The sequence below is a fragment of the Psittacula echo genome (assembly GCF_963264785.1).
Source record: "Psittacula echo genome assembly, chromosome: 1".
Taxonomy (NCBI): Eukaryota; Metazoa; Chordata; class Aves; order Psittaciformes; family Psittacidae; genus Psittacula; species Psittacula echo.
The window spans coordinates 11,136,562-11,280,740 of NC_137735.1; the positions used below are offsets into that span (position 1 = coordinate 11,136,562).

The 144,179-nt window shown below is 40.8% G+C and overlaps 2 protein-coding genes across 2 annotated transcripts; both read right to left on the bottom strand.

The window, feature by feature from the left end:
• Nucleotides 1–21,512: 21,512 nt before the first annotated feature.
• Nucleotides 21,513–54,140, bottom strand: CPZ (carboxypeptidase Z; the record flags this gene model as incomplete). Its single annotated transcript, XM_080626288.1, has 11 exons — nucleotides 21,513–21,868; nucleotides 23,629–23,728; nucleotides 26,391–26,530; nucleotides 27,594–27,729; nucleotides 31,218–31,376; nucleotides 35,935–36,096; nucleotides 37,051–37,247; nucleotides 39,367–39,579; nucleotides 40,929–41,303; nucleotides 42,179–42,202; nucleotides 54,053–54,140. 11 exons carry the CDS (start codon nucleotides 54,138–54,140, stop codon nucleotides 21,513–21,515), a joined length of 1,950 nt encoding a protein of 649 aa, XP_080482414.1.
• An 18,754-nt stretch (nucleotides 54,141–72,894) lies between these two features.
• On the bottom strand, nucleotides 72,895–78,248 carry GPR78 (G protein-coupled receptor 78; the record flags this gene model as incomplete). Its single annotated transcript, XM_080620276.1, has 3 exons — nucleotides 72,895–73,132; nucleotides 77,021–77,134; nucleotides 77,581–78,248. 3 exons carry the CDS (start codon nucleotides 78,246–78,248, stop codon nucleotides 72,895–72,897), a joined length of 1,020 nt encoding a protein of 339 aa, XP_080476402.1.
• Between the last annotated feature and the right edge of the window lie 65,931 nt (nucleotides 78,249–144,179).

Sequence of the window (144,179 nt, forward strand, 5' to 3'; positions counted from 1 at the left end):
CATTGTACCATTCCATTTTCCCAGAGGCTGGTGCATGGTAGGGGATGTGATATACCCACTCAATGCCATGCTCTTTGGCCCAAGTGTCTATAAGGTTATTCCGGAAATGAGTCCCATTGTCTGATTCAATTCTTTCTGGGGTGCCATGTCGCCACAAAATCTGTTTCTCAAGGCCCAGGATAGTGTTCTGGGCAGTGGCGTGGGGCACAGTGTATGTTTCCAGCCATCCGGTGGTTGCTTCCACCATCGTAAGCACATGGCGCTTGCCTTGGCGGGTTGGTGGGAGTGTGATATAATCAATCTGCCAGGCATCCCCATATTTATATTTCAGCCATCGTCCTCCATACCAAAGAGGCTTTAACCGTTTGGCTTGTTTAATTGCAGCACATGTTTCACACTCATGAACAACCTGGGCAATAGTGTCCATTGTTAAGTCCACCCCTCGATCACGGGCCCATCTATATGTTGCATCTCTGCCCTGATGGCCTGAAGTGTCATGGGTCCACCGAGCCAAAAATGATTCACCTTTATGTTGCCAATCTAAGTCCATCTGAGCCACTTCAATCTTAGCAGCTTTATCCACTTGTTGGTTGTTCTGGTGTTCCTCAGTGGCCCGACTCTTGGGTACATGGGTGTCTACATGGCGTACCTTCACCACCAGGTTCTGCACCTGGGCAGCGATATCTTGCCACAGTGCAGCAGCCCAAATGGGTTTACCTTTGCATTGCCAGTTGCTCTGCTTCCATTGCTGCAACCACCCCCACAGGGCATTTGCCACCATCCATGAGTCAGTATAGAGATAAAGTACTGGCCACTTTTCTCGTTCAGCAATGTCCAGGGCCAGCTGGATGGCTTTCACCTTGGCAAACTGACTCGATTCACCCTCTCCTTCAGCAGTTTCTGCAACTTGTCATGGAGGGTTCCATAAGGCTGCCTTCCATCTCCGATGCTTTCCCATAGTACAGCAGGACCTGTCAGTAAACAAGGCATACTGTTTTTCACTTTCTGACAGTTTATTATATGGTGGGGCCTCTTCAGCACGCATCACCTCCTCCTCTGGTGACATTCCAAAACCTTTGCTCTCTGGCCAGTCCATAATGACTTCTAGAATGCCTGGACGACTGGGATTTCCTATTCGAGCTCGTTGTGTAATTAGTGCAGCCCATTTACTCCATGTAGCATCAGTTGCATGATGTGTAAAGGAGACCCTGCCTTTGAACATCCAGCCCAGCACGGGCAACCGGGGTGCCAGGAGGAGCTGTGCTTCAGTGCCAATCACCTCCGAAGCAGCTCGAACCCCTTCATAGGCTGCCAGTATCTCTTTCTCAGTTGGGGTATAGCTGGCCTCAGATCCTTTGTATCCCTGACTCCAAAAGCCAAGGAGTTGACCTTGAGTCTCCCCTGGAGCTTTCTGCCAGAGGCTCCAGGTAGGACCATTCTCCCCAGCTGCGGTGTGCAGTACATTTTTTACATCTGGCCCAGTCTGAACTGGTCCAAGGGCTACTGCATGAACTATCTCACGTTTAATTTGCTCAAAGGCTTGTCGTTGTTCAGGGCCCCATTTAAAATCATTCTTCTGGATTTTGCATTTGTTCAGTGGTGAAACTCCAAAGCACTGGAGGGGCCCACTGACCTAGATACTTGCCCATACTATCCCACACACCCTGCCACTCATGGCTGTCCAGCCTCGGGGAAAATCTCTCGATCCTCCTATATAGTTTTCTAACCCCAGACAAGACCCAAACCTGACTCTGCTTAACTCTTGAGATCAGACGTAATGGTTGTGGACAAAACATATTCTGTATGTGTGCCAACATGGTGATCCCCATCACGATCAGCAAACAGGTCTCAACAATATTAAAAGGCCACTCAAAAATTTCAAAACTCTCAAGCGATGCTGTAAATGGTCTGTGAGGGGCGCTGGGAGGGTGAGAGAATGTCTCCTTCACAGATTGACCACCCAAGAAGGAGGAAAAAGATGTGTAATTGCTAAGCACTTCTATTATATACTTCCTAAAGTATAAAGGTGGTGACCACACAAGGAACATAAGCCAGATCAGTTTCATGATCAATGATTCTATTGTATTACAAGTCATTACCATAAAGAACAATGAGACAATAACCTTAGCCCAAGCCCCACACTTGAAAAACACTAACGCTGCAAATACCGGCTCTAAGTAAGCTACAGCATATTGAAACTGTGAGATCAAAACCAACAACTTTGAAAGCCAATAAATCAGCATTGTGACGAGTGACTATTAATCCGAAACACTGAATGTTTATCACAAATACAACTAGACACACTCCGGTCAGATCTGTCGTTATCTCAACCCTTTGTGCCCCACGTTAGGCGCCAAAAAGAACTGTCGTGGTTTCAGCCAGTCGGCAAGTCAGCCACGCAGTTTCTACTCCCACCCCCCCACCCCCCGGAGGGATGGGGAGGAGAACGGAAAGAATGTAACTCCCACGGGCTGAGATAAAAACAGTCCAGTAACTCAGGTATAACACAAATCACTACTGCTGCCACCAATAATAATAATGATAAGGGAAATAACAAGGGAAGAGAATACGATACCACCTGCCAGAAATGAGCCCGACAGAGCAGAGAGTGTCCTTCCAGGTCACTCCCAGTTACATCCCCGGGCATGACGTGCTGTGGTATGGAATACCTCTTTGGCTAGTTTGGGTCAGGCGTCCTGTCCCTGCTTCCTCCTGGCTTCCCTTCCTCCCTGGCAAAGCACGAGACTCACAAAGTCCTTGGTCAGGGTAAACATTCTGACCAGCAACGGAAACCATTGGTTTTATCAGTACTATCCCCAGGCCGAAAGTCAAAAACCACAGTGCTGCACCAGCTACTAAGAAGGAGAAAAACTGACTGCTGCTGCTGAACCCAGGACACCAAGACATTCCAACTATTGTCCAACTATTGAAATAGAATCATAGAATGATTATTCTTATACTTGCCTGTTTGCAGCATGGAAAATATGATTTCCAGTAAGCCTGTAGCAGTAAATAACACATAGTAAGTTAACTTTGTGAAACAGTGTTTAACAATCTGCCTTTTACCCCAGAGGTGAATTAACTGGTAAGAAGAAGAGAAGAAGAAAATGAGGTGTAAATCAAGACTAAAATAATTCCAGTTGTGTTCTGGGAGTTTTTTGAATTAAAAAAACCCAATTAACCAAACAACCAAAACCTCAGAAATATATATAATGGCAGAGTATGTGAAATAATATATTCACAGTCTACGGCTGGGCTGCTTTTGCCTTTCACTGTAAAGTTGAAACGGCTCTCTTAATTTCCTAGAAAATTTCTTCACTTATGTGAAAATTTCCAACCAGAAATGTACTCATTTTCCAGGGAAAGTAAAAGGATGTGTAATCAAAACCAGACTTATTTCTGAAAGGAAACTGGCTCATTGTTAGAAAGAAAATATGTCTTGCGTTAGGGAAGTGTGATCATTCTCAATTTTGTGACTTCCACAAGGCAAGAACTCCAAACCCCCAACCCCTATTTGTGAAACAAAAAGAATAAGGCTTTCCATACTGGATCAAACCAGAGGCCTGGGTAGTTCAATATCCTGTTTGTCACTACCCGAGGAAGCAGCTTCAGAAGAAACATGGGAACTCCCCCAGGGAGCTTGTTTGACACAGTCTATCCACCCAAGACAATTTCTAAGGGTAATTCTAACTTCTAAAGTTGGAAAATGATATAAGTTCTTAAATTAAGAGCTTTAGTATAAGTTCCAGAAATTTAGTGTAACTTAAAAGACTTTTATTGAAGGTATATTTGTATACTTCTGCTATCATAAACTTGTAAGTCACCCTTGCTTAATTTGTTAATAGTTAAGTTTATGCAGGCACATGTATTAAGATTTGTAAGAAAAAGTTGCCAGAAATTACTCTAATCATCTCAGTATCTGCAACCAATTAAAGCATTTCACTCATTTCTATTGATGGCTTTGAAATACTCAAAGGTGGGAGGAAGAGAAAAGTTAAAAAATGAGCGGGAGAAAAAAGGGATAAAAATGTTACCTAGCCAGCAGTTAAGCAATTAAAACAACCTCCACATAGCGTGAGTGCAGCTATGTGATGCATGAATGCATGGGGCTGGTGAGTGGGGCTGGAGTGGTTGTGCCATAGGGCAGACAAGAAGAGACACGGTGGGACAGGGAGATGCTATGTCACAATTGCAGGCTGAAGAACTCCAGTGACTGGCAGTGAAGCACTAACCACGACGGCCTACCTGCAAGTGGCCTGATGCTAATGTGAAATGGCAGCTGAGAGCAACTCCATACAACTTTCTCAGCCTCCCTAAGTAATTGGTAACCTCTGAACCCTGCTCACATGAGTAGCTGGGGAGAGCTGCTCCCAGTTAGGCAGAGAGGTCAAGCCAAAGCCTGATTGTCTGGCCCTTCAAACATGTGACCTTCTTCCTCCAAACTTTCTTTCTCACACCTAAAGATCATGCCACTGGCCCCCAGAACTGTGCTTTGATCGGTGCTTAGAGTGCTCTGTTTACCTTATGTATTAAGCCCAGCCAAACGTGCTTGAACTGTACAGTATCAATTTTTCCTAGGTCCTTTAAGTTTGGGGCAAAGAGAAACTAGCTTGTCTTAGCAAACTTCTACCTTACTTAGTGCTGATCTTGGACTTTTGCAAAACTGACAGTATCACTAATCTAATCCTGATGTCTGCAATGTGGTTTAACACTTGGAACATCAAAATGAAGTTTAACCAGAGTAATTTACAGAACTTTTACGTCCAGCATTTTTTCTGGGGCACATTCTACATTTTGATTGAATATGACAGTATGTCCTGATTAACCCAGTGCTGGAATCAAAGCCTCATTCCAAGGGGCTGCCAGGTACTACAGCATTCCTAATCACACTGAGCATTTGACCATGAATGCACTAACGTTTTGCCAGGGTTTTTGACAATCAAGTCTTTGCTTTTTACACAGGAAAGTAAAAGAATGGATGTCAATAGCTGTTTAGTTTTTATGGGCTTTAAATATTTTTATTTGGACAAATATCCAAATATTCTGGTGGCAGCACAAAATGGTTGTTTCTTCTTTGCTTCCACTACCAATACTTTCTGGAAACGCACCTCACTGGCATTCTTCTATTTTCCAGATAAAGTTTTTGCTCCATGCTTTTCTCTGGCAGAAACCCTCTTGCTGCCTAACATCCTCAACTCTGCTATATTTATTTAACTCATGCTAAATATCTAGTTTCCTTTAATAATCAAGATGGCAGTTTGAAGGCAATTATTGCCATTTCCTTCCTACCTATTCATCTGCTCTACTATCAGTTTCTTTTCTTCCATTTTGATTTCTGTTTTGGTGGAAATAATTTTCAAAGTAGGCCACTAATAAACTGGCAATGGTCCTGCTCAGAGTGGTATGAAGAATAACAGCTCTGGCATTCTCTGATGCTGAATTTCACACAGCAATCACTGGCAAGCCCTAAAGTTGTTGCAAGTTTTACCAGTACAAAAGGACATCCCAGTACTCAAAAAATTTGGTACTCACTTAACCTAGTCAAATTCTTTTACAGTTTAGAAAGCCAGCTGCCTTGCAGTGACCGTCAATTTTATTGTACAAATCAATTTGTCTCCACTGACGGAAAATAATTGCAAAGCAAACAAATTATCCATGCTACATTGAACCCTATTCACTCCGGGGATGCTGAGCTTACAGCTTGAGAAGATTTTCCACTGCCTGTCTCAGAAATAGAGCTTGTTATTAAAAAACCCCAACAAAACATTAAAAAATCATGCTGCTTTTACTCTTACTGCTGCTGGACAACTTCAGTGTATTAATTTTGCATTTGTCTAGGCATTAAGATGCCATTACATGGAGCTTTTCTGAGTATATTTCAAACCCAAGTCTATGATATGGCTTTATATACTAAATTTTTAGTACAAAGAGCAGTGTTGTTGAAAGTGAAGAATTTGGAAGCTGCTGAATGCATACAAAGTCACTCAGGATCTTATGTAAAAGCACAGTCCAGCGGCTTTTTATATAGGCCAATATCCACAGAGGGACTGAAACTCCTGAATAGACTGTAGGGTTGGAGTGCATTTACTCAAATTTCACCCTTCAAAACCACCACCCTCTTTTCATTTGCCACTGGAACCATTTACATTCTGTCAACATGCTTAATGCCCCACCAGTCCTGCTCCTGAGAACCCCCAAAGTACCTCTGCTCGGGGTGCAGGTCTGGCTACCCTGCTTGGAAGATGCAGAACATTAGCTCAGACTCTACTAAGTGTGGGTGCAGATGTCACTTCCCAGCAAACACCTATGGGTAACTAGAGTTCCCCAGTAAAGGAGGACAGCCCCTGGAGCTGGTCCCAACTGGACTGCCCTTACATGAGCAATGCCGTGTTGCTTCCTTCTTCCTTTGGCATACCCAATATTTAAGTACTTTGGTCTACTTTGGAAAAGTAGAACAAACTTAACTCCTCCACAGGAAGACTGTCAGACATAGGTTTCATCCACTCCTCCTTGTCCCTGTGAAGCCTGCCCAAGGACAGGCAGCCTCCAAGTTGATGGCTCCAGCCGGCTCCCAGGATGGTTGGGATGAGGCCAACACCAAATCCCAGAAAAACTTTGAAGAAAGAGGGACCTACCTTTAGGGAAAGTTCTGTTTGTAAGCCCTAGGGAGAGGGAGGCACTTCATTCATCTGGAAAAGTCATACAGCTGCTGGAAGAAATACCTTGTGACTTCAGCACTCCCCAAGGGCCTGGAAAAGCCCATGATTAAGATTTTGTTGCTGTTGCGAATCCAGACCACAGTATTGACAGATCAGCTCACAGTCTTAACAAGATGTCCGGTTCAGACTATATAGTCTTTAAAGGTTCTTGCCCTAAATTCAACGAGTAGGGAACTCAGTGCCAGGCCTTGCAAAGCTGTCCAATATCCAATGGAAAAAAAAAAAAGAAAAATCCAAGTAGACAAAAAAAGTTATATCCAGTAGAAAAAAATATATTATTTATATATATATATATATGTATGTATTTTTTTCTGTTTTACTTCCTTCTGCTTAGATTTCAGGTGCAGAACATGAACCTTCCACTCATTTGAAATACTTCCTCATTTTGATTCCAGCTCTGTGGGGCTATTTATTTATAACCAGCATTCAGTGGCATGGCAGACAAAACCCTTGATACTTGAATTGTTTTGTGATACCAGTAATGTCAAAAGAACAATAGTATCACCTTATCTATTTTTAAATCAAACTGATCATACAGAAGCAGGGCTATTGCTGGTCTTTCCAGTCTGTCCCAAAGCTCACCTGGGTGGTAACATCTTGTCCCAGTAAACCAGTCTTTGAGACTGCATTTCATTCCAGGCTTTACTATTTCATTTCACTGCCTCAGCGTTTCAAATAAAGATGCCAACTGGAAAGAGATGCAGTGGTAAGCTACTCTTTTCCCCAAAGATGAAACTGAATGCAGTGTTTGATGAAATGATCCCACATACCTTCTCTTTTTTAAAGGTGGGGTTTCTAAGAAATGAGTTCTATGGTGTTATTCTAAGCAAATACTAAAGTCAACCAGATTGACCATTTTTCTTTATCATTTAGTGGAAAATTTTAGCAAAGTTCATCAACTTGTAGTACTGATACAAACTTGCCAGGGGTAGGTTGGAAGAAATCTCAGATTTTCTGAGTTGTGGAAATAGGCAACCATTATTAGAAAAAAGTTGTAAATTTACCTCCGCTGAGGAAACAGTTACAGTAAAAACTCTTCTACTTTTTAGACACCATAAAACCTATATGAAAGAAAAGCCTTAAGAAAGTTCTAAATGCATAAATTGAAGCATGGACTAGGGTAGAGCTTCCTCCTCCTTAGGTGTCAAAGCCAACAAACCATTACACAAACAGCAGCGAGAAACCAGACTTCCTCAGTTCCAATGTTTATCAACCATCTCAAGCTACTTACCAGACATGAAAGAAAAAGAGAGGCCAAGAAGTCAGTGAAGGGAGTTACAAAATACTTGGTAGCATACAGCCTAAATTCTTTAATGACATTTTTAGTAAATGTTCTTGCTGCCAAATGTGGTTTGCTTCACCATCAGATCTGTCTCCATTAATAATTTGTAACTCCATTTCAAAATTATTCCTGTAAATCACTTTCTTAATAGCAGACATCAGCTTTGTGCATTGCTACAGAAATCAGTAGAACCTAGGCTTTGTGATGTAGGGAGTTCTTTCTCTGAACATTTGCAATTTAAAACATCACTAAGAACTGCAAGAATTCCCAACAGAAATCCATCCCAAGAGAGGCTAAATTCAAATTGCTGGAGACACATTTCTATGATCCTGATTTAGGGAGAATGTTGCCCAATTTAGTCTATGACTGGAAAATATTTGAAACAGGGACAAATTTCTCTTTGACCTTCTCTTCCCTCACTAAGCTCACATTCTTCACCTCCACTTCATAACTTTTCATGGAAGCAGAAGAACAACACGTATTTTCTCCATATGTTTCTGATCAAACTCTACTTGCATTTGCAGAGAGGTTAATTTTCCAAATAAGAAGGGGCAAAAGTATAAGCTTAGCATTTGTATAAGAAATAAGAAGGGGCAAGAGAATAAGCATTCATATGCCTACAGAAGTAGAAGGTCTGAAACAAATAGAAAGATTTCCAAGAATACATTTTTCATGAGATTTGCAGGAGACACTTCAACTGCTCCCCAAATAAAGTGAAATATTTTTGTCTATCTTAATCGTGTGTCACTTGATATCTACTTTCTGCTGAAATTTTGTGAAGTTCTGGAAATTAATATCTGGGAGAAAAAAAAAAAAGTGTGAGTTAAAAGTAAACAAAAAGATTTGTTTCATCCCCTTATTAACATTCCAGGAATGGTTTCTAAACCACCTATATTGTCAATGTAATCTAATGTTAAATATTATATGTAGATTATTAAATATTATATTTAAATTAGGATCCTACCTTAAATATTAAATATTATATATTTTAGATTAAATATCATTGAATAAAACTTGGCTCCTACTGGGGATTTTAGAAGAATTTCTATTTAAACATCAGATATTTTTCTCTCTCTCTTTTTGCATCTCATTTATCTGCTAAACACTAAAAACATTAATTATGTGGTTATCATAACATCATTATGTAAAAGGAATCAAGCCAAGCACTAAACTCAATCATGTATAAACAAACCGCAACCAGGCAGATGGCACATTTGGGACCTGACTCTGCCCTGTGAAGTCATTTACTGTTTTAAAACTGAAAGAGCAATATCTGCATGGTCTTAGCCACCGGTTTAGCAAAATCATTTTAAAGCCTCCTTTTTTTGCTCAAACTGGTGCAGCCCTGCTGACACTGGCCATGCTTCACAGACTCTGTACATAAATTTATAAAGTACAGCTTTCAGATATACACTGATTTAACATTCAGGTAACTCCTTTACCTTTAATGTGTTTCCTCCTAATTCTCGCCTGCAACTCTGAGGGATAAGGAAGCCTGCTGCACTCATTTAATATCTCATTAATCACATTTTAAGTCCATGGTATAACCACACACTGATACTGGGAGGATGAAAGGAAACAGTGTATTAAGATAATATTGATTCATTTAACCAGCATAAAATGAAGAAAAGGTCAAACTGGGGCAAAGATGGTACAAGCAAATACATCCCTCACAGTTAGCTGTTGTGATTCAGCTACTAGCAACTGCAAGAAAGGCATGGGAAGAGACTCTCCAGTGTTCACTAATGTGTGCCGTTAGTCTGTTTTTCAGTCATCATACTGCCTCGAGTTGGGTTTTGCCCCCTAGGCAATCATCACAATTAATTGGGCACGTAATTTATCATAGACTAATTAAGTGACTTCTACTGCATTTATCACTACTTCTAAGTGAAGGAACTTTTTATTTGTACCACTGAAAGGTGGTTTAAAGCACATGGATTCATCACTTCTAGATGGGTATTATATTGCCAGCAACTGAGCACCCTTGCATCCAGGAGGGAACAGTAGTGCACCCCAGTAGACTGGGGCAGATGTGTTTACATTTGCAAGAGTATTACAGCAGTTTCTACAGGAAAATTTCCTTTGATCCAGACTCCATATGTACAGTTATGTCACTTTTAAAGACAAGGCAGGTTAGTGGCACCTGTATAGTCATGGTAGAATACAGTTGCTTCTGAAAGAGGTTGTTTTTCTTTAGAAAGCTTTGAGCAGAAGCTCTGCTGGCTTATTTGTACTGACATTGCTAGTTAAGTGAGGATCATCCACATTTGGCTGCCTTTGCTCATGCAACACATCCTACAACACTGAGCCAGTATAGACATCCCAATCATGCTGACATTGTTCAAAGAAATAAGACCTGAGCCAATTCCTTGGCCCACCACTCCAAGATCAATGTTGATGTAGTCAGTCAGACACTTGAAAAGCTCAAGGGAAGTGTGTACAATTATTATTCCAGAGTTTAGCTGTGTCTACAGAGGAATGAACTACATAAGATGAGGAAGGATGGAAGAATTTGAATGTAAATTGTAAGAGGAAAAAAGAAAATGTTCAGCATTGTTTCTGTAATTGACAAAAGAAAACAATCTGTTCTCCAGCGAGATAAGGCAGCTGAGCTAATTTATTTGACTATTAGGACATATTAAAAAATACTTCCAAGCCCTCATGACAACTTCCATATGCCCCAAAGGATTGTGTGGTCTCTTCCTCTAGTCTGCACCCTGCAATGTTGACTTTACATACAGAAAATAAAGAATGCAAAAGCATTTCTCAATGAGGAGACATTTCCCGTTTGGTCCTCAGCCTCTCATTGTATTTCCCACCCTCTTAACCACAACACTTTTTTTTATGAACAAAACCGCCAGGAGCAGGCCTGCACCACCCTTTTACATTTTTAACATGGACTAAAAAGAAGGAAACTGTCTTGTGTTATGTCAGCTTCAAATCTCAGCATTTACCTCTGTGTTCAAACAGTTTTTCAGTCATCTCTGAGGGTGAAGGATGTATTTAATGATACAGAAATACTGCACAGTACTGCGTTGAGTGGTGATAAGTTACCCAAGTTATCTTTAAGCAAGCACATGTGGGCACTGGAAATTGTCTAACCATAACCACAATGAGCTCTTTAAAGATGATCAGGGGACTGGAGCACCTCCCCTATGAAGATAGGCTGAGAAAGTTGGGGCTGTTCAGCCTGGAGAAGAGAAGGCTGCGTGGAGATCTCATAGCAGCCTTCCAGTATCTGAAGGGGGCCTATAAGGATTCTGAGAAGGGACTCTTCATTAGGGACTGTAGTGATAGGACAAGGGGTAACGGGTTCAAACTTAAACAGGGGAAGTTTAGATTGGATATAAGGAAGAAATTCTTTACTGTGAGGGTGGTGAGGCACTGGAATGGGTTGCCCAGGGAAGTTGTGAATGCTCCATCCCTGGCGGTGTTCAAGGCCAGGTTGGACAGAGCCTCGGGTGACATGGTTTAGTGTGAAGTACCCTTGCTCATGGCAAAGGGGGTTGGAACTAGATGATCTTAAGGTCCTTTCCAACCCTAACTATTCCACGATTCTATGATTCTGCCCCCTCACTTTTTGACATGCTACAATTTTCTCCCATTTGCAGCAGAACACGAGCTGAATGGATGCTAACACCAACAAGAGGAAAGCAGAAGAGTTCATGACCTTTACTCCACCCCAAGATGTGTCCTTAAAGAAACATAAGACAAAGTTATCACACAGGCTGGTGTAGTCTGAAAAAATTTCTCACAGTCTAGGGAGCCGATATACAGTATCTACTCCATGTCCACCCTTTGCCAAAATCCAAAAGCACATTCCTACTCAAGAAAGCATTCAAACTTATTTTTAATGAGGAGCAAATGGCCAGCTCCCACCGAAGGATTTTTTACATCACAGTTTCTGAAAGTTGTTCCTAGTCTCAGCAATGGGGTGTAGCTTTATTTAGGTAGTAAGCTACAACATAACTTTAATAAAACTAAGTATTAAAATGTCTGCAACCTATGGAAATCACTGCCTCAGAGTAGACATGAACCAAAGTACTTGGCAAAAGGTTTAACAGAAGAGTTAATATTAAATAGCTCATGAAGACATCCACTACTATATAATGTTAAGTGGCTATTTTAAAGGAGATACTATTTTTATATATCAGAACTATATGCCTTTATTTAAGCTCAGAAGATTTCCACCACTCTCCCTTACTGCATTTCTTCCCATAAACGAGAATTTCTGAGAAATCCCTGAGCAGACAGCTCTTTCAAAGGAGCGATTGTAGTGTATCATGTTGCTGTTGTTTACCATCAATGAGTAGGCAGAGGGTGAATGAGAGGAGGGTGGAGGGAAAAGCGTGGACCTGCCTGGAAGCAAGCATATATAATGCATGGGTGGTGTTATGAGACTGCAACCTATCCTACCTTAAAGATATTGAAGCAGTAGCAAGATACACTTGAAATTAGAAATCTTCTAGTTTATGTAGAAAGTTACATAACTGTTAGTGACCATATCCAATAATTTAAAGGCAAAGAGCTTCGAAAAAGCAGACATTTTAGGCCAGATGGAACAGAATCATAGAATCATTGAATAGTTAGGGTTGGAAAGGACCTTCAGATCATCTAGTTCCAACCCCACTGCCATGGGCAGGGACACCTCACACTAAACCATGTCACCCAAGGCTTTGTCCAATCTGGCCTGGAACACTGCCAAGGATGGAGCATTCACAACCTCCCTGGGCAACCCATTCCAGTGCCTCACCACCCTCACAGTAAAGAATTTCTTCCTTATATCCAATCTAAACTTCCCCTGTTTAAGTTTGAACCTGTTACCCCTTGTCCTGTCACTACAGTCCCGGATGAAGAGTCCATGCCCAACATCCCTGTAGGCTCCCTTCAGATACTGGAAGGCTGCTATGAGGTCTCCACGCAGCCTTCTCTTCTCCAGGCTGAACAGCCCCAACTTTCTCAGCCTATCTTCATAGGGGAGGTGCTCCAGTCCCCTGATCATCCTCGTGGCCCTCCTCTGGACTTGTTCCAACAGTTCCATGTCCTTTTTATGTTGAGGACACCAGAACTGCACACAATACTCCAAGTGAGGTCTCACGAGAGCAGAGTAGAGGGGCAGGATCACCTCCTTCGACCTGCTGGTCAAGCTCCTCTTGATGCAGCCCAGGATACAGTTGGCTTTCTGGGCTGCGAGCGCACACTGAAGCCGGCTCATGTTCATTTTCTCATCAATCAACACCCCCAAGTCCTTCTCTGCAGGGCTGCTCTGAATCTCTTCTCTGCCCAACCTGTAGCTGTGCCTGGGATTGCTCCGACCCAGGTGTAGGACCTTGCACTTGGCATGGTTAAACTTCATAAGGTTGGCATCAGCCCACCTCTCAGGCATGTCAAGTTCCCTCTGGATGGCATCCCTTCTCTCCGGTGTATCAACTGAACCACACAGCTTGGTGTCATCAGCAAACTTGGCACACTCAATCCCACTGTCCATTTCACCAACAAAGATGTTGAACAAGACCGACCCCAACACCGATCCCTGAGGGACACCACTCGTTACTGGTCTCCAGCCAGACATCGAGCCATTGACCACAACTCTTTGCGTGCGGCCATCCAGCCAGTTCTTTATCCACCCATCAAATTGATGTCTCTCCAATTTAGAGACAAGGATGTCGTGTGGGACAGTGTCAAACGCTTTGCACAAGTCCAGGTAGATGACGTCAACTGCTCTGCCTGTGTCCATCAGTTCTGTAGCCCCATCATAGAAGGCCACCAAATTGGTCGGGCAGGATTTCCCCCTAGTGAAACCATGCTGGCTGTCACCAATCACCTCTTGGTTTTTCATGTGCCTTAGCATGCTTTCCAGGAGAATCTGCTCCATGATTTTGCCAGGCACAGAGGTGAGACTGACTGGTCTGTAGTTCCCCGGGTCATCCATTTTTCCCTTCTTAAAAATGGGGGTTATATTTCCCTGTTTCCAGTTGTCAGGAACTTCACCTGACTGCCATGATTTTTCAAATATGATGGCCAGTGGCTTAGCAACTTCATTTGCCAGCTCCTTCAGGACCCGTGGATGGATTTCATCAGGTCCCATGGACTTGTGTATGCTTAGGTTTTTAAGATGGTCTCGAACCAGATCCTCTCCTACAGTGAGCCTACGGAATTCATTCTCCATCTCTAACAGATTTATTTATCTATCTGATGAATAAAATGAAGTGGCCTTCTGGTCAGAAATGAATTTTCACATGTCTTTTACACAAATAGGACAAATGTTTTCTTAGTGATTTCAACTGACTGTGGTGATTTATTTGCTAGAGACAGCATTCATTTTTTTTAAGTAAGTTTCTCCTTTCTCCATTCCTCTCTTAACATTAGTGAAAAAACAGAGTTTTTGTCAAAATAAACTGATATCCAAGTTACCTACTGGAAGTCAGAAACGTTGCCTTGCATTGCAATAGCCACACAAGAATGTCTGTTTTGCTGCTATGTCTCTCTGTTTTGTTTGCTTCCTAGTAGCCCTAACCACTAAGCCTTACTGCTGCTTTAGCCAGCTCAGATATCACTTTTAATTCATTAATAATTCTGTTATTGAAGGCTTGCACCTTGTGAACTGCCTAAGTTTGGTGTTTTACATTAATAAAAACAGCAGAACTAGCAAAATCACTTACACAGTGCTCGTTTTTGGAAGAAAACTCACATATTCATATTCTGGCCACATCAATGTTTCATTCAATTTAGGTGATAAAAAATTAATAAGCTAAAATACCCCACATTTCATGACCCACCTGCTTTTAAAGCTCTTATTTTTTAAATTGAAACAAGACATATTTATCAAGTCTTCAAAAATTAGAACTAAACTAAGAAAATATTATTTTTTTATTCCTATTGGCTCAAATATATTTTTGATAGCAGTACAAAATAATAAGTAATAGATTATGCAATTTATAATCCATTATTGTTAATATATACATTATATAAAAATGCACCCCCATGTATGTGTGTGTGCACGTGTACTGCCAGCCTCAGGGAACACCATACAGAGGTGACCACTGGTCTGATCCAGACCAGTGCTTCCTGTGTTCCTCTCTATTAATATGGCTGTGTCAGGAGTAGGTTTGACTTCCAGTTAGTCCAGCAAGATTTTTCCTGTGGATTTTGGTCAAAATGAGCCAGCGTGGATAACGAGTCTATGCCAACTTGGTTCTTGTAAGAAACACTCAGCCAGTGTTTCTCAGTGTTTCTCAAACTCATTAAGAAACCAGCCTTATCCATGTCTGATAATTGTTACCATTAGATGGATTTAATTCACAGTAACTCCATGCAGTCCATTTTCTTAATTTCTCCTTTAAGTCTGTAGTATGTTTATGAGTAGACTGGGTATTGTTTTCTCCAGACTGCACGAAAGATAAAGGATTCTCCAAAGTTGAGTAGCAGTCATGCCATCCTATCCTCCAATGCACAAGCCATGTTTTTTAGAAGTCATCTTCTCCTTGGATTATTTTCATCTATAAAAATGTGTTGCCTATATTCCTTTCTTCATACATGTAGGTTATCTCTCTTTGTATATTGTGGCGTATCACGGCACGGACTCAAGTTGATGCAGAGACTCAAATCCTCGTTTATTATCACCAAGCCCTTTTTATCCCCTTGTTCGGTACTTTCCCAACCTGCACATATATGCAGCTTTCAATCTCATTGGCCACTGTGAAACTCTCCAGGTAAATAGTCCAATCACAATGTTGCAGACCCTCTCACAACCCCCACATCCTCTGGCCTCCAACTGAGATTCCCACCAGAGCTATATCCTGGCCCATCCTCCCGAGGCTTGCTCTTTTACCTTCCCTGTCCTTCAATGTTCCAACTCATCGCCTCAGGGCTTGTTAAGCACTAAGGTCTCAAAGCTCATTCCCAGACTTTTTCAGGCAAATCTTATCACCTTCACTCCCCACAGTATATGTATGTTATCTATCTCACCAATATTTACTCTTTCTACAGGGTAATAGCAGTTTGATTTTTTTGGTAGATTTATAGACTATTTTATAACTACATTTGTGACTGTCATTAAAGTTTACTGAGACATCCAAGATATGACTTAATGTTCTTTTGAACACTGGATTATATGGTTCAAACATATATTTAGCTGAAATATTATTATAGACATAAAATGCTACTTAATGTCAATGTAAGAGCTATGCTGTCTTATTTTTGGTTTAGTTACCAGGACATTGCTTTCTACAATATATTGTTTCATACTTGTCTGTGATTTTTATCTATGAAACTTTATTTATGCTATCTTTATTCCTGTTAAAGATGAATAAAGCAGTGAATTCTGAAGTAATTTTTTTATTAATCTAACTTACATGGGTTTCACTGGTCTACTTATCATTAATCATGTATTATTGCTATCATCTGCATTAGCTCTTATATGTGTAGCCTGAATAGAAATTCTTATTTTAAAATGGGTCACTGCTGTTACACCCAAACTAATACCACTGTGCAGCTGGGGAAAGCAGGCTATAGTAAGCCATTGTGATGTTGTGCTGCTCCCCTTCCAACCTGACCTTTATTTTCTGTAACCCTGCTCAGGTGATAACCACCAGCGATGGCTGTAATGGATGCATCTTGTGATGGTTGCATCAAACTCAAAGATAGGGACACCAATTACTGTCATAGGCAAAACCAAACTAAAAAACACCTTCCCCACAACCTTCTTCCCAGGCTCAGCTTCACTCCTGACTCTTCTACATCCTTCTCCCTTGAGCAGCGCAGGGTAATGGCGAATGGGGGTTATGATCAGTCCATAACACTTCATCTCTGGTGGTCCTTCTCCTCATGCTGTTCTTTTGCTCTGGCATGGGGTCCCTGCCACGGAACACGGTCCTTCAGGAACACCCATCATCACACACTCATTTAAGCTGACCTGTAGTCAGAAACAACATGGTCACCAAAAAGTACCTACAGAGAAGCCCTTCTTTTGGTGTCCACTTCTGGTGTTTGGTGTGATGGGTGGCAGAAAGCAGCACACCTCCTCATACAGTTCTGGCTGCCTCATCAAAGAAGCCAACATGAAGCCCTTTGGCAGCACAACTTGAGACTGCACAACATCACAAAAGATAAATGTCAAATGGGATCTGTCCTCTGACATGCTGTGAAGACAAAGACAGCAAGGGAAGTATACTACAACCTTCCCATCCACTCTTTTTACATTATGGTAGCTTCAAAAGACAGATCTTGCACAGCAAAGGAAGACAGCAAAGAGTACCTCTGACAGGAGCTTTGTAAGAAGGTGTATCAGCTTCAGCTCACATTTCCATCCAAGCCACATGGACAGCTCCATTCTCTGTTGTACCTCATCTCCTGAAGGCTGAATCTTCAGTCCTTCGTTGCTGCAGGGGGGATGCCCAGCCATCACAGAGATCTCCCAGTCTGTCTGCAGGCATCACCACAGTGACACAGAGACCTGTCTCACTTTGACAGCTGCTTTCATAGTGGCTAAAGACATCTCTGGCTTGTTTTCCAATTGCATTGCAATGCTAGAGTGATGCACAAAAAGAAATGGCTCTGGCTTGGCAAACTCTGCTCGACAGCTGGTTCACAGGACATCAAAACAGATTGCAATATTGTTTTAGGGTATTTCCTTTTATATGTTAAACTGAGGCATGAAAAGGAGAACAACTGTTTAAACACAATAAAAAATGATAGCAGGAGGAGCTCCTACTAGCAACTGATTTTGACCCTTAAAAGTTTTGTTTTCAGGCACTTAGCTTAAGATGCCTTTCTTTTCTATCTTTAAGGAAATAAAGATGCTCCTTCCTATACATGGGCAGCCCAAGACTGAGGTATCATTTTGTTACAGGAGCCGAAGATGTCAACAGCTGCAAACTTTTATGCCTTGATTTATTATAGTTATTTTTGATCTAAAAAGTTTTTATAAACAAACAGACCCAAATCTTCTTTGGTATAATTGATGCACACAGATTGTGACTGATCTCCTGATATTTTTTTGTACGTGTTGTTAACTTTTTTCCGCCATACAAATGAAAGATGAATTGCATGTATGACATAAGCAGACCTTTCTCTTTGCTCTTTATGGTTGTAATGTTGTTAGATTTGTGTGCTTTGACTTCTTGGTAAGATTCATTGGTGGCAGAGCTATGAGGTCTGGCCAGTTGGCAGGTCAGAACAGTTATTAATGAGATTGCTTTGTGCAGATGAAGTTTGGCTCCATGGTAGAGAAGCTCCCCTCTGAAATGAATGTGGAGACTAGGAAATCAATTACTAAGGAGGATGTTACAAAAACATATGTCAATATTGTTCAATATGTGGTTGGAAGGTAATTGAAAAAAATTATATAGGCTCTGACTTAAAAGGAGAGGGAGTCTCATGAACACGCACTATAATTCCTGACAGCACCGTCTGGCTGCTGAACCTGTCATGCTCCAAAACAGCACTGGAAAAAGGCCAAACCCAGTCTGTAAAGCATGGTTTGACCATGATGGAGACTGCCAGGGAACTTTGACGGCTGGTTTTCACTTCTTTTCTATGTTCCTTCTATTTCAGCTGTAGGATGGCATGTTTCATTGAAGCATTTCAGCTCCTCTTCAGAAAGTATTTAATATGCTTCTCACTTTATGTTCCACTAAACTCTACACACAAGCATCTTCCAGAGGGGTGCATGAGAGAGCTGATCACTGTACTTATTTTCATGTATTAATTACAGAGCTGCCTACAGCTGATTGAATTTCCACCAATTACAACCATTTTAACCTTATTATAGTTATGGAGTGGGTGGTTTTAGGGGTTTTGGATATTTTTTTTTTAAACAAAACTATATGATATCAAACACATTCCTTGATTGAAATAAATATTAAAGAAGATTTATGTAATCTAGTCCAGTATAAAAATTTAAGACAATGCTTCCTTTCCCAGATAAATGTAGAACTGAATCTTTGTTAATCTCAAATGACAATGGAAGTGTGATGCTAATTTTGATTATATTGATATTTTACTGGTTATGACCAATCCTTCCTTCCTTCGTTTCATTTCTTTCTTACTTGCTTGTTTTCTTTCCTTAAAGCACCAATAAGGGTGTCCTGAAATCTAATGTAAACTCAGATAGATTTTTGAGAGCTACCCAAGAAATTCTGGCAGTCTTTTCCATCTACAAGGAACTGAAAACTGGAGATTTTTATCTTACAAAAAAAGGAGTAGTACCAGAAGACTGAAGCATACTTTTTCTCAAGAGCCTCATCATTGCTTCAATGCATTTTAATGCGTCCCATTTCTACAGGCTGTTGTGTGTGAACCAGCAGAAGTCTGATCTAAACTTTCTCTCTGCTGGACACTTGCTTTTGTGGATGAGATGGAGAGACACAGGGTAGCTACTCTTGCTCTGTTATACCAATTTAACATTAATGGTATAGGAGCACAGAATACTAGTTTTTCACACATTTATGAACTTCCCAGAAAATAATCTTTCCCAAATCTTGCCTACCATAGGCTATTCCAACTTGGGAATCCAGGAAAGAAGTGGATTTTCTGCATTGTCATTCTGTTTTGCATTTCAGAGGGCTTGGGTTTATTGCAAGTACTTGAAAAAAATCTAAATAACCCTGTGAGAACCTAGGAAATATTCATGGAAAACATCTTTCTAAGTGTGTAAGGCATTATGTGCATAAAAAGAGCAGCTAAAAGCCAGCAATTTGGCATATTGTTCTGCTTTTGTTAGCTCTACCACCGGTTGGTGGCTTTGAAAAAATTAATCACAGAAAATAGTAATACCTATTACTGGAAATAGAGTCTGGAGATGTATCTCTTGTTCACTTATCTTTGGTATATTTGGGATTCAGAGTTTCTTTAACTTGGCAGGCCTGGCCAAGGAACACTTATCCATGTGCATGCAGTACATTCACTCCCACATAATTACTTTTGTTAATGCTATGAAATTGTTCTTTAATTTTTGCATAGTCTCCAGTCCTGCAGACAATCAAGCACATGAATAACAGACCCCTAACTTCAATCAGATTACAACTGGGAATAAAGTACTTAGGCACATGCAGCATCTGGTTGTAGAATTAAGATCATTCATCTCTTGGGTTTTCTTAGGCAATTATAGTACGAGATATGGGCACATGGACTATAGGATTCATGTAATTTGGGATTCTTTACCTAACATGAGCAAAAAAGCTTTTAGAAATCAAAAGGCAATCCAGACAGTTAATCCAGCAGCTCCTGCAGTAAATACATCAGCTCCCAACAATCACATTCACACACTGCATCATTTAGATCAGGAAATACTGTCAGTATATAGAGTTCATTAACAACTTCATGCCAAAAGGAAGTCTAGGCCTCTGTGTTTCATCAAAATTATGATATTTTTTTGAATCACCCTAAAACTACATTATATCTGATGTCTGAAAGAGAACAGCATCTTGTAAAACCACTATTCACCTAGTTTTACCCAACTATCTTGAAGGAAGTTTGTGATTTCCTTGGTGTCAGCAAGTTTCACTAACAAGTATGTAGATTCAAAAAAGTGCATATTTTACCAAATTTAATGTGTCAGATTTTAACCTCAATTCCTCACAAATTCTGTCCTGTATTTTCCTACATCATAGGATATGAGTATTTCCAGTAGTAAAAGTATTTGTCAGTACTTTGCTGAAATACATTTAAAATCTATTTGCTTAACAGATTAAAACCTGTTCAAATTATATTAACACTTAAGCATCATAAAGACTGGATACCCTCACTCCCTGGAACAGAGTTTACTTCCCAAACCTTTTTCTTGATTGAATGTGCCTACTCATGATAGAAGTTTCAAAGGAGGAAGCCTGTAAAGATTTAATGCTTTTAATGCACGTCTTCAAAGGATAACCTCTGAAAATTACCTGCGAAAATGTTGTTATTGATACTGACCTGCCTATAAGCAGCCCATCCTACTGAACATACTACTTATTCAGATGCAGATTTATTTCCAAATTCTCAATTCCTAGTGTGTGAATCCACATAATAGATTAAAAATAATCAAAAATCACCGTGAGCTGTATTAGAAGAGTTAATGAACTGAACTAGAAGGGTTAATGAACTGAGTTGACAAAATAAAGTAAAAAGAGGAAAGAAAAGAGTTTTCTGCATGTTTCTGAAAGTTGCTTTTAGTATATAGTCATTACTGTGTTAAGACATGTACAAAAATCCCGGGAATATTTTCCTACAGGTACTTAGAACCTAATAAATAATGAATGTGGTGATTAACTATATAGGCAGAAGTACAGAGCATTACCAAGAAAAAAACTGCATAAAACCTGTCCTTTGAACGGGTGTGCACCATTGTTTTTAATATATAAACCCACTTATATTCAGTTGTGTGTAAAGAGAAAATGAAAGAAGTAAGCAACACTTGAGTTAGCACTGTATTTTCAAGTTAAACAGATTTAAATATTGCCAAGAGCAGTGACAGCATCTGTAGTTGGGTGAAAGGGTAACAGAGCAAGGTGAGCAGAGCACCACGATGCCCTTCAGCGCTGCTTGAGAAGCCACAGAGGTTTGTGTAGGTCTAAGGAGCTGAAGTAAGACCACCACCAGGGCTTTTCCCTGCCTGGCGATGACCCACCTCGAGCTTCAGGCTGCCCATGTTGGGCATGAGGGTCATATAGTTCCAGTGGGTCATATGGGTCGTATATGTCTTCCATTGAGCGGCGGAGGAGTTTGTTGGGCCAAGTATCAATAGGTCGCAATACAAAATCGACTCGCCCAGCCCGTTTCATCTTGGTAGGCAGGGTGACCCTCTTCATCACCCGGCTGTATCCTGGTGCTTGGGCGCTGATTACATATGTCCCTGGAGACAGGAGTCGCCAGTAGTCCCCATCAGCAGCTTAGGAAAGGGGAAGGCACAACAAAACTGAGTTTAGTTTTCAGTCTTACATCCCTTATAGTTACATACTCACATACACCTGCATGCACAAACAGCACAAGCATTTAGGAGGCAGGTTTTGGAAAGAACTCAGATTTTGATTTTGATTTTGAAAGAAGTTCAGATGAAAGCTCTTGATAACAACAAGAGACTCAGCCTGTGAAAATCTGGCCTTTTGGAGCTGACAGAGTAAAATTCACACACAAAATGTTGGTAACTGCTGTGCCCGTATCACAGGGAAGGGAAGCTTTCCTTTGTCTGCTTTCCCAGGGGTACAAGGAATAACTCCAAAGAAATAAAATTAATTTAGAATTATGTGAAACTTGAGAAAGTGAAAGCAGAATCCAGGCTGTAAATATATATATGACATGTAAAGGAGCTAAGAAATCCCTACTTTTATTATATTACGTTCAATTACTTTGTAGACATTCTAGCACATAAGACTAAGGAGTCGTAGCTGCAGCTGGCATAAATTGCCATTAGTGTAAAATGGGTGTAAATTTCCTTCAGCTGAAGGTTAGAGCCTACGGCAAAAACAAGGAGTAAAATGGAATATTTACTCTTCATTTTATATTTCCTTTATTTTGAATGTTAAGTTTCTTAACTCAGTTAATGTTGCAATAATGCTATTTTCTCATGGAACTTCTCAGTCTTTTTTTAACACTGAAATTAAAAGACATTTTGATCATATGACATTCTTAACCCCATCTAACTCAAGAACAAATACTCCTTTTTCCTTCAATGTAAACACATTTTGCATTTAATTCTTAATTCTTTAAAGGCCCACCGCCAATGGAAAGCCATTGTCTGGGAAGAAGTTTGAAAAAGACCCTAATTCATGCCAGAGTCTCCCACCAGCCTCAGGAATCTGCACCATCTCCACTATTGTATCCCCTCTAATATTAGTTTTTTTGAAAGTTGGAAAGCATCCGCTACATTATAAACCATTTTGGCTTTCCGAATTTATTCAGGAACCATCATTAGAGCAAAATGTTACCATTCATGTATTCTATTTTACATTCCTATGGCCTACCCTTTTCTCACTGAAATCAATAATAAAATGAGAGCATTGATTTCACTGCGAGCCTAAAAGCTCAGGACTTTATGACTGTGAAAATTAACAGTTGCATATGTCTCAGTACATGTTTACCAGCTGGCGACAGGTATAAAGTGAACATAATTCAACATTCTAGTTTTTTTCATTTGATATAACTATCGTCCAAAATCTGCATATATTTATGCTTTTCCTTATGAAGAAAAAGGTTGCAGGCCTTCAATCACTGCAGTTATTCTGATTGTTAAAGTCCATGTGGATCCTACTCTAATGACTATATGTCATGCTCACAGTATTTCAACTAACTTATTCTATCAGGGCTGTGCACCTTCGCATGTTGAGTTGCAGTCCCTGAGCAGGGTTACTGCCATATTTGCCCAAACATGAAATATAAACGTGGATTTATGACACTCATTGAAGACACATTGGCTTTGATGGACAGCAGACAGTTCCAGGTGGAAGTTTTAATACAAATACTATGTCATCACAGAGATACACCAGACTCAACAGCCAGTTTAACATGTCTTCTCTCTTGTTATTGTAGAAACAAACCCACAAGTGAGCTTTCAATTCTCCAATACGGTGCCATTTCTATCAGATATGACAAGGCTTTTGCAGGTTAAGCTCTTACCCTGTCCCACGATAAACCTCAAACTAAAAATATTACCTGTTGTGACATCATGCTGGATGCCTCTGACTGAAATACGAGCATTTTTTATTGGGTTGCCAAACTTATCAGACACAATTCCTTTTATTCCCCGGTGAACCTGGCGAAGCAAAGTGAAGTTAGATGGGAGTAATTTATTACAGTACAATGTTCTCATCTTCTACAAGGAAACACCTGCAGAGAGGAAACAATTTTCAAGAGGTTCAACTCATTATAAAGGCTGTCAGGTGCTAATGCCCCTTCAGATTGCATCTTCTATTTTGGGAGCCCAAGGGGGTGGGAGGAAAGGGGTAATTGAACAAGCGCTTTTTTGGGCTAAGTATGTGGCTCTGCATTGAGAGATCCTTCTCTGCACAGGTCACTGTCGCCTCATGATTTGCCCACAGTATTTAAAGACAGTTTTGGAATGTCCACTCTAGACACAGAACAACAAAGAAATGAAAAGTTATGGCTTTAAAAAATAATCTGATGCTCTATACACAACAAGAAGGCATCATGTTAGCTACTTGAGCTTGGGACTCATCACTCTGCTGCCTACACTTCACTACATGTCAGAATGTCATGTGTATATAATATCCTTTTTCCCTTCTCTAGAAGCACAGAACAGAACTGTTTGAGCTGATGAGAAATGTGGTTGGTGATGAACAAAAGAGTGATGTGAATTCTGACATACAAGGAGGTGCACAAGCAACTCTCTATATTTGAAATTCAGTAAACCAAAACAAAACAGGATAAAATCACAGTATTTAAACACTAAACCTCTTAAGGGTTGGGTTTTTTTTTTTTCCAATCTTCTGAAATGAAAATGTTTTCTATTGGAAACTCTATATGACCTTTTTAAATGAAAGTAATTCCATTCTAATTTTCCCCTGAACTGCTGTGAACAACTTGAGTTGTGCTTCAATTTGCCCCTCTTTCTTTCTTTCTCTTCCTCTCATCTTTCCCTCCTTATTATCCTTTGTCATAAAAGTAGAATAGAAAAAAGAACAAAGCATCAAAACAATGGAAAAAAAAATTCTTTTTTGTAAGACTCTAGAGATATTTAAAAATAAACATTAAAATATCCAACTTTGCAGGAATTCTTCTTCTAGTGACAGCAGGTTTTTATTTAAGATGAGTCTGACTTTACACTGGTCTTGTTGAACAGCCATTCCATACTGTGTGGCACTATTCACTTGAGGGTTTAGGAAGAACTCAGTATAAGGACTTGAAAACTGTCCCTTAAGAACTACTATGATGAAGCACTGCAATTTGCTTTTCAGCATGGACTTGAGGATTTATCATATGGATAGCGGATAAATCTGGTCATAAGAGTCATCTCAGACCCAGATTTAATTTACAGTGTAGACATACTCAAAGCAGTATGACCTCATCCAAGTTCAATAACAATTTTGTAATTACAACATGACGGGATAAAAATGACAAAATTGAAATTTCTTTAACAATGTTGATCTATTTTGTTGTAGTAAGGACACTATTTTTCATTTTGCCTCAAGTCTGTGCCGCATAAGTTTGGGAGAGTGTTTTGATATCACTTCTGATGGGGAGAAGACATCAGCGTTTATGAAAATGAATTCCACTTCTGCGTGTTAAGCCAACTAGATCTGTACATACACCAAACAGCCTGGTGTATATCAGAATAAGAAAAGTTTGAATTGGTTATGGCAGACCTAATCCTTATCAGGAGTAATTCAGTCATCCTTATCTACAAAGTTGTTTTGCTTACTGTCCTGCGTTTACTCAAAAAGCTTTTCTGACATAGACTTCTACAGTATCTCACACTATAAAAATCTTTACATCTTGAAGACTTCAATTGCAGTATATGTGGATTTAACCCAGTTCCATTTGGATTCACTAAAACTCATTTTCATCAGACAGCTGTAAAACGAAATGAGTTTGGTGGTCTGTATTATAGACTTTATTGAATGATAATACTTAACCACAAGTAGCAAGAGGTTGCTTAGAAAGGCCATAAAAACACTCCTAACAATTTTAGATTACTGCATACTCTATCAAAATAAGGCATGACAGAAACCTAATTTACTAATGGCTGAGAGAAAGATGAGCAACTTCTGTTTCTGTGTTCACTTACTTATTGTCAGTGAGGTATTTGTTTTCTGCTGAGCTTAAACTTATTATTAAAAATGACTTTTAAATAGCATGTTTTAATGCTCACAGACAGAGAGTTGTTCCTTTAGAAGATCAGGCTTTAGATCTTTTTTAACTGCTTTCATACAGAAATCAAGCTGAAGAGTGTGGAAATGGAATTTATAGCAAGATAGTTAGAATCTTCTCATTTTAGCTGAATCTAAATATCCTGCTGCCATGTAGTAGGGTTTGGGCCATAAACATGGAATATGGAAAGGAAAAAAATCCAGGAAACTCTCTGGACAGCAGATCTTGCTGGTTTATTCTTCAAAAGAAAGGTTGGTTCATATTTTTTCTGAATATGTGGGTTTTTCCCTAGCAATAAATTTTGGACAGTTGATTTATAATGTTGCACAAAGCATTTACAGACAATTCCTCTTTACGCTTTTTTCCAAGGCTTTTACAGTATTCAGTCTCCATCCTTACTGCAATATAGGCAAAATATTATTCCTGTGTCCTGCTAGACAAACTGAGGCACTGGGGCCCCTGGTATAGTGTGATGATTGATTTGATGCTATCTCAATATCTAACTGGGGAAACAGGAAAGACACCAATATTGACGAAGAATGAACAAGAAAAACTAAGCACAAAGGTCTATAAAAGCAGAGCTGTACCATTTCCATGTAATTCAGAAGAGCATCTCTGTTTTCGTGCCAGATTGTAAACAGCTCTTCCTCCAAAGGAAACTTTTCACATCCTACCTCCACGGTAACTTCAAAGCAATTTGTGTGAAGGTAGTTAAAATCTGCCATACCTATAGGTTTCAAAAGAAAAAGGAGAGATAATGAAAAAGCCCTGTCACCCTTAACTGAAGCTTTGCTGTGGCAGCCAGCTGAATGCAGTCACTGTGGGTGTGGATTAATATATTGCAAAGAGTGTTTGCCAATATATGAAAACTATTCAACAAATTCAGAGTCCTACAACTCATTTCAACTTCAAGTTAACTAATGACAATGATACTTCTTTCAGGCCAAAAAAGCATAATTTTAAATTATTATTCACCTGACCAAGAATCAGAGAGATAAGGATTGGTTAATCATGGTAATTGGATAATTGGCTGTTATCAGAGGTGATTGCCAAGGGTCACCAGCAAAGAGATGACCTTTTGCCATTATGATGTTCAAAACTGTTTCTGTGCAAAAGACGTTGGATATAATTTTCAGAAGAATGTAAGCCAAAGATATTTAAACCCAATTCTCACTCATGCCCTAAAGCTTTCTAAATGCCTGGTTTCAACGTAATTATTTGGGGATCCAGCTGAATCCTATTTGAAAATGTAACTGCTGAAAATTGAATGAACACTGATATGTCATCCATGCCAGTATTTCAGAAATCCTGAAGAAAATGAAATACTTTTATTGGGAAAATCAAATTAGCAACCTAAGCACAAATGAATGGGATGTTTTTCTCTGTTAGAGTTTTCCCTGAAAAAGAGTTATTTTAAACTGACTGAAAAAGCAGCACTTGCATAGTCTGTGAAATGGATTCAAATTCATGCCGCTAAGGCATGAAAGCATAGCATTAAGCATTTATTTCTACATTTTGGATTTGAAAACTAGAATGGTATTATATGCATTAAATTTCACCCTTGTATAACTTGTTAGCTTTCCTCAGGTTATATCAGGGCTGAACACACCCCATAGTACCTGAATAGAAATGTTACCAACATACATTTTTATCAATTGCAAGTTACATTTTGCATGGGTCTGACCTAAAGCAAAATCAAATTAATGAGATTATTTCTTTCAAACCCTTGTGCCTCATAAAGGTCATATAGAGGTTTTACCTCACTTGATATGACGGTAAAGTGGTTTTACCTCCAGTGAAGCTGTACCACTCAGCACCATTTATTATACCTCCACGTCTGACAAAATTTCCACCACAACGGAGTTCGGATCGGTCCGAAATGACGGGATGTGCATCTGCGTAGGCTTTTGCCAGCATTTTAAATATCTGTAACAAAAGGGATTGAAATACATTTGTTTTTACAAACTCTAAACACTGTCATTGCTGTTAGTAACTAACTATTGCTGTTGCGAGCCCAGGCAATGAGCCACCCTGTGTCCTCGAGGTTGATGGAGGGGGTGAACCTCCATTGCAAGTATATCCTGCAAGGAAGTTTTCACTTGTCTTCTTCAAGGTCCTCCTCTGCAATTCAATACATTTAGCCAGAGATCACATTAAATACCAATGGATTTTGTGTTATTTGGCTTCAACCTGTCATCCTTGGCAGGAGTAAAGGGCTTGTTTGATTGTACTTGAAGTCCTGGATTTTAAAACAGAAATTGGTTCTCCCAATTATGCTTAAGCTCTTGCTATTTTTACCCCTTCAAAAATACCCCCATCAGCCTCAGCCCAATCAAATCTTCACATTGGCTGCTGCTGTTTTAAATAGACAGTGTCAATTTGTTTTGCACTTGTCACTCACACAGGACAACCTGCCAGTTTGATTACAATGACAGTTGCTTCTTTGTGGGGGCAGAAACCATTCCTAAAAAGTGAAGGATAGGATGTGGTGATGGAGGATGTCACCATTGGTTTCCTAAGAGTGTTGATACTGATGAAGTCCAGAGGAGTCACCACCCAGAAAGGAAAAGTGACAGGTACATGTAGTGAAGACAGAGCAAGCAGCAGTGATCTGCAGAAAACATTTCTAACCTTGTACAGAAATCCCCCCTTCTCCTTTTCATTTATTTGAACCTCATCTACAAAAGCTATAATTTCAGGTTTCAATATTGAAATGACACCAATTATCAGATTCTACTACAGCCTGTTTTTCAGCATCATGTGTTTTGTCGCATATTGATTAGAACAATGTGCACAAGAAATTGGGTGGCTACAAACCTTGTTTTAGGAGTGACCCTAAAACTTCATCCTTGATGTTGTCATCAAAGATGAAGACCAAAATGACCAAGGACACAAATTTGATCTAATATTTAGAACATGTTCCTCACTTTTCCCAAAGACATTTGCAGATGTTGTATTTCCAGTAACCAAGTCTTCTCTTGTTTCACACCAAGAAGCGTAAGACTTTTGCCTGGCTGCTAGTGCAAGTGAACAAAGATGGGTGATAGTGAGAAGAGAAAGTGAGAGGTACAAAATCAAGTAAACTTGATTAAAAAAAGGAAGTTAAAATGTCCTTGGGTAGCAATACATTTATTATCACATAGCAACTAATGTATGACTACTCATGGATCTCAAGAAAGTTAGACATTTAGGTGTAATACAGTGGAAAAAAAGGGAAAAACCACAGAGGAATTCTTGTGACTTTGGAAGCGTGATGCTTCATTTGGTACAATGTGGTCAGTGCTGTTGCCTTGGCCAGCACATTCACCCCACTGACTGTCACAGATTGGGTTCTTCAGGGGAGGGAAGGGAGTGTTTCTGTTCATTCACCAGAGGAAGAGAACTTGAGTCAGTGTGCGCCTTCCTGCTCGAGTGAGTGCAAGCACCAGAGCAGATTCTTGTGTAACACAAATCAACAAAAGCCTGCTAAAAACACCCATCTCCACAAAAGCAAAAGACCTGGAAAGTTCTGGATCATGTGGGCTGAACCAGAGGCAAGAATGTGAGTGTAAGAACATGGTCCAGTGTTGAGACTCATTGGCCTCAGCAGGCACCAGACCAGACTAAAAATGTAGACTAAAGAAGCTTGAAATCCACAGTGTCATTGAGAAAGTGCTAAGAGGATCCTTGAGCTACACCGTGAAGGACATAGGGAGGTGGCAGCACTCAGGTGCATTTTCAAACAGGGCAACCTGGTTTGAATATACTAGCAAAACTTGACTCTTTAATTCCTAGCCATCATCTGCATTTCACACTGCACTGCAGCCAAGGGTGCAAAAGGATTATGGCTGATGTATGGCAGCTAAAATAAGCTGCTATGTTTCAGGATGCAGGTTCCCTGGCAGCAGCAGCTGCAGAGGACATTACTTAAGTGCGGGTCACTTCACAGGTACAAGTTTTATAACTTTCTGGGTAAAATCTAAAGTGGTTCTGATCACTTTGTTAAGGTTCTTGTGCTGACTCATTTGAAAAATTCGTTGTTACTGAGGACATGCCCAGCCCTTCCCCATTGTTTTAAACTTCCAAGTTTGCAGCTAACTTCCCAGGCTTTGCAGCCACTGACGATGCAGCAGCCACTGATATGAGGTCTTACACTGTCTTACACTGTCACAAACCAGGGATGTCATTAGAGCTTCCCCAGCTGTTCACTGCATTGGAATAGAGCACTTTGTCTGTGTGACTTCATCGTCTCACCCAAAATACATGTGCTGTCCCTGGCTGGAGATGATGGAGGGACCACTGTCTTTCCATCCCACAGGTGAACTGCTTGGCACATAAGGCACATATGGCCATATTCCTTCACTATCTACACATAAATCAGGATACCCCTAGCCCAGGCCATGGGATATAAGTGCACAGGTTTATGATTTCCCCTAGTCCTCACCAGGAGCTTCGGTAGCATTCATTACCATTCACCAGCTATTTCTTACATGGGCTTTTTACTGTGCAGTGCCTAGTTTATTTTACTGCTAAGTCATTGTCATACCTATGTAGTCAGTACAGCTCAGAAGAAATGGATTGATACAGAAAACATTTAACAGTCATAAATATTTAAATATTTAATATGTGCTGGTGAGAACTGTCACTCTGGGAGAAGTCAACCCAGAGATGTGCTCAAAGATAACACATGCTTCAATTGAAAGATCAACTTCGGGCTATTTTCAGTTGCTGTGTGTTATATAAAGAACCACTTTATCTTAAGAGGCCAGGGACATCTTTAATGTATGCTAGAAGGCCGAAAAGCTAGCTGTTCTCCTGGTGGGCATGTTGGCAATGAATACTAGATTGAAGAAACCAAAGGGAAACAGGAAAGATGGCAAAAAATTTCACAGAAGATTTACAGTGAGTCCCAAATGAGGAACTTTCCAGGGACAAGAGGGGAAAACCATTCCCGTTCATCTGACCTGGAATAAATGTTACAAGGCTGCCACCATATGGCAGCCAGCCTTTTTTTATTCCTGCGGATTTCAACAGAAAATAACTGCTGGTCAGGATTGTTCCTTTTCGTCTGGAAATCAGTGGTAAAAATACAGCCTGCACCATTTAAATAGTAAAAGCCTGGCTTTCCCTAACCTGTGCCTTGTGAAATCATGTTTGGCCTCACAAAACATGAGTTAATCTTTACAAATGAAGCTGATAGTATGCAAATGATCCTACATTTTAAAGCATGTTAATTAACTGTATAGATCATACTATATATACACGTATATATATGTATTATATATATGTGATTTATTACGTATTTAATACATACCTGCATGCATACACACATATATGCAGTCTAAATAAATCAATGTTTGTTACTTGTTAAAAATTTCCGTATTTCCACATGTGGAAACCACACTGATACGCTCACCCTGCAAAAACAATATTACCTTCTCATCAGGTGTAGGGGAGAACATTTTTTCTTCCATAGGATGCCTGGAATAGTCATAAGGATAGGTCACAACCAGCTCACCCCCATGGAGGCTGGCAGAAAGTACAAACGGGATAGACCTCAACCACTTCATCACTGCTTTTGTCTCAGGGGCCACCTGAAATCCAGAAGAAAACAAAACAGCTATGAGTAGTCATGCAGCTCCAATGGGATTTGATTCTGGGCAGGATGACATCCAGTAGAGTGTGTCAGAGAGGAGGGTGCTCTTTGGCTCTTCCATAGAATCACAGAACGGTTTGGGTTGGAAGGGACCTTAAGGATCATCCAGTGCCACAGCCCATGCCAAGGGCAGGGACACCTTCCACTAGACCAGGTTGCTCAAATCCCATCCCAGAGGTTAATGGGGGGAAAGCATCAGTTGGCTCCAGGGAACAGACAAGACACACTGCTCACTGTGGAAAAACTTGGGGGGGGGGGGGGGGGGAAGGGGGGGGAGAGAGGGAAAGAGGGGGAAAGTGGGGGGATAAAGGAAGAGGAATTAGACAGAAGAATAACTTTTCATTTCAGCACAGTGGCATTTTCAGCGGTTCAAAGTGATGATGGCAGCATTTTAGGCTTGAAAAATCTTGGTGTTTTACCACTACTTGCAAACCAGCTTCTTATCTAATTTCATTTCTGAATCAGCAGAACTGACTTTGGATGGATAAAGTGGAATACGAGGATCAATTTGTAACTTTCAGCACTCGCTGGAATTGTCTCATTTGTTACCCTCTGGTCTGGGTTCATCCGCACATAAACGAAAACTGATGTATGTAATGCACAGCAATGGCTGCAGTTTACCTGCAGAGAACTGCTGCCGATAAGACACAACATTTGTCTTTCCGACAGTCGATGCTCAGTAACAGTGGCCAATGCATTGGGCACCGGACTCCCAGAGATACTCGGGCACCCATTCTCCCCCATGACATGCAGGAGGCTCCTCCATCCCCTTTTCCTGAGGAGTAATTTCACGGACCTCCTCTGGCGTTAGTTAATTCTTAGGGGTAACACTGTCATCTGGTGGCCAGTCCCTGCAAGCCAGGCCTGACACACTCCATTCCCTCGGTAGGCGGCGAGGTCCCTTTCCTTGCAGCTTATGAAAGTAACAGGGGAAACACTGCATACCATCCCTTGCTTTGATTCTATCAGCTGTTAGAAAATCAGCCAGCCAGGATCACGGAGTGACTAATGACCAGTAACAGCGAATCAAGTGAGCAATGTGCAGGAAATAGTCACAAAACAAACAAAAAAACTCTCAACCAACAAAGAGGAAAACCTAAACCCCTGTACAACCCATATACATTGTGGTTACAATAATATCTCTTGTAAAGAAGGGCCCAGAACTGCATACAGTATTCAAAGTGCAGCCTCACCAGTGCCAAGTACATAATAGTAATGCTTGCTTTCTTTGGAACAGTGTCTATTCTGCTATGGGTAAATTGCAGTGGGTAGGTAGCACAGACTTGGGTGTGGAGCAGAGGAAAATGCTGTGAAGTAGAGGTGCGCCATGGATGTATTACAGCTCCCAGCAGTGAGGAAAAAGCCACATCTAAATACAGTTTTACCTGGAATTATTTAAGAAGGTATTAGCCTGCCTATTCCTGACCTAGACAGGAGGCTACCTGCCTTCGGATGCCATAGCTATTAAATGAATCCTCCTAGTTTCCAGGTTTCCTTAAAATACAATTCTCTAACTGAGCTGAACTAGTGCCTCCAGCCACTGCAGCTGTGCTATTTGAAAAGGCTGTATCTTGCACTTGGGTAGAAATAGGAACCTGAGGGTTCCCACTGCTGTTAAGGTAAATCATTAAATCAGTAGTTTGTGGTTAGCATATGGACATGTCATATTGTGCCGCTTGTCCTCATGAGAAACAGGTCAGGCCAATTTTGTCTATCAACCTAGTGAAAGCCTCTCAATCTCTGTGTCACAGCCCTTTCAACCTTCGTATTTTAAAGAAGCAACTTAACTGTAAGTTGAGATGTAACAGGTAAAGTCTGACCAACTCAGGAACACACTAAATGCACTTTGTACACCAGATTTTTAGCGCAATAAGGAAGATTAGACACAGAGTTTCCATGAAGGGCATGACCCAAACATCTTTAAAAAGGCAGATAAAGGGCACTCTGAAAGGAAAGGACAAATGCTCTTCACTTTTTGCAGTCCCACACACCATGTCACACAAGGGGTGAGAGAAGAAAACAGCCCATCAGGCTCCATAACAAGAAACCTGGCAGTGTTTGAAGAACGCTACGTACAGCAGTCAAAGTATTTGCTTTTCTGGTTTTTGTACAGTGCCCTAGGATGGTCTAATAATGATCTTTATCCTAAGGGAATTTGGGACTGAACCAGCCACTCTCACCTGAACTCTGAAAGTGCTTTATTCATCCTTTGAAACCATCTATTTGAAGAGCAGAAAACCTTATGAGGTGGCTTGTAAGGGTCTGTGAGCAGCACTCCCTGCCCCATGGATCCCTGCACAGGGTGCACAGGGTGGCTGAGGACCTGGCACCAAGCTCACACTCTCTAAAACCCATAGCACCAGCACTTCACAGGATGATGCTGCCCCAAAATCTCAGCAGCTCTCTGCCCTATCTGTGCTGCCCCAGGTCCCACTGCCTGATGTGAGAATCAGCCCTGCTTTCAAACAGCAGTCTCAGGCTACAGTTCAGAGGGCAAGGGAGATACACACAGTTTTACTTGAAGCACTCCTAAATTCAGCCCCTCATCCTGACTAGATACCTGCATAAGCCATGAAACACTGCTGTGTCACAGAGGCAACATCCTACTGAAGTGGATGTTGTGGAAAATCAGAAGTTTCAACATCACTATTTTTATCCTAATAGCACTTCAGTGACATTATGGATGGTGATTAAAGGTTTGCAGTGTGCACATCCTGGTTCAGCTCCACTGGATGACAGCAGATGCTATCTCTGTCACTCTAGCCTTTGACTATTCATAGACTTTTCCTTTAATGTGGGTTTTGATTTATTTATTTTTTTCACCAGGACTGTTGTTTTTTCAGTCAGAAGAGATCAATTCTAAAGTGTCCATCTCACAAGAACACTAGGACACAATTAAAAAACAGCTAAAATATTTCTGCATAAGCACAAGGAATGGCCAATATCCTTTTAAACCTGAATCTCATTTCTGTCAATTATACTACAATTAGTCACTGTCTCCATGGCTTTCAACGATTTCTTTTTTCCCTTTTAGAAGCAACCACACTCATTTTCCTCGAGACTGTGCCAGCCGCCACTGGCACAGACTTCCAAATTCTGTTTGAATCAAGCCAGTTTAACGCACTTAATTTCAGATAAAGCCTGAAGTCTCTCAGTCTGAGTCCTCAGACCACTGATTACAATAATTCATAACTGTGGGGAGCAAATTGCGCTGTACAGCAAGGGTTACGGGCAAGCAAGAGATCTCCTGAGTTTAAGGGATTGGCTGGGAGCTTGCTTTCATTTTCTGACCTTTATACAATCCCCTGCAATACTTGGATAATTACTTTAATAAGGCAGATAATAAACACTATTAAGTAAATGAAAGCAGAGAGGCTGGTGCTGAAACATCTAATCTAATGTTTTTGCATGTGCAAAGCTGACTACTGTAGGAACCATGGGTTCATCTGCCTGACAAAGCTGAAGCTCATCATGGGAGAGCTGATTTGGCTGTTCCATGGTACCACTGGCAGAGAAGAGATGTGGGGCTGTGAGATCATATACTGCCAAGTTTCTGATCCATGTGAAGTTGCAGTTAAGACTTTGTGATGCCATTCAGGTCACAGGCAAATTGCTTCCTCATCAAAGCATAAGGATTTGGAGATGCTTTGGGCTACATGCATAAAATAGAATAAACTTCTTGAATTAGTTATGTTGAAAATCAATGGTCTAATACAGTGAGTGTCACCGAGCTTCTCACAACCTTGCATCTTCATGTGTACATTATCCTGAGGAAGTGAGGTGATTTTATCCAGATTTCACCACTGTGAAATGGAGTACGAAAACCCTGGGGCAGCATCAGAGATGCCTGTGGGATTTAGACCTGGCCTCAGGTAGGATGGAGCTTTGCATTCCTGGACATCACATAATGTGAAGCTTAGTGAGGATGCAAGCAAGGCCCTGCAAAGCTGCCTCCATCCTGCTCCCCAGGACTGGAGGCAGCAGCAACTCTCCCATCCAGCACCACTGCAGCTTCACAGGCTGTTGCTATTGCTCCAACTGGTTACAGTCACTTTACAATCATCTTTTTTGTGGAAGGTGATGCCACACAACTTCACATGAAATCTTTTTACGTTTTCCAAGGCAGAAATCACTGTTGCATCAAACCTGGGCAGAGCTTAGTGCAAAGACAGCCAAATTGATAAAGTCTTTAACATGCTCCCGGAGCTTATATCACTAATGATGACTCATTACACACTTGTGACCCTCTTCAAACAGTCATAATTCTTAATCTAAAATAGCAAAATCCAAATTATCCACAAATTTTCCCAATTTGTGACACCTGCCTCTTTGGCCCAACCTACACCATGATTTTTCATGCCTGTTGTGAGCCTGTCCAGCTTAGTCCTACTTATAAATCTAATTACCGGAGAATAATTTCAGACCAACCAATCACAGCTTCTTAATTAATGAGTTGTTCTCTAATATATGTGATTCATAAAATATGTAATTCATACCTTACCCCACCAGTAGGACTGCGGAATGGGGATGTGATCTAGGCGGGCCCCACGGATCCCAGCTCTTCTGTAAGCCTCAGACGTCAAATCAGGGAAGTTTCTGTTCAAGTCCAAGTTCTGAGCTGTCTGTCGTCCGACGACCCATCCGTTGTAACCAGCTCCCTAATTTATAACATAGAAGCCAACCTCAGAATAACTTCCTGTCTCAAAATATCACTTTGTGGCAATTATGCAAAATTCTGTTTTAATCAAGGGGAAGTTTTAAAAGAAGCAAACTGAAAATGTCTATGCTGTTACAAAAACACTTATTAATCTTTTTTTTTTTATCCCCATGAACACCAATGCAGTAACTGGAATGCAGGAAGCATTTCACTCACCAGTGATGTGACTCATGAGAGGAACACAGCAACTTCTTACTCAGCACAGAGCAGCATGCAGAGTAGGTTAGAGGAGGAGAAAAATGAAAATACAGCTGATGGTCTAAGATAGGATCACGCAGAATGCAATAACCCCAGTCTCATACAACAGACAGAACTCATCATATGAGCAATGAAGAAGAAGAAAGGTCCTGTTTTTCATGTTAATGGTGCTAGCGATAAAAGTGAGGTGAAAAGAAAGTCAAGTAACACGTAATAGAACTTTTGTTTTTGCAGGTCTCCTTTAGACACCAGCTAATCTCTGAAAACTGCCATTCATTATGGAAGTGTGACAGTACAGAATGTATTCATACATTATTATTATACCGGCTCTCCTAAATGAGGAAGAACATCTATACCACAGTGTTAAACTACATTTCCTTATAAAATAATTAACAGTGATTACAGTGAGTCAGTGGGCATTCTGTTCTAGAACTGAGACCAGAGCACGCTAAATGTGTGAAAAAATAACAGTCATTCCCACGTCATCGCATGCAGGCAGCAAAAATGAAAAACATGGCTCTTAGGTCTATTCACATCATCTGTGGAAAGAAACCTACCAAGAAACCAGCCTTGGATTCTGGCTGCTGATTATTAACACTCCCTCCCATATGTGTTACTCCCTTCCCACTTTGTCCTTTCCCATGAGGAATTTTAGAAACATAAAGCCCTAAACGTTTGCTTATGAAAAATCTTTTACCTCTTCTGCAGCCAGTTCATACCCATCAGGGTTCAGGGAAGGTAGGAGATGAATTCTTGTATTATTAATCAAGGTCTGGATGCGAGGGTTCCCGAGAATATACTCCGAACACAGATATTGTGCGAGGTATATTAGTAGTTCTTTCCCCACGACTTCATTTCCATGCATATTGCCAATGTACTTAAATTCTGGCTTGACTGTGGAATATGAAGTAATGAGATACTTTAATTTGATTATACCTGGATGACTTCCAGAAGCAGAGTAACCCAGATAGCTTACTGATGAGTCAGAAACTTTTATTTACACTAATTCAATGCATACATTCCTGTAAATAGCACACCAGTTCCAGTCAGTTCAACAATTGAAATAGTGTGAAATAAAGTAAGTCCATACTTTCAGGATCCCAAACTGTATGAGGCATTCATTGCTCTGAGCTTTTGCTGAACTCATCATTAACTGTGAGCAAAGAATGCTGCAAACAAAAATGCCAAGACATGTCTGGAAAGGAACAAAATACACCCCTGGCACTCTCATTTTCCTTGGGTAAATTGAATGCCTTAAATTGTCACAGACCCTAGAAATGACCTGCAGATGCATAATGTATTACCCCCCTCTTTGGAAAAGAAATTGGATTATGCATAAAAAGTGGCTTTTAGGTTAAATAGCCTTGAAATAAGACTATTAGAAACATATAACTTCACTATTCCCCACAGCTATTCTCTCAGTCTCCATCCTTCCTTAAAGACTAATGGAAAGTGTAAAATAGACGCACTTTGGAGACACCTTCTCCTGTCTATCCCTTTATCTTCATCTTTGATCCTGGCCAGCCTCAAGCAATAGACACTGGACGAGGACTGGCACAGAGCTATTATGGCAGCTTGTTCAGGCTGGCAAAACCTCCAGCTCTAAAGCTATTTCCAGCCTCTTTTATGCTGTCCTGAGCTGCATGAAGCAATAGATTTGAAGGAAATGCTAGGTAATGTGTTAAACTACCACCTTTCATCATGCCATATCACAGTTTTAATTTAGAAGTCTGATTCATAGGCTTTGTGTTTTGCTGGCAAATGGAGTATCAGCTTAAAAAGACACCTATTACTTCTTTTCTTTACACAAGAGAGGAAGGATGATCAGACAGGAAATAGTTAATGTAGATATTTGCTCTGTGTAAGATGTGTAAGACTGGGACCTTGATGAAGTTTAAAGGCACCTTAAAATACCTCTACACCATGCAAGGCAACATGGCCGAGAGTAAACAAAGCTAACACCAGTCTTCTCTGCCTCCCCTGCATCATAGCACACAGACGACATAGTCACTTGACCTGAGATGATAATGATAGAATCATAGAACAGTTAGGGTTGGAAAGACCCTTAAGATGAGCTCTCAATAAAGTATTAAGTCAGATGTCGTTTCATTCTGCTACGCTGCTGAGGTTGCTTTGGTGCTGGAGCTAGCCCAATGAGAAGGAGCCTGAGGTTTCCGGTATGCTGCAATAGCCATACAGTCACCAGATTCAATGGGTACTATTTTTTAGCTGGGAGCTGGTAACTGGAAAATAATATCTAATACTCCCCAAGAAAATGATTGGCATTTAAGGATTTAAAACATTTAAAAATCCGGCCCTTGCCTCAGTGATGAATATACAAAACAGAGATCAGAACTGGTCCCCGCTGAAGAAAAGCTGTGAGGACTCATATACCAAAGGTATTCAACTGCTATGAGAACATAAATTCCTGGTATCATTTACCTGCTACATTGATATGTATTGCACTGACCTGAATCTCTGTTCAGGACTGGTTTCTGTGCTGCTCTTACTTTTTTTGATGTCAGTGTCCTTCTGTGTCTGAGGCCTTCTCACAAGTTTTACATATTTTAGGATGTGAAGGAGTAGAGAAGAACAGTACTTATAGGAAGTGTGTAGGGTTTGATGGTACAGTGATAAATAAAAGGAGACTGAGGAAGTGGTAGATGATAGAGAGGGCAGGCGGGTCAGTAACAGAGAACAATTCCAGCTTCTTTGAATGCTGGACACAGATAATAGCCATATCACTGCAACCAAGTGCACGGTCATACATCTAGAAACAAGGAATGTCATCCACAGTCATAAATGGAGGTCACAAAGATATGAAATTGCACCAGGACTGTAATTGCTACAATAAATCATCAGCTATCACTTCAATTCAAGAACGCAAACGAGGAGAAATGTTTTTGAATCAATGTTTTTCACACTTTAAGTGATATCCCATTAAAAAGACTTGTTTTCACTCAGATAATCTGGACTTCCCTCAAGCAACCTGATCAACACTGATATAACTCACGCAGTTCATGGTGTCCAGGCTTGGTTGAAAACTCAATCACAAAAAGGTCCTTCCCTTCAAAACTGCGACCTATGCTGTAGGTTGTTGCAATATGGGAGCACTTAGAAGCAGTCTTCTTCAACATGCTCACCATTTGGGAATATGAATGGTGTTTGAACTGGATAAAAGTTCCTGGCAAGTCTGAAGGCAGATCTTCCTCAACAACTACTTCTCCTGTAAAGAAGAATTGTAACACAGTGGTTAAAACCATGATGCACACAGGACTGTACGAATGTCTGCACTTTTCTGCAAAACACCTTTTTCAGTAGTAAAAGTATAAAAAAACCAGCTGCAATCAAAACCTTCAATCCATGCGGCACATCCCACTTTGTTTATTGTGAGATACTTTGCAAAATCATACTAATGCATATGCACACTGACAAATAATTTGTGCAACTTCCAGTTACAATTTGGACTTCAGCATGCTTAGCACATTTTAGTAACAAAATGTACAGATTTTTCCCTTTGAATCTAGTGGATCAAATGAATTTTCTATGAGATTTAGTTGTCTTCAGTTATCTGGATCTTCATCAAAGAAAAATCTGTGACAATCATTAATAAGATTATTTTAATGAGCTTGTCAAGTAGTCATGTATTTATGAGTGCATTAAAGTTCCAGTTTTTAAATAATATATTTCAAATATATAGACAGCTATCACACAGAGCAGGGCTTATTTAAATGCATATTGGCAGTCCAAACATCTAGCTCTTAGCTGCCTGTCTTGATGTTCTTTTTATGAGGGACAGAAACAGATGTTTCTTGAGCACAGTTTTAGTGTTTAAAATATATGGAACAGAATGAATCACACCTTACAGCTGAGATGACAAGCGGAAAAGTTTCGTGACATAGTGTTACAGTTTAACCCCAGCCAGCAAATAAGTACCACACAGAAGCTTGCTTACCACCCCCAACTTCCCAGTGGGACGGAGAGGAGAATCAGAAAAAGGTAAAACTCATGGATTGAGATATGAACAGTTTAATATTTGAAATAAAGTAAAATATACTACTAATAGTAATAATAATTGTAATTATAAGGGAGACAACACAAACAAAAAGGGAATAAAACCCATTAAACAACAGTGATGCACAATACAACTGCTCACCACCAACACTGACCAATACCCAGCCCATGCCTGAGCAATGATCAGCCACTTCCAGCCAGCTCTCACCACTTTATATACTGGGCATGACTTGCTGAAGTATGGAATACCCCTTTGGCTAGTTTGGGTCAGGTGTCCTGTTTCTGCTCCCTCCGGGCTTCTTGTTCTTCTCCTTGCTGGCAGAGCACGAGACTGAAAAGTCCTTGATCAAGGTACGCACTACTGAGCAACAACTAAAACATCGGTGTGTTATCTGCGTTGTTCTCAGACTAAAGCTGAAAGCACAGCACTGCACCAGGTACTAGGAAGAGAAATAACTCTATCCCGGGCAAAACCAGGACACATAGACACATCAAGCTGAGTGAGATGAGACCCTTCCCATCTAGATGAGTAAGATGCATCAGCAGAGCTTTCTTCCTTACCTCGCAGCTTTGCCAGCGGGTCAAAACAACCCTCTTCTTCTCCAGCAAAAAAACGGTCACAGTCTAAGAAATAGGGCCAAGCCATGTCTATTGCATCAAAGGCATGGAGGCAATTCTTTTTCAGTTTTTCACAGACATGCCTACAAGGCTTAATTACTTTGTCCTTTTCGCACTGTGGGGCCAGCACCGAGCAGCCCAGGAGCCTCAGGTCTGGATTGCATTCTCCCTGGAGCAAGTTTTGCAGCACACTGATGAGGATGTATTCAGAGCTGTACTCAACCACTTCTCGAGATTTCTGATCCAGAAAATTAGGATATGACATTTGAGTATAGGTAACATCAGTACAAGAACTTAAGGCAATGTCCACGCATTTGGCTATGAAAATGAGATGAACATAAGAAAAATAATTCACTTCACTGATACCCTGTACAATTCAAACACAGCATAACAAATAACATTGCAATGAACTTATTTTTTTTGTTCACAGATAGCTGGAGGCAGTTTACAATACTCTCAAATGAATTTGATGTCTAAAACCATTTATGGAAAGATGATGGAAACTATGCTTGGTGCGGAAATTGATCGTGAACAGTTTGATGCAAATAGATTTCATTCAGAATTCAAATGATATCTGACAATTTGATAGGGCATCAGAGGTTATCTGATTGATAAAGATCATTTCTAAAATAAGATTTATGGTGTTAATTCAATACCTGAACAGCAACGAAAGGACAAATACCTGTCCAGAAAACGCTGGAGTACCGGGCCACATGAGAATTCGTTTAACAAATAGCTTGGAAACCATCAAAACAAATAAAGCCTATTTTCCAGAAAAGAGGCTGTCTCATACACATAGAATCATAGAATGGTTTGTGTTGGAAGGGACCTTAAAGATCATTTAGTTCCAACCCCTTCTGTCATGGGCAAGGGACAACGTCTTAAGAAGGATAAATGTTGGTAATACCTTCAACCCACTCAGAAGTGAAAAGGGAGTAGTAGAGAGATGTCTCTTCATAAAATGACTGGCTATTATGGTAATGGGCCTCCATTTGAGACTCCTCTTGCTAATATCTCTGGCTGGTAACAAATGCCGTTGTCACAGCCGCAAAATCCTGCCTTGTGTGAAAGAGATAGTCTCTCTAGGAACAAGACTTACTATAGCACCAACATTAGAAAACTTGTCAGAAATAATTAAGAAATACTTAAGGTTTTGAGATTCTCCAAGGACAGCAGGCAAAGTCACATCATACCTTTCTGTAGAGTTTGGCACTGACCTGCAAATAAAGAGGAAAAAAAACCCAAAAAACATTATGGGGCAGGTTTCCATTGTACTTCCTTATGTTAGGAATTGTCCAATCTGGTAGCCCCAGAAAGGTTGCTGCAGCTCTATGCCCTGAGGTCCAGCCATATCAGGGACAAACATGTATTGCCATCAGGGACATATTACATAGATACACAAAGGGAAAGCAGTACGGGCAAATACACCACCTAGTCAGGATGAAAGACCGTTGATAGGAACGAAGTACAGGTGGATCCCTCCAGTAGTTCATCCTAAACACACTGAGACCCCAGTTGCTGTCCCCTGAGGCCATTGATCTCCCAGTTGCCTCATGCACTGACACATATGCTGATCTCTGACAGCTGGCCCAGACCCAGGGGTTTCGTTGGTAGCCAAGCCCCAGGACTTGACAGTACCTCTAAAGTGTGGTTGTATAAGAAATCAGGCCTATATTTGAAAAAGACATTGAGCTGCCCAGCCCTGACAACTTGATAATATTTCTAGGCATGCTTAAAAACTGTAAACTGGGTGCCTAGGAAATGTCAGTAATGAAAATGTAAGTCTTTAGTAATCTGGTTTAACCTGAAAGTCCACATGAGTCCTTCCATACATACTAAGATGCCTTATGGATCTTCCCCCATAACACTGTGCATACCTTTCTTGTAAAGCAATTAAGCCTTTGGTGGGTATGAGGGGATGTATTTCTTCCCCATCCCACTTCATCCTATCTCTAGCAATTGCATTTTTAATCCTTTTAATAACATCTTAAAACTAATTATTTTCCTGCTCAACTGCTCTCATGGGAAAGCTTTTCCAAAAGCTTGCTCCTCTAATGGCTAGAAATTGCCTTTTAATTTCCTGCCTAAAAGTATCTGTGGCCAGTTTATAACCATCTGTTGTTGTGCCAGCATTGTCCTTTAACTTAAATAGCTCCCTGCACTCCCCGGTGCATGCCTTCACCATGCGATTGCAGAGAGCAACCAGATCCCCTTCCTTAGCTTTCTATTTGCTAAGTCAAATAAATGAAGGAGAGGTCTCTTTTGCTCATCTGGCCAATAATTCTATATTGAACTTCTCTTATACCAGCAACAAAAGAAAAATATTGCTACCGAGGTATCAGAGCTTGTTTTTATCATTGCCTCACAGGAGCTAAGCCACTACGCACAAGCTTTTTAAACACCAACAGGTCTGCTTTCCTTGTGATGTACTGGGGATCTAGCTATGTTGCTCTTTCTTGTAGCAGGGACAGGCACATAGCTTCTTGCTCAGTGAAATGAGCATTTGCCCTCATAAGACCAAATTCATTATATATTTTTTTCTACCAAGCTTAAACTTCTATTCCTGGCATGTTTGCTTAAATGTAATCATCTGCATATGTGTTGCTAACGAGCTGATCCTTCTTTAGCCAAAATAAAATCATTATAATGAGAACAAAATTAACCCTGGAATTTTATCTTGAAGGGAGACATTTAACTGGAAATTAGTCTGGTTCTATATTATGAATTGTCATTGATCCACATTACCTCATAAAACAAATGAGGGGTCAGAACCAGCAGAAACAGCCCATCTCCAACACCAGCAAGTTCTGGTAAACAGCAAGCTGGAAAAAATTAAATCCATGCAAACTTCTTTCCTGACTTGGTACATTATGTTAACAGCAATAAACAATACCTGGTTCATCAACAGTGCCTTCTGTTATAGATTTCAGTGTTTCCCTTAGTTAGACACAATCCCCTCAGTGAGTTAGTTATTAAGGTTAAGGCATTTCTAAAAAAGCTTCATCTCAGCTGGATACTGCAAGTAGTTTTACATATGGGGACAATCAAGGAATAGCCTTTTGTGCTGTGCTAGCTGAGAAAGAGGAAGGAGTGATCTCTTGTTAGTAAGAGCTCCAGCAATTAATCCTGCTGATAAAATTGGATGTCACTACCTTTCTGAATCTTATATCTTAATCTTATATCTTAATATCTTATATAATATAAACTATAATACTCTTATATCTTAATGCCATCATACCCACAACAGCTTGTGAGGCATTGGACACAAGTCTGGAGCCAGCCAAATGTTCCATCAGAGGGGAAAACTTCGTGTGGATGGGGCTGCCTTGAGTTCAGCCACGTTCCAATGAGATGAGTGACGCTCTGTCTGGTTATCAGCAGGGTTGTCAGCAATGAATCGCCTTCCTTACCTTGTAGGGTGGCTTAAGAAACACTTGCCATTTTTTTTCTCCTCAGCAGAAAATGACTGTATTGTAGCTATTATTTTAGACTAAAGGCTCATGTGTGCCGAGTGTAGTTTTTCATGGGATCATTTGGGGAGTATGAACGGTCTTTCCACAGCTGCTCAGGTTTCCTCAAAGGTAAGAGGCAATTCCCCTCTGCTGGCTCCATGACCAAGCTACAAATGTCCTTTATGTTTGTCCCTCCAGCATGCACTGATCAAATCACAAAAGCGAGGTACACACCATCTCCCAGACCGCTGCTACTGTGCAGGAGTGCTATAGCCATCAGTCAGTCTGACACGTGGCACAAACCTGCTTTCGATGGTGTCTCAGTATTCTGCTAATTCAGCTGGAGCAGAAAAGGTATTCTAACAACAAGCTGGAACAAGCAGAGGAAACCAAAGGGAAAATGCAGCAGACAGGGTCTGGGCACGGTGCTGCTGCTTCCCCCTGCTCTGGCTCTCTGAGAAGCAGCAGCAACCCTACTGTGTTTAGCAGACGCCTGTTTCTGCTCAGCTGGCCAGGAGAGGTGTCGGGAAGCAATGGATAGCCATTGGAAGAGATATGTAAAATTCCTCCAAGTCATACACTGTAGCTGGGTTCACAAGAGGACTAGATCGTTTTGTGAGCAGGAGTAGATGTTAGCACAGGAGAGGTAAAGACAGCTCTGGTTTCAGACTGTTCGCTACCTGGCTTCTACACTTTATTATTTTGATCTACTTAGGGAGAGAGGCAATTTTTAAAGCAACATGGCTATTATTAACAAAGATGCTGACTGAAGAGGATAGATTAATTTTTTTGAATGAGGAACCCAAATGCTTATAAACCTTTCCCATGGCAACTGAAGTTGTTCATCTCGGTATATGATAATCAGGGGTGGTTCTTCGGCACAAGGTAAAGCTTTTCATTACTTTTGGCCCAGGATGTCCCTCACAAACTCAGAGCTACTAAGACTCATTCATTAATTAGCAGCAAAGCTGACTCCTTCTTTCAGGGTCCTAAGCCTAGATCTAAGTTTAGGCTTAAATCTAAGTCTCACTGGGGTTTTTTTATCATACTGTGCTGTTTTCTCTCTGTATTTCTCTGCTAGAGACTTCTATGCAGCTTCTTCTGCTTTCAGAGGTCAGTTCTGCCCAAACTTTAACACTTCTTTCCACCACAGTCCAAGCTGGCATATGACCCATTTGTCAGCCATAGCTCTGTCTGTGAACACCCATGATTGAAAATGCTTATCAGCAGATAATATACATAAAAGCAAGAGAGAAAAGTTCTGTGTTTTCCAGACCTTGCTTTATAACAAGTCTTAAATGTTGTGTGCTGATGTGGTGCTTGGACTTCTCCTATGTGTCCTATTGCCAATGCTTGTATATATTTTGGAGGGTGCGGCTCTGCGAGGGCCAAAGATAATTGTTCAGTATGTGCACTTATATAAATAAGTGTGGATGCACGTAGCTGGGCCAGAGCCTGGAGAGCAGGCAGCAGGAAACCCTCCAAGGCCAGCTTCAGAGCCACAGCTGCGTGCTCTGTTCCTGAAGCTCTGCAACCACGGCTTTGTGGCTCTGCACATAGAAACAACCAGCAAATCCCTGTCCCTACCCATTATAGCTCGTATTTTAAGAGGTCCGGCAATGCCAGAAGAGTTCAACCACTCACTGTCTCTTTAAACTGGTATACAGATTGTTTCTCAGGTCTCCAGATTAGCTTGGCAGGCTTCAATTGCGGCTGCTTCTGTGTTTGAAAGAGCTTACATCTCCTTTTTTGAGCAGAGGCTTCCCTGAGCTTAGAGGGAGACAACGCTGCCTCCTCTCACAGTCCCATCCACAGACAGGTTGGTACAAAGAGACCTTTTTCTTCCTGACCCAGAACAGCCTTTTCCATTTTTTGTGTTTATTTTTGTACTCTGTCTATTCCACCAGGGCTACAGAAGTGCTTTCAGTAGCACAGCTTCTATTTAAGATTATGGATAAAATACCTTATTGAAGGGGAGAAAAGCCATTTCAAGCTTTCTGAGCCCTCCCTTTAATATATGCTCCTGGTTTTAATTTGCAAAGGCAAGCCTGAAAATCTACAGTGCAGCACATACATATTTTACTGCCAAGCTTACATTTTTTCCCCTTGATGATTCAGCACTGAAAGAAGCAAGCCGCTGTGATTAACCCTAGCCCAGACAATAGAGCTGAACAGCTACTTCTAGTGCCATGGCTTGGCCACTTGCCTTTTCAAGAGCAAAGCCAACAAGAGACTTATGTGCTTGAGGATATGGAATAAGCCCAAGGGCCAGTCTTAAACTGAAATATATAAATCATTCAGTGAGGCTACACAATTACATTATTATGACTGACAGATCAAACAAGATTAGATAATATATCTTGTACTGACCAGCACACCCCCTACCAGCTTTCTGGGTTTTTGTACAATACTGTTTTAAACTGGAAGACATTTGTATCCATTTTAGAGTATTCACAGCCAAACCTTCTACTTTTCTAAACTAACCATTTTGGTTTCTGATCACATTAGTGTTACTCTCCTTGTGGGTTCTACATGCTTCATTGAGTCAGTCTTTGCAACTACAATCTGCCTTTTAACACTAAAAGGACAAAACTTAATATCAGCAATAATATGCAAACACTGCTGGGCTGTACCATTTTGCACAACATTGCGCAGCACGAGGACAAGAGCAGATCCATTACAGAATACTGTAATAGATCAGAATCACCAGGAGAAGGATGCAGAAGTGAAAAAGTAGTGGGACTAGTGGCAGGGGAATGAGCCAGCTGAGTAGCTTGGCTAGGGGGAAAATGGTAAAGCAGAAAAAGCAGGAGAGACAACAGCTACATATCTACATACATACAGGGGCAGAAGTGGAGAAGATCCCAAGCCACAGAGAGGAATTCCAGGAAAACTGGAGGAGAAGAGGAATGATTGCAAAAAGCAGACCACGTGGTTTCTTCTTTTTCTGGATACATCAAAGCTTTTATGAGCAGAGGACTGAATTCCTGTTACTAATCGCCTACTCCAGCAATTGCTGAAACTGTCCCAGAGGAGAGATGTGGTTGCAAAGGGGCAGAAGCAGTATGCAGGGACCCGATGTGCAGGAAGTGAGACAAGCCCTGCTTTAGCCCTGTTCCCTCACATGAAGAAGCCTGAAAGCACCTGAAAGAGATTAATGCCTAATCTGCCTTCACTTTGCAGCGCAAGATCACAGCAGGAAGACACAAACCAGTGTTTGCTATTAATCATCCTTTTTTCTGACCTTCCTGCTGCCTGGCATTTAGTCAAACACCCATTTTTACTGAATTACTGAAGGTGTTCCCAGAACAATGACAGCGCAGTTGGCTCTCCTGGACTGTTCCTTTCACAAGGCTGGTCTGGAGCCTGCAGGAAGATGTTGCAGCTTTCCTATGGGTGATGGGAGTTCATGCAACCACAGGTCAAAATCCCTGCAGATGCACACCAAGACATTGCCACTCAGCAACGGCTCAAAGCCAGCCTCAGTGGTGGCGAGTAATTCTCTCTTGTTTCTAATTGTCCAGATGCAATCCAAACAGGGCTGCAATTGTAGGAGCCTAAAAGAACTGATGCAGAGTGATTCTATCTGCCTGTCTGTCACAGAATCATAGAATAGTTAGGGTTGGAAAGGACCTTAAGATCATCCAGTTCCAACCCCACTGCCATGGGCAGGGACACCTCACACTAAACCATGTCACCTAAGACTCTGTCCAACCTGGCCTTGAACACCGCCAGGGATGGAGCATTCACAACTTCCCTGGGCAACCCATTCCAGTGCCTCACCACCCTCACAGTAAAGAATTTCTTCCTTATATCCAATCTAAACTTCCCCTGTTTCAGTTTGAACCCGTTACCCCTTGTCCTATCACTACAGTCCCTAGCAAAGAGCCCCTCTCCAGCATCCGTATAGCCCCCCTTCAGATACTGGAAGGCTGCTATGAGGCCTCCATGCAGGCTGTCCCCACTGCATGTCTTGGTACCTCTAATGACAAGATCCCTGGTGTCACCACATAAAATACATCTGTGTCTCTGGCCAGTAAGTGCTGCTCCAGGGAGTCCTATGAGCTGAAAATCTTGAACAGAAACATAATTCCCCAAACAAAAACCACTAAATGCCCTTTTTTGGCCTCAGCTGAGATATTTTCCAAGTTGTGAGGGAAAAATCACAGATTGGGCAAACAAAACACTGTAAAGACAATGACAACAAAATAGCCCAGCCGTTTCCAAGTTGGCTGAAGACTTGCTGGGCTGCACATGAGACTGCTGCTGAACGTGCATTTGCTGTGTGCCAAGATGACCTGGAGACATATTGAGACCATCTCCCAGTGTCTGGTCAGTGAAGGAAAGAGAAAGCTGCTCAGATCTGGGCGATGCTGGTGTTAAAGCAACAGCTGGGGAGAGAAGGTGGAATAGGTCAGGAAATCTCTACAACTGCCATCTAAGGGATCAATTCTTTATCAGGGTGACTGGAGAAGGGTGAAAACACTTATTAGGCCTGGAGCTGTGATACCTTCATAGCTTTACTTTGCGACTATATACTCTGTATGGATCAGATCCCACTGCCTAAGGACACTGTGCTCTCTACTAAGTGTTGTGCTTTGGTCAGCAGTTTACCACGAGCCAAAAGCTTACCTTTGAGTAATGTTGAATGCCATGGGACAGGGGATCATATCTGAAAAATTGTGGCTTTTACCTTTTGTGCTACAACCCTTACAAAACGTTTGCCAAAACATCATTCCATCCTTTAAAAACACAGCCTATGCAGCCGCCTAGCATAACTGTCTTTTCATTAGTTCAGATGTACGAGAACTATTGTAGTTAACATTGCATCTGGTTTTTCTGCAGCTAGTTGAGTTTTAGCCAAATGTGGTATTTTTATGTTATGAAAGATTGACAGTTAATTCAACAGCCTTGACTTAAATCCGTGCCTTAGTCTCGTACTATCTCCTGGATAAGGGTGTCCTGTCATAACCCTGTAAACTAGGGTGCCAAGTAAATCAATGGAGTCACAACAGGATAAGCAAAGGGATTGAAATTCCAGTTTTATATCTGAACTAGGTTGAGCAACCCCAAGTCCTTGAACTTCATTGACCTGTGACAGCTGCATCCAACTGAGGGGAGCAACTCTGTCCAAACAAGATTCAGCACTCATGAAAGCCCAGCAAACAAACCAGGATGTGGCCAACCAGCCTCAAACACCATGTTCACAACATGATAGGAAGCTTCTTCATGCTTCTGTGCTTATACCCCCTCAAACAATGGCACCTGTGACATTTATCCAACATTTGATCCAGTCTTGAGGAGGGGATGGCTCTCATATGGCCTAGGCAACCCAAAAGGGACCATAGTAGCCATCAGCCAGGCAGCACCCCCAGACAACCACCTCTTGACTGTGTGAAGGGAAAGGCAATGTCTACAAATGTTAAAGGGGAACAACCATCAGTGTTACTAGGTCTTGCTAAAAGTCTAGCTGCCCCTTAGGGGTTTTGCTCAAGTTTTGACTTCTATATTTACATTTAAAAATGTCTGAACAAGTATTCTGAAGAAAAACTTTGCCTTCAGACTAAAATCATGCATAAACTGCTTTAGCAGTAAAATGATATACCTGTGTATTGTATTTTCAATATAAACTTCCTCACATAAGTGTCTGTTTCTGATCCCATTTCCCATGTTAAATGTAGCAGAAGATCATTGCTAAAATAATAACTGCGTAGAAATACTAGAGTCAGTGGCGGGAATCCAGAGCAGCTCACATGACTGGGTGATGACCGCTGGGTTTACAAGAGCTGGAATTTCTCATCTTGTGATGATGTAGATGCTAGTTCTGCATATTTTTCTTTGGAAGAGACTGGGAAAAATCCTCCTTGGGTGCAGCTTGGGCTTTCCCACCCATGGTGGCACAGCACTGCAGCCACACTCAATGCCTATGCCTGCCTGTGCTGGCCATAGCAGGATGAGGGACCCTGCTGGTGATGCTGGTCTTGGGGCAGAGAAGCAGGGCACTGCTCAGACACCCAGTGCAGTCACACATGACAGCTGCAGTAGCCAGAGAGGCTCTGCCTCTGTGTGTGCACATGGCTTTCACCAGGAAACAAGCACCAGAAATATCCGCAGTAGGTGAATTAACACGCTCAGGTCCCATGAAGTTGGGACCAGTTTGAAGCTTGTAAAAGGAAATGATTCACTTAGCAAAAAGCATGGCATGCTATGGAAATAGGAATGGCAGAGAAGAGGGGGGGAAATGTATAGCATCTACAAGGAACAGGCTTCACATATAAATGTGAAGCCATTTTTCCATCAGTGTGATTTTCCAGGAGTCTTGCTCAGTGTCACAGCTTAGAGAGGAGACACAAAGAATGCCACAAAATCTGGGCATTTTCTCTGGCATTATTTCTGTGTTATTATGGCAATCCAGAAGAAATACAGTACCTGTCCCCTGCTTCTACCCTGGTGTGTTTTTCCTCCCTCTCTTCCTTATCACAGAAGCAGCTAGGTTGAAAAAGACCTTTAAGATCATCAAGCCCAGCTGTTACCCTAGAACTCTCAAGACCACCACTAAATCATGTCACTAAGGGCCTCATCTACATTTTTGAGCATTTCCAGGGATGGTGATTCCACCGCTGTGCGCCGCAGCCTGTTCCAATGCCTGATCACCTCTCAGTGAAGTTTTTCCTAATATCCAATCTAAACTTCCCCTAGCACGGCTTCAGGCAGTTTCCTCTTGCCCTATCACTTGCTACATCACTTGTTACTTGGGCAAAGTAACACCACCCCACTGCCTCCCACCTCCTCCCAGTTAAACTCAAGAGACCCTTAGGGATGGGTGAGCTCAGGAGCAGAGCAAGCCAGGAAGATGGGGAACACCAAGGTGCTTGGGAGAGTAGATCCACAGGTGACAAGAGTCAGCCTGTGCTACCTCCCACCTCCACAGCCTCAGCTCTGACAGCTCCGCTCCTCACCAGCGGCATCCAACCGGACACGTACCCGAAACACCCCTTTAACTGCTCGCACAGAGAGGAAGAGGCTGAGGCACAACCTTGCTGCTCACAGCCGGCCCAGACCCGATGCCCCCCCGCCGCCTGCTCGAGCCGAGAAGCCCACACGATGGCACTACAGACGGTGGCCGCTCCGCTGCAGGGCCCGTCGGGAGCGGCTTGTGCGGTGTCACACTGCAAGCCCCGGGGGTTCGCCCACCCGCCTGAGCACAGCCCACCCCTGCACCAGTGGTCGCCAGGAAAGCGTTTTCTGCTCATGAGTGTTCAGGAGAGATTTTATTGATGTTATATTACAGCCTCAGACTGACCTCCGATAGCATCTCAGTGCTGGAGCTGGCCCCGGCTGCAAGGGAGTGACCTGCTTTCAGCATTCTGAGGCGTGTGACTTCAGCCTGCTTCTACTTTGGTTTTTGTTGTCAGTGCTGCATTTAACTCATTGCCGCTGGAATACATCAGTCTGCAGCAGAGACCAGCATCGGTCAAAGCAAGAACCTGTGCTATTATCTCTCTCCACCAAAAGCTTCCCATCTTTCAGGGAAAAAGTGCTAAGTTGTACTTTTCTCTCCCAAACTGGAGGCTGAGAGGCCAGTAAAAGCTCCCTGCAGCATGTGATGCCTGTGTCATATTGTGGACCTGGATGACAGTAATCATTTCCTTATTTTTCTAAACAGAAGAGCACAAAGCATTTTGTAAGGATGTTGATATTATAAAACCATGTTTCATTTTAGTTTCTTATTGAAAAAAGCAAAATGAGTCACAGCAGAATGAATATCACTGAGAAGTCCAGGCAGTCTGCAGAAACCAGCTCCAGCCCTGCTGGGAGTCAGGCAGTGGCACTGGCTCCTGCTGCCCTTCTGTCAGGCATGAGCAGCTCCAGGCTGGTCTCCTGCAAAGCATCACAGGTCTGTTCACTGAGATCTGCACAGGGGATCCCAAAATGGGAGAAAATCCCACTGCTACGGCTGAAGACATAACCTACTACCTTGGATGCTGACAGGAGACCTCTGCAAGATCTGTTTGTGAACATGTGCAGCGTCATGTCCCCTTTCTTTTCATGTGGCCTGACATGACCTTATCTCCCCTTTAGAAAAGAAAGACCCTTAAGAAATCTTGAAGTCTCTCAATGTCCAAGTTGCTACTTAATCCCATGGTCCAACATCCCTCCAGGTGCAAAGTGTGCCCTATCCTCGTGCTACACACCATGTAGTGACATTAACAGCTCACTTTCCCTACCACTAGACATCCCCCTATTCAGCAGCCCAGTCCTACCACATGCAAGGTGTTTCCATTCCCTGCACTTCCTCAAGCTCTTCCCCAAAGACAGCACAGTTCCAGACACACACAAAACATTCTGCTACAGCAGTTGCCACTCGATATCCATACATTTGTGGTTGCTAGGGTTAATACCCCACGGTAAAACTTTGATCAGCTGGAACTGGAGTAGAATCATACCTCACAGAGAAAGGGCATGCTGCTAACCACTACCTGTAATTGGCTGTAAATAGTCTACAACACTTCACTTTGTACAGCTTTATCCAAAAATAAAATCCCTTTAGGCTGCGGTAGACCTCACTTTGATGTTCATGGGAACAGCACTCTCAAATTATATGCAGTATAAGGCACATGGACTGCACTGTGTTCAATGCCAGTACAGTCTACAGCTTATATTTAAGCACTGAAATAAAGCTGAATTTCCTGGTGTAACATTAAGGTCAGTTTCAGGTTAACTTATCCCTTCCTGTATGCCCATAAAATAAAGATTTTCTGAATCATTTTGAATTTGAACTCTCTGAAAATAGTTTTCCTGGAATAGACCTTGTCACTACACAGGAATTCACCTCTCCACTATCCCTATATAAATGAAATTTGAATGAAGTTCATCCACTTGATAAAAAACACCATATATTTTTAAAATATACTGTTAGTGTTTTTTATTAGTCAACTGGTTACTGAACCAAAAAGTTTTCAATTCACTTGGCAGCATGTTCCTATCTAACCTTTATTCAAATGGGTAAATCTGCCTTTCCAGCCAATCAACTCATACAAATTCCATATTGCTTATAGCAAGCTAAAACACACCCTGCTGCTGTCGGATCCTAATAAATCTTGTCATACTCTGGGCTTGAAAGAAGTGACCTAAAGCTAAATGTAAGGAGATATTTTTCTTCAGCAGAAAAGCATACAGAAGGTCAAAAGTTCACCTTCCTGCAATCTGACTACCACATTCCTAGAAGGCAAGGCCAGAGACGGGAGAATCCTTTGCATTCCCCACAACAGCGAGGGGGATCCTAGCTACTAGGAACTCCATAAATTGACAGAAAGACACTTCTACACATGGCCTTAAGGGATAATGATGGGAAAGCATTACATTCCCTTCCATCACAGGCTTGCTTTTCTGTTGCAAGGCCGTGCCACCTCTTACTTTCCCATCCACGCTTCCCAAGCACAACCCTAGTTTCATCACTGGCACTCTGCAGAGTTCCAAAAACTCGTCCCCTTGTCTCCAGGGGAGAGTGACAACTTCCACCTCCCTCATCTTGGAGCTGGAGCCCTTTACTCTGCTCACCTCCAAGAGAAGGAATGAGAGAAGAAGGGGAACTTTTGGGGTGGTTAGCCTTACCTAGGGTATCCTGGCCGGTTTCACAGTGGGGCGCCGGCTTGGTGGCCCTAAGCAGCCCGCTGAGGAGGAGCAGGAGCCTCAGGACCATGCTGGAGCTGCTTGCGCAGGCAGCACAGTGATGTGGCACTCGCTGCCTGATGGAGCTGCTCCTCGCTGGGAGCCTCAGCTCTGGCTATCCAAGCTGCAGAGGAAATCAGTGCGCTGCAAGGGCATGCCCACGTCTCACAGTATAAGCAGTCCAGGCGTCAGATTTCAAATAGCATTTGAGCTTGGAAAGCAAAAAGCTTTGAGGCAGAGAGGGAGGAGGAATGAGCTCCCCCTCCCCTCTGCCTCCCGACCTTCCCTCTCTTCCAGCCTGGTTTACAGTTTCATAAACAGTTTGAGCTAAGGGAGGTCCCGCAAGGATGCGCCTGCTCCTTCCCCGCGGGTCTGATGCCTTTGGTCTTCATGCAGTTTTCCTATGGGACACGGGAGCTTCGTTAAACAGTGTCTCACTTGAGCAAGGGCAACTGTCAGGAAAGAGCAGGGGGAAAAGAGACAGGGAAAGCAAGCAATCGAAAGCAGCTTTCCTCCCAAAGACTGGTATTTCATAACCCACTTAACTGCAAGTTTAAGACACAACAACAAAGGGACTTTAAGCTGCATCCTCTCCAGCACAGCCAGGATGGCAACCCACAAAATAGTCACCAGGATCCCCCTTCCAAATGCTCCTCCTGTGCACTTTACTTAAGACCCTGTTCACAGAACCAAACTTGGAGGGATACCAGTATTTTCTTAAAAAAAACTTCATAGAATCACAGAATCACAGAATAGTCAGGGTTGGAAAGGACCTTAAGATCATCCAGTTCCAACCCCCCTGCCATGGGCAGGGACACCCCACACTAAACCATGTCACCCGAGGCCTCACCCAACCTGGCCTTGAACACTGCCAAGGATGGAGCATTCACAACCTCCCTGGACAAAAACATAGATAAGATTCCAGAACATCGACGCAGGCTTTAACTGGATGATAAATCTACATTAAGTTCATCTTAATTTGATTTTTTTTAATCTGTTTTTTGATTTTTCAGAGAAATACGCATTTTATGTTTTTATCACTATGCCACAGGTATGGTGAAGTTTGCCTTAGGTTGGATGTGAACTCCTCATTTCTTACCTACGTATAAAAAAAAATATCCTGTATGACAGGAAAATGGATTTTTCTTCAAAAATCTAGACCAAAACAGACCAAAGCATCCTATCTTTCCAGGCAGAGCATATTCCTTTGAGGACAGATACCTGCTTACACAAGAGGGCAGAGAATCTGTCCTTGCAGTTGGAGCACACTGGTTCCTGCTGATCACTGTCAGAGAAATAAGTAAGGAGTTATGTTCCTGTATGATAATGTAAATAAACCCTCCTATTGGGAAACACACTGAAGAGGCTGACAGGACAGGATGACTGAAAGCAGCAGGATGTCTAAAAGCGTGGTCTCCAAGGACAGGGGTACTTCACCTTCTGCACAGCTCCCTGCAGCCTGCGGTCAGATGTTCTGAATACCAGTCTGCCACATTCATACCTGATGTGCTCAGGTACAGCTGAGGGCACATCTAAGCCCAGTTCTTGCTGAGTGCCTGGGCTGTGCATTTCGCATTAAAGGAAACGAATGAGGCTGCCCAGATCTAACCAAGTGATGTGGCTGAATTCCTTACAGCAAAAAAAGCTGCAGAGATTATACAAACAGAAGCTGACCTTGTCCTTGGAAAAGCTGTTGTTTTACTGTAAGCCTCTGCAGCCTTTAAGAGTATAGAGTGACATCTCTCCCATACATCCCAATGCTTTTGAGGTGAGTTCTGCTGCAGAACAAATCCTTCACTAGTTGTAATCCCATAATTTTTCCCCTTTTTGTTTTTGGCAATTTTTTGTTTGCGATTGCGATTTCTCACTTGATTTCCCACCCTTCAGCCTGTCCTATCCTCCTGCATATCTCCTCCCTTCCTCCACATTTCAAGCCTCCAGTGTAGGGATTGGTGCACGGAAGATCACGTGATGTGACAGGAAGTTACCAGGAGGGACAGGAACCAGCTGACCCTGGGGAGGTGCTTAGGCAACAGATATAAGGAATTGTAACTGCGCAATAAATCGTTGTTGACCCGCATTCCATGAATGCTCTATGTCTTGACCCTAGTTTGGAGGGAACTAGTGCTTCTGTCCCTCACCACACGAGTAGCGAGAAACTACATCCAGCCCCAGTTTAGATGCTGCATTCTTTAGGGCCACACATTTTAAAATACCAGCAATCATAAGTTTTCTTTACCAGGATCCCACAAAACATTGCAAACCACTGACACGTGCTTTCAACAGTGCTATTTAGCATCACTGTAATAACCCAGATTCATATTGTGCTCTATACTTTGTATCAAGAACTTAATTAATTAAATGATTGTGGTTCACATTATATCATTTCTTGTTCTCAAGATTATTGTATCCATCTAATATTATTTGTAGCTTGTGTATGCATTGATTTCCATGCACACACAGCACCCCCCCCCCCGTTCAACCATCCTTTGGGCCATTATATCTTACTCATCAGAATCAAATGCAGACAGTATTTTCTCTGCCTTGCATAAGGCAGTGCAAACTAGTGATTAACTTGGATAAGCTCTGGAACAAAAAGAGCCTTGTGTCTCATCATCACAGCAATATGCTCAGCATAATTAGCCTTGCCAAGAGTCAGGACTCCTTGGCCTCAGTGCAGGCCTTCCAGGACCAGAGCTACCGCCTTTACACATAGCTGCAATGAGGTACACTCACTCCTGTGAGTCACCCTGGGTTTCCTTATGACATTGTCTAGAGCTACAGCAGGGTTTTAAGGGGCCACCACCTCAGACGACAGGAAAAGAGCTCTATCCCTTCTTTGTGCTTCCAGGGCTATATCCTGCCCCATCGGCATCGCTGTCAGAGATTACCCATACCCAAGTTCACACATCCAGGTTTGTTCCAAACAGGAGAATGGAAGAACTGGCCTGGCTCAGCTTTAGCTGATCCGCTGCAGCACCTGGGGTATGGTGGGCTGTATGGCTCCTATACACACCAGACGAGTAAGCTCTGCACAGGTATGCACACCGAAGGAGCACTCAGTTCCTTAAGTTGTCTGGTTAAGGACTATTCAGTATAACAGAATAAAGAAGTACCAAGGAAAGATAAGGAAAGATAAGGAAAATTAAAGACAAGGAAAGGTAAATAGACACTCAGGAATTAATAAGCAGGTGATGAACTTTAACAGGGATCAGAACACGTTGGACTCTGATGGGCCATTAAAGCAATGATTTGGGCACAGCCTTGAAGAGGTTAGCCTGAACACCGTTCCTGATATGATACATGAAAAGTGATTATCATTAATAGTATGGGATATTAGAAGTGACTCCTGGGACCTGAAGACAGGTGGGGAAACTTATGTAAAACTTATTACGGCCTGCTGAGGGGAAGGAGCAAAGAGAAGGACCAGAGTGGATGCGGGAGGCACAAGAGTAGGAAAGCCAGAAAGGATGGGTATAAAGGGAATGGCTGCATGCAGGCAGGCTGCTGGGCAGTATGATTATCTGACTGAGTTCCGTTCCTGGCCCCTGCAACTTAGTCTATTTTCATATTAAATCTTTTCTTATCCTTTTTTTCTCCCTATTTACCATCTCTGACCTAAGTGAGTGCTGAAAGGTCAAAGTGCCAGCAACTGGAAAGAGCTGGATGTGTTCATAGTTCCTGAGTGAATATAGTCCTAAATCCACTGTGTGTGCATGTGTGGTTTACTGGCTAACTCCACTCTGGATTAACAGGTAAGCAGAAAATGACTTACATCTGAGAAGACTCAAAATCTGAGTCAGTGGCTGAATAAGGAGCCAAGGATGCAGATGTGCCCTGAGAGCCTGTGCTGATATTAGAGGGCTCTGTGAATTTGAGCCAACCGTATCCTGGGCTGCATCAAGAGGAGCCTGATCAGCAGGTCGAAGGAGGTGATCCTGCCCCTCTACTCTGCTCTTGGGAGACCTCACTTGCAGTATTGTGTGCAGTTCTGGTGTCCTCAACATAAAAAGGACACGGAACTGTTGGAACAAGTCCAGAGGAGGGCCACGAGGATGATCAGGGGACTGGAGCACCTCCCGTATGAAGACAGGCTGAGAAAGTTGGGGCTGTTCAGCCTGGAGAAGAGAAGGCTGCGTGGAGACCTCAGAGCAGCCTTCCAGTATCTGAAGGGGGCCTACAAGGATGCTGGGGATGGACTCTTCATCAGGGACTGTAATGACAGGACAAGGGGTAACGGGTTCAAACTTAAACAGGGGAAATTTAGATTGGATATAAGGAAGAAATTCTTTACTGTGAGGGTGGTGAGGCACTGGAATGGGTTGCCCAGGGAAGTTGTGAATGCTCCATCCTTGGCAGTGTTCAAGGCTAGGTTGGATGAGGCCTTGGGTGGCATGGTTTAGTGTGGGGTGTCCCTGCCCATGGCAGAGGGGTTGGAACTGGATGATCTTAAGGTCCTTTCCAACCCTAACTATTCTATGATTCTATGATTCTATATATGTGAATCCAGGAAGTGGGAGCAAGCGTGCTTTTACTAGTGAACCTCAATCCTGAGCAGCCAGAGAGGGGCAACAGGACCGGGCTCCCTGTGCTTACATTTACGTGAGCCCTGTTCGTAAAGGTAGGACTCTTCTGGCATCATGCATGTGTTCACATGTGTGTTCATGCCACAGTCATCCTCACTGCTGACTGAACTTGCAGTTGGGAACAGCAGTAGTTGAACCCACAGCTCTGGGACAGGGAGACTTCTGGATATTAGAGCACACCCAGGAAGGGGGAATTCCAGGTACTGATTGCCTGGATCTGGCACTCAGAAACATCACATCCTTAACAAGCTTCACTGCACCAACTAGATAAAACCCTCAATAGCTGACATCCAAAAAGCTCCAAACTTCTTTATTTCTCAACTTCCACAGAACTTCTCCATTCAAGCAGGATATAGCATAAGTAGGGTAGATGGGTGGCCTATGAATGACATTATGGTAATTAGCAGCAAAGATAAATTTATCAGTTTGTCACCACCATTGATGAATGTTTCAATTCATCATGAAGAACAGAAGGTATGGAAGGGTTATTTCATTGCCTCTTACCTTAGATTGCCTGTTCTATTCCTCCTTTACAAGGTATTTGATCCCAGGCTTTACCGTGTGTCCTTCTGTGAAGCTTTGTCCATTCCCCTGTGCATGGTTGCCACACCTGGGGTCTCCTGTAGACCCCCACCTTTCTGAGGGGGCAGTAGATCATCTACTGCTCCTCCCATCCATAAAATATTTGAAGCCATCCAGCATTCCAATCTTGCTTGGCTATTTCTCAGCCCATTATTAGTACTCTGTATTTATTATTTGCCTTTCTTAGATGTCTGTTGTGTGTTAACGCTGACTGTATCAAATAGGACTACTAGCAGGTACTGCACAGGGCAGTTGCACCAAAACCTAGAAGCATTAAAAGCAGCTAGGGAAGGGATGATTTGGAATAAAGGGATTTCACCTCTGTCTTTTCATTTCTGGGTTTCAGTGAATCTTGTAGTCTTTCCGGGGGGTTAGCATTAAGTTCTGGCTTAGGCTTAAATATGATATATTCACCCCAGTTCTAAAAGAATCTTAAAAATTAACAAATCCCAGAGTGATGAGCAGATGTAGCAGCATCAGCTGGGTTTAATCATCTGCACTTGAATCACTGCAATAAAATTAATTTTACTAGACCTTATTGCTGACAACCTCTTTCCTGATCAGGCCTTTTTGTCAGCCTACAGCCACAGCACAGCAGCAATCCAGAAATCCTCAGACAAGACTAAATACCAAAACATGTTTGTGTCTTTGGCACATTTTACTTGCTCGCTTCTCATGATTCTTACTATTGTCAGAGAAAGTTAGCAGAGGTATGTATCAGACTCAGGCTGCTTTTCATTACCTGGTTCTTTTTATTCTGACTCTGCTGATACGAGGTTGAACAATAAACAGAAGCACTGCTGCCTAGATAACTCTTCTGAAGGACAAGCAAAGAGAGAGCAGATCAAAATGCTACTTCATGGCCGTTATTCTCTCCTCCACTTGGTGCTAGTGAAGCTGGCACAACAGTGTATGGCAGCACATCACACTGCTCCAGTACAAAGTCAGCAGGCACGGTTTCAGGATTTTACAGCCATTTACATTAATCCAGGAGGTATTTCCATCTGCACAGCAGAAACTTTTTTAGCTCTTTTCAGTTTCTTCACAGGGCAGAGAAGAGCAGCTGCTCTCAGGACAGACAGAGAGTGAATTAGCAACTTCCTGCAAAGCAATAGCAACTTTTCTTTCCAGAAACTCCCCCTGTTCTTCCTATCTTTGAAAGAACTTTCCCTCCTATGCTCTGATTGTTCTTCACGCAACAGCAGAGATCTGAGAAAGACCCACAAGGGGTTTCTCTTCCAGATTCTAGGTGCTAAGTTAAAAGAGAAAAAACATCTGTTCTCGAAACAAATACTTTTAATTCAAATTAACATGCATGTAGATAAGAGAAACGGATGTCTCGTATAGATACACAGATTATCTAAAGATACACAAGCTATGCCAAGATCTGCATTTGTGAAGGGGAGCAGATATTTTGGGATGTTTCTATGTGCCTTTTGGGACCGTATACCTTATGCTTGGGGAGCTTTTAACTTTCTCACAGAGATTTTTCTCAGCAGTGCCTTTTATCTCAGCTTTCAATTTGTTCCCCTTATGACCCGCAAGATTAAACCAGCTTTAGAAACTACCACACAAACACTGAGTGCCAGAAATTTGATGGGGAGACTAAGAGTAGAAAGTAAAGACCACACAGACAAGAATTTTCCTGTTTTCCTACACTGTACCCAATGAGCTTAACCTAAAATGGATCATGGACTGCAACTTTCTACATGTCCCAAATACTTCACAAATTCCTTGTAGTCTCTAGCAGTTATTTTTGATTGTTATTGACCAAGTCTGTACTTGCACCAGCTCAGCAGGGGAGGAGCAGTAATGTTCTGGTAGATCTCCCCAGAGCAAACCAGTCCAGCCATACTTCAAATTAATTTTCCTGTATTGGCTCCAATATTTAATGATTTTTTTCTTCTTTTTTTTTTTTTTTTTTTTTTTTTTTTTTTGTCATTTTGGCATGTTTTGCCAATTTCTTTTCCGTTCTTTCCTCATACACTGGAAACAAAAGAAACAATGAGTGGGTAGAATATTTTCCCACTGTTAACATTAGAGTCATAGATATTTCTTTCCTTCCTGGTTAAATATAATAAATGTAAAAAGAAAGAAATAAATTGCAGCTCTTGAAAATATTTAAATCATTGAAATTCAATACAAGTACTGCCAGTGATAATTAAATTCTGTTTTCATCTTCTGACTTGTCATAGATTAACTAAGTCAGTGACCCACAAAATTAGTTCCCTATACCACTTCCAGGTGATCCACTGAACTGATCCTATCATAATGCAGAGGAATGCAGAAAATCTCAGAAAAATTCAGCTGAATACATGTCTTTCTTTTAGCATTCATGTTTTCTCTGTGCTTGCTTGGGCTAATCAGTAAGAAATGAAGCCACTCAGAATACTTTTCATCACAGGAGAAAATTATATCTATTTAAAATTCAGCTGTGATCAAAAGAACAAGTGATACAAAAAACTGGAAGGCAACCTGGCACCAGATGATAGAACAAGAGCACAAAGTGATGACAGTAGTAAATATGATTCCACATCCAGAAGAATTTGTGCAAAGTAACGTATATCAATCATCAAACCCTGCTATAAGCACCCAGTATTATTTAAACTTCATCTTAAGAAGGTAGAACTGACATGAGGACCTTGTTATCCTCTCAAAGGCTGCCTCTTATTACTCCCACATGTAAAGTAGCAAAGCAAGATTACTGCTAAAGGGTTACTGGTAATGCAGTTTGAGGTTTTTAGTTCAAGATGAGGCCTAAAGGTGATTCTTCCTGACTCCCATAAAGCAAGAAAAATAATAAATAAGTCTGTGGATCATAGAACTGAATATATAACTGCTACAAGGAAAAATAAGTGTGCTCAAAAAAGATCTGTGCGGAGAACTAAAGGTCTTTCTTTTCTTCTGATCACAGATGGAATATTAAAAATTAATGTAAGCTCTACCAGAAAAGAACTTGACAGTCCTATTTTAAGACTCATTTTGCTTCATCTCTTCTCCCTGTCTCATAGAACATTAATGCCAAAACATTCAGAAGTCCTCCTGTAGGGCTTGCTTTGCACATTCACAGAGGTGCTGGGAAGCATTTTGCAAAAGTGACTTAGAATGCCTTAGTTTGTAGATACCCAATGGGGGAAACACTTTGGGCCCCCATTCTTTGGAAGTAGATCCTTAGCACTTCCCAAAAAATAAAAAATCAGTCCTTCCAAAGTTGACGCTCTCCAGAAAACTTGATTAAACTCAGACAGCAAGGACCGGTAGCTATTTTGGATGATATTGGCATGAGAACTCTTAAGATTTCAACTTCAGAAATAAACTTCCAAGTCAAATCAAGACCCAAGCATCCATGAAAAAGTTGTGAGAAATAGGATGTTCTGCCTCTTAGTTAAAACTGAATGTTTTTAAAGGTATTTAGGCACTTTAAAATTGCATATCAGTATACTGACAGTCTATGTCCTACTAAATCTGGTGTGTGATCACTTTAAAGTGTCTTAAGATTTGTTTTCAAGGTTCTAAGTCTTTAGAGTGGCACAACCTAATTTACCCCTAAATAAGGAGTCTTCTAACAGATGAGGAACTTTAGTTCAGTTTTTATTTTCTTCTTTCATTCAAATAATTTACAAATCATGAGTGGAAACTGCAGAGACCAAACAGAAAACAATTGTAACATCCATTTTTTCTTTGGAAGACATTATCTCTAGCCTATGGTATTCAGGTGAGCTCCACTTGCCATGCTTGGATTGACATGCTGAATTGCCCACAAAGGACAAGCACCAAAGGTGCTGAATAGCATTGGCAAAGATGGAGAGACCAGGTTGGAGGCCATCCTTGGGATCATGCAGATCCAAGCAGCCAGTATATTCAGTAGCATGATGCCCAGCTCCTCCAAGGTATTGCAAACATCCTGTCTGCTCTTTAGAGAGCAAGCTGACCTCAAGGCTGTTCTCTGTTTTGACAAAGTCTATGTGTGCATAACCCATATACAACATCTCAGCTTCCTAAGCTGTTGTAAAGACATTAGTTCCTAGGTATGGATATATATTTCAAATGTAGTTTGTAGCAATATCTGGGGGATTGTCACAGGTTCAGGGCTGCCTCATGGGATTTGTTCCAGGGTTTATCTAGAGACCTAAAGTCCTGCACAGCACTGCTACATGCCACCCTTCTGTCACATTATTGCCGTCCAATGACATAGCAGCCTTCCAGTATCTGAAGGGGGCCTACAAGGATGCTGGAGAGGGACTCTTCATCAGGGACTGTAGTGACAGGACAAGAGGTAACAGGTTCAAATTTAAACAGAGGAAGTTCAGATTAGACATAAGGAAAAAATTCTTTATTGTGAGGGCACTAGAACAGGTTGCTCAAAGAAGTGGTAAATGCCGTATCCCTGGCAGTGTTCAAGGCCAGGCTGGACAGAGCCTTGGATGACATGGTTTAGTGTGTGGTGTCCCTGTCCATGGCAGGCGGGTTGAAACTAGGTGGTCTTAAGGTCCTTCCCAACCCTAACTATTCTATGATTCCATGAGTGTCTTCCCCTCAGGAAAAACATTGACAAGTTGGAAGAGATTTGGAGCAAGGCAACAAATAGGATGGAGGCTTCATCATTGAGTCATCATGACAAATGATTTGAGCTGCTTTTTTCTTGGCCAAACAATGACTAATTGGATATTTAGGATTCTTAAAAAAAAAAAAAGCAAATGATACAGGACAGTCCAAGGCAGTTATGAGGGGTCAGGAGAACAAGAACAGGGCATTCAGGGAGAGTAAAAAAATTGGCTGTAGGGTCTTAACTATCAGCCACAGGCTAAACTCAGGGAACAGGTCCATCAGTTAGTCAAATCTTTGTCCCTGCTTTACAAAAAAAGCCACAATTTTGAATTAAATTTGGATTATAAGATCATCTCATGCTACTGATAACATGACATTGCTCAGCTTAAAGAGCTGATCCAGAACTGCTAAATTTTATACAGATATGAGAAACACCTTATCATTCACATATCAAACTAATCCCTATGGGAGAGGTTTCATCAGCACATCAGGTTTCAGCTCAAGACCCTTAGCAGCTCAAAAGCTGTCATTAGTTGTCCTAGCTATTAGCTCCCTGAGCTACTAGGACAGTGAGCTCCTTAGAACAACAGGGAATTTGTATTTTTCTAATTTCCCTGAATTGTTAATTTCCCCAAGTTATCCTCTACTCTTCTACTATGATTAGGGAACAAAAAAGACACAGTAGCTCATCGAAAAGATTAACTTTACTTGTCAAAATTCTGTTTAGTCAGGGCCTTCCTTTAAACCACTGCTAGCAGGACACTTTAGGAGCACAGCTATGGAGAGAAATACCCGCAGGAGCTGAGTTTTTTCTATTTTCCTACAGATTATTATGCTACACACAGCTCTCAATAGCTCCTTGCTTCTCCTTGACGTAAGCTACATTGCACCAGGAGGTGAGCCGAACCTCCAGTTTTCCTCTATAAGGAAGTCAGGATGTCAAGAAGCCTTGCTAGCTCAGAGCAAGCCATTTACGTACTTCATCTTATGTTGGACTTGTTTAGCTTCAAGTTGCCAAGCAACAGCTACCCCTAAGACTCAATCAATGCAGCAGCAGTATGGGAAATTACAAGGCAAAAGGTCCTATGATGCATTTATCTGTTCATATCATGTACAATTAAAAGTCAAAAGATGACTGACACTCTAAGGGCTGAGCCTGAGAGCATCAGCATTGGAGGTAGAGGCTATGAGCTGTCAGGGCAATAACAGACATCCAGCCATTGCAGAACAAGCCTAGAGAAACCCACTATGCATCCACATTGGTGAGGTTTCATTTTCATCCAATCTCACCCTCATAAGACTTATTGGGACAGTAGGTGGGAAGAATTTTATGAGGAATTCAGGCTCAACACCCTGATTTAGCCATAAATGGATATCTGATAATTTTATCTGAAAGTGAAAATGTGACAGTTCTCATGTTATTACTGTGCCACAGACTACAGAAATTGGTAGGCTGTAATCCCAAGGGACAAAATAGATTCAGTAGTATTCTTGGTTTGATTTCTTTTCCTGCTTTCTTTGTCAAGCACAAAAAAGTGAGTGGCACAGCTTGCTTTCTGCATGTTACAATTCTGCTCAGCTGCACAGAATTGAAAATTAAAAAGGCTGTCACTGGAAAACTAATGAAAACCAACTAAAAAAACTCACAGAAAACCAAAACCACAGAAAAAAAACAGTGAGAATGCCACAACAATAGCCTGAGGGAAAGCATCAGGAAAGAAGGGGTCAGAATAGCCAAGCTTTCAGGGAACATGAGAAACCAGGGTAGGTAGAGACTTCAAAAGGTGATAAAAGTGAAGGATATATGGGGATTGACCCAGCTTTCAGAAGTTGCAAAGGGAGAGCAGGGTAGCAGAGGTGCAAGAGAAAATGCTTCTGTTCCTGTGTCTGTTCAGCTCTCAGCTACTGAAAGACATGAGAAAGCTTAGGAAAAAAAAAGGCTCAGAGGTGTGATTGTCAGAGGACTACAGTGCAGCTTTGTCTATAGCCATACCATCTGCCTTTTCAGTATGCTTAATATCTTTATGCTATCATTTGAAGAAAACCTTATACCTCTTAGATTATATTTCCATTCAGCGCCGTTAACATGCTTTGTTAGCATATACAAGAATCCAAGGACTGGTTTGCTTTTATTCTTATTTAACTCAGTGTTTAGACTTCTTAACTGAGCTGGTCTTAAATGGTCTTTTGGAAAGATTTCCACAAATTCAGACTTGGACTCTACTGATGAAAACCTTCAAGTAAAATCTTGGCTTATCTCCACCTCAAGTCAGTGAAGCCAGGATCTTACCCTTAAGATATTTTCTCCTTCAGTTATGCCTCTACCCACTAACAAAATGAGTGTGATGTAATACATAGATCAGATATAAACAGCCCTCAGAAGAGAAGCAGGAGTATCATCTTCTTGTTTGCAGTAAGTGCCCTACCCACTGAACTTCACCATCACATACATGGAGTCCATGTTCTACCATTCATACACAGCACCTCAAATTCTTGATCGTACAGAGGAAGAGCAGGGGCTTTTTCTACCTAATTTCCAGCCTGGCCAAAATGACATTCTTCAAGGAGAAGTGAGACCCTAAACTGAGCTCTCACACCCAGAGAAGACCATTGAAGCTCCACCTAGAAATGCATGAAAGGGAGCTGTGGCTTCAACACATGGAATGAGTAGAGGGTGTCGCTTCTTTTTATATGATACTGGTAAGCTCCTAAGGATGGGCAGAGGAACATCTTGTTCTTGTATCCTAAATAACTTTCTCCTGGAAATTCAGCTGCACTGTCAACTCTGAGGTATCCCCAGCCATCATGAGATGCATATTTTGAAATGCCTGAGAAACTCATCCAAAGACAAATACACGATGAAAGTGTTTATTTTCCATTCCTGGGTATCTTCTATAAACCATATTTCACACAATTTGATCCTTTCTTGGCTGTGTGGTCTTTCATCTGCCTTTGGCTCAGGTCTCCTGAGAAAAGCATTCTAGTGCTTCCTTGGCTTCCAGCAAGGTAGTGAGAGTAAAAAGATAATGAAGTATTCAGACGACTGGTGGAGAGCCAAAAAGGTATTTTAAATGCCTAAAGTAGGCTTCATCCCAAACAACAATAATAAGAGTCTGATTAGCTGCAAAGCCAGATTTTAAGCTGAAAGCCAGTCTAAGCACCCATAAGGAGTGATCAGCAGTCATTTGTAAAACAATGGTCCTGCATCACCAATCGACATTTTGTTTTACCATGAATAATGACAAATTGAAGCAGAAAACTGGAAAGATGTTTAAATATTCTCATGAAGATGCATAGACAAACCCAATCTCCAGACCCATGCCAAGGAGCAAGGGCGCTGAGCTATGTATTGGTTTTTAATAAAACATCCTGAAAACATGCACTAGTGTTGATGGCTGCAAGCAAAGAGAACAGAGTGATTGGATATGCAAAGATCGGAATTATAAAAGCGAGAAGAGGGTGGTAATGAGTCTTCCACTTAAGGTCAGGTTTCACTGAAATGCAGTTAGAATGCCAAGCTTTCAGTTACAAAAAAAACAAATTGAGAAAGTGAATTAAGTACAGCTGCTCTAGGGTTAGGAGCAGGAGGAGCAGGAGTCTTCTTGGAAAGCATCTCAAAATTTCAATCCATTTGGTTTAGGAAAGGAAACTTGGAAGATTAAACAGATGCTGGATAATTTACTCCAAGTTTGCTGGATAATTTACTCCAAGTTTGCTGGGTACAAACCTGTATCTGCCACATGCAAACAGAAGGATGCAGTGAAATGGATGAAATGCACAACAACTTGGGTAATGTCACGAAAGGGATGTTCTTGACTTTTGTTTGGAGAACTCCTACTGCCTATAGTGGACTTGCACACTTGTGATAGTGGATTGGACTGAGAAATGAAGATGCTTCAGTTATGGTTTGCAACATTTCTGAAGGCATCTGGATAAAAAAGTGACGTGAGTACACCGGAACGATCTGTAGTTCCCAACACTCAAAAATACCTTTAACCACAGGTACCCTCTGACATCTAACATACATGTTTTGCAACATGTTTTGCTGGCATACAGAATGTATGAGAAGCCTGGGTGGGAGCAACTTATGGTTCATGCTTTGCTCACTTACGGAAAAGAGCAAAAGCACCTAGTTTGCACCACAAAACCCTCATGTCCTGGGAAGGAAAACGTGCTGATAAAAGGAAAGGAAATTATATGCAGAAATGGGACCAGCCGTTTGGCCTGTATCACATTCATAAGCCACAGGGAAAAGCAGCTCCAGCTCAGAGAAGGAGCTGGTTGCATATACTGTGCCAGGTGACATTTTGCTCTCCCAAGCTTCTGGCACTGGAAGATATTCATATATTTACAACCTTTCTTAAGGTCATCTCTGCTGTGTCTCCAGCTGAGCCATTAAATATTAATTGAACCTGCTTACCAAAAATAAAAAGCAAAACCTCTAATTTACTTGTGTAATTAACACCTCCCACAAACCAGGTGTCCTCCTGAACCAGACTGAACAAGCAGTTGCTCTTCACAATCCTGAAATATGCTACGTGCTTTTGAGACAGACACACACAGTTGCCAGTTTATTCTGCATGCACAAGTGTATGTAATTATTTGTGGGGAAAAAAAGCTGTAAATACAACAGAAAATATGCATACCAGGTGATGTAGTCAAACCTTCCCACTCACACAAGACAGTTCTCTTTTTGTTTTTTTTTTCTCTTCTTTTTCTGTTCTTTTTAAGCACTATGCCTAGATGAGTTTGAACACTTTGTCATTGGTCAGTTTATTCACCAAGACTCAATACTGTTAATTTCTCAAAGAGCTCAAATTTTAACCCATGGTTGTAAAAATCACTATCCCGCTCTGGTTGTACAAGAGCACTGGCATTAAAAAACTTTGGTTCCCACATGCTTAACCATGTAATACTACTGGCATTACAATTAGCTCTGAAATTGAAGTACCAGCATTACTCATGTTAAGACAAGGTAAATATATATTCAGTAATCACTGAGCTGCATAGATTGTTTGCACAAGTTTATTAGGTGCTGATTTACCCAGATGAATAACATGCCTGCTCTTCAGCAGGGCTAAAGAGTTTGTGAAGTGAAACTTCACACAACACAAGGTTCTCATTGCTCAGCTGCCATCTAAGCTCAGAGACACGTAAGTTCCCAGTATTGCAAAACTCAAGAAAACTAGTTTTGTTTTGCACTTGGACTGAAGCACATCCATCTTGTCAGAATTTAGCAGGACTGGGATACAGCTCTTATCTAAACCTTTTGGGAATACCTAGTCTAAGTGCTGCTTCACCTTTATTGCCTCAGAAACTCAGTCTGTCAGTCAGAAAGTTTATCTGCAATATAGGTGCTAGGAAAAAAAAGGGGGTTATTTCCTTAGAAGAGGTGCCTCTCTTTGTGATAAAAACAGTCATCAGAGCACTCGCTAGGAAACAGGGCACACAGACTCACTTCTTTCCTCTGAAAAAGCAGATTCAAAACTCCATCCTGGATCTCACCAGAAAGTATCCAAGTCATCAGGTTTGGAAATACTTTGGTAGAGGTGTTTTAAAGAAAAAAAGAGTTGAATACCTCCTCAGTTGCATGGACTAAATAAAGGTTTGTTGTGTTGCAGAGTTTATAATCTCACTGCAGTTAGGAGGAGGATGTCACCCAGATATAGTGCAGTTCTCAACTCCAGTCTCTATTGCCAAAGTACAAGTTTGAAGAAGGGAAGAAGAAATGATGCTTCTCTCACACACTGTTTTACATCTCACAATCATTTTCCCTAAGCAGTCACAGGTGGATGACAGCTCCTGCTCCTAGAGAAGTGGTGGTATCAGGTAGTCCTGCTGATCTCCATAGCATTTCCAACTCCACAGCTCACCTACCAGGTATTTGCCAGTTTCTTTCCTCCCAGCAGAAGCCATTCTAGGCTATTGGGCAGGAAATCAGGATAGTTTCCTGGAGCACTACCTTTGTGTTTTCAAGAGTCCATGTCAATGGCAAAATGCCATTTTGGATATCACACTTTAGCTTTAAATCTTCTGATCCAAACCAAACTCTACAGACTGGATTGTGCATCCAATGTTTGTTTTATCTAAAATGTCAATAAGAGGGAATCCACAACCTTGCCACCTCTGATGAATGCTCCCATCATGTAAGATATATGTTCTCACTGCCAGTATAGCACTAAATCATTTGATCCTTTTTGCAGCATCCCCAAAAATGAGGGCAAAGTGTGGTTTCCCCCTACCTCCTCCTATCCCCGAATAACCCAGAGCACGGTGAATGAAGCAGCAAGCTAACAAGTTTTGCCTACATCAGGAACCTGGGGGAATGAAACTGAGACTTCTCGCTAAATGCTTCCTGCTTGGTTAGAAAAGTAGGGCAAACTCTTCTCTGGTGGGGAGTGAGAAAATGGGAGAAAGCAAAATTTACCTGCAGAACTGGCTGTGCATACTGAACAGAGGAAGGCATCTTTTGGTAGGCTAAGCAAGGCAGTTAAACTTCATTGCAAATCAATACAGATAGGACTACAGCTCTCCTTGCCCTTCCTTAGCTTCTGGTCTACAGCATACTGTAGATCTTAGCTTCCTAATTCTCTATGAAATCAAATCTGCAGCATGTTCTGCTACACCCAGCATAGGCTTAAAATATTTTCTTTTCTTTTGTTTTTTTTTTTTTTTTTTTATTCCCATTTAGACCTGAGCACCTCCAGAAATGTTCAATGCTTTGTGAGGTTGAGCAGTATTGTAAAGTGTGTGCATGAAAACCATTTTAACTGGCATCAATACGATTTGTCAATTAATAGCAGATGTAGCAGTTTAACTATGTTGTATACTTTTATATTATGTTTTATATCTTTAAAATGTGGCTTATAGTTTAATAGCTATAAAGTTGTTTTTTTTTTTTCCTTTACTATTTTCTTGATTCTAGAATAGAAAAAAAATCAAAGTAAAGCTTTATTTCATTTGTATATTTTGGAGGTGACAATTTAATACACTTAACTATGTGTAACATATTCTTTTTGTACAGTGAGCACCATTTGTTTAGGCAATCAAAGGTAAGCTAACAATTGTAGGTATCATTAAACTCATTCACAGATAAATGCTCTAGTCTATCAAAACCTTTTGGCACAAAAATGACTAAAAAATGACTGGAAATTTAGCATCCAACCCGCACAGACATATGTGGTTCTTGTGTTGCTGCTGAAATGAAAGACTGAAGCACTGGCGTTTTGTAGCAGGAGGCATGTGGAGGCAGACAGGAAGACAGTAAAACTGGAAAGATTCCATAGACGACTTTTTTTTCTGAAATACTGTATTTACACAAAATTGGAGAGAGTACAAATACTGTTACTAAGAAGACAAAACCATTATAGTACATTCAATTTAAACACAGGCAGAACTATAGATGCAAAACACAGAGGCCTAGGGTACTTGCAAGGGAGAAAAAAATGTGTCAGAAGGGCCTCAGAGATTAAAAGCAGGAAGTAAGAGAACGAAGTATTTGTCACACAGCATCACCTCTCCTTGACTTCACTGAGCTTGCAATAAGATGCTCTCCTTCCTCATTGTGGGTGGTGAGGAAAACCCTCTTGATGTGTAGACTGCTCAACACTCATTTTACAACACAGTTAAGTGTGTACTTAATTTTTAGCATGGGAATAGAGCTGTTAACTTCAAATGAAATTAGATTTGTGCCTACTCACATACTTATATGCTTAGTTCGACCAGGAATAGCCTTCTCAATACTTCATCAGGTCAAGTCCATTGTTACATAAAATATAAGTGTTCTTTACCATCTGCTTTTCTTTTTTCCTTAAAATATACTTTAGAATTTCTTTAATTTTACCCTTATGCAATCAATTAGAAAATAGTAGCTTACTGAAAGCCATAGAATATTTTGATTCATGTCATATAATCAAAGGAATATAGTTAAAAAATAATTCCCACATTTTTCCAAAGCCTGTTTAGATTTCAAAAGAAATAAAAGAGAAAAATACATGTAATAATAAAGCAGCTTTGTGTTTCTGGGCATTTGGCAGCAGGTCTGTTATAATATTTCTCAGACATCTCTTGGTATCAGTTAAAATCACCAGATTAATTGATCATTACAAAAGAAAAGATTGTACAATATTATTACAATCCACCAAATATAGCCAATGCATGAAATATTTTACATATTATGTATCCCTTAAAACGAATTAACATATTTTAGCCTGTTCTTTGAAAACACATAGCTTCTGAAGTAATATATCTTAAACACAGTGGTATCTGTCACTTCTACTGTCTAACTGCTTTTTTTTTCTGAATAAAAGCTTGTTTGAATAGGACTACTAGCTCAGTGATGGAACTACAGTGCTATATAACTAAATTCCGTATACGTCTTTGTTACTGTTGCTGTTATTGTAATCACATACCACTGAAGTGCTAAATAGTAGTAACTCAGATATGTGGACTTTGGTTATGCTTGATAGAATACCAGCATATCAAATATATGTACCACTTCCTAAAGGCTATGTTACAATCATGATGCTTAGTAATAAATAATAGTAACAACAATCTCAGATTCAAAGTGCTGACTCACTTGAGGCACCAAGACAATAAATCAATCAATTAAAAGACTTATTTGTAGTGTTCAAAGCTAACAGAGCAGATCCTGGGCTGCTGAGTTACACACGCAACAAGGCGGACTCTGAACCTCTCCTTTCACCCTGGGGATTCCTGTGGTCCCAGAAGACACTGGAATGTCGCATCTAATGTGGAGTGCTTCAAGACATACCAAGTCTTCAGACATGAAACATTAAAAGCTCTCTAAGCTTCTCTGAAGCCTCCAAAGGCTCTCTTAAAACCCCTCAAGCCTACTCCATTCACGCAGGGACATGACTTTGCCAGATATTGTACTTGGCTGCAGACCAGGGCAGAGCCTTTCGTGAAAGTCCACAATTAAATGCATTGCATTAATGCAGCTTTCATACCCTGAAGACATTGTCACCACTGTTGGCTTGAGAGGGGAAAGGCAGCTTTCCAGCAGCAGCAAACACCTGTCTCACTTGAGGGGGAATGCTTCTCATGTTGTTAGTTTGTTCTGTGCAAGCAGTAATCATTTTCGGTGTCGAGAGAGCTGTTGTACCCCGAGGATGGATACAGGTCCCTCTTAAGTATCCTATTGACGATGTTGATCAGAACTTTTTTGTACTGTTGACGTAAAAGTGAGTAAACAAATGGGTCTGATGCAGCCTTACTGTAGGTGAGGCACTTGCTTATAATTCCCCAGTAGTAATTTATGGTAACAAAAGGAAGGAGCTCTATCAACCTGTTAAACATTAAAGAGAGATGGAAACACTTGAGTGTTATATTCACACTGAGACCAGTGCCCAACTCAAGCCTCATGAAACATTAAGGTAGCACTTATTTTCTTACAGTACACAGTCTCTGAAGAAGAAGGGCCCTGTACTTACTCCTTGTATTCAATAAAGTCAAAGGGAACTTTCCTAGCAAGGGCACTTGGAGACAAGAATCATTCCCTCTATGGAAAGAGAGTAAAAGCATGTTTTCAATGTTAATGCTCCTATGCATCGGAGATAAGAAAGTGCTGCAGTTTATTGCTCCGTTTCTGAATTTCAAGAGTTGTGCTGACAAGTGGTGAAAATCTCAGTGACATAATTAATTAATTAAATAATTAAGTGACTTTCTCATGGCAAGCCTGAGATAGGCAAATATGACTTGTGGCATCCAGGCTCACTCAGCTCGGTTGCCCAAGTATAGCTGTCTATTGACACTTGAGACATTTGGGCATAACACCTTTGGCATAAGGCTGCTGCTCCTGGAAGCTGTGGGTCTCCTCTAGGTCCTGTGTCATATCTGCCAACCTACAGAGGTTTTGGATACTATGCAGCATCTCAAACGACACCAAGAACCTGGTCTAGGTCATAGAATCCACCCCCTCAGGTACAGAACAGTGAATCTGCGTTACACCACTGCTGTGACCTATCATATATGCAAAGAAGATTCCCGGTAGATCACTGTATTATGAAGAACATGGCAGTATCTCAGAGAGATTTGGTTGGCACCTGCAATCCTATAGTATGCGTAGAAGCACAACTGCATATACTTACCTATGAAAGTTTCTGCGTGCACTTGGCTGACCGCTAGTTTGGCCAAAGAAAACAAGGAGACAACAGTTTTATCATCATTATATGAACAGCCAGATGTCTCCAGACCTGTGTCTCCTAGTCTGTGCTTCACGGTTGATTTAGTGGCCTCAGCACCTCGCTTGAGATGGGTGTATTAATCAAAGGGGAAGAAACTGCAACTAAGTTAAACAATTTTTACACAGAAGTGAGAGCAAATCTTCAGACTGTTTCAGCAAACATCTGGCACACAGCTTATCTGCAGCAGGCAAACTCTCCAAGAGGGTGGAAAGAACAGAGTGAGAAGTTTTTATTATCTGTACATCTTTGGTGATGTACAGTGAAACCTTTTGCAGGAGTAAGAATATATTGTTTTGCTATATTCATTCCAGAAGTGAAAAAAAGTACCATGAGATAAAACAGCCCTTTTCTGTAGCCTAAAAACATCACTGTTTGAAGATGTTAGTTCAGAAGCTTTCTCAAGGCTTGAAGAACCTTCTGGCCTCTTTCCAAAGTGCAGAGCTTCCAGTTTGCAGGATGTTGACTTTTGAAGCTGTTCCAATCCTTCTGCATGGAAAAACTGACTTACCAGCTCTAGGACTGAACATTGCAACAAGGGGTTGAACTCTGACAGAAAAATTTCTCATTTTAGTGTGTAAAAGTGAAATCATTCTTATGGCAAGTGCATTTAAAACCCAATGACTTTTGTTTAAAGCCGCTTGGGAAAAAATCCAGACAATTCAAAACAGAGAGAACAGGAAGGCACAAAATGTGAGAAATAAATAATCGTACAATAAGTGACACTTGGTTGCTTAGGTTTATCCCATCCTGCATATTGTCCCAATACAAGAAATATACATTTGATATTTACACAATTGATGCTTTTATAAAGACACTAAATAAGAAGAGTAAAGTATCTTTCAGTCATGGAAATAGATGTATCACTATGTGTTCCCTTTAATGTATTATGGGCCCAAACATAATTGCACTGAAGGCAACAGAAGAAAAATTACACAGATTTTAATAAGATAAAGGGCCCGGCCAAATCAAGTCAGCCTGAGAAATATCCATCTGAATGCATCTTGGTATCATTTTCTTGTTTTCAGTGCTGTTACAAAAAAATGAAATTTATCTGTCAGCTTTTAGTGAACAGATGAATATATTGCTAATGATCTTAATCTCATTCACGTTTCTGAAATGAGGAGCAAATACTGAGCACTAAATGCAACCTGAGTCACAGGGCCAAAGAGCAAGAAAACAGGGAGGGTATCTTTCACATTGTCTCCATTGAGATTGCTTCAGTGTCAGCCCCCTGGAAACCAGAAGTGGGGAAGGAAGGAGAAACGGGCATGGCAGCAAGTCCTCCAGCCTCACCTCCACCACCACCTTTTATCTACCACTGCCTCTAAACTTTCTTGCCACTGGGGCAAAAAGCCTTTGAGGATGTCCTCCCCGGACCCTTGCACAATTTGCTGTCACTGACCAACTTGGTCCCTGTGGCTGAGATAGAAGCTGTGCCTTGACACACACATTTATGCAAACCAACCCTCAGCCATCTCTCTAGTGACACAAAAGGAACCAGTTTGTCACACACAGAAAATGCACCATCTCACAATTGCCAAATGCAAGGTCTGAAGAAGGAAGTCTCTTTTATTTTAGAAGTTTATGAAAAGTATCTTCATCCTGAAAAATGTGGCAGTGCTGGAATGTGCTGAGCTTGGTAATGTTCAGATGGAAAGAAGATAGCAAAATCCACTTTGCTCAATATAATTATAGCCTGATTATGGCAAAAGTGAATAGAAAATGACTCAGAATGTACTGAACAGTGATCAATTAACCTTTTTACTCTGTGATGTAATGTTAATATTTGTAATAATCCTTTCAACTGCAGAAAAAAAGAAACAAAGCAGTCATCCAGGCAATCAGTCAAGAATTCCTTCAACGTATAAATGTGAACTGAAATACATGTCATCCTAAAGGTTAAAAAATGTAGTCATTTTTGAGCACAGGCCTAAATCTGTGGAAGAAAAGGGCAAAGACAATGATCATAAATGGCATGTGTGTATGCAGCTGTGTAAGTCAGCTCACTAAAGCTGGCTGATTTCTATAAGCTGGGGTGGCTGCAGACCCTGGCAGATTGGTAGCAACTTTGAGAAGCCCTAACAAGGGTCAGTTTGCGGACCAGTGCACCTTCTTCAGAAGGAAGTATTTAAAGGTATTTTGGACACACTGTTAAGTGGGAAATAGTTTAAAAAAATCACTTGTGAAAGATATAACCCATTTTAGTCCAGAGATGAAAGGCTAAACCCTGAGGTGCTGCAATTCAGTGTAGTTACATTAGCTTCCAGCTTATTGGTGTAATCAAGTTATGAAAATAATAGCCATATGTTCTATAAAGACTATACAAGTATGGAACAAGAACAATGCATGACTACTTAAAAAGGTGCAGACCACCAGGGTGGACGCCAGTAACTCTGGCCAGTTGAGGAGCATGGTGTTTCCTGTACATTTAAAAAATCTAATGGTTGGTTTTCCTGGGAGATAACTCTTACACCTCATCACAAGGCCATGCTGCACCATTAGCAATGCATTTGCAGACATTAATGTTTCCAGACACAAAGTTTATCTGACAAGTTATCAGCCTGGATAAATGTAAATTATGTCACCTCAGGTTCCAATAACAGCAAGTTTGGCCTTATGCCTTGAAAGAGCAAAAAAGACCTGAGCTAATCAGGAAAAGCTGTCTGCTTTCCTCTCTATTGCTCAGGTTGTGCTAATAAGGAAGGGTGGTGAGTCTTTTCAGCTGCCTTCATCTCCCACTGGCATGTAATTAATTCCTGGTACTTGTCCTAAAAGCCTCTTGCGCTTGGCAGAGGTGCCCAGACCTGGCTGCAATAGGGAAACGAAAGCCAGCGGCTGGGTGTGCAGGCAGAGTCCGTGTAAGTGTATGTGAGTATGCTCTGCCACTCAGAACCAGTCCCGAGTCTCCACTAGGTTCTGGTACCCCAAAATTAGCTGCACCTGCACATCAGAGGGCATATTAGTCCCCCACCCCAACAGGCGATACTAACCTGGTGATAATGTAAGGACCAAAACAGATCACAAACGACCCTATAAAAATACTGATTTTCTTGGTAGCCCGCTGCCTCCTCCGTTTCTGCTCATTAAGACAGCGCTGCTTCACACTGCGAAGGGAAAAGAGCAGTTGGTGGGTTAAAGCAAGAAGCGGGGAGACGAGAGAAGAGCCCAGGGGAGAGTGGAAGGACCCGCTCCCGGACCGAGAGCATGTGCACCCGGAGACTGAAAGGCAGGGCAGCCCCCGAGCCGGGAAAGAAGGGAGGGCAGCCCCGGCCCCGCCAAGGCTGGGGACTGTCTCACCAAAGAAGCGGTTTCCGGTTAAAGGGGAGCACCCGTCGGAGAGCAATTAGCATTTAAGTAAGGCAGGTTACAAATGCGCAACCCACCGTTTTCTGGCACTGTAAACAGCGTCTGAGAGACAGAAGCGCTCGCCATGGCAGGGGAGGGTAGGACGGGGTGCTGGGGGGGGGGGGAGGGGGGAAAGCCTTCCTCTCCGACCGGGGTACCTACCGCGGGTGCCCCGGGACTATGCATAAGAACACACACTCGTTACCTGGGGTGGATATCCACCAGCAAAACCAGAGTCTGCATGGTGATAATGTCTATCCGCTTGCAGTGGAACCGTGCAACTTTCAGCACCTTTAAATAGGTGAAACACAAGATCACCAGTGATAGCATGAAACTGGTGGAGTGAAAGACGATGGTGAACACTGTAAATCTTCTCCGCTCCGTCTCTTCTTTCAGGTGCAAGGTGCAAGAGGCATAAACGCTGCTGTAGTCTACCCACGAGTAAAACAAGGATACCAAGGGGAACGTGAGTGAGTGGAGCCACGAGTAGCCCATCAGTATCACAGCGTCCTTATACCGCATCTTGCTAGTGTAGCTTAAGGGGAACACCACAGCAATCCATTTGTCGATGCTGAGAGCTGCCATGCTCAGCATCGTGTTGGAAGTCAGGAAAGTTTCCAGGAAACCCACCGCTTTGCAGACGCAACCCCCAAGGGGTTGCTGGCTCCTCAGGATCCCCAGCAGGGTAAAAGGCATGTTCAGGACGGTGAGGAGCAGGTTGCAAAAGGATAAGTTCACCAGGAAAACCCCGGCGACCTGCTTGCGGATCTCCGTACTGTAGACGAAGCATAGCAGCACCAGGAGGTTGGAGAGCAGGGAGACAACCAGCACCAGCACGAGGAGCAACGCCAGCAGCACGCCTGCCAAGTCCATCTCTCAGCGGGTCGCCGGGAGCGGGCGAGGGCAGGAGGAAGGGGGCACCCGAGCCGGCACCGCAGCCTCGCCTGCCGCCGCCCGCGGCCGCCCGCGCATGTTGCCGGCTGCGCGGACGGGGGGCAGGGGCCGGGGCAGCGCGGTATAGGGAGGGCAGCAGCGGGCGGGGGGCAGAGCCGAAGGTGCAGAGAGAGGGCCGAGGGGAGCGGGGCTGGCAGAGCGGAGAGGACCCGTGGGGGAGCGGGGTTCCCCGACAGCGGTGCCAGGTGGCGGGGCAGCGGGGTCCGGAGGAGCGGCGTCGGGGCACCCGGCGGCCGGAGCCAGAGGTAAGGGGGAGATCGGGGGACCCGGAGCTAGCGGGGACAGGGCACCCAGAAAGCGGGGCTAGCGGGGTCGGCGTGGTGCGGCCCGGAGCCGGGCTGGGGGGGAGCCGGGGCGCGGTGCTCGCTGCGCGCTGTCCTCGGTGCTGAAGCGGGCGCTGCTCCGACGGCCGTGCCGCCCTGGCCTCAGGTCGCGGTCCGCCTTGCCCCGCGCGCCGGCGCCGGCGCCCGCTCCATGTCCCACCGCGGCAGCCCCTCCGCCGGGCGCACGGCCTCCTTCAGGCACTGAGCATCTCCCCCCGCTGCCCAGCCCCTGAAATACTCGAGCCTCCGAGCCTCCCGCGGCGACTCATGCGCAGACGAGCGGCTGCGAGGCACAGGCTCAGCCAGGGATCGCGGATCGGTCTGATCCACTCCTGGACCGCAGGAGAGCGCAACAGGAAGCCCAACTTTCCGCTAATGCGCAGACCAGGATCAGACCTGGCTGGCAACGAGTTGCTACTAGTTTAGTCCCTTCGTAGGGCTCAGGCACACCCTGAGCGCATCGGCTGCTTCCAGCATTCCTGGCGAAAAGCCAGGGCCTGTGCCCCCACTACGACTGAAGGATTACTTGCTCTTTCTCCTCCTTTTATCTCTTAGCGCCTAGAGGAACTATGGTTGCCCACCCCCTGCGTATTAACACTGTTTCCCCACCAGCCAGCAGTGAGGGATGTTGCTTGCTTAGAGACTTTGGCCACTTGGACTCACACTTTCAAAGCCCAGCTGACTGAACAAGTGCCCACATTAGGGTGATGCTGGCACACTTTGTGGAACACAAAAGTGTTCCTCTTACCGTTCTCCATTTACATTGTTAACATGACAGTGTGATGGTAAGAAAGGTTCCTTTATTTATCATATTGTGGCAAAGGCTGAAAAGACAGAAATGAGAGTCCAGAAATTCTCCCTCAGCATTTGTCAGGAAAGTGGATTACACAGCTAATTCCAAAAAATGCCATAAATCTTTGCCTTTGATTAAAAATAAATGAAAAAGAAAAAAAGAGGGAGTAAGTTTTGGTGCATCAAAACACTGGTACAGAAAAAAGCTGCCATGTCTAATCACTGTCACATTTTACAGTTGATTGCCAGAACTGACATGAAGAAAAAGGAGAAGAAAAGGTAGCTTTCCCACTATCCAAAATGATTATTAATATCCTAAGGAAATGCTGTATTGTATGTCTTGTCCCTACAATGTAGCCTTGTCACGCTAGTGTGACCACTGTGTGAATAACTGCACACAAAACTACTTGAAAGAGCCTGAAGGCAGTGTTTGTATTTTGTTTTTGTTTTCCAATGGCAGTTACAAGTTTTGGATCAGGCCCTAATTGAAAAGCTTCTTATGGTAAGTTTTGTGTCTGAAGGAAAGAGCAAAGCAGCAAGACACGAGATGTGTTATTTGGAAGAGAACCACTACTGTATTATTCCTCAGGATGGAAAGAAAATTAAGGTTTTCTTTGATCAGAAAGCTGCCATTTCCAAAGCTATAAAGGAGCAGATACAGTTGGCAGTGCTTATGCTTCATGAACAAAAATCCAATATATATCTGTGTAAGCATTTAAGAAAAAAGTAGTCTATAACAGCCTGACAATACCAGTTCTCTCAGAGTTCAGTTGTTGAATTTATATCATCAGAGAATCAACACTGCAGAGCCAGACACTGCACAGAGGGTTGGGAAGAACTGAATTGTCATGGGAGAAGCTGGCTGTATCTATGTGGAGCAGAGGTTCTGCAATTACTCTTTGTCTCACATCAGCAATTCTTAAGGTTCCTATTAGTCAGAACCCATCTATGGCTTACCTTTCATTTAATAGTACCACAAGGTTATGGAGCTTTTATGTTAGCCATCTGGGATTAGAGGCTGTCTGTGTAGTGATTTCAGGTGGGATAGATGCTATTTTATAACAACACAGAGACAACCTAGATGTGCTGTTCTCTTACTGTGATAACTACTTGAGAAGCTATTTCCGGTTTCATGCAGACAGAGGGCAAATACACACATAATTTGTCTTGTACAACCCTTTCAAATGAAGAATGAATTGTTTCTGAAAGCTAATAGAGAAAAAACACATCAAAATAAGACAAAGGGGAAAAAAAACAGTTGACAAGTGGCAAAATGCCATGAAAGAAATTACGCTGCTTTTTCACATGTACAGTGAATTGTATGTTCCTCTGCAACAATATGCAGGGCTCAAAGAACCCAGTGGGATGACAATGTTAGATTTTCCCATTTGTTTTCCGTGAACAAGGTGATAAGCTAAGCATATACATAGCTTCCTGTGGGATGTGGGTCTTCTGCTGATCCTTTCCCATTTACAGGCAGCAACCCACAACACTTCCTACTGGCCACCTTTCAGTTTGATGTTCAAATGCCCATTTACAGCTTATGAGGCTGAAAAAAGTCACTTATGTGAGACTGGAAGCCTTGAACTTGCCACTGTGGGTTTGCAAAAGTAGGCATCTGCCACCTTATCCCCTGAAAACACAGGTACTCCTGCTACCTTTTGCATGTAAGCAGACATCCATAAATCACTGCAAATAGCTCATTAAACACACATATTTTCCCCATCAAGATCTTACAGTGTTTACTTTCATAATCAAGAATGCTTTCTTGATTGAAACTGGGAACTGTGGAGACTGCTGCATTACAAATAAGAAAAGGAAAAAAAAAGAAGCACTTATCATTAATTATCCTTTAATAGACACAGACTATTAGTTAGCACAGATTAGGTAAGTACTTGAGACTCTTATTCTAAGATCTGCATCATTCATTAAATCTACACATTCATCTGTTCTAAATATTGACTGCAACTTATTTGGTTTAATGGTTAATGGACTGTATTCTTTGGAAAGGAATAAGGGATAATTCAAATTCCCTTTTAATTTCACTCCAGGAGAGATGTGTCATGCAAATTTCAATCTAGATCACAACTGAGCATAATTAATCCCTAATCAATGTATTCTGCAATGACTAGAAAAAGAAAAACTAGAAAAACTAGAAAAACAAAAACTAGAATGAAATTTAATTTCATTCTAATTTTAAGAAAGCACTATGAAACAAGGAGATCTCAAACAAATTATATCAAATAATTTGTAAGTACAGAGAAAAGCAACCCTTTCCCCCAGATTCTCGTATGATAGGTGAAGAGAGGGAAATTAAACTTTATTAACCAATATAGGGGGAAATGGAATGACTCAGAACTGATGTTAAAAACAAAGCTTTTAACTTCTAGGCCACTTGCTATAAAGGGACCTATTTCAAAACTCAGCAAGAATGATAATATCCATGAGATTTTTCAGATGCTCTGCAAACAGCTCTGCTAAACAGTTCCCAAAAAGCACATGGAAATATCTTCTCACCTCCACAATGGCAGCGGGTATGTTGTTGCATTAATTTTAGTTAATAAAGCTTTAGTGAAGCTAGAGTCCTTGAGTCCATTAAGACTCCACAGCAACTTATTTTCTTTTTTAATCTCTTAGTGTATATTTTATTCTCTCTTTCTTGTCAGAGTCCTGACTTATTATGATTTGAACTATAGGATCTTTGAGCAAGCAGGACATCCTTACCTGCTATACTAATACAGCTTTTATTCTTTCTGGAACTCTAAGACAAATAAGCAAGCAGATAGTAGTAATGTGATAACTAACACGCTGTTAGTCTCTTCAGAAAAGATGCAAAGCCTGACTCAGTCTAACACAATTCTGCAACACTGTTCTGTGGCAGAATTCCAATGGGCACATTTACCACCTGTGGAATAGCTTTGTCATAAAGATCTTCCTAAAATGGAGTAAAGCCAAACTGAAAGGTCTACACATTCCTCCTGTAGACCCTCAATTTGCAGGGAAAAAAACTGGAGTAGTAAAAAGCATGTGTATTTGTCATAACTACAACTACATAACTACATAACTTCCTGAGAAGGGAGAAGAGAAAAGAAATATGAAGTTCAACCATGTAAGAGTTCTGTGGATTTAAATTACTTCAAATTGCTTAAATATTGTTATAAGGAGCCTCATAATTCAACAGAATCTTGAAATTATATAACAAAACTTGCAAAACTCTTTTGGCTTGTATTTGTGTTTATGCAAACTACACATATTCCTATAGTCTACAAAAAACTGATCTCAGAGTAATTCTATCAGAGATATTTGGTTTTGGAGGATGGAACTGAAGTTTGAAGAAACAGGTAAAACCACCACAAGAATAGCTGGTGAGACCACTTTTTGAATCCTGTGTTCAGTTTTGGACCCCTCACTGCAAGGCAGACAATGAGGTGCTGGAGTGTGTCCAAAGAAGAGCAAGAAAGAAGTGTCTAGAGAACAAGTCTCATGAAGAGTAGCTGAAGGAACTGGGGTTGTTCAGCCTGGAGAAAAGGAGGTTCAGGGGGAACCTTATCGATATCTACAACTACTTGAAAGAAGGTTGTATCAAGATGGGTGTTGGTCTCTTCTCCCAAGTAACAAGTGATAGGACAAGAGGAAATGGCCTCAAGTTGTGCCAAAGAAGGTTTTGATTAGAGATGAAGGAAAATTTCTTCACTGAAAAGGTTATCAAGCATTGGAACAGGCTTCCCAGGGAAGAGATGGAGTCACTGTCCCTGGAGGTATTTAAAAGGTGTGTAGATGTGGCACTTAGGGACATGGTTTAGTGGTAAACTTGGCAGTGCTGGGTTAGCGGTTGGACTCAATGACCTTAAGGATCTTTTGCAATCTAAATTATTCTATTATTCTCTTATTCTGTTTTTGATATTTCTTAATGGAAATGGAAATGCACAAATACTGGAGTATGAAAGGAAAAGAGCAATATACTCAGAATTCAAAACAGTTTCAGCTGTGATACAATTCTGAAAATGGGTATGTATGAATATGTGTCAATGCTTCCTCTTTCTCCCACTAGTTCGTTTTGTCTTCAGACAGAAATACTGTTTCTTTGAGCAAATGGCACAGGAACTTGAATCTCTATCTATCTTCCATAACTCAGTGTCAAGTTAGTCAAAATACCCAAACTATGCCAGTTCTTTGCTCAGACTGGTTCTACAGCAGGGTTACCCCTGACTTAATGGAATATTTAGAAATTGGGCCATAACTGGAATTTTTCATTTTACAATGGTATAATTCTTCTGCAGTCTGGAATAAATATAAAATGGTTAGTGGATTCCTATTGAATCTCAGTGTAGAAGAACATGTAGCCTCCTTCCATGTTCATCTATTTTGTCCACTTCTTAAGGATTTGGTATATCAATAGATTTCTAACCTGACAGGAATAAAGATTAAAGTGCATTTTCCCTGCTATTTTTCCTCACTGCTTCACATACACTGTGGTTCACACTGGCAGTGCTGTACTACACCAGCTTGTTATAGAACTTATCAAAGCTGCAGGCATGGGGATGAAATTCCCAGGAGTCTTTTACTGGCATTTTCAACAAATGTGACGATGCTTAGCACTTCCAGGGGCCAGCAAACATTAAATGGCATTTTTCAGAAACTGCTGAGGCAATTTATTTATTGTTGCAGTGAAGTTCCAAAACCAGCATATTAAAAAAACAGTGTGTGTTCTGTTGTACTGTAGAAACTCTCCTTTTCCTGCCTTACTTGCTCAAAATCCTCCCTCTCCCTCTCATCTTACACAGTTTGATTCTGCTTTCCTTGAGTCAGTGCAAACCCAAGATGAGTCCCTTAAAGCCACCGGGAAAACCAATGCAGTGGAAAGGAAAACAGTCAAATAGAAGGCTGTTGAAATAATATGAAGCTTCTATGATGGGGGCCATTTTGGTTATAGTTATTTATTATACAGAATACTTTCAGCAAGCACACAACCCGACTCCTTTGTGCAGTAGAAAGGCTGATCTGACAGAGATCATTGCTGAGATGCTCAGGGACAGAGATGTGCAAAGCCCCTTGGATAGCTGTAGAGGAAGAAGTTCATGCGCACAGACAGGAACGCTTTCCTAAGCTGTTTGCTCAGAAGCAGTTTAAACAGCTGCTGAATCAAAGGAACAGAGAGCACTGGGCTTGTGGGATGCAAAAGCCACTGTGGGTTGAACTCAGACATGACCAGAGCAGCCACAGCAAGGCAAATTGCTCTGGCATTATGGCACAGTGCCTCTCGGGTCTGCAAATTCCCTCCTAAGGGGCAGACACAACTTATCTCCTCATGGACATGCAGCACACCAGTCCCCATAATTCAGAAACAACAGCCATGTGCTGTACAAAGCTGACTCTGCCCCATCCCTTTAACCTTCATGTATTAATCTTTCCGGATTGGCAGGTTGTTGTTTGAATACCCTAAGCAATAGTTTGCCTTTCCCTCAGTGATCACTGCAGAGAGGTTTCTTCACACCCCTGCTAACAGGTACAGTTTCAATTGGTGAAGGTAATCAACTGGCACCATCTGTTTCGAGGAATAAATAGCAGGATATTTTCTACAGCAATTCTGTAATATCTAGGTACTGTCCTCCCATCACACCCATCCCTTTCTCCTGCCTACCCACCCATCCACCCGCCTCCTCATCCATCCGCAGGAACATGTTCTTGCAGAAAAAAACACTCTGGCTCAGAAGAGATTCACTCTAAGAAATGGAATTGGCAGGTAATAAATAGGCCTGTGCTATGCAGCTTTCACAAAACCACTCTCTGGGGCTAAGGCTTTTAAACGTGAACACAGGTTATTGTGAGTGCACAGCTATCTCGGGTCTCTATTATCATGCACCTTTTACCATGTGTTTCACCGAGTGTATTAAAAAAAGCCCAACACCAAGAAGCCCCACTTTCATTAGAGTAAAGAAATAAAATCAAGGAACTGCCAGGACAAAATTGACACTGCATAATACAAACTCTGCACACGAACATAGCAGGGGTTCCCACAGTAAGCGGTGTTGCTTAGGAACAATAAAAACATGTAGCCCCAAATCATCCCCTCTGATTATGCAGGAAGAAACTCAGTTTCCCACCAGAAGCATAGAAGTGAAGAATAAATATCACACCCCTCCTTAGTTCTTGCTCTTATCCTTACCTGGGATGGGTTTTCATCTGGAGAGCATGGGGCAAGTTGGGCCCCAGTCCTGCCAGGAACTCCTCCACAAACAAATGCTATCAAAGTCAGTAAGATCATCAGAAACACACAGGAATGGAGAACCAAAGTGCAATGTGGGGATGATGGCTCTCTAAAGCCGTTCCTTCCACACCTACCTTTGTCCACCTGTGCAGAAGGCCACAAGAAGGGCTCTCTTCCCCAAAACACTATGCTTGGAATAACCTTGCCCTGACCTCTCCCATGTTTGTGGCAGCAAGGGCTGAGGGACCCTTGGACTGGACTTTTGTTTGCCACATCACATTTTTGCATGTTGCTTCCTTAAACCTTGGTCCTAAGGGAGGATGATGGGTATGTAGGTCTTTCACAAGTAGGGAAAGAGATCATTTACACCTGAAGCTCTCTGTTGTGCCTGGCCAGGCACAGCTCCTCAAAAGTACCAGAAAACTTACCCTGTGCTCTATCTGACCTTCACTTAGAAGCCCAGTGTAAATCAATTATTCCTAGAACAACAGTTTTTCCTCCTTATGCTGATGAGGTCCTTTGAGTTTTGTAACCTCTGCAATTTCTTTGGAGTTGCGTGACAAATTATTAATTTATTCTGAATTATTACGTTTGGTAACCATATTCGTTTTCGTGCCTCTTTAGGTCGTTTAGGGTTTTGTCTCTTTCCTTGATAATTGTTTTCATTAACATAAGAGTAGTCTTGGAAACAGCTAAGAAGAGCTTTAAACCCATCACTTAGCTTCATGCAATGAATTGAGCAAATAAAAATGTGCTGTTCCGTTGCCATACACAGAGCAGTTCTGGGCAACTGCTGTCTATAGCTGTTGTGAGTACTTTATTTCCTGCAAAAAACCCAAATATTCCAGGAGCTGGGAAAACCTTTCACTAGCCAGACTAATTCAGTTGCAAGTCTAGGATGGGAAAACCTTGGGTTTAGTTCCCTAATCTGCCTGAGTAGTGTGCAGTAAAAATTCTGCCTTGTTTTAACACAAAGAGGGGGTTGAGCCTACAGAGGCCAGTAGTCAAATTGCTGGGTAACAACCATTTCTTGTCTACAGTGAGACATTTGGAAAGCTTTCATTTTGTTTTGATGTTGAAAAGAAACAAATTTAATGTCTTGAAATGTCTCACAAAATTGTACCTTCTATACTCTGTGTTTTTCTATCCATTCTTTCCCTCAACTCCCACTTCTCCCACCTACTTGCCCAATTTGCTGTGCCCCAACTCATATTTACATTGTCAAATGTATGTGCAGGAAAGGTTAACATCACTGCCTATGAGCTGCCACCCTGGCAGAGGGCCCTATACGTTCCCTTTAGAGAAACAGCAAATAATTCTACTTCTCAGTGCTCTTTAAGCAATGTCTGAAATGCATAGATTCCTTTAAAATCATCTCTATAGCATGAGATATTGTCATCTTTGCTATTGTCATCTTTGTGCCTGAGCATTCAAGGTCAGTGGTAGGAGGGAGGTACCGTACCAGGCGAGAAATGTGCCAGATCAGTGAGGACAGCTTTTCTTTGGAGCAATAGTAATGGCACCTCACTTGCTGGAGCTCAGTGATTAGCCTTTGAGTGCTGCACTGGATGAAGGGAAGGGATGGTTCTGAAACACAAGTCATTGTTGACTGGGTGTATGCTACCTGGAGTACAAGGTCTGCTGCAGAAGAGCAATCTCCAACCATGATAATCATAGAATCATAGAATAGTTAGGGCTGGAAAGGACCTTAAGATCATCTAGTTCCAACCCCCCAGCCATGGGCAGGGACACCCCACACTAAACCATGCCACCCAAGGCTTCGTCCAACCTGGCCTTGAACACCGCCAAGGATGGAGCATTCACAACCTCCCTGGACAACCCATTCCAGTGCCTCACCACCCTCACAGTGAAGAATTTCTTCCTTATATCCAATCATAGAACCATAGAACAGTTTGGATTGAAGGGACCTTCAAAGGTCATCTAGTCCAATCTCCTACAATGAGCAGGGTCATAATATGTTGACTAAACAGATTGCTGGCCTCAGTAACCAAGACACTTATGAGCAGCAGTTCTCATTTTTTGAGATGAGAGGATATATCTAGTAAAAATATGCCAGAAACAGCTCTTTAAGTCCATTTTATAAAATACTTCCTTGAGATTACGTATCTGCTATTTCTTTACAATTATATTGTACAATTGTATTTGAAAACAAAGTGTTTGCTAACTTTAAAGGGCTTATGTGTAACAGCTTAAAAGACAGCACTGCCTTGAAAATTGTGGAGGTTTTCTTTTAATTAGCTAACGTTAAAAATCAATAATCAAGGTATATTAAGAGGATTTACAGATCATAAAACCAAATAAAGGGAAAAGCTGCGATAATTTATTCTGGCTTGATATCAAAAATGGCTATGGTATTATCTTGATTGGACTACAGCATAAGGAAAATAATCAGAAAATTCAGTCCTGAGGACAAAGAAAATCTTATGCAAGGAATCTATTGCAGGGGATCTACCAAATTTGTCCTGGCTATTTGTTCTTACTGCTGAAAAAGGTATGACTCATTTCTGAGCACATTTCGTGTGTTCAGCTTCAGCTTCACCCAGTGAGGGGATTGCTTACACATTTCTTCATCAGATTAAAGAGTCAGTTACCTAAATTCTGCTACTGTAAACTGTCAGATTAAGTCCACCAATTTCCAGTCCTTAATTTGAGCCTTTTCCGTTTCAACATGTGTTTCTTACTGTTAATCTGCCTTCCAGATGTGCCCACAAGTAATACCCACCTCACTGATTATGGACAATACTCTATTATATGCTGAAGGCTTATATTAAACATCACACTGTGGCATCAGATACAGCTGATTTCAAAGTTACCTGAAAATCCTTGTTACAAGACTTTCTTCCCAAGTTCAGAGGGCTCCTTCTTATCAATATAAGCTAAATTAAGTAGCCCTACAGGTACGATATTACACTGGCTGTTTTAAAGCATACACTGTAAAGTACTTTTTATTTAGCTGATCTGGACAGCTCTAAGATATAGATCTCTCTTCTTCATTGTTACTTATCTCCATTTTCTTTTTGAGATGAAGCTTTTATCAGTGATCTTATATTATCTCCCAAGTCCCTGATCAAAGTATTAAATATTGCAGACCAAAACCAATTTCCCATGGTATTCTCTGAGAAACAGCAATTTGATGGTATTTCTCAACTTAAAATTGCCTTTTATGTAAATTGATTTTTATAATAACTAGCTCACAAATAAAAACTGACAACTTTATTCTGTTGCTGGAGAAAAATCCCAACTTTTATGAAAATAATGATTGAAATCCTGCCATTTCTACACCCAGAATCTCCAAATGATGTTTTTGAATATAAAGTGACATGCAGGATGATTCTGCAGGTTGAGAAGCAATATTGAAACAAACACGAGAGTTGCAATCTCATAAAACAAGGTGTGCTGTTTTATAAGACTAGCATTTTTTCAGATGATGTTGGTGTCTGCTGGAGGCATGGGGAGGTTTCCTGATCTGAGAGCTTTTTTCCTGTCCCTTTCTGAATTTGGTGAAAAACTGGTTTTGCATATTTGAATCTGATGAAATTCCTGATGACTCCAGGTAACAGCAAAACAATATGCAGATCTGAGAGCAGTGTTTCCCCCTCTCCAATAGACAGGTGATTGGCTCATACCCATTCCTTCTTCTTATTCCAGGCTCAGCCGGCAGTGCAGCTTTCCTGCAGTGCTTAGGCCAGCAGCTCTGCTGAAGTCTCAGTTTCCTGATTTGCAAAGGCACTCAGTAAGATTAAACTGGAGTGACTAAGCATGTACCTTACTTTTCCAAGCAGGTCTAACAGACAAGCATTTCTGCTTAAACTGCTAGTGCTTTCTTCTGGCTTAAGTAGAAAAAAAAATGAAGAAAACAAAATAATGAAAAAATATATTTATAATCAAAATGCTGAATGTGGGAAAAGAATCTGGGTTAACTGGGACAAATAATGACGGAGTGATCCAGTTTAAGGTATCTTCTTCAGTTGTTTATTTGCATTTTACTTATATTTCTGCAGGGTTTTTATACTTCTTTTTTGCTAGCTTTGTCCTCTGTCCTTGATGGTATAAGTAATAGGAAAAAAAAAACAAACCCCTAAATCAGAATTTAAGTCTTTTTTTCCCCTCTGGGAATGGGTATATTTGGCTACACTAAGAATAAACTGCAGCATCTCAGCATCTACTTCTGTCATTGATTACCTTCAATTATTCTCAATTTGTAACATTAATGCTGCAGAACAAGAGGTGTCATATTCAGAGCTCTTTTCAGCTGGCTAAGCATTAATGGATGGTTACTAACAAGAAAACCCCTCTGCCTTGCCAGGCCAGGCTGAAAGTAAATCAGTTATTTGGCCAATGCATGTGTTTACTGTCCACATACCTGAAAAAATGGATAGAAGTAGCAATGTAGCTATAAATGTACGTTGCATTAGTGGACTAGCCTAGGCTCTTTTCTTTTCTGCTTTGTTCAGATTAAAGTTCAGTTTCAGAACTTGTTCACAACCCTTTTTTCAAGCTTGTACATTGACGGCTGTTTGTTCATAACTATTTGCTGTGAAGCTGTACCCAAACAGCCAAATACAGACTGGTAAGTGCTGTTCTCTATTAACCAGCTGTTTGATAGCTGGGCAGAGGATGGGACAATAAACAGTCAGAAGATAACAAATAAGGCCATAATAGATCAAGATACTCAATTGGTTATAGCATTTCTCATTACCTTAAGTTTGAACTCTATTGGCCCATTACTTTTGTGTCACTGGAAGCTGAGCGTGTTAAGCCATTCACTAGAAAAACTTCACATTTTAACAGATCAAACCTGCATTTTCTCGCCTCTTTTAAATGTGAAGCAGAACCATCCCCCAACACCTATCGGTAAAAGCTTACATTACAATGCCTATGAATACACGAACACCTGACAGCTTTTAACACAATTTTTTGATGGCAAAAGACTCCATCCTTTGTAGCTGCTGCAGAACTCTCAAGACACTGATGTAACAAGTTTTTGCATGTGATGAAATAAGGTAAATGGGAATGCAAATATATAGTTTCATTTATTATGACATCTTAATAATACAGTTACTGATTATCAATGGTAACCATTTATTTATGCAATATTGTTCTTTAGTAAATAACTCTTCTTTCATTGAAGAAGAACTCAGATTTATTGCAGGCTGAAGATCTAGCATCTGGGAGGGTCCTATGAAACAAGTGGTATATCATAAGTTTGTGTCAGAGTAAAACTACAGTGAAACAATTGAGGAATGGTTCTTAATTTACATGCTTCTCAGTCTAGGGATTGTGTTCTCAAAATACACATTTTGAATGCTAAGCAAATTCTCAATGGTATGAAAAACGGTTATTTCAGTGAGCTTGTAATGGATAAAATGCCTTTAAATGTTTTCAAGGAGGAAAATGTCTACTATGTCTTCATTTTTATAGAAAATTCTGCAGGTTTGGCGTTTCAGTCTTTTCTTGCAGTCAAACACGGTTCAGATTTTGTTTGGTTTTTTACATCTCTGAATTTCCTTGAATGTGTTTCAGGTAATGTGAACAATGTGGTCTTTAGGAAGGAAAGAGTTGTCTCAAAGATATAGAAAAAAGGCATCCATGTGACTCGTATTTCTGGAATGCCAAGAGGTGGCTGAGAGCTTCCCTGTACAAACTGCAGTACCACCATATTTTTTATGTTCCATAGGAGAAAGAAGATGATTTCAAGCAATAGTAATGAAATAATTCTGATTAGCATGGTTAATAGCAAGCATGGCAACAAAATTAGTCCCATTGCATCATGGCTTTGCATGCACAGTCTGAAGACACTCGATTATTTTGTTCTTGTATCATCTTGCAAAGTTTTGTGTAAGGCACTTCTTGATTATTGTCAATAAATCATTACCCTTTTCCAGTTTTTGGCTTCTCATTGCATTTTTTATTATTAGGTTCCTTGTTTTTTTGTTTTGGTTTTGGGGTTTTGTCTATTTGCTGGCCAAATTAATCTTATTTCTAATCTCTTTATACTATAATTCTACTCTTTTCAGGACTTCTGATCTCTAGACTTCAAAAAGATTATGAAACCTCTGCAAAGCTGTATGTACTTCAGTCTTTCCAGATTTGTGTTTCTCTTTTCAGCTAATATTGAAGAATTTAACACTTTTAAATAGCATAATGAGATTTGAGTAATTGCAGGCACTACAGTCTATGCCATGAGACACATATCTTTAACATAGTAGAAGGAGGATTCTATCACTGCCACATGTTTACAATCTGCCAGGCAGTTTTCAGCTCACATGAGTATGCTGCTATCCAAGTCAATCTGAATTAATTTAGAAGTAAGATTTCATGAAACACAGTGCCAAGTGCTTTGCTGAACTCTAAATATGTAACATCTTCAATTTTCCCTTCACACATTTATATTAGAATGGGTGGTGAGAGAAATTTTCAGACACATGCATATTTAAGCATGAAACACATTAACTTTCACTTACAGTTTCACTTTGATTTACAAAGGCATTTAGGGACCTGGTTTCCATTGGTGTCCTCTTGTGACTTGGAAAAGATCATACTTGTATTAAAAAAAGAAACCACATCTGCAAAGCAAGGGTTAGTCTTCCTAACCTTTCTCTATTCAGTGCCTTCCCAGATATGCTGTCAGAAGAAAATGGTCTTTCCAGCAGATCCCGGAATCATTTCAACCCAAAATAATGTATCATATCCTCTTAGGAAGAAAAGCAACCATTCCTGATGGATTTTTTTCCCCACATCTGCTGTGCAAACAGGTAATAATCAGTAGGGTCAAAGGTGCTTTTGTCTCACAGCTGCAGTACTGGAGAAGATTGTCATACCTTCAGTGGTCCCTGCAAGAAGGTGAAGCAAGCTGCATTGTAGTCTTCCAGGAATGGTGTGTCAGTGGGGAATAGGTTTCACTCATGATTTCAAACAGCACATGTGAAAATAGGATAAAAATAATCAAATAATCCCTTGAGAATAGAGTGCGTGTAAGGTCAGAGCTCTGACAGGCACAACTTTTTGGCTGAGAACTGCTGCTGCTCTTGCAGGAAGAGATCAAAAAGAAACGAGTTTAGCAGGCATGACTTTTAAACCACTCTGGCTCCTAAACAACTCTATGCACTGTTCATTATAAGTATGCAATTAAGTACTGGACTTCACTTACATTTTCACCAAGTTGCTTTTGCACAGCTCTGGCAACATGAAGAGGGTGGGCTTGAAACTGAAGGTACAAGTAATCATTATATAGAGAAAATATAGAAAAAATAAAATAGAGTTTATATACAATATACAGGTTTACTTAGATTTTTATATATATTTCATATAGAATAGATATGTTGAATACATATAGATTATATATATAGAATATATATGGATTATATATAGGATATATAGATGATATATACAATATATGTAGAATATAAATATAATATAAAATATATGTTATATATTCTATATTTTATATAGAATAAAGAAAATCTGTCAGAGCACCCAGGGATCAGTTTAGGAAAGCAAAAGCCCTGACAGAACTGAATCTGGCCGAGGACGTTAAGGGCAACAAGAAAAACTTCTACAGGTACATTGGGGATAAAGGCAAGGCAAGGAAAAATGTGGTCCCCCTCCAGAAGGAAATGGGAGACCTGGTTACTCAAGAGGCAGAGAAGGCTGAGGTACTGAAGAAGTTTTTTGCCTCAGTCATCAAGGCTTTCTATCTTTAGCTTTCCAAGGAAGGAAGATCATTGTCCTCCCTCTCTACTGGGACTGAGCTCTCAGGTAGGATGAGAGGGATATTTGAACTTCTGTTCTGCCAGATTAAGGTCAAGGTTTTATCCCATATCTCACTTATTTGTTCAGATCACTACAGGCAAAGTTCTCTTCCTCCACTTCACCTTAACACTCCTCTCTTCCCCGCTCCCCCCACCAAAGAACATTTATTTTCAAGTCCCATCAGAATGGAGACAAAGGCTGAAACCTCAGTTTATGCTTGTGAGATGTTTGTTCCTTGGTCAGCTGTATTCATAATCTGTTATTAGAGGCATTGTGGTCTCCATTTCCATACCTGGAGGAGGATCCATACCTGTTTGATATGTGAATTGCTGCTGGATTGAATCTTCATGTTTTGTACAGTAATCTTTTATTGAATTTTTCCATGTAATCTTTTCTTGACATTATTTAGTACTCCTTGTATCCCAGCATTACATATTTTCTCTCTGAAGCTGTGTCCTTACTTTCATCACATTCCCTACATTACATTCCTCCTGATTAAAAACCCCACATTTTTTGGTGAAACTTTCAAGTGCTCGGCTTTAGCTTCTCACAGGAATGAACCCCAGGCTGGGATTAAACCTGACAAAACATCCAGTCATTGATTGAGTTAGTACGTATGAAACCAAATTTCATGACAAGTGAGTGGACTTGAGGTATCTCAGTGAAGCATATCTTGCTGATATCTTTTTAAGGTAGAATTCCCGAAACATACTCATCCATGTCAGCATTACAGATAAAGGCATGTCTTAAATGAAACACTGGGTCACTAGTTCAGCTGTGTGCTTCAGCAATGTAAACAAGACACAGAAACAGTTTCCTGAAATAATATTGGTGACCACATCTGAGAGAAATGGAAAAAATGAACAAAAAATGGAACAGAGTAGTCACAACACAGAGAAATCTCTGCTTGACAGCAGTTATCATACTGGTTCTGGCAACTTTTATAGTAGGCTGTGCTGTGAAGGGAGTCTGATGTCTGTCCATTAGTCCTTCTTTCTAAACCAGTTGCCCTTTCAGTAACAGGAGTTTCTCCTTGGGTAAGACTGCCAGACATAGAAGGTTATTGGGGTTTTGCCTTCCTGTGTAGTATGAAAAAGGACCTACTCACTGAGCTGGTTCTCCTGGTTATCTTCACCTAATAAATTTCCTACTGTTGTAGGCATTTACAACACAGGTGATGTCCTTAATATCTCCTCTCCTCCTGTGCTACACTGGTTTTGTGGATGCTGGCCTTCCATGGTAAATGTTTTAAATGCATTATTAAGATTAGTGAGAGTTTTCAGACTGCAACAGCTTTGAGGGGCAGGTATAGAAACTGCACTTACAGAGCCTCCTGACATTCACTGCATGCATATGCTAGCCAGTAACCACAGGGGTATATACATGGTACATGACGTAAATCCAAAGAGAACAGCATTCACTCATCTCAGTGCTGATGGTCTAACCTACATTACTCACAAATTCGAACTTTCAGCCAATTAGTATTCACTGTGTCACTTAGATATTTCATAGTCTCTATGAATTTTTTTAAAGTTCTCTTGTATATACCATCCTCACAAATCTGGACTCTTTTGTCTACCCCTGTGTACGTTTTAACTTGTGATCATCTGCCCATGAAAGTGTTGTTACCATTGAAAACTTATCAATTTTTATAATTCAGGCCTTTATTACTTTTATTTCTCCCTTTCTGTCTATTATTCTTGCTGCAATTATAAGCATGCCTTCTGTGCTGACCAGCTTTTGGCATCGTGGGTTTCTATTAACTGTGAACAGATTGAAAGTTTCAGAGCAACTAAAAGACATTGGCAAGAATCATGCATACTTAAAAAAAATAATAGCAGTCTTCTAAAATCAATTGCTTGAAAATGGCCATATACACAAAAAAATGTAAGTATCTACAGCTATAATGTTCCTGCTTCTCTAATTTGACTTTTCCCCCCTAAAATCGGTACTGATTTTCTATTCCTTGCACCAGCTCTTAACAGTTTGTTCTTTTCTCATTTATTGATATTAAAAGCTCTTGGGTTTTTTCTTGGTAATGCCAAAGCATGTCAGTCTGAGCGTGTGCAAACAGACCTGCACTGATTGGATACAAATCCATAGCACCTGCAGAGCCTGGTGCTGTGTCTAAGCACTCAAGGAAGAACACCTTTGCTCTCAACAGTGCACGGAAGTATGATGGTGCTGATTGACATACAGTCTACAGTGGAGTTACCTCCTATATCTCTTTCCTCAGTGGTGATGCTGATTTAGGTTATGTCTCCTTACTCTCTTTAATAGAGCTAGTAAAAATTAAGTTATGGCCAAGACTTCTCTTTCATTTTTGGCTGAAACTGGCCAATGCAAGTTATTAGATGAGAAATGAGAGACAATTAACTTGACTGCATTTCTTTAGGAATCCATGTAAAATATTAATTAACAAAACCCTGCTAAAATGCTAGGAGTAGGGAATATACATTGTTTTGAACATGCTAAGGAAATAAGCATATTTTCTCAGTTTTGTTCTTCCATTCTTTGGTCTGGAGAAGGAACTCAAATTTGGCAGAGCCAGGAAAAAAGTGCGGGCAGGGAGGAGAAAAGAAATAATGACCCACATGTGAATGTTAATCTTTAATGCTTTTCAAACATTCATTTTGCCATGCCTAGTGAACTTGCATTTAAACAGAAATCAACCCTCTTCTGCCTCCCACAAGCTGGGCTTCTGCCCTGCCTCCTGCCAACAAAGCACCTGAGCACAGAGCATCCCCAGCCCTGCCATGGCAGCACTGCAGCGATCAGAGCATCCCCTGTCCAGGCATTTAGTGCAATACTTGACTCTGTAAGACAGATGTTCAATGATCTGGGATGTTGCAAAGCCTAACCCTGATATTGAAAGCCATAGCTTGTTTTACCCATGCTTTAAGCAATGGGCAACCAGGCAGGGCACAGGAGGCAAAGAATCTAATTTGGGTGCTAAGGGCAGAAAAGCCAGAGACAAGGACATGAAAAAGAGCAAGCTGGCAGAAGGAAAGCAATGAGCCTATTATCAAATTGATACCCTGTAATATGACCAAAGGTGACAGAGTCCGGATTAATCATGACAGTAGTCAAAATATTTCTTATCAATTGGAAAGCCACAAAGTTAACAGCTGTGAAGTCCCAAACGAGTATGCTAACATTAACACTGGGGAGTGGATCAATTGCCTCTTCAGGAAGCAGCACTTTCCCGTTTGTGAAAATGCCAACAAACACAAGGCAACCACATCATGCTGAGAAGTCCTTTACAGTCACACAGATTTATACATTTGATTGCAATTTCATAGCATATTTCTTATGCGCTATGTTAAAATGCACTTTTCCCCTTTTCAGTCAATTGCCATCACTTTTTCCTAGGTCATTGATACATAAGGGCTGTGGTGTGCATCAAAAAGCTCACCTCCATAGGGCAATGTGAACTGAAGATCCTCTGCTTCCCTTCCTTCTCACAGAGATTTTAATTTCTGATCTTTTTGTTCACTCCTCCTTGACATTACACATTTTCAGGGACATTACCACAGAGACACACGAACCTCCTGGCAGCTGTTATCAGCTTCTGGCTCTACCACATTAGAAGGAACTCCATAGCTAAAAAGAAATGTATTTCATTTTCTGTGCATAGCTATTAAACAGTTTTTAAAATGTGATTCCATTTTTTCCCCCCATTTTTTTTTTTTCAGAAAGCATCTGGTAAGAACTTGCAGACAGCTTTTCCCTGCCTTACGCCAATTGCCTGCACTGTTGAAGGATTTCTGTCTTTTTCCAAGCCACTGATTCCAATCTGGAATCAAACACAGGGCCCTCCCCATGCCACCCATGCCTTTACCCTCAGAACAGACACTGGGCTGCAGCATGTGGGGTCTCATGACCCACAGAACTTTCCCATATGTAAGATCTAAGTTTGCAGCTTCCACCCTTGGATCACTTGTTTAGTCAGCTATGCAGGGAGTTTCTCCCCACTGCGAAGACTCTTTGAGAAGACATCTGGAGGGCCATCAGGTTCTCTTTGTTTGTTTTCATTCCTGAGGCAGGTGTTTAAAGACACAGTTTAACTTCCAGAATGAACTGAGAGGTGGGGTTATAGGACTGATTGTGAATGTATATATATGTGTATGTAGGTTATAAATATATGCATGTTGTGTAGGTATAGGTTTTTCTATATGTATATATTAAGAATTCCTGAAGTTCCCCATTTTAAGAAGATGGACATTGTATGCATTTCATGAACAGATGTGAATTAAAAATAAAGGAAACAGTCAAGCAAAAGGAAGTGTGGAAGACAGGACATCCCTATGGCAGGCCCAGAGGCAATAAACAAAGCCTCCAGTCTTGGATGCTAACTTCCTTAGGGAACAGATGCCACTGCTTAGGTGTTTTCTGCAGCTTGGCACCTGCCTGCTGGAGTTAGCATCCAAGGAGAGGACCCCTGAATGTGACTCCTCACCCTTCCCTCGTGACGAAAAGTCCAGATTCAGACCTTGGTCTCGATAATTTAAGAAAAGTAACTGAAATTGTCAATTCATTCTGTTCCCAGCAGCAGTGCTTCCCAGTTCCCTGATGCTGCAAAAAACTGAAAAGCAAAAGCTCTGCCTTTTTCTCCCAAGTTGTGCAGAAAGAAATACAAGTATTAGAATTGGTTCTAGATAACGCTTGCAAACACATAACAAAAAAAGAGGATGAAAAACTAGATCATGTGTCCAGCATTAGCTTAAATTCAAGAAAAGAGAAAGTTAATGTTTCTAATTAAATCAGATCTACAGCCTGGTCTCTATCTCCTGCCTTTGAAATTGAAAACTCAAGTTGGCCTTGTCATACAGGGCTGTCTTCATTATCATGGGTTTGCTAATGTCGAGCCAAAGCAAGAAGACAGAAAGGACTATCTAACAATGCACATCCAGTATTTTCCTCTTCAATCACAAAAATTCCCATTCCTAAGACCAAGTTTAAACAAAGTGCACAACAGATTAATTTATATGCATTTATTTTAGTTTTAAAATGAAAAAAACCTTATAAATGTTTAATTTGGAAAGCAGTTCCAAGCTGTTCCATAAATATGGTTATATTATTGCCTGAAAAGTATTTATAACAAACCTCAATACACTTCATAAAACTGAAACATGAAGTGAAAATTTCAGGAAAATTTTTAAAAAAATATGATAAAATTAAGCATAGACCTAATTTATTTATGATTATTTTACAGAAATATTACATTAAAATGTGACTTTTTTATTTCTTATAAAATTATGCTAAGAAATGACAGTAAACCATAAGAATATGCAAATATGAACACACAAATGTATGAATTTTCAATAGAATGTTCAGAACTATTTTTAAGCGTATACAATCTCTTTTATAACTGCAGTGTTTCATAACTTGCTTAATATGTTATACATTTGACAACTAGCGAAAAATCCAAAGGGTCAAAGAATCATAGAATCATAGAATGGTTTGAGTTGGAAGGAACCTTTAAGCTCATCAAGTTCCAACCCCCTGCCTTGGGCAGAGACACCTTCCATTAGACCAGGTTGCTCCAAGCCCCGTCCAACCTGGACTTGAACGATTCCAAGAATAGGGCATCCACAGCTTTTCTAGGCACCCTGTGCCAGCGCCTCACCACCCTCACAGGGAAGACCTTCTTCCTGTACTGTCTAATCTAAATCTCCCTTCTGTCAGTTTAAAGCCATTCCTCCTTGTCCTTGTAAAAAGTCTCTATCCAGATTTCCTGTAGGCCCCCTTTAGGTACTGGAAGCTGCTGCAAGGTGTCCCATGAGCCTTTTCTTCTCCAGGCTGAACAAGCCCAGCTCTCTCAGCCTGTCTTCACAGCAGAGGTGCTCCAGCCCTCTGACCATCTTTGTGCCCTTCTTTGGACTCAGTCTAACATGTCCCTGTCTTTCTTTTGTTGGGGCACCCAGAGCTGAACACAGTACTTCAGGTAGGGTCTCACAAGAGCAGAGTAGAGGGGGAGAATCATCTCCCTCAACCTGCTGGTCACTCTTCTTTTGAGGCAGCCCAGCATAAGGTTGGCTTTCTGGGCTGCAAGTGTACATTGCTGGGTCATGTTGAGCTTCTCATAAACCAGCACTCACAGTCTTTCTCCTCAGGACTGCCATCAGTATATTCCTGAGGAACATCAAGAATCAGCAGTTCTTTTTCTTTTAAGGAGAACCTTTGCTTTTAAGAGAGGACATTTTTTGAGCAATAAAAAAGCAGGTAAGCAGTTCCATTTGTCTTTAGACAAAATGTATTCTTCTAAAGAGCTATATCAGAGTCCTTGATATAAGTACACTCTTTTTCTCAGTCTCTGTCCTGGCAGAGATTTAGCATATTATATGACCCAGGAGTGTGTGCGGAAGAACTGCTTTTATCATTCAGCAGCATGCTGGTAGCTATAAGTTGTTAGCGATAAGTGATGCAATTAAGTGTTTCTTGGAGTGATCTTCATACATAATTATGGTTCCATTTTGAACTACGCATCACCAATAACACTGTACCTACTCTGTAATTAGGTGACTACCTTGTATTTTTGATGTACTCACAAGCTGTACAGCAAGAGCAAGCTGCTCTGCAGCACTGTAAAATGCCATCTCTCACTGAGATACAATAGACACCATCTAGTCAATACAAAATGTATTTTAAATACTGTTTCCAGAGTTAGCAGTGATCAGAACAACTTCCCCCCCCCCAAAAAAAAGTATAATTACATTTAAAACTTTTATATCATGTTGATTTTCAACAGTTTAATTGCAGCACACAACCTTTCTCAGGTGCACAAAGTGGTACTTATTATTTATTATATACATCAGAGTGGACCCTAAAGAGAGACCTTAACAACCTGACAAGCAAGCAGCTACTCACACTGCATCAATGCAATCAATAATCACAGAGCATCAATGACCCTGTACCTCTCATGGTGGGACATGGCCATGTGGGACCAACTACATAGGGAGGAGATCATAGAATCATAGAATCATAGAATAGTCAGGGTTGGAAAGGACCTTAAGATCATCTAGTTCCAACCCCACTGCCATGGGCAGGGACACCTCACACTAAACCATGTCACCCAAGGCCTCATCCAACTTGGCCTTGAACACCGCCAGGGATGGAGCATTCACAACTTCCCTGGGCAACCCATTCCAGTGCCTCACCACCCTCTCAGTAAAGAATTTCTTCCTTATATCCAATCTAAACTTCCCCTGTTTAAGTTTGAACCCGTTACCCCTTGTCCTGTCACTACAGTCCCTGATGAAGAGTCCATCCCCAGCATCCTTGTAGGCCCCCTTCAGATACTGGAAGGCTGCTATGAGGTCTCCACGCAGCCTTCTCTTCTCCAGGCTGAACAGCCCCAACTTTCTCAGCCTATCTTCACACAGGAGGTGCTCCAGTCCCCTGATCATCCTCGTGGCCCTCCTCTGGACTTGTTCCAACAGTTCCATGTCCTTTTTATGTTGAGGACACCAGAACTGCACACAATGCTCCAAGTGAGGTCTCCCAAGAGCAGAGTAGAGGGGCAGGATCACCTCCTTCGACCTGCTGGTCACGCTCCTTTTGATGCAGCCCAGGATACAGTTGGCTTTCTGGGCTGCGAACACACACTGCAGCCGGCTCATATTCATTTTTTCATCGACCAACACCCCAAGTCATTCTCCACAGGGCTGCTCTGAATCTCTTCTCTGCCCAACCTGTAGCTGTGAGATCTATAGGATCTATATTACTGTGATGTATTATTCACAGCTGTCCAAGGCATTTGTTATATTAAATTATAATACTTCCAATTAAAAAAAGGGAACTATCAATTGGCTTGAGAAGGACAAAGATGTTGGAAGATATATTTTTATGTAGATAGGGTTTCATGGTAGGGTCTTTGTTTCTTTCCAAGAAGAGTAAAGGAGACCTTCATTTTGCTATAAAAAGTTGATTGACAAGAATGTTTTTACAAAACAGCTGAAGATTTGAGGTTTTTCCATTATTGAACCCAGTTCAATGTCCCATCACAAGAACTGTTGCAGTCTCATATTCCTCCCCACACCCACCAATCTGCACTGTCCCCCTCACGCCTTCTCTCACCATGTCTGTCACCAGCAACTGATGAGGAGAGCCGAATTACCCCATCTACCCACAGGAATGACTGGAAAAGAATATTCTCTGAGAAGTGTCTGGGGCAGGGGAACCTCTCTTTGGCACTAACCCTGTTAAGGCAACCATTCCTGAGCCATTCCTGAGCCAAGGAGGTCTGCTGCAGGCAGACAATGTGTGCTTCTGCAGCAGAAACACACCTTTTATCTTGTGATGTCTATTCTCACTCGCATTATACACAGCCCAGTGGCGGTCACTTTGACCTCTGATAGCCTAGAGGTAAAAGCACATCTCTATATTTTCTGCCTCAATCGTGTGCGTCAGCCCTGAGTCTGAGTGCAATTTTGGTAGGTACCATAAACATTAATAAGAGCAGTGAATATGAAGACAGAGTGCTGCTCTGTCAGTAATTACAGGTTTTTCAAATAACATAATTTCCTAGTTAGCATCAGAAAAGTGACTGAGAATTGCTATAAATGTAAACATATGGATGTGGGTGCCTCTTTCCTCATATCAGCATTTTCCTGAAAGCAATTTTAATGAGAGAAGTGCAAAAGGAATTTATTTTTAGAGTGTGCTTTCCATAAGTGTTTATAGGGCTGAATGAAGTAATGCAGAAGAAGTTTTTAGAATAAAGAATGCAGTCACCTTGAAATACACACTAATATGAATTTTAAATAAAACTCACAGCTCTGTATTAGTGAAAACACTTTACAATATATTGAGCTGAATAGCAGAGCAACATTAGGACCTTTCAAATGCATTCTTTATAACCTGAACACTGCCTTTCTGTTGATCCATCAATTAGACCTTCACAGAAGAACGTCAAATGACACAGTAGACGCAATGACATCCCAGTGCCTGTTTGATGTGAAAGACACCAGTAAAGAGTTTTGCTATGACCATATAAGATTTTAGTTTCTCCTAAGCTGTCTGCCTTTCTGCTCACTCTGAACACAAGGCCATGTTGCAGGTTCAGGTCTATTTGCACAAATGCACTGTAATCAATGGACTATACATGGGAAGAACTGAGGTACTGGCTCACATACTCCATTGCTGGCTTGGCTGTGGTGTCCCTTCATCTGGGACAAGTGTTAGGCTATCATGCTTGGGCATATGCAGTGAAGGAAAGAAGGGTGCTGAAGTCCTAAATCCACAGCTCAGATGCTAGCTGGAACCATAAATATAAATGAATCTTAGAATATAAAATTCCAGAGCTGCAGTTTATAGAGATTTTCCCACAGAGCACCACATGGTGTGGGGGGATGTCCTTGTGAAGAAGACGGCCTTTGTTTGATACCATGTGGATTTATTTCACTTCACCAAGAAAGATGTTATGGTTGAACACTGTCTTTAGGAAAACCCTAGAGGCCTGAAGGAAGAGTCTTGCAAATGAAAGGGGTAAAAATATCCTGGGGATGGCTTGCAGTGGACAAAATGTGACCAGTTCACTTGTATTATGTATGGAGGTTGACTTACTGGAACAAACAAAACCACAATTTTTATTTTATCCTTTTTTTTTCATTTTATTTATTTTATTTATTTATTTATTTATTTATTTTATTTTTTTTATTTACTTTATCCTACTTATAATTTACATTGCTCATTGACAACATGTACTTTGATTTCAGTAAGTTGGGATCAAATCTTTCATGTCCTCATCAGACCTGTTGAGAAATCAGACTGACAAAAAGTAAACTCTCCAGAAAGATTACATCTTAGACTTGGTTTAAAGATTAACCCCTTTTTTCATGCGTGGGCTCCAAATGACAGAATCATGCCAAAATTCACCGAAGTTGCAAACTTAAAAGCAGTAACCTCAGGTGCTTTTTGAGTCACAGGAATATTTTTGCCTTTCTTAGTCATTAACGTTTTTACCAACAGCAATCAGTGTCATATATATGTCCCACCATAAGGCTTTCTTTTCTTTTTCCACTAACACCAGGGAAGTTAAAAAGAAAAGGGTTACTGGCTTACTAGGAACAGTTATGAGTAATGGTAATGTACAGTGGCTAAATGTAGTTTTGCTATTAACAGAAAGAAACAAAGTCCACCCACTTGCTGAGGATGAATGGGTTGATGCTGTAATAGAGACAGCTGCATTGGCAAATGAAACTCTAAATTTCATGGTGCAGAGACTGAATCAGGGAACTGGAGAGAAAACTGCTGTCTTGCAGGTTAGCGCCTGTTCAGGAGCCCACTGGGCTCCTGTGACCTGGCTTCCCATCAGGGCTGAGGACCTTCAAAGGAAAGCCCAAATTAAGGAAGCCTTACTGGTTTCCAAACACAAATGTAAGGCTTCCATCTTATCTGCCCAAGTGAAATCTGTGTGGGATGCTGTCAGCCGAGCCAATGTCTCTTAACAGGAAGCTGACTGGTAGGCAGAGGGATGACTGAATAAGCTGCTTGGTGTATTGGCAGCTTGTAAAGCCATGGTGAAATGGGAGTCATCACAAACCAGGCTGTTCCTGTGCTGAAGGGAGAATGGAAAAGGTCTCTTTTTGATGATTCCTTGAGATGAAGTTAAGTTTCCTTTAGAGGAATGCAGAATCTGGATTCTGAGTCTGAAAACAAATACTGTGGGTTTAATGGCATAATGTGGGACAGAAACACAGAGGAATGGAGGCTACAAGACCATACCAACAAGACATTAACAAAATTAACGGAAGGATCTTCAAAAGATACAACAGACATGGAGCCCATCTAACGTTTTCTCACATCAAACTCAGCTGTCCCCAGTCTCAGTGCTGAGCTGAGCCAAAGGGTCATGGAGGCAAAGCTGGTATTCTCAACTCCTGACTTTGGACATGCTCAGCCCTCCCTGGCAGGCAGACAACTCCAGGAGAAGAATCAAAGCGTGTAGATTAGGCAATCATTAGGCTTTTAAACGAGGTGCTCTGAATCATGCTCTGCAGGAACCAAAGAGTTCCTCTTTCCATTCTCTACCAGTGCAGCTCAGATTTCTAATTAGTCTATAGCAAACGTCAACCTGAGTAACTAAAACTACTTACAGCCGGGATTTATTCTTGTAGTCTAGTGTAAAGCCCAAGAAAATAAAGCCTGCTCCTGAATACACCAGTCTATGACCCCAGGCACCCAAGTAACTTTTTTGACTTCACTGTAATGACTTATATGTGTGAAGTGTCTATAGAACTGGTGCTTCAGCTGAACTTAAAATACTCTGCAACCAATAAAATCTAACTGCTTTTTTCTTTTTTCCCCCCAGGTAATAGCGTTCATCAAAATCCACACATAAGATATATAAGTCAATCTGTTAACCCAAAAGAACATTGCAGTGCTCCAGTAAGTATTGATAGAGTGTTTGTTGATTGCAGTTTTCTGATAAAAAAGTAATCTTTCGGTTCTTTCAGACAGTTTCTTCCAGACCTTTGTCCTGGAATGGAAAGAAATCCAGTTCTATTATTCCACACTCAATTCATGCAGTTCATCCTGATCATCACCTGTTTCTCTCCCTTTTTGTCTTTTTTTTAGGATCTGTATTCTCTGTGCATGTGCAAGTTTTCCTGGGATGTTCACCAATGAGTAACTTTATTTACAGCAGAAACAGCCAGACAGAGAGACTCACGTTGAGACAGGGCGTAGGCAAGTTTTCTTGGCAGGAGCTTGTCATAGCTGTATCACTCAGAAGCATGAGCTTCAGCAGCATTTGTTTATATTTGAGGCACAAATACTTTTTCAGTTTCTGGATTCCTGCTTTTCATGTCTCAGTTCCTGGATTCCAGTGTACTTTAATAAACTGTAAAACTAAACAGAGCCAACACAAGATGAATATAAAAATAAAATCAAAACCAATGTGTATCCTGTCAAGATGGCATGAGAGCATCCGCCTGTAGTGCAAAGAGGCCCAAACACCACCCCCATTTATTCTGTACATTCTCTGTGCTCTCCATAGAAAGAGAGATTACTGATTAAGGAATGGCAGATAGAAATTATGATTGCTTGAACAGTGCATACTTTAATGGGACAAGACCATGATGTGAGCACATCCATTTGCCATTTCCTTCTAAGCAGGAAGCAAGGGAAATTGTATGGAAATTTTGCTTTATCGTATTTTGATACAGCTTTTAAAAATGATATGGAAATGCCTTATGCTGTGAGATTTCAATCATACAAGGTGGTTGGTATCTGAAGAAACCCAAGAAAATGATTTTTCTGGTCTTTTAAGAGCTGCACGATCCAGAAGAGTATGAGTAAATATTTATTTGAAAAAAATAAATGATGTCCTAAAATCTCTGGTGAGCATCTGTCTGTTACTGGATGGCACCTAAGCTGCCTCTTCATCTTCACTCATACCCAGAAGTGAAGTGCTGAGGCAGCTGGGTTTTCTGCCCCATCCAACAGGCATTGAGCATGGCCAGCACAGCCAGGAACACTTCACTGAAACTGGACTGCAGTTGTTTTTTCTTTAAAACTCAGCCAGTAACAGTAACATACACCCAGATCTGGAAGCCAAGAAGGGTGAGATGTGAATCGATGTGTTTTTCTGTATTGCTGTTGGGCCTGAGCAACAGTGTAGAGAGGTCAATAGGACTGGAAAAGAAAAGGGAGCGCACAGCTGTCTCCTGTGGTACACTGGTTCTGCAGTCCTGAATACAGGACACCCCTTTGGGCATTACATATTCAAGAATCTTTCAGTACAGAAGCAAAATATCCCACCTTGGAAATTACTTGGAAGAGAAACTCAAACTAAGGACTCTTAGTGTCTTGTACTCATATGGAAGACAAACTATAAGACCGTTTTCCACTCCTTTCCCCTCAAGACTATTTTATGGCACAGTATCCATAGAAAGATGGGAAATAGTTCTCCCCAAAAACATACCTTTCTCTCGCCATTCTTGAGAGCTGCAGCTGTGAGGTTTTTCTCCTTTGGACTGAAGGACAATAAATGTGCATACCTTCTGTAAGAGACATTGTTATTAGGCAGCCATTGAAAATAACAAAAAAGGCATCATGGGAAAAAAAGAAAAATAAAAGGAGAAAAAACCCTAACATTTCCTTAGTTGTTCTAAATTATTAGTTCTTCTTTAGTTCTTTGACAGGGATTACTATCTGCATGGTAGAGAGCTCAGCACAGATTACAGGTGGCTAAAGACCTGAGCCAAGCTAAGAGCCGAAGAAATAAAGGATTGCAGTGACATTCCTAACACCTATCTAACTTTAGGCAGATTCTTACCAGCTACATGAGGTTTTCAGACCATCCAGAAGATTTCTGTAAACTGTACAAATTGTAAATTATATATGCATGTATGCAAATTACACACATATAAATATTACTTACCTAACTCTGGATTTTAGATATTGTCTTGTGGACAAGGTGCTTAAAAACAAGGTACAGTCATACTCTGATTTCACTCCTAATCCAATACACAGTTCCATTTATCTATCAAACATAATAACCAAAGATAAATGAAGCATAATGTTGTTTATGAAAACAAGCAGTCCCTCTAGGCTGCATGGAGTATTCTATGTGGAATTTTTTGTTCTCATCAAAAGAAACCTAACAAAAATCAACAACAGTGGTATAAGTTCCATCACTGCTCTTCCTCTTACTCAGCAGGAAGCATGCACTGGAAGGAAAATGGTGAGAGCTTCTGTCTGACAAAACATTTCTCAGCCGTCAGACATAATGAGAAGTATTATTTATGTACAGGTTATAATGTATATACAGAGTGAATGAACATTTAAAAGTTTCAAACTTTGGACTGGAAGTAAGAATTTAGTCATATGGCTTTGCAAAAGGCATGTTAAATACAGTCTTCATTTTTTCAGTTTAGTTTATGCACTCAGCTTTTAATATTAGAATCAAGATAAAATCTCTTTCTTTGAAAAACAAAGTCTCAGCTGTCTGTGAGCTTGATACAGGAATTACTTGCTAATGTTCTGTTGCCTGTATTTTCTTTTTGGGTTTTTTCCATGCAGGAAATCAGAGTAGGTGATCACAATGGTCCTGCCAGGTTTAAGATATGAATAGAAATGAACAAATCTGACATTATAATGAAAGTTCTTTTCTTTCTTTTTTCACTTGAAAGGCACAGAAATGCAAATTCAAACCTAGGACAGCACAACATTTAACGTCTGAGCACCGAACTCTCTCATATCTTGGCTATTTTTCCTGTAATTTGAAAATAAATTGGTTCCAGTTTTTGCACTTAATAATTTCCTCATCTAACAATTTATTTCTTCGAAACAGAAGAACACCTACATTGAAATAAACCACTGAAAAATAATCAGACATAGTTTGCATGAAATGGCATTAGGATTCTCCATACAGCCTGAGACTTTTTTGGGCCCAGGAGTGTTGAAGTCTTGTATTAGTCCCTGAGACCACAGGTTGGGACCCCAGGAACACACACAGGTGGACTTCTGTGTTAGCTGGAATGTTGCCATAGAAGAGTCACCAAAATGGGTTGTAGTGAAGACATCATTCAACGGAAATGCTTCTCAATGCCTGTTGGAAATTACTCCTTTTTTCATGATATTAACTAATGACTCTGTTCTTACTGTTCAGTGCAACTAGTTCAACAGCTCAGTGACGCTTGGCTCTTCCCTAGGAACTTTACTGGGGACTAGATTTCCAGGAAAATCTATGATTTTGTTTTTCTAGTAAGTCTAATTAATCATATGTTAAATACTCCAGCATTTCTTTTCAAGTGGATATATAAGCACAATTGATTCAAACATTAAAAGAAAAGACTGGAAATACATACAGTTTCTTACTTCACTGTAAAACCAGGGAGCACTGATCGGTGTTTTCAGCATGATTAAGTTCAGTTCCTTAACTCATGCTTTCTTGGACCCTATCTCTTACTTAAATGAGGGATGTGCTTTTTTTCTTTAACTGAGTACATTATGCCATGTAAAACTCACACCGACTTCAGAGGTCAGGCACGGTGATGCTACGACCACAGGTTTTGACTCATGAAACATTATCTGCCATCTAAGCTTGGATATCTAAATAACGAGACACATCAGACTAAAGCCTCTGCCCCAGGAATCCAAAGAGTTTTGACATTAATAGGCATATTCGAGAAGGTTTTCCACACTTACAGCTCATGCTGTAATATTATGTGAATATTATGATTCATAAATGAATCGAGAAGTGAGCTATAAAGGCTTAACCCTCAATACAATAAGGAGGGACAATCCAAGTAAAGGGTACAATTTATTCACTTTTCTGCCAGTGATGCCTTTTTCTGTCAAGTGCACACAAGCTTCTTGGTATATCCTGCAAATGGAGACTTGCAGAAGTACAATGTAATGGGAACAAGTGAGAAATAATTTAAAGACATGAAGAACAGATTTTAAAGTGTTTTTGTTGGTGAAGGATGAAATTGAATCACTAAGTAGAACAAATAAAGAAATGCAAAAAATCAAATGGAACCTGAATATGTCAGCTACTGATTCCATTAAAGCATGGTGGAGGGGGGTGTGCATTATTTTAAAATGAACTCAGACATGTCTAACCTGCATATCATTGACAAGCATCATTACCGAATGAGGTCTATATATTTTATCTATTTGTTTCTCTTGTTCTAGAAACCTCCTGAATTAGCCAGTTGCTTCTAAGTTGTAAAGTAAGGACAAAAATTAACACGAATAAGTTACTACCACAAGATCCTTTCTTACAGAAAATATAAGGAAGTGTTGGCCAGGGTAAGAAGTGCAAATGCTCATGTTTTGATTCATACGTTTTCCATAGCAAAATAATGCCTCTGAATCAATACTGCTGAAAATCTGAGTCAGATTTACAAAGATGCTTGGTTTGTTGTACACTTTGCATTGTTCTCCCAAGAGCTAGTAGGACCACTGGAAAACACAACAAACAGTGCAGATGGGTTGATATTTCTTCTGATAGGCATTGTCACTGACACATATATATTGTTTGGCTGAAGCTAATGTGTTTTAGAGATGTTGTCATTCACACTGTGGATGATGTTAGTCTATTAAACCTGCAAGAAAATTCAGAATCAGATGGTTCTTCACTATTTGTGTTATTTTATTATTTCTTCTTATTTTACAGTAATGCTAAAAGGGTTTATGTTTTATAATAAGCTTTTCATCAATGTGTGTAAAATTGGCATTGGTAGAATTTAGAAACAGCCAAGCCTATAAACAGTGCTAAGAATATTGATTTAATAATGGATGAAGTGGTATTAATTGTAGACAAAATACAATCTTGCTTGCTGTCTAGGGATAGTTCCTAAAGAAGAATGGAGGAAGGCAAAAGCAATACATGGTGAGAGTGAAGACCAGCGAGCCACAGGAAAATCCCTGCCTGATCCTTTCCTGTGTGATGCTGAGCAACTTCCCCTCCTACCACCATCAAGTGGTGCAAAGCCTCCTGTCACCTGATGGCAAAAACAATTCTCAGACCACCTTGCAGGGCTGACTTGCAAGGACAGTAAATTTAAATATCACTGCTGCCATTGATTGTAATGGGTAATCCATCCACGTGTCTGCCCATAGGTTTTTACTTCCACTGATTTTAAAATGATAGGTGTCAGATTTCCTACCCTACATCACAAGCTTCATTATCTAAAGCTATTAAATGACTGTTCCCTGACAGTCTGTGGGTTACAGATTTCTGGACTGAAGCCTACTGGTTAAATAGGTCAGGGATCAATATTTGAAGGTTGTTATAAGACGTTGAAAACACTTTGCACCCTCTGGCAAGTAGAGGCAGGGGGTCTGGATGCTCAGCACATCCTTTTGAGCTACATGCCCAGTGCAGAGCTCCCTGCCAGTGCAGTGAAGAGGATGTGATTATCTCTGTGGTCCTTTTTTTTACTATGTTATTATGTTCTCAGATGAAAGAGAAATCAGATTCCTTTCCCATGGACTCTTAGGAAGTCAGTAAGAAGTGCCAGTAGAAAGCACTGTCGGATTAATAGACATAAACGTGGTATCCAATGTGCAGAAGCAAGTAAAAGAATCAAAAGTAATCTACATGGCAGAAAAGCACTTATGGGAGGTGTCATGGTTTAAGCCCAGACTTAAATCAGACCATGCAGTCTCTCTCTCACTCCCCCTCCTTCCCACCCTCCTGCTCCAGGAGGGATGGAGAGGAGAATCAAAAGAATGCAACTCCCATGGGTTGAGATAAGAGCAGTCCAGTAACAAAGGTATAACACAAATCACTACTGCTACCACCAATAGTAATATTGATAAGGGAAATAACAAGGGAAGAGAATACAACCACTCACCACCTGCCGACCGATACCCAGCCCGACCGAGCAGTGATCTAGCCCTTCTGGGTAACTGCCCCCAGTTTAGGGCATGACGTGTTGTGATATGGAATACCTCTTTGATTAGTTTGGGTCAGGTGTCCTGTCTTTGCTTCCTCCCTGCTTCCCCTCCTCCCTGGCAGAGCATGAGACTCAGAAAGTCATTGGTCAGACTAAACATGACTGAGCAGCTACTAAAAACATCGGTGTTATCAGCGCTGTTCCCAGGCCAAAAGTCAAAACCACAGTACTGCACCAGCTACTAAGAAAGAGAAAAATGACTGCTACTGCTGAACCCAGGACAGGAGGGAAGACAGGAATGGTGCAGGGTGACTGAGGATAAAAACAAAAGTTAAAATTCTACTTTTTCGAGAAATGTGCCAGCACATCTCAAAAATGGTTAAGAATAATTGTATACAATCGCATCTGCTATAGTTGCCATAAGTTACTGCCTATTTACAAAGAGATGAGTCTACAGATTTTCTTTTTATTAAGATACTACCCACAATACAGCAAATTTGGAAGTTCCTGACTAACAGCAGCTTTACAAGATGTCAAAATGACCTTGCTATATCTGCTTACTTATTTGTTCTTCCACTTTGAAAATACCACTTCACTGGAGAGATGCTTATGGCTTTTATATGTAGTCAATAGGCTTCCACAAGCCAAATCACAGTCTAAAGCACTTTCATGGCACCCTTTTCACCAAGCTCTATAGAATTTATGTGATGACTTTCAGCAGTGATCCCATCACTTCTCTGGTGTTGTGCAGCCTGAGAAAAGCTCTGAGGTAGCTTGTGTTTTATTAATGGGAATTCAGGCAGGGTCAAATTAACTTTTGCAGCATTGAAAACATTTGATTCTCAGCATGTTTCTTTACCTGCAAATTTAGAATCTATTTTTCACTGCATATTGAGCAAATAGAGTCCAAATAAAAAAAACCCAAAAAACAACTAACCCAACTCAAAAAATGGTTGAAGACTTTATAAAACTATGAAGGTTTTATCCACAGTTTTCGTGGAGCATGAGTCTCAAAGAGAGACTTGCGATCTGAACAATGCAACAGGCAAGCTAATTTAGGGGTGATAGACCCTCGTGCTTTCTCAAACAACCAATGTTAATCTTATTTTAGCATTCATTCACCACTCACTGACCTCTGGAAAGGACTCATGTCTTCCTTTTTATGAAAAACCCTCAAACTACTTTAAATAGATGACCTATGACTGAGAACGTGTATTTTTCACCCTTTCTTCTTTGTGGCACCTTAGAAATATTTGTTGCCCTAGTCACCAGCAGTATTTTTCAGTTATATTCATGTTCTGGATGTTGACTTTAGACTTTCACAAAACCACCCTAACAGGGCACATTTTTTTCCTGAAACAGGATGAGAACAGATAAGATCCCTCGGCAGTTTGAGGCAGCTCACCTAACCTTCCATTGTATCTATAATTCAGCACACTGCAAGGTCAGACGAATTCTGATAAATATAAATAAATAATGCATGCTTTAAGGGAAAAGTGAATGGAACAAGAAACAACATGCTTAGGGAAAAATTAACCAGATGAAAAAAAAAAAAAGGAGAAAGATTCTTTACCAAATATAAGAAGATACTGAATAGTGTAAGTTCAGAATCATCAAAATAATCTATTCATAGCCCAGTAATTAAGCTTGTCCTTACTACACATTAAAAATAAAATCTTAGTAATGGTAAAAAATATTGTATTTAGTGAGAATTTAATCCTTTCATCTAGCTGCTGCAAAATTCAGCCTAAAACACTACCAAAGAGCCCGAGTTAAGCTGATTCTTTTGTGCTCTCACACCATGCTTGTGACTTCTGGTCTAAAGCCCAAAGTGCTAATTCTTACCATTAAACACCAGATAAATCCCAGATAAACACCAGAAATAGAAGCATTATCTTAAAAAAAAAAATACTGATTTTTCAGAATTTAAAACTATTGCTGTTATATAGGAAGTCAAGTTGATTCTTCCTTTGTGGATCTCTGTAATTACTATTTTACCTGTTTTCTATGAAAACTCTCTACGTAATGGATGTGACTTTTACACAGTAGTTGTATATTCAATTACTTAGCAATATTAATGCTCAAAAGGGAAATGGTACCTAGGCTATGTAGTTCATAGTCTAATGTGAATAGAAGAATAGTTCAAGGTTATCAGTCAACATTTTCAGATGTAGACATATTTTTCTTATTTGGTTTCTTGAATCAAAGTAAACAAGTAGTTAAAATTCATACAGGAATCTATTTATACTATTTCTAACAAATTGGAAAGACCTCATTTCAAGAAAGGTGCAAAGGATAAGGAAAACCAAATAGTTTATGCAAGAGGACTAACAAGCTGTCAAGAAGACATAACTAAAGAAGAGATATTACGGGAAAATATATTTCTGATGGGAGGGGAAAAAGCAAACAGACTATGGATGCAAAAATATGAAATAGACCTAAATGAAAAGAGCAGATGGCAGGACGAAAATCATCTGAAGCAATACCAAAGGAAGCTGTGGAGTTCCTTGCCACAGAGGAGGTATCATGACTAAAATTTTATTTCAAGAGGAGACATTGCAAATTCACTGAAGAAAACTGCATTAATAAGTCTTTAAAACAAACCCCAACAATGCAAACCACCAGAATTGGTGAGTAGTCTTCTATAATATCACTGTGAGTCTGCGTTGTTTGGATATAGTTTTCTGTTCTGCATAGGAAGGGCCGAGAAAATGTGACTTTTAGTATGAAAGGCAGAAAAGGCAATTCTAGGTGTGATATGACCCCAGCAGAACATTTCGGATATGTTTGAAGTCTGTGCCGTAAAAAATGGGCACCCTGAATTGATGGCTTGGCTTCGCGGGTGAAGATTTGGGAAGGGCTTTACCCACACTTACTACAAGCACGATGACTAAGGGCAAGTGGAATAGGCAAATCCGGTTGGAAAAAAGGCTGCATAGGCAACGAGGAAGATTCCAAACAGGACTGTCATCTCCTGGGTCAAGCTCGAGTGATCAATGTCCTGAACCGCCCTCAGGCAAGGTTGGATCTGCAGCTTCCAGTGCACCTTGTCACCTCCTGTTTCAACCCTCGCCTATGGCTACAGGGCTTTGCAAGCATGAGTAAACCCTTCCAGCCTGCGCAATGGATTTTTTTTTTAGGTGAGGCTCAGCGTGCGCAGAACTGCCCCCACCCTTTACACCTGAGGTTTATCTGTCACGGCATAGATAGATAGGACTGTGACAGCAAAGTCCTCAGGTCGTAGGTTTTGTAAGAGTGTCCTTCTCTTAGATGGAAGACCTTACAAGGCTAGACGAGCTCCATCTGCCCAGGTTTGAAGTTAGGAGTTTTCCTTCTCCTATGAGGAAGGCTTGTTTTCGCTAACGAAGATTTGGGAAGGGTTTTACCCACGCATTCTGAACAAGACGGTCATCTCCTGGGTCAATCCCGAGTGACCAATGTCGCAACAGCACAACATCAAACGTCTAGGCAGGATTCTGACTTAGAGGCGTTCAGTCATAACCCCTCAGATGGTAGCCTCGTGGCACCCTGAATAATGAGGTGTGAACAGGCACAGAGTAGGAAAGGATGTAGGTTTTGAAGGTAAAGTAAACCTGAGTGGGGACTGAAGAGAGCCTGAACAAGAAAGATGTTTTTAGGCACTACATGTGCAATGACTAAAGGGCCATAATTGTTGCACCCCATGGTGGGGAGGAAAGCTCCGGAAAATACAATGGGGCTACTATGTCTATAACAAAACACAGCAAGACTTATGACGTTGGAAAAAACGTGAAAAGGACTAGAATTCACAATGGTTTTGGGTTTTTTTATTTGCTATTACACACCAGATGATTAAAAAGATTCCCATACAGTGAGGTAAAATACCGATGTGCATTGCAGAATAGGTTCTAGATTGTATTCACAAAACAATGGTTGGAGAAATAACTATTCTTTATATTACTTTGTGAAGACATGCATTTATGTTTACAAACCCATTTTACCCAAAGTGAGATTGAATTGTGGAAGAATTAGCCAGTGACCAACTCCTGCAATTTTGTGTCCAATCTATGTAGCAGTTGTTAGATACGTGCAATGAAGCGCAACTGACTGTTCCTTCCCTCTGGTCACTGTGAATTATTAATTGCTGTTTATCCCTGAATTTGCCATTCCTTGGAGGATTTCATTAAAGAAAATGACACAATGAGAATGAATACTTGAGATACGAAGTCCTCCAATTCCAGGCCTGTTATTCAGTCACATCTGTTCACACAATAATATAATTTCAAAGGCACTGAGCCTCGTTTCAGAACAACTTTACAGCTATGAATCTTTATGAAAATAGCAATTCACAGGTGTGACACAAAATTGATTAAGCCATAAAGAATGTACACTGCAAGGACATTTGAAAAAGCATGAAACAAAATGAATGATCAGGTATTTTAAAAGCTCAACACTTCAAATCCTTTGATAATCCATTGGTATCTGAGGGAAAATTTAGACACTTCTTTGTTTTAAACCCCCACTTTTCTTTAGGTCTGAAAGCTGAGCTTCGGAAAAAATTTGGCTCTGAAAAATGAGGCCCATTGTATGCAGATATCTCTTCAGGTTGTAAGAACCTGATTTAATATTTCAAAAGTAATAGTCTTTCAGCACACATTATTTCACTGTGTTCAATTTATGATTATTTGTACTTCCATAAGAAGATTAACATGATGTAATGACACAAAGTACAGAAGTAATGAAATGCTGTTTACTTGGCAAACCATTACAGAAAAATCTATTGTTGTCCAAGAAGTAAATATAATTTCATGTAAAGTTTTCCCAAATGTAAGACATGAACAGCAGCAAAAATAAAATAGTATGGTTCCAGCTACAGAAATATTTTCTATTGCAAGAACGACAATAAACTAGAGCAGTTCATCTATGATTTATACTTGACTGATGATACACTTTGAAAGTGTAAAGGCACTAACTTCATTGTCACATATGAGACAGAAAATGTCACTTGCTAAGTTCACCAGGAAAACATTCCTCAAGAAACTTTGTTAGAAAGGTAGTCAAAGGAACTCTCATTCACTTCTTTGAGCCACTAAAAGCAACTACATAAGATACAGGGTCATAATTTGCTTTAGATTCCCCTGACCCAGCAATACAGCTGTTCCACTGCAATCTCGACATTGTTAAAAAGCCACATAATTCTCAGTACCGAAATAATGCAAGCTCCACAGTAGCTTTGTGACATCATACCACGTTTTAGGCAGTTCAGCAAGAACATGCCTCTTCAAGAACCCTAGGAGATAGTTAGTAATCTAATCTTACTCACGAGAGACTTATATCGGATCACTTCTTAGACATGCTTATTTTAGCTCCAGCTTGGGCTGAGAAGAAACAATCAACATGGATGGTATCAATATAGTATCTGTGTCCCTCCTATATGAGAACTGCATCTTCCAAAAGCTACCTCAAATTCTCAAATTTTATTTTTTTTTCCACCTCTTTGGATTTTGCCCAAGTTAGAAAATACCAAATGAACACAAATCAGGAGAACCATCTTATCTTTGCACTCAACACCTCCGTGATAGCTGCAGGGATCCAGGTCAGCCTGGTTAAACCTTTGCCACTTGGCTTCATCAGCACGCGTAGCCCATGTTTTGGAGTGCAAGTTATTGGCGACCATGGGATACTACCCAGTGGGACACATTGCTAACATTGCTTCTCCTAGACTTGGTGAGCTCTTCCTCCTGCCTGCAATATTATTCCTCAAAAGACATCAGTGCAAACAACTGCATAAACCCAGCTCCTGCTCTTGGAATGAAAAGCAGAGCTAAAATTCTGAGTCCCCTTAGAAAGCTTTATTATTTATTTGTGTTTATTTAGTAAAGAAAACAATGTAGAAACATAGAAACAAGAAGACTGGAAAAGGTTTCCAGAAATCTAGTTCATCTTCACAAAACTGAGCTAGCTCCAAACTCAACAGTACAGAGCAGTACTAGTGGCCCCACTGTTTCCTGAATACATTGGCAGTGCTTTTGGTGCCACTAAGGATTTAGGAATACAAAGCACAGACCTGTGAGAAATCTTCCTGGTCAGTACAACCAGTGCCCACCATAGCAGAAAATGATCACATAACCAGCTTCAGAAGTGTCTCAGGCTCAGTTTGGAATACAGTTATGTTCTTGCCTCCAGTACTTGTGCTGGAAAGTCACTCCAGAGTCACACTAGTATAACTTTCACCATTAATGCAATCATAGAATCATAGACTAGTTAGGGTTGGAAAGGACCTTAAGATCATCTAGTTTCAACCCCCCTGCCAGGGGCAGGGACACCTCACACTAAACCATGCCACCCAAGGCTCTGTCCAACCTGGCCTTGAACACCGCCAAGGATGGAGCATTCACAACTTCCTTGGGCAATCCATTCCAGTGCCACACCATCCTCACAGTAAAGAATTTCTTCCTTATATCCAATCTAAACTTCCCCTGTTTAAGTTTGAACCCATTACCCCTTGTCCTGTCGCTACAGTCCCTGAACCTGAACGTACACAAGTCCATGGGACCTGATGCAATCCATCCACGGGTCCTGAAGGAGCTGGCAAATGAAGTTGTTAAGCCACTGGCCATCATATTTGAAAAATCATGGCAGTCAGGTGGAGTTCCCGATGACTGGAAAAAGAGAAATATAACCCCCATTTTCAAGAAGGGGAAAATGGATTACCCGGAGAAGCACAGACCAGTCAGTCTCACCTCTGTGCCTGGCAAAATCTTGGAGCAGATTCTCCTGGAAAGCATGCTAAGGAACATGAAAAGCAAGGAGGTGGTTGGTGACAGCCAGCATGGCTTCACTAAGGGGAAATCCTGCCTGACCAATTTGGTGGCCTTCTATGATGGGGCTACGAAACTGATGGACAGGGGCAGAGCAGTTGACGTCATCTACCTGGACTTGTGCAAAACATTTGACACTGTCCCACACGACATCCTTGTCTCTAAATTGGAGAGACATCAATTTGATGGGTGGACCACTCAGTAGATAAAGAACTGGCTGGATGGCCGCATGCAAAGAGTTGTGGTCAATGGCTCAATGTCCAGCTGGAGACCAGTAAGGAGTGGTGTCCCTCAGGGATCGGTGTTGGGACCGGTCTTGTTCAACATCTTTGTTGGTGACATGGACAGTGGGATTGATTGCGCCCTCAGCAAGTTTGCCAATGACACCAAGCTGTGTGGTTCAGTTGATACACTGGAGGGAAGTAGAATGCCATCCAGAGGGACCTTGACGCGCTTGTGAGGTGGGCTGATGCCAACCTGATGAAGTTTAACCATGCCAAGTGCAAGGTCCTACACCTGGGTCGGAGCAACCGCAGGCACAGCTACAGGTTGGGCAGAGAAGAGATTCAGAGCAGCCCTGCAGAGAAGGACTTGGGGGTGTTGATCGATGAGAAAATGAACATGAGCCACCTGCAGTGTGAGCTCGCAGCCCAGAAAGCCAACTGTATCCTGGGCTGCATCAGGAGGAGCGTGACCAGCAGGTTGAAGGAGGTGATCCTGCCCCTCTACTCTGCTCTTGGGAGACCTCACTTGGAGCATTGTGTGCAGTTTTGGTGTCCTCAATATAAAAAGGACATGGAACTGTTGGAACAAGTCCAGAGGAGGCCACGAGGATGATCAGGGGACTGGAGCACCTCCTGTATGAAGACAGGCTGAGAAAGTTGGGGCTGTTCAGCCTGGAGAAGAGAAGGCTGCGTGGAGACCTCATAGCAGCCTTCCAGTATCTGAAGGGGGGCTATACGGATGCTGGGGATGGACTATTCATTAGCTACTGTAGTGATAGTACAAGGGGTAATGGGTTCAAACTTAAACAGGGGAAGTTTAGATTGGATATAAGGAAGAAGTTCTTTACTGTGAGGATGGTGAGGCACTGGAATGGGTTGCCCAGGGAGGTTGTGAATGCTCCATCCTTGGCAGTGTTCAAGGCCAGGTTGGATGAGGCCTTGGATGGCATGGTTTAGTGTGAGGTGTCCCTGCCCATGGCAGTGGGGTTGGAACTAGATGATCTTAAGGTCCTTTCCAACCCTAACTATTCTATGATTCTATAGACCGTATGTACCCATTAGTACCTACATTGCATTCAGCTTAAGTAACCTTTCCTTCACACCACTGTCAGTTACTGCTTGTATAGGCTACCTGTCTCTCTGTAACGTATTTGTAGAAGACAATAATACTGTCTCACAGTCTTTACATACTCATATTGGTAGGACAGATAAATGAGGACCTTTAGTCATAAAACAGTTTTGCACTACCCTTACAAGATTGACTTAAATATCAACTAGAGGTCTCTATCTGAAAAAGAATGACCTAAATTAACCATGCATGTATCAGTCATGTAGGATGGCAGTGGTGTCTTTACAGTCACACCCATAAGGAAAGACATTGAAATGAGCAGACCCTGGATGGTTTCATGACGTTCAGCTGTGCAAAGAGACTTCTGCTTTGCTGCAGCTGAGCACAGCCATATCTGACAGGCTTCAGTTGTGCTGGATACAAAGGCAGAGGTGGTGGAATATCTGCACGAGACACTTTTGAAACTGCATCTAAAATTAAACTGGTCCCAAAAGCCATATGAATCCTTTCATTTATCTTATAGTGGCCTCTGTTTTCATTCACCTTTAAACCAGTGTGAATTAAACTGAAATACAACAGTTCTGTAGATGGTAGCATAGGTTTAATGGCATTTCCCAGTGCACCCATTCAGCTCTGCCAAATAAAAAAGCCCCTGGAGCATGAAGATGCCGGATTATCTATAAGTAGCTCTAAAACAGCTTCTGAGGAGAGGGCACTCAGGATTTTAAAACATATGTATAGGAACCATCCTTATGAGAAATTCTGTTATGGTACAAACTAGGGGACTTATCAAAGGCAAGTACATTCACTCAAGCACAGAGGAAATCAAGCAATATACCATGGAAGAACAAATGATTTGTAACATTCACAGGTTAGCTGTACAGGAGTTTTCATGGACTGAAATACATCGATGGAACCATTTGAAAATTTCAGATGTTGAGGCCTATGGAGGAGCGAAGATGAAAAAACAAGAAACCAGCAAGAATTTTAATGAAAGGTGGAATGCAGTAGCGTCTTTTGTCTTGGTCTGATTACAAGATGTATGAAAGAAGAAATAAGACAAGAGTATAATGTATTGACTAAGTTAAAGGAAACAAAAAAAACCAATGTTTCAGATCAGACACTCTGCTTTATTACAGAGTGCTGGAACAAACCAGAATTTTAAAGAGGATGTTACTTAGATCCATATTTCCCTCAGAGAATTCAATTTCCAAAACTGACCTCTGAAGTGACCCAAATATGCCACCATGACCTTTTGGGTTTATGGTCTATGGTTTCTGAACAAGAATGCCATGGAAGGCAAGTCACTGAGCACAGACCTAATGTTAATTGTTCACTTTAGAGGAAGCCCACCAGCGATCTGAAGTCTACTTTTAGCTGTACTTGGTTCTGAGAATCAAGGATTATAAGTGTCTTTCCTACATGTTACCAACCTTACTATAAGGTAAACTGTAGACTAGACTCTACAAAGTATACTGATGGGGGATTGACTTTTTCTGTGTGGATGTTGTGTGTGTGTGTTTATGTGTGTGTAAGAAATAAGCTGAACTAGTCTGTAACTGATGAATAGAAGCAGTCAATCATAGCCAGGAAAGGAGAATATTACCACACAGAGAGCCATCATGGGAAGGGGAAAATAAATTTTTCATTTTTAATTTGGTCTGAGCATTACCTTGGGAATGAATAGTGCGTTCTTTATCACTTATGTAATGATTTCTTATCACCAGAGTGAAAGCAACCCCAAATAGAAACAAATTTTGTGTTTGCAGTTTTCTCACTGTAAACCAAGAGGAACCAATTCATTTTCATATTCCTGTTTACTGAGCTGCTCAGTGAAACACGAAAGTTGAGTGTTTCAATCTCCAAGGCACAGAACAGCATCCTGTTGGCTGGAATTGGCTGAAACAATTTCAAAACAACTAATGATGCTTATAAGACTCCGGCAACGATGTTTATAACACTGAATGAAACACTTCCTAAAGTCAAAACCATACCTATCTTTAAAAAGAAGAGCAATGTAGAAAGTATTGATTAACCAGTTATTCTTAGTGAGGAATCAGGAGCTTAGACAGTTCTTAACATAGTTATCAAGTATAATCTTTTTTGACTGTAACAAAAAAAATTCTTTATATGGCAGGATCATCAGTCTTTGTGGACAAAAAGACAAAGTAGGTATTTCATATGTAGGTTTTGGTAAGTCTATTAGCTTTGCCTGAGAACAGACTCCCCATGCTCTAAATGAAAATGCTAAAAAAGAGTTTGTCTACTCATCTCCAGAGAGTAATTTATTGGGTTCACTGACAAAATTGAAAAACTTGTCAAGCAGTGTTCTCCTGAAGTCTGTGCAATATTTCATGCTATAATCTGGATGAAGGATGGTCAGTATGCCTATTAAAAATGCAGATAATACAAAGCTATAAATGACTCTGCTTAGGCTGTAGGATGGGATATCAGCTTAATAATGATCCTGACAAATTGGAGGAATGGTCCAAAACTGGAATGAAATTCAGTGTGTGCGAAATTCAGCAAATGCAAGGTTCTAAAGATAAAGAAGAATAATCAAGAAGACAGGATAGGGAACAACAGCTTGTCTAGCTGTTTTGCAGAAATGTCACTCAAAAGTAGAGTGTAGGAAGAGATGAAGTCCAGAAAGAAGCAATGAGACTGACAGAAGTCTAGAAAATAATGCTTGCGGTTGCATGTGAGGAACAGTTGTTGAATCAAAGTTATTGGAAGACTGATGGGGAACTGTAAACCATCTGAGTTCAAAAAGACTCTTTAAAGTCTTATAAGTAAGTTTTCAAGTCCCTTTTGCAAAAAGAAAAGATTATAAAGTGTTGTTCATATCTGTGGTAGATAGGACAAAGAATATTTAGATAAAACACTAGGAAAACTCTTTAATTAGAAACTGATTTACAAGGAATTTCAATTTACTGCTTGTGGAAGTCAGAGTTTCTATGCCAGAGGTAATTTTAAAGGTTAGGCAATCTTCTGTAAGGAATGATAAATGTATTGTTGATCCTGTCTTTAGGTAGGGAATGGATTAAATGACCTTTCCATGTAATTTTCTACCTTGTTAATGACAGTTTAAAGTGTCAATTTTGAATATCCTATTTGCCAGAAAATATTATACTCTCAAAGAATATTCTTTGGTGTATCAGCTGTAAATTAAGTAAAATATCATTTACAGGGGTAAGAACAGTGTACATATCTTCTCATTCCCATATTTTGGGAGACATTGCAAAGTTATCAAAACTTCCAAACCAGTGTGGATGTATAGCATGTCATCTGCTTCATTCCCAGGAATTCTCCTGCAAGGTAGTTTCTATGCTTTTAATCATAGAATCATACAATAATTCAGGTTGGAAAAGACCTTTATGATCATCGAGTCCAACTGTAAACTTTGAGAAGTGTATTTCCCAAATTTCCTCATACTTTTCAAATGTAAAAGCACACAAGTAGAAAAGTTCCATGGGGCAGCTGATACTTTTTAAACATATAACCCTATCATATCTCACAGTAATTTATTCATGCAGCCATATCCCTGTGCTCAGTAGAGATACAAGGTCATGAACTGAAAACTCACACAGGCTAAATAATTAATTTGACTTGTAATACCATACTGAACTCTTTAACATGCACCTGGACAGTTATCAGAAACTGCACAGAAAAGTACAGCAGATGGAAGGAGCAACTCTAGCAAGGCTGCATGTGGGTCACACAATTTGGAGGTCACAGGCCCATTTCCACTGCCCCTGTGCACTGCTATCACACAGTTATCTGAAAACTGCCCTCATACATACTATAAGTCAAAAGGACTGTTTTTATTTCTCAAAACAGAGTGGCAACAAAATATAACTGTGTGAGAAAAGCAACTTTACAAAAGGACTTGGTGGTCACAAGATGAGATGTTGCCAGGTCATATTTCAGGTGTATTCCCATAAAGCTACTCTTCTAGCCTTTATTTTGTTTTTCCTTCACTATACCTCTTGCTCCTTTGAACATTCTGCATTTCCATCTCACTTGAATAATTTCAAACAATTTATCTCAGTTTGTCAGATGCAGTCTTTTCCCATCATAAATGACTTCTCTGGTGACATAGGGTACTTCAGTACAGTTCAGTTCAGAATCACACAGGTCACAAAACATACTCAAAGTAACACAAAACCTCTTAAAAATCTGTAGGTCTACTTGTTGGGTAAGTAATCATGCAGCAAAAGTAGTATAAAAATATTTGAGTCATCCATATGATATATTGCTTTCCCATAAAGTGAATAAATATACTACCCTAAAAACCACCTGTGAAATTTAGTGACTATGTTTTCCTATTTTGTTCAAAGGGCTTTTTGACTGCAAGGAAGAAGCCTTCAGAATGATAAGGATTCAATACAGAACTGACATTCTGCCTAGAAAGCAGCGAGGCTTTCATATGTAAATTCTCTAGTATGTTTTGATTTTTGCTTTTAAAAAGTGTATTGTTCTGTGTATAGAATGAATATTTTTAGAACAGTTGCATAACATTAAATTTGCCCTTGGTGAATTTTTCTTTGGTTGCTTGAAATACTATTGCTTCATTTTAGTTCTTCTGAAATGACAGATTCATAAATGCCCAAAGGCCTATATATGTTCTATGATTAAGCAGTTAATATGAAATGTCACCATGATTAATGAATGAGGTGTGTTTTTTTAAAAGCAGAACTTTCATTATTGGTTTTCATGGCAGGAGCCTGATATGACAGCACTTAAAGTTGCATAAGAAAAGGAAGAAGAAAACTTTTCTGCATGATTAAGATAAATCAGAAAAAAAGAAATATATAAAGAAGAATACCTGGATAAGCGGATTACAGTGTAAGATATGCTTGGGTTTATTCTTGAATATAAAGAGCAATTTTTGACAATACATTTTAAAAATTCTGAAAACCAGATATAAGGTTATTTGTGAATAGGTTAGCTGGAAACAAGGCAAGAAATACAGTTTCAGCAATATTTTCCAGCTATCCTTATCTAAAGATAACTAGAAGAAACAAAACAAGTGTTTGTGGAGGATGCTGTGCTGAAAGTTTCTGGCTGACATCAGAAGAGTCTAAGACCTAAGTCTAGGAACGAGGTATATAAGTCTAAGATAGAAAAAGCATGCTACAAGCTAAAACATTGTCAAACTCAGAACAAGCAGCCAGCCCATTCTGGACTTAGAAGCAGATGTGAATGGAGGACTGACTGTGGAAGGCACTATACCTGCAAAACAAGTGTAGCTAAACCAGGGCTAGTAAAAAGGGCTCCAACAGTTTCAAGCATAGGAGCTATGGCTTGTTATTACTGGAGGCAGAAAGTCAGTAAAGAGGAATTATCACTATGATCAGAGGTAGATTTAATGAATGAGAGTGGTCCTGCCATGTACCTGGAGGTGTAGTGCAGCAGCTCTGCTTTGCATGACAGGTAGAAACTGAGATATACAATTTCTCTGTTCATTTGCTATGATCCTTTTTGCACATGCAGCCCACATCAAGTACAGAGAGATCACAAAGAGTATGCCAAATTCTAATTTCTGTCTTCTCAACCCCATTATAAACTGCTATGGAACACCTAGCTTAGCTCCAACCACTGACGCAATGTGGGGGTACAGATGATGGGACTATCTGACAGTCTTCTCTTGAACTGTTCATATAAAAGGCTCCTTGCCTCACATGGCTGCATATAATTTGGAGGCAAAGATAATGAATGTGCTGTGCAAAGTCATGCTGCTGAAGAAGAAGAAGGCAAGAGAATGAGAAATTATGAGAATAATGATCAGAAGTTATAGGAAAAAACTTGGCAAAGTCCAAAACTCCAGCCCTCTCCTCCTCTCTGGTTACCCACTTTTACAAAAAATTGCTGGAACTCTGTTAATTTTGAGACAGCAAATCAGCCAGAAATAAGCCACCGGTTTTAACACATTCTTGGTAAGAGAATAGACATCTGATAGTGGTTGTTTCTGTAACAGACTACAATAGCAAACTCCTTACAATGGTCACTTTGGATGTGAGAATAATTCTTGACAATTCAGTTTCTTCCACAGCAGTAGCAAAGTAATGGAGATCTTCAGGATCCCTAAAAGGGAGGAAACTATTGATCACTTGCGAGAAATACCCTCAACTAACCTCAACCCAACCCTTTTTTTTTTGACAAAAGCTTCTTTTTCTTTCTTTCCTTCCTTTGAGTTCTCATTCTTATAGGCTACGCTGGTTCTCTCTTCATCTCTCACTATTATCTTCCTTATCTGGGCCTTGCTGCTGCATCTTGTCCTTTCCCTCCCCTTCGATAAGTGTCATCTCCTGCTATTCAAGGTGCGTGTGAATCCATGTGACAACTACTTCAATGGCACAACATCACTATGGTGGAATCACTTTGCTAGTGTCAGAGAATAAAAAGTATTTCATCATCATGGGAAAAGCTATAGCACATCTCCATAGCTGAAAAATTTTGTGGCAGGGAATAACAGCAGCTGCTGCAATGCTCACTTTTCTCTCCTCTGGAACCACAAAAAAAGGAAGTTAAAGAGAAGTCACTCAGCGTGACCCTGGGGTGTTTACTCTTTTCAGCAGTGATTCGCATAGAAGAAACATTATCAAAAAGTTAATGGCACTTTGACATTGACATGACTTCAACTGTGCAATACAAGATTTTTTAGAAATGCTTTTTAAAATGGCCCAGACCTTTTCAGGATTTCCAAAGGCATTGCAAATCATTCTGCATTGGAAGGAAAACAAGCTTCCAAATGTCAGAATTCCCTATGTAACAGAAATTGAGTTACATTGAGCTTTTACTACCATCCTCACTCACTACAGCTTAGAAAGTGCAGCTGTATCTGATAGTACTAGTTAGGGAAGTGACAGAGATTTCCGTGTTTGATGGTTTTGTCCACAAAGAATGCATACCTTGTCTTCCTTATCAGTTAAAAACTAAAGTCTTTAAGACAGTTCCAGAACAATTAAAAGCAATACATGCCATTTACATGTTGCTTAGTCACCTGAGTCAGAAAAAGCTCAAAAATAAATCTGATTGCAATGATTACTGAACCTAAGACCAACAGAGAGTAAGTGAATTGCCACCTTTCTGCAGAAATAAACTCCCTGGAAACCATAATAAGCAATCATGGCTCTGTAAGAGTGCTTATTGGTCCACCTGCATAATGTATTTATAGCAGTTTTTAAAATACAGAGGACCAATTTGTACCTATACTGCCTGAAATTCATGATTAAGTTTTTTCTCTGGATTTCAAAAATGCATGTGTGAGTGGGAAGGCAGCTAAGGCATTAAAAAGAGTGATTGTATGCTTTTCTAAATTTCAGATGTTTATAGGCATGGTTCTGTTTAAAAAGGTCAGCTTCATCCCCATGTTATGTGGGTTTAACTTGTCTGTGTGAAAAAAGTGCTTTAACTCCTTTCTTACACAGGCAACAGTGGAAACGTGTTCAGCTGACATCCTTCAGTAATGCTGCCTGCTGTGATAAGGCAACTATGATCTCAGGTTCCTGACCTAATCTGCAGTTAGGTGCTCTCTGCTTTTTAGCACCCACAGCAGTGTGGAACCCAGGTGCCAAAGCATGTTGTTGATTGCAGTAGTAGGAAAGACCACTTTCCTTACCTGGGTTTACCAGTAGACCCAAGGGCTCACTACAACACACAGCAGAGCAGCACCAGGCTATGACTACACAGGTAAGGAATTCACCTGCCTCTTGGTTGCAAAGCAGACACACCAGATGCAGCAATCTCCCTATGACCTCTTCCATCCGTGACAACATGGTCAATAGGGAGGACTGAAAAATAAATTGAGCAAATTAATGATTCGTTTTCCCTAAAAGGGGGTGGTTGAAAAAACAGCTTTATGAAGAGACTTGGGACAGAGCTAGGCTGACGTTACTTTGGGCATCAATCACCAAATTCCATGGTTTACAAGCCAAGATGCTGCTGTGTTGAGACCTGTGGGTACCAATATCTGCACCCCTGGCACTGCAGCCAAGGGCCCTATTAAGTTCATTTTTTTTAATCTCGTGTTTTTGACCTAAAGCACGAGTAAAGCTCCTGTTTTAAAGCTGGTTATACTGGCTTCCCACCAGCACAACAGTCTGCCCCTTCACCACGTGTAAATGTTCTATGAGGGCTTAGAGAGCACCCGTTTCCTACTGGGGTTTGGCTGCCGGGGCTTGGGGGCACTGTAGCCTGCCCACTGGGGTCTGTCTTGCCTCACAGCCTTATGTAAAATGGCCTGTACATTTATGTAAACATATATACTTATTTCTTCCCTTTAAATAACTGGGTAGCGTGCCTCACTCTGCTGCAGAGCAGTAACCACTCTGCCTGTTAAGTAATGTTTACTTCAGTTCAAAGATTCAGGCAATATAAAAGGACATGGAAGAAAAACCAAGGCAGGCTTAGAGAAATAGTCAGAGACACAACCAAGCTTATAATGAACACCGCAATGCTAGCTGGCAAAAAAAGATTATATTCCTACCTTCACCTCAGTGAACACCATTGTCCCAGAGAAGGACAAGCTGAGGAACCACAGAAATAGCTCTGGCAAGTTGCCTTGGTCTAGTTCTCAAGAAAACTTTGATTTAAAATTACCTCCTCCGGAGGGGTGGCATTTGATGTTGGCTTTAGTGTAGATCTATTTTGTTCACTGCAGTTATTTTTATACAACGAGAATGAGAAGAAAAGTATTCTGACTAAAGTTAATCCAGTTGTTCATCCACAAGTTCTCTAATACACATGCCCATCCATCCTAATGAGTATTTTATGTTTAGACATCAATTATTTCTGCTTCTTTCCCATAAGACAGCACCCAGTGTCAGAAATGATGTTTCTTTTCCCAGCGCTGTCATTCTTATTTGGTCTAGAGAAGCTGAAAAATAAGTAGTCAATTCCTACTCCCTTCCTTTGCAGAATTTGCAGTAATAACCTAAAATTACAGTTCAACATCAATTTTTTTCAGGAGATTGCTTTCAGCAAATAAATACATGCAGCTTGCCAAGCTTTGTCCTGAAGTACAAAAGCTATCCACATCAAATCAGAATTTTGGGACTTTTCATTTTCACATCTTGGTCTATATTTTGTTCATGAACCAGAACGTGTTGTGAGATGTAAGCTCTTGTTTGCTGAAATTTACATGATGTTTTCCATATCAGGTGCAGATTGAGGGGCAGGAGGTAGAAACAAAACAAAGTGTGAATGGGCCAACCTTGGCACCAGTTTTTACAGCAGTCGTTGCTGTGTTATATGTTATAACAATAACCAGCTTTCTATGTCACCCCACTTTTTACTAAGGATCAGTCTACCTTTTAGAAATGCAGAAGTCTTTTAGGAGCTTTTTAGGTGTTACAGAAAACCTAAATGCCCCTAAACCACACACAAATGAACTGCGGAAGTAGATATTTTCTTACATCCACTCTAGGAGACTGATGTGTTAAAAGCAAAGCAAACCAAACTCAACTAAGAAAATCACCCAAGACCATGCTGTGGTACTAGTGAGATCTATAAGGCATCAGCTTAAGGACAATGTAATTTAGTAGCTGGCAGCTGAAAGTAAAGTTCACAAATCTCAAGGCAGAAATGAGGATTTGAGATTTTCAAGTGAGGTTAATTACCTATTAAAACGAATCAGCAGAGGACTGGAAATCCTCCATCCCCTAACTGGCTTTTTGTTCTGATCTCTTTACATTCCAAAACCAGCCAGGAACTTCCTTCTTTATGAGTGAGTCTCTGAATACTTTCCTACAGTGGTTAGCCTACCACCACAATAACTTGTGGCTCTTCTTAAGAAGTATGAGCAGATTCAAGCTCATGTTCAGATTTCTGTGTGTTTACCCAGACTGCAATAAATTCCCAAGCATATCTGCTTCCCTCACCACCGTCCCCAGGCTCTTTTCCATTTCCTAGGACCACCTACAAAATCACCTACACTATCCTCAGACCATTGTGAACACCCACTCCTTTGGCAAAACATCAAAACCATTATCTACCTTGACAGTTATTTCTTTCCTCTCTCAGACCTGCCTCGTTCCACCTTGCACTTGTCCCTGCTGAGCAGATGTACAGTCTTGCTGGTGAATTTTCTCCCTCCTCCGCTCCACTTTTGCCCTTTCTGTCTCATCATGTTCTCTGTAGCTTTTTTACTTTCAGAAGCTCTACCTCCAGGCAGCCAGTGCTATGTCTTTGGTAACTACAGGAGGAGATGTCCCTTAACTTCCAGCAAAAGGTCTTGTTACAAGACAGAGAAACTGTAAACATAGACAATCCTTTAATTTGATAGAAATGTGAATAATTCTCTAAGGTTTAATCTTCAGTCTTTTTCATTCTCTTAAAATGTCTACCAACACTTGCCCAAAGCTAAACAAGAATGTGGATACAGCATTAGTACATGAGAAGATGTGTTCTGTTAAATTCTGTATTACACCTGCAAAATGCCTCTGTTTAAGAAAAACGGGTAATGAGTATTGAAATCTGGGGTTACCAAAAAAAAAAAAAAAAAAGGTCAATATTGTGCTTTGTATCTGATTTTACTTAAATTTTAGGGTTTTTTCAATTTTAATTGGTTACGGAATTGTGTCGGGCATTCTGTAACCCCAATACCGTAAGAATCTCGTATAGCTGTACTTTACAACAATTTTACTTTTGATATACATTGTCAGCATGACATACGTCTTACAAATATTCATCTTGCCACACCACACAGAGCCTATGATGCATCTGATGAGGTGGAAACTTATGGAGCTGGCCATGAACAGAAGCTAAGTAAGTCTCAGGCTCACGCTGGACTATGAGCTGCAGACAGAGGTTTTACATACTGGGCCTGTAATTTAGAGGGCAGGGATTAAGTTTAAAGCTGCAAGTAACCTAAATATTTAAGGATGTGATCAAATGTAGCATACAGAGCAATATACTGGGTTTAAAAGGCTCCATACCTGGAAGGTCTTGCAACCGCAGTACAGATGGGCTCTAGGCTGGTTCCTGTGCTGCTTAATGGAACTGCTGTCATCTTCAGCTTGGAGCTGTCACGTGCTGCCCTTATTCCCACCAGCAGGGAACACCACCAACCAGCGGTTAATCTGCAACCGGGAGTCACGATGGCTCAAGGCTTTTCTGGACATATGTCCTGCCCTCTCACCTCACCTTGCCTTCTGCACCAAGAGAAGATGAAAGCACCTCCCTGACCTGGGTTAACATCAGACACCTTCTCTTCAGAGATAGCGTTTCCTGAGCTACTGCACAGGGGAGTATCACTGCTATCATCCAGGTGTACAGTCATCATGCTTATGTCTGATATTAGTTATGCAGAAGATACCTACAGTTTAAAGATACTATTACACATGAAGCAGATTCCATGTGAAGAGTTATCTTCCTCATCAGCCCTCTGCAAGAGCACGGCCTGAAGAGGAGCTCCCCAAGCCCCCCACTGCAAGCTGTCTAGCTTCTGTGACATGGTAGACCTAAGTAATTATCACCTTACCAGCAAGGTTAGGCTGCAGGAAAGCAGAGATGATGCCGAGGGATGAAAACAGAGAAAAAGAAAATACATAAGAAAGCCATTTGGACACATTGCACTCACAGAGGCATCCAGTGCCATGCAGGAGAGCTGGAGGCTAGGTGGGATAGCCTAAGGCATGCCAGCTGGTCCTCAAAAACTATTTTGGGCAACTGATTCAAGCTCTGAGGAGAAAAGATTTATTTCCAAATACTAAAAGGAATTCTAGCCATTGCATAAATAAACAAACAAATGAATGGATAGATAGATAATTTATTCCTTATTTGCTTATCACCTCATCTGTTTATTTATTTACTGTACATACTGCATATACTATGTGTCTAAGACTTGACAAAGATTAAAAACAAAATGAAGTGTCTAGCAGGCAGGATCAATGTTTGCAAGCCTAAGAATGACTTATTTACAAGCATATAACAAAACCCGAGGTAGAGAAAGCGCGCTTTGCAGGGATCTGGAAACGGCAAGGACATGCTAGTCCAAAAGTTTGATTTGAAAGGCAAAGGATGACTTGGCTGCATGAAATTCCCAATGGTTGGGAGTTTGCCTTGAAATAATTCATGAAAATAAAGAAAAACATAAGCACAGGACACCTGGAATACTCCTGGCAGGTGCTTTTCAATTGAAGGCAGATAATGGGAAGCTCATTCTAGTTGGATACATTTAAAGCAGAAAAAGACACTGAAAAGAAGTTGAAAAATTTAATGGTTTGGGGTTGGTTTTTTGAGTTTTTTTTTTGTTTTTTTTTTTGTTTTTTTGTTTTTTTTTAATATAATTGTCACCATTTGTGTCTGGAGAGAGTGAAATGATCAGTTGCAGCTCCTCTCCTCTTAAAGTCTTGCTGGAGAAGAGGAACACCACTTCCAAACTTCAGGTTAAGATATTATGTCAGGAACTCAATCTGCGTCAACTAACTCCAGTGGGGTTAGAAAGACGGACTGTGTCTGAGAGACCCAAGTCTCTCTGCCCATTGTTCATGTTTCAGTACATCAATATTGTGTGATCATTTTGTGAACCAGCAGTTTAGTCTCCAGGAAGACATCCTTTACTATGCAGACCTCTAAGTTTTGAATTTCTATGATACAAAAAGCCATATTTCTAGTTCTACTTGCTACAGGTCTGCTAACTGGCTTTACCAAAAGTTTGCAGAAGGAAACACTGATTAATGAGATGAGGCAGCAGTCAATGAAAGCAGCAAATGGGTGGGTTCAGAAGGACTAACTCTTGAGAACCAATTAATGTGTGGACATGCCATATGGGCTGGTGGCGCACAGCGTAGTTCACTACGTGCTGCCGCTCTTGGCACTGCACCAAGAAGGATCAGAGCATCTGTCAGTCCCCAGGATCTGTAACAGCAAACTGCAGTGTAGAGAGTTTCAAAACAAGTCTTGAACATCAAAACCCTTTGGTAAATCCCTAGCAGAAAAAGCCTAGAAACATTGTAGAAATAACTGTATAAAGAATAAAATATGGAATTGTTTCCTATGCAAAATAAAGCCTTACAACCCTTTCCCTGTTTCTCCTCTTTGACAGCAGGCTCATTTCTTCTTTCTGAATTTCTTTTGATTATTTCAATTGACACCACAATCATATGTTTTCTCTGTGAATATCTTAAAGCTTCAGATTTTCAGCTTCAGGCTCACCATTCTTTCCCGTCTTCCCCAATTCATTTTAGTAAGGTCAAGGTGCTTTCTAGAGAGGTGTATCTTTTAGGAAAACATATAATGGGTTATACCCAACTTAACTGCTTGCCATTAGTGTCCAAAGACTTCTCTCTTGAACAACAAACTTCCTCTAGCATTGCTGGTTATTTAGCCAAAGTGCAGGGATAGGGATCTCTATTCTGCTTCCCTTTGCCAGCTGAAAGACATGCAGCCTAGTTACAAGAGACTGGCAGGACCTGACACCATCACTTTTAGAAGGGGAAAATTGATTATTTAATCTGCCAGTGAATCACACAGAAGCAACAGGCTAACCAGGGCTAAGGTGTGGTCTTGTGCTCAGCAGAAACCATTGATTGGGTTCAGTAGATGGGTTTTTGTGGGGTGTGAAAAGGTGTGGAATCAGGAACCAGTGTCGAAAATTAGAATTTTAGTGCCTGTCTTAATCATTGTAATCTACATTTCACAATAGAAAATCTGAGTTTCACTTGAAGACAGCTGTACTGCACAAAGGCAGACAACACTGAACACTGTGAATAAATTAGAAAAAATGAGCAAAATTTCCAAGTGTACTCTTCTTTCTTCCAGCCTTCATCATTCTGACCTTACTTACAGAAGTATCAGACCTAACATCAGCATATAAACACAAACAATGAACAAAAATCTACCCGGCATTGACTTTGAGTCAGTGACCAGGCACAGCTGCAGACTATGCTTCTATCTGAGTTGGAAATGAAGGAAGTGCTACTAGCAGTTTATTCTGCAGACCCTGCATTAACCTTTCTCAGGGCCAGATCCAAATTACTGCATCCTCCTAAATTATTGGAAAATATTCTGTCATCTACAATAAACCTTTGATTGGGGTTATCAATGAAGAGAAACAGCTGTCTGCTTGGATTGAAGAGATAAACTGTCTGTAATATATGCTTCAGAGAATGAATCAAAGAAAATACAGCTTTCAGTGGAGATGTTTGTGTCTGTCTTATGCATCAGCACGTTTGATCATAGTGGAACTTTAATGAGGTATTTGTGCAGAGCAGTTGAAGTTGTCTAATTACAGACTTTTCTAGGAGCATCTTCCCAGTGGGACCTGGCCTATTTTCAGAACAGTGTGTCTGGAAAGAAAGGATTAGTTTATATGTCTCTGTTACTGAAAGGTAACATGACTGAAGCCAGTAGACAGTGCTCCTTTGTACTTGCTGAGAAAATTCTCTTCAATCAGACATTAAGCTCAAGTTAATGCTTTAATTGTCGAACATTCAGAAGCTGTTTGATTGAAGTTCAGCAATAAGAAGAGATGCAGCTGACAGAAGTTTGCGGACTTATTGAAATTTAGGAAAAAAGAATACTTCTGTTATTCTCAGGCAAGAAAATCAGCAAGTTTTATCTGAGCAGATTTTGCCATTCCATGTCTTCATAAATGAAGAGGACAGGGTGAAGACATCACGGAGATGCAACTTTCTTTCCTATACAGAAAATGTGACCATTTTGTAATCAACTAATTTTGCTGGGACTATCATTAGACCAAATTACTGAGTAAAAAACTCACAAGAGAAGCTTCTGAAGAAAGAATTGAGCATGAGTTGCATAGTTGGACTCTGAATTGTGTGTAGAAGAGGTGACTCTTCCTAAAAGAGTATTCAGAATGGCCAGTGGCCAAATGTCAATGAATCCTGAGCCCTTTGTGTGCAATGATTTAACTCTTCCACCAAAATGTTGGCCTTACTCTGGTAATTCTAGGAACCCCTTTTGGGAAGAAGTAGAGGTGAGGTCTTATTGCTTGGTTTGCTCTAAGGTCTATGCTTTTTTATCCAAGAGGGACACCATCACTTTTTTTCCTTGTTTCCAAGGAAAGTTTTTGCAAGCAGACTCCATAAAGGACTATATTCTACGCATGGCTGATCAGGTTCCTCTGTGTACAAGTGAAGAAAATCACAGTGTGGCAGCGCTCTGTTGAGCAAAAATACTGGCTTAGAATAAGGTTGGGGAAGTCTCACTGCTGTATTAACTTAAAAAAATCCATCCAGACAAATCAAGCCTGCTTCTTAGGAAGTGTGATTAGCGAGGGTAAAGCAGTACTGTTCAGTGGCTGGAGCCTGTCAAGCACCTAGGCTTGCTCAGCAGCTCTTTGTGTGTGCCCCCACCCTGTACTACATCAACATCTTCTGAAGGACGCAAGCTCAGCTAGAGCTGTCTGGGCACACACAGAGGGAGAATTTGGGGTTTCTGGAAAGCATTAAATCCAGACAGGCTGGGCAGCAGATGAGTCAGGTACTCTGGATATCATAGTTTCAATTCTGCTTAAACCATTCTTTAAATGTTTAGGTCCTGTATAGAATTTAGCATGGGATCTTGAAATATTAAGTCCATATGTTTGATGGAGCTGAATATTTTCTCCTCAATAAAGATGGCCAAAAGAAGCTGCAATATTTCTGCTGGAAAGTGTCAAGAAAACCTGCTTGCCAGCATATTTCTTAAAAAAATATTCTGAAGTTATTACAAATAAATATATATCTAAATTAAAACCTACCACTAACAACAATGGGAGCCAAACTACTGTTCATAGGTTTTGAACATCTGACACTTTGCAAGCAGTTCTGATATTTATAATCTACAAGCATGATACTGCAACTTTACTCTTTGCCAGGAGATATGTGTTCAAATCTCCACAGGCATATGTGCATTGAAGAATGAGCAGAGCAGCTCGGCAGAAGGACCAGGAACCATCCAGAGATTAACTGTGGCAATTACCAGACATGTTCAGCAGCTATTTTTGAAGCTCTATGGGAATATATGATAACAGCCATTTAGCCTGACACATCACTCTCTGGCTTTTCCCGCCAGTACAGCCAGTCAAAGCACAGTGGAAAGTTTATAAATACAGGAGTTAAAAATATCTCTAGCTTAAGGGTTTGATCAATGCAAGGCTGAGATTTGTGCCTAGTCTGAGGGTTGAGATGTAATACTTATGCCACACTCAAGAAATACAAGTGCTTATTTGTGTTTCACCTGCTAGGGCATCCTTCTATAAGTGTACATTCAACCTTCAGAAACTAAGGGAGTTTCCCATGTTTGGAAAATGTATTCCATGTTTCCTAGCAGCATAGGCTTCTCCAAACATACCCCAGAGTCAGACACAGGTTATAGCATTGTTCTTGAAAACTGCAAATAGAGAGATTAATTAAAAAAAGTGGTAACTATATATCTAGAGGAATATATGCATGCTTAATTTCATTTGGTATTAGATTTCTCTCTAAAGCAATTTCTTTTAAGTTAGGATATGGAAACCAGCAAGAATGTATGCAAAGCTACATTCTTGCAAGTCCTACTGCCCTGTGAAGCTCCTCTTCCAGATTGAGTTCCTGTCCTTCGTGAGGGAGTAGCATTTTCTGAAAGTTATCAGATCTTTATACAAACACTTAGTTGTCAGCTATTCCTACCTGTAACAGGTTACAAAATGTTCATCTATACCAAAAGGAATTGAAGAAGCTGAGAGACTAGTACTCAAACTACTAGAAGCTTGAACTGTTGTTTATAGATCCTATGTTCCGTATACTGCAACATCAAGCTGTGTTTGCCAATATCTGTGGAGGAGATATGGGTTGAAGAACTTGGAGTAAAATCTTTTTGTCCCAGCCTTTGTCCTAGCCTTCGCTCTCTTTGGCCAGTCATTGGCTAAGTGAATTAGTGTCTCATCAAAGGCTATCTCATCAAAGGCTATTCCACAGAAGTATGGCAGAAAAATATTTTCATTATTTCTGCAGCGTTACCAACCTGCACCTTCAACAGAAAAGACTGAAAGACTTGCAAGAAATGAATAAGGAAGATATCTTTCTTAGAAATACAAGATACAACATTGGAACAACATTATTATCGAACACTTTAGGTGTGCCCAAGTGGGTTCATATGACCACTGCGTTTCACTTTCTCTTTCTAAAGGCAACATACCCAGAATAACAGGAAAGTCTGCTCTGAATGCTTATAAATCACAAGTCCTTCTCCTTAGTAAAGGATGGTATCTTCAAATCACTGCATTCTTGAAATAGTAATTTCAGAACAAACTTCTTCATAAATTTGAACTCATAAATGTTCTCAGTGGGACTGAGTAAAGGCAGAAAAAGAAAAAAACGAATTTCAGGCTATGGCCCAATGGGCTTCAAAGTCTTCACTGTCTTTTGTTCTACTCAAGGAAGACGGCTCAGACTGTAGATATCTAAATCTGAGTGCCTAAATACGGGTATCATGGTGTCTATGTTTCTACTGCAATCAATATTGACTCCAGCTGGTGAGTCCAGGGAGGTACTGGGCTCATTATGAGATACATTTGTCTCAGCAAGATCATTGTAGCTACAAAATATCCCAGTTCTGCTCTCCCTTTTACTAGTTTCAGGTCAAAGCAACTTATTTAATTCTGTGGAATTTACTTTCAGTGTTGCCATTTTGAATTAGAAGAGCACCAGTTAAACCACCTTACACTGAAAACCTTATTATAATCTTAAAATTGCAACTATTAACAATCTACTAATTCTCATAATTCATCCAAACCCTTACGGACTGGTGTAATGGTAAAAAGACAGAATTCCTAGTATTGGCATAGATTGCACAGCAATGGTAATAAATCCTAAGCACCAATTACTTTAAAAAAACCCCACCACACTGAACAGAAAATTACGTTAATGATAATGAAATCAGAAAGCTTGGAGTCAACTACAGTGTTTCAATCAGACTGCAGAACCATATAGCATTACATCATCAGTACATTTTTTCTGATCCACTGAATAAAAGCTGATATCTGCCTAATTATTAAATTGACAGGCATGTTTTCATAAACAGCAGAATATCTTTGCAAAGGCCAGTAGCTCATGTTGAAAGAATAGTAACACTCTTCTTTTGTAGCCAGAAGCTGTTTAGGTAAACAAGGAATTCCCTATGCACTGGCTTTCAACATTCCTCTGAGGAGACCTAGAAACATCCATCTCTTCTTGACAAGTGATAATAGGATGTAAAAAGAAAAATAATCAGTAAGCACGTTTTCATTGCCAGAAAGTCAGAAAGTAGGAAAGCACTCTCTGCTAGACTTGATAGAGAACCAGTCCTAACACAGCCTTCATTTGAAAAGGCTCACTCCACAGCAGGACTTTTCACTGTGAATAGCAGTGGTTGTAATGTCCCAGGCATATATTTTCAGCTCATATGAAGTACTAAGTGATCTCAGACATAACCAGGAACAGCATATGCACTAGTTTAATATGAAATCTTTTAATTGTTCCCAGAAGTGGAGTAGGAAACCAGTGTCACAGACTTATGAAATACAGTCTTTACATTGAACAGGAGGACATTTATACTCAGATAAAATAAGAGCTGTGTGGCATATTACCAAATCAGGAAGAGCAGTTGGGCTCGTATCTCCTTCTACATTGCCATGTCCTGTGTACATTCACATCCAGCTCTCCCTGTAGCCGATATGTCCTCCAACATTCATTAGGTCTTGTAACATGTTTGTCACTTGTCTGTTCACTCAGTCAATCCCAGCAGGAGCAATATTTGCAGTAGTGTCTTCTGTAATAATCCAGCTGGTGTTTAGAGTCAGCAGACCACTTTTTCCCTTTGCTGCAGAGCTCAGTTTTGTGCGAGTGGAATTCATCTCACCCAAATATAGTCCACAGAAAGAAATAAACACTGTGGGGTAGGATTTGTCTGCACTATTTTAGGCATTGACCCCAGGATGAGAAGATTTCTGCTATCAAGCACCTATTTCTCTTCACTGACAGTACAGTGAGCCTGTGATGACTCACTCAGATGTAGGAGTCTACATCTGATCTGATGAATCCTGCCTGGAGTCTCTTGAAGATAAGGGCAAGACCTTGAACTGGAGGCAAAACTCTTACAAAAAGCAAACGTAAAAAACAAATGTGCATAGCAGGCCACACTGCTGAGGAGATAAACTACGTCAGCACTGAGACACGCACTTACCTACTATTCCCTGATACAGAATGTTCTGTGATTCAGAAATACCTGAACTTGTTCCTGCTACATTTAATTTTGTTCTAGTGCTTATTTCTGCCCAAGTTGGTGTTACACATTGCTAAGTGGAAAGCTTGATGCTTCAGTGGCTAACAAGGACTTGCTGAAATTTGATAGCTTCTAACGAAGATGAAATTCATTAATTTAAAAGGCAACAGCTATTCCTAAATTACAGCTTATGTAGCAAAGAGGTAGATGGGAGAGTGCATAATTGAACCTCAGCAACATAGTAGACAGACACTTTACCTGACTGGTAAATTTGTCTGACTGGGACATCTTTCAGCATCTCATTTGGAATGACCCATATCAGTGTTTCCATAGAAATCTTTTTTTTGTAAATTGGAGAACAAACAACTGCACATTTCAGACTATTTGTCAAAATATCTTAAAATGCATTCATGTACCTATTCCAATACAGTTGCTCAATTTTGGGGCTCTGTTTGTTTGTTTTGTGGAAGTTTTTGTTTGGTTTTACTTTTGGTTTTGTTTTGTTTGGGGTTTTTGTTGGTTTTTTGGCATTTTTTTAATAAAACTCTTTTGGATTCCATTTTATATAACTACAACATTGTCTTTTATGTCTGCCAATTTTTCACAAATGCTTTTATGTAGACTGCGCCATTCTCAGCACTCATCAAGTCTGTCATTAGTGCCAGCAACCGGAGCTGACTATAGACAAGCCATTCAAAAGGTTTCTTCCACAGATAAATAAAAAGTATCTATCATCTCAGCAATGCAACAATAGATTTGAGACTCAGGAGAATCTTGGCCAGGAAAAGGCTCTAGGGCTAATACCCAAATCAAAATGATAATGAAAAGCATAGTACTTCTGAGGGGGAAAAAACACATGAGCTGTCCATTATTTATTGAATAGGGGCCCTCAGTGGTAGCGTATGCAATCTATATCTCAACCACATGGACGTGAGAAAACAAGGAACAATTCACATAGATCAGGAATCATATTCTATAAAATCTCACTTCTGAAAACAGGTGAGAGTTTCTTAAAGAAAAAAGTTGGAAATCCTTGTGCAGATACCATGCACAAGTCCTTGTGCACCTCTGCCTTATTCCAAGGGACAAAGCTACTATACTTTGGAAGCAGAAGCTGCAATCATAAAGCTAGATTCCTCTTCCTCCAAAACTTCATTATAAGCTGAATGAAACCTGAGGCATGGTATAAGATATAAAGCTGAAATCTGAAATTGAACACTGAAATGTAATAAAAGTTAGATAAAGTAGTTAGTTGAATAGCTTAAATGTTTGCATGATTGTACTCCCACACACAGGCACCAACTGGTGCTCTAGTACTACTGGCCAAAAAAGCTATTTTATTTCTTTTTATTTTAATCATATCTCTTTCTTCTCTGACTGTACAATACGAGCAGCCTTCTTCAAAATCAATGGGTGTTGTTCTTATTTTGTAGCTGAAGAATTGGACCTAATTTTTTAAGGAGCTTTTTAAAGGCTTCTTCAGCTGCAGAAATTAGCCCACTTTCCTCATAGTGGAGATACCTGACACAGCCAATATTTTCTTTGCCATAGCCACAATAGAGTTCACAAGAATTTTTGTGCAAAGAATCAATCTTAATTTCTATAGTTAGATGCTTGATGAGAGGATTGCACTTCAGCTTAGTTCCTGAAGCTTTAATATTATTAGTTACTTTTTCCAAACCGGACTAAAGTCTCAGAAGTAATGGGGATAACCAACTGATATGACTTGCACAGTTTTAAGTATAATATTGGACTTTGCTTGCATGTACAGTTGCATTGATAGTCCATTGTACAAGCATGATTGTGATTCTGCATTCAAATGTGGTTACTCAGCTATGCGTATATGTAATTGAGTTTTCTTAGACACTAATGAAATGTCAGGGTTTAACGGTTCACACAATTTTCTTTGAATCTTGTACTAACATGTAAAATTGGAGTATCTGAGGCCTTTTAGTCAGAAACTTATCACTTTTGACAGTGAAGAAGTGAGTAAAAGGGAAAAAACAGCCATGCAATATAGAACAAATACATGAGCTTTTACTCGTTTAAATCCATGCAGTATTTTCTGCATGTATTTCACATGTGAAGTGTCATACAGGTACTTTAAAACTACTCGCTCTCCTGACTCTGTGGTGTGTTTCCCTAGCAGAAGTCTCCCCTGTTAGTCTTTGATATATATGACCATTTGAAAATGACATTTTCTGTGATTTTCCTTCCCTTTATGCCATTTCCTCGCAGTTGAGAGGTTCCCACTTCCTTTCTGTTTTAGAGAAAAAGAAGAGACAAGAGAAGGGTAAAAGAAGTAAGAGAGGAAAAGAGGAAAGAAGAAACAAAAGGAAAAAAAATATTTATGAATAATTATTAAGCTCTGAATGTAGCTGCGTTTTCATCTTTTGCATGAAAATAATTCTATACATGACTAGGTGGCATTCCAAGGCATGGAGTTAGATACTGATGTCACAATATTTTCCCTTACAAAACTGAATTGAACGAATTCAGCACAAGGCAATATTACAACATAAATATTGCAACATCCATTTTTAGTCATCTTCTCTATTTTTGCTTTGCTGGAAAGAGAAATGATTCTGCAGACCTGAATCCAAATGTATGAAGATGAATATATTTATTGCATTTGCTTTAACAGTGTGCAGGTAAATTACTTTGAATGCTCATGTAACAGAAAGTGATTTACTTAAATGGGAAAGCATTTGTGTTTTCCTGTGAGACATGGAAACGTACCTCTGAACACATGACTCTGCTGAAGTAACAGATATTTAACACTCAGCCCAACACTCAAATAGCTGTCTACAGCTTCAACATCCCCAACCTTGTCAGCAAGGCTCTGTTCCAAGGCAACTGCCTTGTCAAGAAACGGTATTAATTAGCCCACTATAATGCAATTCTAAGGCAGCTTTACTACTTTCAGGACTCAAATTACTATATTTGTGTGCTAGTTTACTTCAGACTCACTTGGACATCACATTGATTGTTGTAGACATATTATTTGGGTTTTAGAAAACACAAACAAATGAATAACAGCATTTTCCCAAACACTTAAACACCTAAATGCCTTTAAATTCCAGCTCTGAAACTTTTGCCTGTTTCTCATGGTAGCTGGTACAGCTCCCATGCCAGCAGCAATGTTAACTAGCTCCTATGGGTACATGCATCATCCACTCTCAAGTCAGAGTGGTGTCATTCCCAGAAGACATCCAGAACAGTTAAAATTGAGTGTCAGCCTTCTTTCCCAGGCAAAAATCAATGTGAGTGATAATACATTTCATTAATAAAGTTAATGTCCAGAGACATCAGTCAAAATCACTTCATTAGAAATTATATCGATATTTCTTTCTGAAAGAGATAAATCTGAGGAAGAGCTTCCAATGCCTACTCTGTAACATACTTGTCCACCATATTCAAGAGATTAATATAAATAAAATCTGTTATTATCTTGTCTGTGTCAATAGGTGATAGGCCTGGAAATAACTCTTGTCTGATGAAAGACAGGAGCAGGGCTTTTTTTGTTTAAGTAATACTTGGACAAGTGCCTCAACACTCTAGATTTAAACAGATTACGAGCTAGCAGTACAGTAAAAACAAATCTAGATAAAGATTGGAATGTATTTCTAGTTTTAAAGCTACTCCAGTGAAAAGTGCCTTGAGTTTTATGGTCAGACTTTTTTAAGAGGCACATTCTTGACACATTTTTGAGGACTACATTGAGAAAGGGGAAAGTGAAAAAATAGCAGAAGTATTTAAGAAGCAGCTACCTTTACATTGAAAAGAACAGGAATTTTTAATAATTGTTCCTTCTAGGAACAAATACAGACTGAAGTAGGAACCACCTCTCTGGAGAAAGACTTTGAATAGTTCAGTTACAGTTCTAAATACCTTTACTTTTCTAATATCATGAAAAGACTGTTTTGCTACTTCAAGTTACTGAAGAGGAGTATGAGATACTTTCTGGATTATGTAAAAACAGAATGACTAACAGGTGGTTCATTTTCTTTTTTAACAAACATAAAGGCAGAAATACAGGCAAATATTCAATGAATGCATTCTTTATAAAAAGATAAAAGGACCTGGTTCATCACTCCTTGAGACTAGAAAGCTAATAAACAACTTTCTGGTGTTATTTTCTGTTTTGTTCAGTTTTCTCTGGAGTTTAATAGTAATCAAATGGCTATAACAATTAACCTCATTAATACAAATGAGAGAGCTGAAGCATGAATAAGCAGGAATTGCAATAGATGGCCTCCAGAACTGATTTGTAACTTAAATTATATCACACTATAAATTGCCTTTCCTGGCTCAGGCTGACCTGGTGGAACTCATACTGATGTCTATGGGGAACCGTGTGGGTCCCTAAAAAGCCAGAGACAGCAACATGAATTTCTCAATGCAAAGTGATTTTGAATAATGAATTTTATTCTACAATGGATCCAAATCACTTCAAGTGGATGTGCGGTGCTCTAGTTTTACTCAAAACACCATGAAAAGCCAAAAAATCCGACATTTTTCAAACCAGCTAGAGGAATGTTCTGTAGAGGAGGGGTTCCCAGGCTTGGTTTCCTAAGCTACTACTGCCAGTAATGGTAAAAAGTCTCTTACTCTCTGCTGGGCACCATTCAGGTAAAAAGGAGGCATTTTGCTAACAGTAAGATCTTTAAAGTAGGTTGAATACTTTACTGGAGGTACTTAGACCGTGTTTTCTAAATGGCTTCCCCAGCTGAAATTTTTATAAGCTATATAAAATTGCCTGAAAACTCTATGCCAAAAATTATCAGTGCTCACCATCAAACTAGAAGGGTGTCTTGTGGCTTTCTGCTGTTCCATCACCTTTTCAGAGATTCAGGTGAAGCTGACTGGCCTGGGATGCATAAAAGCCTGTTGAAATTACTTTGAGAGCACTTCCTGGTGAGACATGCATCTTCCAGTACTCTATAGCACTGTATTTCTGGCAAGACAAGCAAGTATTCACCTAATAAAAGCCCAGTTTCAGGTATTGAGTGGATCCATTTTCCACCACCTAAGTTGTCAGTACAGCAATGTTCCTTGAAAGGTGGTCTACAGGATGTTGCAAAATACCAGTGTACATGCTCAGTTATAAGCAAGCAGGCAGGCCAGTGAAAAGCAAAATTTTCTAGTGAGGCAGGGTGCTGTGTATGAAAAAAACATCTTTGCCTCAATGTGACCCACAGATTGTAACTAAAAGAGGACACATAGCCTGCAAACTGTTAAAGATTGGTTCTGTGGATATACAGTCAACCGGAGGTGGCAGTTGCCTTTGTAAGCCTCCGATCCGTTTCAGCTCCGTCTTTCTTAAACTATATCAGATGAAAACTGAGGAGAAGAGGAAGAAAAGGAGAATGAGAGTATAGATGTCAAGAATTCAATTAACATGTCAGATTGCACAGACTGAGACCCACCTGCCTTTTTATGACAGAGAAGGTCTAGGGCAAATGCTTTCCCTCAACACCTATGTCTGATCAGCTGCCCTCTCACCTCCATTAACTTTAATGGGCTTTCAAACACCTAGCTCATGCAGACACATCCTGAAACCTACCCTAAGCGCTTGCAAGCACCTTCATGGTGTCATTATGTACCTATACCTGTTCTTTTCGACCCTTCCTTGTTCTTACCTTTCCAGTAGTTTCTCCTGCTCCTTTTGCATCTTTGCTCCTTTCACGGAAACAAGTTTTCATATGAACAGCCAAAACCCATCACTCACATACTCTTTGCTGGTGCTATGTAAGATGCTGGAGTAGAGACCCTCACCAAGCTCTAGAAAGGGTCTGAGTTACTTAAAAGAGGTCTTAAATAAATGAACAGGATTACAAACAGATTCCTTAGCTGTAGGATTTGTGTATGTGAATATTTTAGTGGCATGTTTTCTAGTGCTCTGTTGTGGATGAAGGAAAGCATGCCTGACAGCTGTATCTCTGTCCCTTTCCGCTGCTGTGGAGAAGGAACATCTTGTAACAATTCCATAGTAAAGAGAGTCTTGGCTCCATCCTGAGTTGTCTGCACTCTGCTAAGACGTGTCCTGCCTCCACATTCAATTCATTTTTTGTAATTGAGCAGCATTTGTTTGCGCTTCCTCTTGCCCAAGCATC